At 40.4% G+C, this 144,179-nt stretch overlaps 4 protein-coding genes across 6 annotated transcripts in view; 2 read left to right on the top strand and 2 right to left on the bottom strand.

Moving 5' to 3' along the window:
• slc12a1 (solute carrier family 12 member 1) overlaps positions 1 to 18,427 on the top strand; it is a 28,647-nt gene extending 10,220 nt beyond the window's left edge. Inside the window, exons 9-26 of the mRNA XM_072695578.1 lie at positions 254 to 338; positions 2,667 to 2,818; positions 3,069 to 3,176; positions 3,703 to 3,826; positions 4,233 to 4,334; positions 4,553 to 4,708; positions 6,121 to 6,220; positions 7,095 to 7,206; positions 7,521 to 7,661; positions 9,629 to 9,735; positions 10,372 to 10,454; positions 11,204 to 11,329; positions 13,264 to 13,392; positions 14,160 to 14,271; positions 14,874 to 14,960; positions 15,075 to 15,210; positions 15,616 to 15,683; positions 16,141 to 18,427. Of these exons, the coding sequence (XP_072551679.1) occupies positions 254 to 338; positions 2,667 to 2,818; positions 3,069 to 3,176; positions 3,703 to 3,826; positions 4,233 to 4,334; positions 4,553 to 4,708; positions 6,121 to 6,220; positions 7,095 to 7,206; positions 7,521 to 7,661; positions 9,629 to 9,735; positions 10,372 to 10,454; positions 11,204 to 11,329; positions 13,264 to 13,392; positions 14,160 to 14,271; positions 14,874 to 14,960; positions 15,075 to 15,210; positions 15,616 to 15,683; positions 16,141 to 16,276 (2,064 nt within the window). The 3' untranslated portion in view covers positions 16,277 to 18,427. The remainder of the gene's footprint in view (positions 1 to 253; positions 339 to 2,666; positions 2,819 to 3,068; positions 3,177 to 3,702; positions 3,827 to 4,232; positions 4,335 to 4,552; positions 4,709 to 6,120; positions 6,221 to 7,094; positions 7,207 to 7,520; positions 7,662 to 9,628; positions 9,736 to 10,371; positions 10,455 to 11,203; positions 11,330 to 13,263; positions 13,393 to 14,159; positions 14,272 to 14,873; positions 14,961 to 15,074; positions 15,211 to 15,615; positions 15,684 to 16,140) is intronic.
• A 5,278-nt stretch (positions 18,428 to 23,705) lies between these two features.
• On the top strand, positions 23,706 to 27,935 carry dut (deoxyuridine triphosphatase). Its single transcript, XM_072695451.1, has 7 exons — positions 23,706 to 24,092; positions 24,777 to 24,933; positions 25,933 to 26,024; positions 26,189 to 26,233; positions 26,894 to 26,968; positions 27,053 to 27,123; positions 27,829 to 27,935. Exons 1-7 carry the CDS (start codon positions 23,981 to 23,983, stop codon positions 27,883 to 27,885), a joined length of 609 nt encoding a protein of 202 aa, XP_072551552.1. The 5' UTR covers positions 23,706 to 23,980; the 3' UTR covers positions 27,886 to 27,935.
• Positions 27,936 to 28,587: 652 nt separating this feature from the next.
• Positions 28,588 to 109,779, bottom strand: fbn1 (fibrillin 1). 2 transcript variants are annotated; one of them, XM_072695449.1, is made up of 66 exons: positions 109,584 to 109,779; positions 109,019 to 109,262; positions 107,387 to 107,469; positions 105,618 to 105,716; positions 104,598 to 104,693; positions 104,322 to 104,417; positions 95,371 to 95,568; positions 91,545 to 91,670; positions 85,911 to 86,036; positions 82,837 to 82,989; positions 78,517 to 78,729; positions 77,717 to 77,860; positions 77,457 to 77,576; positions 75,876 to 76,001; positions 74,182 to 74,304; positions 72,261 to 72,383; positions 71,687 to 71,839; positions 71,255 to 71,308; positions 71,046 to 71,171; positions 70,610 to 70,735; positions 69,840 to 69,959; positions 69,588 to 69,725; positions 69,137 to 69,187; positions 67,691 to 67,816; positions 67,335 to 67,562; positions 66,592 to 66,717; positions 66,274 to 66,402; positions 64,730 to 64,855; positions 63,952 to 64,077; positions 61,269 to 61,391; positions 60,210 to 60,335; positions 59,886 to 60,011; positions 52,453 to 52,575; positions 52,223 to 52,345; positions 52,006 to 52,131; positions 51,665 to 51,787; positions 49,521 to 49,643; positions 48,451 to 48,618; positions 47,298 to 47,366; positions 46,836 to 46,961; positions 45,140 to 45,262; positions 44,753 to 44,911; positions 44,572 to 44,643; positions 44,294 to 44,419; positions 44,057 to 44,179; positions 43,620 to 43,745; positions 42,573 to 42,689; positions 40,956 to 41,081; positions 40,445 to 40,564; positions 39,832 to 39,957; positions 38,318 to 38,470; positions 38,063 to 38,125; positions 37,826 to 37,951; positions 37,608 to 37,727; positions 37,186 to 37,308; positions 36,948 to 37,079; positions 36,428 to 36,553; positions 35,644 to 35,850; positions 35,195 to 35,320; positions 34,649 to 34,771; positions 33,701 to 33,817; positions 32,432 to 32,560; positions 32,164 to 32,283; positions 31,034 to 31,265; positions 30,573 to 30,750; positions 28,588 to 29,893 (listed from the first exon to the last, which is right to left on the bottom strand). In XM_072695449.1, the coding sequence occupies exons 2-66, from the start codon at positions 109,150 to 109,152 to the stop codon at positions 29,507 to 29,509; spliced, it is 8,625 nt and encodes a 2,874-aa protein (XP_072551550.1). In that variant the 5' UTR covers positions 109,153 to 109,262; positions 109,584 to 109,779; the 3' UTR covers positions 28,588 to 29,506. The 2 variants fall into 2 exon arrangements, with proteins under 2 accessions (XP_072551550.1, XP_072551551.1); XM_072695450.1 differs by having other exon boundaries at positions 28,588 to 29,890.
• Positions 109,780 to 131,899: 22,120 nt separating this feature from the next.
• secisbp2l (SECIS binding protein 2-like) overlaps positions 131,900 to 144,179 on the bottom strand; it is a 20,286-nt gene continuing 8,006 nt past the window's right edge. For both annotated transcript variants that reach the window (XM_072695278.1, XM_072695279.1), the window contains exons 4-18: positions 143,716 to 143,845; positions 141,391 to 141,608; positions 141,088 to 141,112; positions 140,720 to 140,829; positions 140,186 to 140,356; positions 139,963 to 140,052; positions 139,698 to 139,865; positions 139,403 to 139,544; positions 139,111 to 139,274; positions 138,655 to 138,784; positions 137,923 to 138,085; positions 137,163 to 137,383; positions 136,289 to 136,443; positions 135,888 to 136,107; positions 131,900 to 135,587 (exon numbers count right to left, since the gene is read on the bottom strand). In XM_072695278.1, the coding sequence (XP_072551379.1) occupies positions 134,998 to 135,587; positions 135,888 to 136,107; positions 136,289 to 136,443; positions 137,163 to 137,383; positions 137,923 to 138,085; positions 138,655 to 138,784; positions 139,111 to 139,274; positions 139,403 to 139,544; positions 139,698 to 139,865; positions 139,963 to 140,052; positions 140,186 to 140,356; positions 140,720 to 140,829; positions 141,088 to 141,112; positions 141,391 to 141,608; positions 143,716 to 143,845 (2,697 nt within the window). In that variant the 3' untranslated portion in view covers positions 131,900 to 134,997. The remainder of the gene's footprint in view (positions 135,588 to 135,887; positions 136,108 to 136,288; positions 136,444 to 137,162; positions 137,384 to 137,922; positions 138,086 to 138,654; positions 138,785 to 139,110; positions 139,275 to 139,402; positions 139,545 to 139,697; positions 139,866 to 139,962; positions 140,053 to 140,185; positions 140,357 to 140,719; positions 140,830 to 141,087; positions 141,113 to 141,390; positions 141,609 to 143,715; positions 143,846 to 144,179) is intronic.

Below are 144,179 nucleotides of genomic sequence, written 5' to 3'. Positions count from 1 at the left end.
TGTGTTACGCTGGATATCACCAACACAAGAAAACTTAATGCATTTCCTTGCCAGGTCTCTTGTTGCCATAGTGATACTGCAGTTTGTATTGATATTTCATCTAAAAAAATGAAATCTCTAGACTGACAGTGATGACTAAAAGACTACTTGAGGTAATCAGACAAAAAGGGCCCAGTTAGCACTGCTCCCTTCACTTGTTGTCATGTTGCTGAAGTAAACTGCTGTGTGTATGTGTGTGTGTGTGTGATTGCAGGATCCTCAGGAGGCTATTCCCATCGGCACCCTGCTGGCCATCTTCATCACAGGGGTGACCTACCTGGGCATTGCTCTGTGTGTCTGTGAGTACGAAGGCACTAAAAGCACTAACCTATGCTAACTTCACAGCCCCACAAGTTGCCACCATTTCCATTTAAACTCCTGTTGTCTGTTAATAACGTGAGGCCTTACTGACGTTGCGAAATTAGATAAAATAGGATGAATAATGAATCGTAGCAGAAGAAGCAAACCATTAGCATTTGCCTGTTTATCTTGGCATCATCCTGTCTGCTCCCTAGTGATGGCTGAATGGAAATGGGCTGACTGAATGAGTGTCCTGGTGTAAATCTGCCTCCAGAGGAATATAGATCAGCATGTAGAATTGAGCAGCACTTTGTGGGAGCTATCATAATTTTATTTTTGTATAAAAGATGTATGAGCCTTTTGTTCTTGTTGGATGCACTGTGTTTTTCCTGAGTGAAAAAATGAATTGCTAACACTTATTATTGGTTTTACTAATCTAAAATGAGAGCGATGTTTAACTGATATTCACGTTTCTTGTTCAGAATGAGAATTTCTGAACACTAATAGAATACAAAATTATGAATGTTGGGCTTTATTACGTCAATTGATTTAACATAAGTGAGGCGTCACATTATTATAGTGTGTGTAAACTATTAATAGTTTAATTTACAAACATAATATAAATTATTCAACCCCCATTTACCCCCCATTCTTTGCAGTAAAACCAATCAAATAAGACCCTTTAAACAGCTTAGCACAACCAACATAACAAATATTTTCTCCAAATTTACACCAAATGCCACTTTTAATGATGACTGCAGTCTCAGAATTATTCATCCCCTTCATGACAGTCATCTTTAGTACTCAGTACAGCAGCCTTTTGCTCTTATGACTTGCTGCAAATGTGATGCATAGCCAGACACCAACTTTTGGCTGGTCATATCCCATTCCTCATGGGCAGTGTCCTCCAGTTCTCTAACATTCTTGGCTTTGCTGCTGCAATCGTCCTCTTCAAATCCCACCAAAGATTTTCTATGGGTGACTGTGACGGCCACACCAGAATCTTCCAGGACTTTTTCTAAAACCAACCCTTGGTGGACTTTAAGGTATGCTTGGGATTATTGTCCTTTTGGAAGGTTCAAGGACGCCTAAGCTTCAGCTTCCTTACTGAAGGCATGATGTTTTCTGCTAGAATTTTTGATTGAATCCAGATTTGGTAAAAAATTCGGTTCAACTGTGTCTGAATTAATTGAGCTACCCCTCAACAGAAGATTTTCCCGCTATTACATTTCCGAATAGTACATGCTGAAAGGGCCTGAGATCCGCTGATATTGAGGGTGGATGCACTTTTTTATGGAGGAAAGGAGATTAAATGGCAGAAACCGCAGCCATTCAGGTCCTGTGGAAAGGGTTTTAGATTTGCTGGCATTCTGGGTGTAAATTTCAGGCCACCTATGACCAACTGTGGCTGCGTATGGTCTTGTTCTGGGTTTAATTTAGCACAACATGGCAAAATGCCACGTAGAGCTCAGAGTAATTGAACAGTGCTGGAAGTCACCTGTGACAACGCCAAATGACAGCGTGTGCCTCTTAATTAAAAATAATGGTACTGACTTTTTGGATGCTGTGGTACACAGCTCCTCTGGGGTGCCTAACAGTATCTAATAAATCACAAACTTCTTAAACAGACAACTTTAAGTGGATGAATTATTTATAAACTTATAGTCTCACTCAGGGATCGATGAGAGAATGAGACATTCGCGTTTGTTCTAATTTCATGAACAAATATTTTCTGCTGACCGTCAGTTAATCATCATTACAACTGACTGTTTATATATCATATACCAACTGCAACTGGTGCATCTACTGTTTTAAAGGGCCCATATTGTATTTTTTGTATATTTAGTCTTCTTAGAGATGTTTACCTGAATTTACAAACCTGAAACTTTTTATTTTAGAAATACTTGTAGAAACTGTCTTTATCCTTTAAAAATGAACAGGCTATTTTAAGACACACAAGACATACATTGGTATATGTAAAGTAGTCCTGTCCTGATTGTCTGCCTTTATTGTTCCTCCTTTATAAAGCTGTGTGACTGAATGGGCTAACCTCCTATAAGCTGAATGAGAAAGACTAGGCTAAACTGCTGTAGAATAAATGGACAGGGCTACACTGCTGTAGGTTAAATAAGGGAGACTAAACAGCTATAGACTGAATGGGCAGGGCTAAATTGCTGTAGGCTGAATGGGTAGGGAACATATTATGAACATATCATTTGGTTCTCCTTAAGTTTACACACTTGCCACAAGCTAATTTGCTTGTGATACAATCTAACACAATTCAGTACTGTTACTACAGAACTTACCCTCTGCCCCTCTTTGTCCAGCTGCTACGGTCGTCCGTGACGCGACTGGAAACAGAAATGACACCATTGCTCTTGGAGCCAGCTGCAACTTCTCTACTGCCTGTGATTTTGGCTATGACTTCTCCATCTGTGAGACCACCAAGTGCTCATATGGCCTCATGAACAACTTTCAGGTGAGACACTGACCGGACAGCCAGTGGGAGAAATATAAGATGGTTCGACCTGAAGCAGCTAATGTAGCTACCAAGTAATGGAAACGTATACCTCACAAATTAGCGCCGTGGAGTCTGTAATCTTAAATAGTCTTACTTGTGTGGATTCTGACACTGTATGAAATGTCTCATCTATAAACACAGACTAAAGTAAGGGTGATGATGACTTTGCAGCGCTTGACATCAACCCTCGCTATGTGTGTATGTTTAGGTGATGACTATGGTATCTGGGTTTGGACCCCTCATCACAGCAGGGACCTTCTCTGCTACAATCTCCTCTGCCCTCGCCTCTCTGGTTAGCGCTCCAAAAGTTTTCCAGGTGAGAGAACACAAAGTACTACCACACACTAGTAATGTGCAGTAGCAAACAGAATAGTATCACATCTCAAGTCTCAAGTGGTCCACTGAGCTACCTAAATACATCATTGACCGATGCCAGCTACATTTCACTGCTTGGTGACCATTTGCAGCTCTTCATGGTCTTCATGTTCCCCTACAATAAAGGGATATTCCAGCAGGGTAATGTAGTATGCCATCGGGCCCAAGTTATGCAGAATTGGTTAAAGGAGCTTTCTGAAGAGTTCTAATGAATGATGTGGCCTGCACGTTCGCCTGACATGAGCCCAATCTAGCATTTATGGGATGAGGTGGAGAGGTCCATTCGCAGCTAAGATCCTGCACCTACAATAGGGGGTCCTACACAACTCTAGTTCCTGTCCCATGACTTATGGCATGTCAGTGTAGTTTACATGGCAGGCTTGTAAGCTAACCCAAAGAGATTCAGATGAGTAGTGTGGTGTTTGTTTCCACATTATGACCCACTCCCGGCCTCACTTTGGTTTCAGGCTCTGTGTAAAGACAACATCTACAAGGCCCTTAAATTCTTCGCCAAAGGTTACGGCAAAAACAACGAGCCAATTCGGGGATATGTGCTCACCTTCATCATTGCTGTGGCCTTCATCCTCATTGGTGAGCATCAGAGCAGTGTGTGGTGACAACACACACACAAACATACACCATTGAACCATAACCCACCCATCTGTTCCTGGTGTCCATGCTGGTCTTTCACTATTCTAACACACCTGAGTCCTCAACTGGAAACTGCCAGGGAAATTAACAAGGTGCTCGACAGAACATTTCATCCTGCTCATAATCTCTCTTCCACTCACCAAATGTGAAATGCAGTGGTCAAGGGCAGCAGACAATAGGAAATGTCTACTTCTGCACTGGACATATGCTGTGGAATGTGAAGTGCAAGTCATCTATTCAAGCCTTTTCCCTTTATGGTTGACATGAGTGCATATTGGACATGTAGGTGCAGTATATATGGAATATGAACACTAAAATGAATCTCTGATGATACGTCTCTGTGCAGCTGAGCTGAACGTCATCGCCCCCATCATCTCCAACTTCTTTTTGGCCTCATATGCCCTCATCAACTTCTCCTGCTTCCATGCCTCCTATGCCAAATCTCCAGGTCAGTGTCTACTGCACCGTGCTGCATTTTACTGACGTCCTCTCACAGGACTCTGCTCTTAGATGCAGTGAAAGTGATTAATTTGTAAATAGATAAATGGGAACTTCCACCATTACTCAGTTTACATTAAAGAACCCAAAAGAACCTGTTTAATCTGTAGGAATCCTTCCTCAGCACTGATGACTTACTGTGAAATATGTGTGTCTGTGTTTGCATAGGCTGGAGGCCGGCGTACAAATACTACAACATGTGGTTGTCTCTGTTTGGGGCCATACTGTGCTGTGCCGTGATGTTTGTAATTAACTGGTGGGCCGCGCTGCTCACATATGCTATAGAGATCTTCCTTTACATCTATGTAACTGTCAAAAAACCAGGTAGGAACACAAACTTATATGCAACACATAATATCAGCCACATGGATATCAACCATTTCAAGCTAAAACTGTACACAAGCCATGCTAAGTAACAAATTGTCCAAGCTATGGTAATATACTACACTCAACATGCTAGATACGCTACATGCTACAACATGCTAACATATCATCCCTTAAAATAAGCCAACACACAACACACATCATGCTAACATGTCATCCAGACTGAGCTAATTTACCCTAAGACACTATAATAAGATATTATACTTTTTTTTTCAGGCTAAGCTTTTATACTACAATTAACACATTAATGAATCACCTAAGATATGGTAATATAAATATGATATACTATGCCAGCAATCCAAGCTAATCATAGACCCTGAAGAGTGAAGTGTGAGTATACTGCCCATGCCAAGGTAGTATTCTACAAACAACACACTAATATATATCACCCACCTAAGCTAATATACAATATACAACATACACCCATATGGACAAAAGTACTGGGACACACCTCATAATCACTGAATTCAGGTGGTCAACAGGGGTCACCCCGGCAGGATTATTAGGGATTATGAACACACAACACCTCTTTTCATGAATGAATTCAGTTACTTTGAGATGCACCCTTTGACACAGATGTGCAAATGCACACACCCACACACACAACTTGCATAGGCCCTGTAGAGAAGCAATGCCAATAGAATAGAACATGCCAATGAACATGAACATGCCTAATGCCAGGCATGGGCTAAAGTAGTATAAAGCTGTGGAGCAGTAGAACTGTGTTCTCTAGAATGATTGTGCTCCGTCCAGTACTTTTGGCATGAGCTGAGGAGTTGGGGATTAGGTCGGGTGGTGATCATCCAACATCCTGATTTTTTTAACAACCAACTTTTTTAATACCTTTGCTTTTAGAATATACAAAAATGAGCAGGTGTCACAATAAGTTTTTGTCTATATAGTGTATAAGTATATGTATGTTTTCTATGTATGTATATAAGCTCTGTTCTGATTGACTGCCCTGTGCCTCATTCATTAAGGCAGTGCAAACTAGCGGGGCTAAACCGCTGTTGAGTAGGCATGGATTATGCAAATCCAAAAAATCCTTTTGCAGCTTGTTTCGATAGATGGACTGTATGGACTGTGTACACACTGCATTACACTTTTATTTAGAGTGAGAACAGTTGGTTTTTCATGATATGGACTCTAAGTGAAATGGAAACCTCAAGACTAGAGGGATCAAAGTTATGCTCTTTGAATTTGTATGCTAGAATAAGAAATATGAAATAAAGTCAAATAACTCAGGTAAACCTGCTTCCATCAACTGTGCACTGGATGAAGGAGAGAACAGAACAGCATGGCTTCAGTCCAGTCACTGAACAGAAAGTTAATTCGAGCTCTCTTTCCTGCAGATGTGAACTGGGGTTCGTCCACACAGGCCGTGACGTTTGTGAACGCTGTGAACAACGCACTGACTTTATCAGGAGTGGATGAACACGTCAAAAACTTCAGGTACAACCTGTTGAATATTCTGACTACCCTTATTCACTCAGCCTGTACTATTGCAGAGTCTGAAATACATATTAAAGAAAGACCTGTCCAGTTTATTGGGTGTAACATTTTAAAATAAGCTCAGTAATACTTCAAGAGTATTTGTATTGATTATTTGATTAAGAATCTGAGTTTGGTGAATGTCAGGCGAACACTACCTGCTAGACTTGCACACAGAGTGCACATGATACAGTTTTTGGAGCAAGCTCCATCAAAATGTGGTTTGAACTGTTTTGGCGTGGGCGGGCTAATGTCTAAGGTCTGCACAAGGGCATAAATGCCCATGGACACACTTTAACATCTAGTGTAAAGCCTTGCTAGAAGATTGAAGACTGTTAGAGCAGCAAATATATTAATTCTTGGTCATGGTTTTGAAACAGAATGTCCAACATGGTCATATACTGTCAGTTGTCCACATACCTTTAGTCATATATTGTATGACTATAGCGCACGGTTCTGTCCTTTACATGGTATAAAACCCATACATGTTATGAAGGTTCTTCACAGATCTATTATACAAAAAAAGATTCTTAATCAAAAAGGTTCTTTAGGGAAGTGGTTCTTATAAGGCATCCCTCCTAAGTTTAAAAGTGTAAAACTTCTTACTTTGTTGATCCACATTTTCCACTTTCCTTGGTGTAATCATAGGCTGTTGTTCTGGTCTACAGTAATCTGAGATTGTCTAATGTTGTTTATAGTAAATGAATGTTCTTTGTTGTTTTGTGGGCTTTGAGATAAGGCTAGCCTGTTCTGATATTAAATTTGATGTTAGGATATGAGACAGACTCATGTTGTGTGTATAATGTGAATTGTTTTTATCTCTTCTGTCCCTCAGGCCTCAGTGCATTGTGCTGACCGGAGCACCTAAAACGCGGCCGGCTCTGCTGGACCTGGCTCACTCTTTCACCAAAAACTACGGCCTCTGTATCACCTGTGAAGTCTTTGTGGTGAGGGCTTTTTAGCTTTTCTATAACATCTGTTGTTTCTGATACATTTTCTCTGATATCCATGTCATTCTGGAATACAAGTATATGTACCTGTCCTTATACTCATTTGCCACACAAAGTAAAACCCCCAGCAACACACCTGTGCCTGATACATGCAGCACACACACACACACACACACACACACACACACACACACACACACACACACACACACACACTATTATTTCTCTGTATTCCATTGAGAAAGGTGTTTACTGTATCTACTGTATCTACTGTACCTATATCTGACTGTATGTGTGATTTGGTGTTGCAGGGTTCGCGGTTGGAGTGGCAGCAGGAGATGAGTGACTCCATAGAGAAGAATCAGGTCTGGTTAAATGAGCAGAAGAGGAAAGCGTTCTACGCCTCTGTCGCTTCCAACAGCTTCCGTGAGGGAGCGGCGAGTGTACTGCAGGTCAGAACTATAACACTAGAAAATACTGCAAATCCTGTACTGTAGATCAGACCACTAACATTGAGACAGGGATTGCTCTGGGCAGGCTGGAAAATACTACATGATCAGACCACCAGAAACTACTACTACTAACACCAGAAAATACTAAACAGCCTGTACTTTACATCAGACGACTAACATCACAAAATACTAAATGTACTGTACTGTAGATCAGACCACTGACATCACAAAATACTAAATGTATTGTACTGTAAATCAGACCACTGACATCACAAAATACTAAATGTATTGTACTGTAAATCAGACCACTAACATCACAAAATACTAAATGTATTGTACTGTAGATCACACCACAAACACCACAAACTACTAAAAACCAGGCACTGTTTTTGTGAATCCAACAACTAACATCAACAATTAAATAGCTCCACTAATCTGATAAATACTAAATTTATCCACTCTAGACCAGAGAAAATGCTGTAGAGTACAATACTAGACAAACCTTACTGCAACATATACTATACTCTACTGTAGATCAGATATATTGCAGAAAAGATGCCTAGCAGACATATTCAGCTAGATGACTAATCTTCATAAAATATACATAAATGTTTATTTAAAGTGGATTGTAAGTGTATGCATATCTAGAGTTTCATTTAACCTGGGTCACCCACATACACTGGCAGATCAGACAGATACTGCTGCAGAATATCTTCCACAGGCTTTGCTGTGGAAAACTGTGCTTGTACTTTTAGTCAGGCTTCCACTACCATTACACATTTATCAAAATGTACACCACTATCAGCGTAGATACGGATGCATCAGGACTTCAGACTGAGGTAAGATTAGAGCAGCTGATGGCCGACAGCCTGCACAATAAACCTGGATAAAGAGCGCAGATTGAAATAACACCAGTGGCTGTTTTAGGGTGCCATAAACATGATATCTCATGTGAAGATGGTACCAATATGATATCCAGTATTGTTTCAGAGCTGAAGAAACAGTAGAAAATGCCTGATTGGATATTTGAGAATCTGAACAATGTATAAAAATAAATTCTGTTAGAAGTCTAGCCTGAAATATCACACAATTACTCGTATTGCTGGTCACTTGATAACAGCAGTAGCCTAGTGGTACACTCTTAAAGGGACAATATTATGTAAAACAATGAATTTTTCTTATTTTTGGAAATAAAAGTGTGTGCTGCAGTGAGTAAACACTGTTAAAGGTTTAAAACTAACTGTTTACTCATCTTAGTCATAACACTTAGTCATAAAAACAGCCAGTTTTTAATTTACTGGTTACTAATGTCACAAACAATCCCTTTACATATAATACTTATAATAAAGTATATATAAAAAACATATAATTACTTATAAAAAAAAATATATATATATATATCTTATATAAAAAATAAAATGTAGTATATGGAATCAACAACTAGAGTCATTTGTGCTAAGAATGTGAGACAGGGGAACCCTTTTTGGTCATACATAGAACCATTTTGAACCAGTTCATATTTCACTTCTTAGCCATGTACAAAAGTTTTTTCCACCAGTGCAAAGAGCTTTTTAACCTGGAAAAGAACCATTCAAGCATCCAAATGGGTCTTGAAGAACCCTCATTAATAAGAGTCATATTATATCCAAGTATTATACCATAATTCAAATTATCATACAGTCCCTTTATGTATTGTACACATTTGCAGTGTAAAGATGAAATTTCCTGATAGTTGTATATATACATGTATATGTGTTTTTTTTCTGTAGGCTACACTCTGAACAAGCTGTACTGAAAAAGAGCTCTTTGACTCATTGGAGCTATATAATAATTCCCTTCAAAGAACCATTTACAATACCATTTCAAAAGCGAAATTGTAAAATCGTACTTCCACAAAAAGTGTAAAGATTACTAATAAAAAAGCTGAGCTGTAAAATGTCTAATAGATGATTCTGTCTGTGCTGCAGGCTTCAGGACTGGGGCGGCTAAGACCAAACACACTGATGTTGGGCTTTAAAAGAGAATGGAGGAACGCACACATTGCGGACATTCAGGCATATGTAGGACTGTTACAGTACGTTACACACACACATACATATTTACTCTCCAGTAAACGCCTTGTGTACACTGTCCATCAAGTTTAAGCAAAAGTGTTCTGTTTAGTACTGAAAAGGCTTTTTAGGCTTGTAACAATAGTGGAGCCCTTTCTGGTGCTTCCTAGAACCATTTTCAAAAGGTTCTAAAACATAGATGATACTCAGTGCCAAATGATTCCATATAAAATCAGTGTTGCTGTATTTGGGGCTGTTATGCTTAGTGAACCCCAGTACAGAACGGATCAAGTTTAAATGTTTCCAATGTTCAAGCTTTCAAAAGCAGCAGAGCTACTGTAGAGCCATCAATCACCACCAAGAACAGCCATATCTGGAACATTTAGTTAATTAAACTATGAATATTTAGAGGCACAGTCTCAGTGCAGCCCTATCAGCATTATCCACCCCAACGTACGTTGATTAGAATCATGACATGGCACTGATTTGTCCAACATTAGTATCAGTATTATTGACAGTGCTAGTTTTAGTATAAAGACACACCCCTTTTATCCCTTGTTGTGATGTCAGCGCTCATCAGCACAAGAGTTTTAGTTTGTACTTTTAACAGTACGAGCAGTTTGGAAAACAAAGATAGATCTCTTGTTTCATCCCTTTAGTGACGCGTTTGATTTTGAGTATGGGATGGTGATGCTGAGACTGAATCAGGGGCTGGACATCTCACACATCCTCGCAGCTGAAGGTAAACAACAACAAAAAAGAAAAACAACACAGACTGAGAAACATTATAGTTTTATTATAGTTACCAGTCCCCTCTTTGTACACTCTTTGTATACAGGTTTACAGTTACAGTCTGTAGCTCATCTGTTACTGCATAGTGTATCAGCTCACATCTACCCCATTCACCACCGTAAAAGTGTCCACTGACCTGGTATTATATGGGAGGTGGGCCAGCACTTTTGTGTACTTTTACACACCCATTTTCCAACTGTTTTGCAAGTGTTAGAGTCTGTAACTGTGAATGTCACTTTATTCCCGTATGAATGAAAAGCCCATCAGAGTAAATTTGGCATAGATTGCGTGTGGAGTTATAGACTAGAAATAAGAGAAACAAAAACTTTACACTTCTATTGTGACGGTCTGTCATAAGTGCTTGTGTAATTAATCCAGCTAAGCCGATAAACACTCAACTATGAACCCTCCAAACAGTCCACTTAGATAAAGACTTTTGAAGGACTTCAGAGCATTAAAACATTTATCAGATATCAGCTTTTGAGAAATCATAAAAAGAATTTGCAGGATCTCCGCCGAGAGAAAGTTGACTGAAGGACAGTGGCTGTTTGTCTGCATTAGTGTGTGTGTGTGTGTGTGTGTTTTCAGTACTATCTATTAAAGATGTTATAACCCATTCTGTCCAAAAGGACACTACAAAGAAACCAACATAGCCATGGCATACTGTAACTTGTGTGTGTATGTGTGTGTTTGTTGCAGAGGAGATGGAGAGGATGCTTCTGGAGCAGCAGGCGCTGGAGATAGAGGAGAATGGCTTCCAGGAAGGAGGGAAAGGATTTTTTAAAAGAGCCCGAAAACCATCAAAAAAAGTGCTAGCCACCAGAGGTACTGACGGAGTACTGCTTATTATAGGTCGCTTTGGCTTTTTGGTTGTGTATATTACACAGACAGAGACATATATACTCTACAGCTAGGTTTTTATCTATTAAAGGAAGAAAATAAAGTTTTCCATGATATGGTTACTTGAATTATTTTGTTTAATCTTGGCCAAAGCTTAATTTCAAAAAGATCTTTAATCTCAGTGTAACTGCTGTGAATAAACAAGACGAATTAAAAACAAATCTAAATAAAAAAATATAAATAAAAGCATAAAGTACTAAAATACTACAGTTTTGTTTATGAATGCCTTTGTTTTTGTTCCTATATCATCAGATAATCTCTCACAGCAGAAATGAGGGCAAATGTCCAACCATGAGTCCATGAGTTCAACTGAACTAGACCGGACTTTAAGCTATATGTTTATGTTTGTGCGTGTGCGTGTGTGTGTGTGTGTGTGTGTGTGAGAGAGAGAGAGAGAGAGAGAGAGAGAGAGAGAGAGAGAGAGAATGGCCTGTAGCACAGTTAAGTGCTTTTAGACTACAGAAAGCATTTATCAAATGAAACTGGTGTAACACCACCTTCTTTATGTTTATGGTTGGGTGTTTTTATTTGTATTATTTTCTATATATATTTATATATTTAGCTTTTCAGTCAGAAGACGAAAGAGTCTGGCCATTACAATAAAATCCAATTAAAGTCTCTCTGAGAAACCATCTGTGCTGCTGTAATCTAATAACACACTCACTCTCATCATGGCCAGGGTTTTTGGACTCGAGTTAAGAGCAGTCACCCCCTGAGACAGACGCAGAATTTGGCAGAACACTCACAGTCTGTCTGGGACAGAAACACACTCCTCACTGAAATTAGCCATATTTACACTGGATGGGACTGGAAGAAAAGAAAAAAGTATGAAAAATAGCATAGATACACAGACACAACTGGGGGTATTTAGAATAGAAAAATATTTGTAAGATATATATATTTACCATAAAATAGACATGAAAGCAGCATTTGGATAGCAGGAATAAATGACATAATGTTATGGAACACAGCACAGTGCATGTCAATATACTGTTAGCATTGAGCTGTACAGAGTAATTCTGAGCTGTACAGAGTAATTCAACACAGATCAAATTTTGAGGTTTTTCAATTGTTTTCCTCAGTTCCATCAAGTATACTCTAAAAATCTGCTGACTGTACTCATTAAAACTGCACAAACGTTCTGCCTTAATTCATTCAAGTAAATGTTACTCAATAATATTAAAGAAGCATTTCAATAAAGGAATGATCATGATGGATCATTGACACCATTGCAGCTGATCGGCCAAGACATCTTTGCTGCCTGATGTCTTCTTTAGTTTACAGTGAGAGATAGTGCAGCTAACAAACACTGGACTTGGACTGTCATCAATCTTATCATCGTAAACACACCCCCAAAAACGTCTCCCTACCCATCTCTCAAATCACATGCAAACAAAATGACTTGGTTCAGCACAATCAAAGTGATGTGGTTTAGAACACGGTATGATGTTGTTTACAGAGCTGAACAGTGGCTGCCGCTTTGAGTAACAGTCCTATATTGAGTTGAATTGCTTATATTAGGTCTATTTAGAATTTTGTGCCAGTTCGCTTTTTCAAAGAGTTGATTATGTAAGTTCTTTTCATAGATTTTTGAAGCAAATAAATTCTTTGGGCATAGGCAAAGTCCAAGTCCAGTTTTCCTAACTTGCAATAGTGTGTTATTCCAACCGCAGTGAAATTCGATTCTTTAGTGTTACACTGGAGCTACTAGGCTAAAGGATTGACTGTGTAATAATAGCTTATGTCATCAAACATCTTGCTGGTTGCTTCCATTATAGTTTTTGCTCATCAGTTAATGTGTCCAGAATTTTGACTTCTGTACCCTCATCTCATTTACATGTATCTCTCTCTCTCTCTAGCCTCATTGGAGGTTCCTCACACTTCAGACGTGGCAAAGATGAATCAGCGCCTGGTGGAGGCCAGCTCTCAGTTTAAGAAAAAGCAGGGCAAAGGCACCATCGACGTTTGGTGGCTATTTGATGATGGAGGTACGAAGAGAAAGTGTGTAGTGTAGCTGGAGTTGGCTGAAGGGAAAATCTGCTGCTGTGTAATCCCTGTGCTGCTGTGTAATCTCTGTGCTGCTGTGTAATCCCTGTGCTGCTGTGTAATCCCTGTGCTGCTATGTAATCCCTGTGCTGCTGTGTAATCCCTGTGCTGCTGTGTAATCTCTGTGCTGCTGTGTAATCCCTGTGCTGCTGTGTAATCCCTGTGCTGCTATGTAATCTCTGTGCTGCTATGTAATCTCTGTGCTGCTGTGTATTCCCTATGCTGCTATGTAATCTCTGTGCTGCTGTGTAATCCCTGTGCTGCTATGTAATCTCTGTGCTGCTGTGTAATCCCTGTGCTGCTATGTAATCTCTGTGCTGCTGTGTATTCCCTATGCTGCTATGTAATCTCTGTGCTGCTGTGTAATCCCTGTGCTGCTATGTAATCTCTGTGCTGCTGTGTATTCCCTGTGCTGCTATGTAATCTCTGTGCTGCTGTGTAATCCCTGTGCTGCTATGTAACCTCTGTGCTGCTGTGTGATCTCTGTGCTGCAGTGTAATCTCTGTGCCACTTTGTAATCTGTGCTGCTATGTAATCTCTGTTGCTGTGTAATTTCTGCTGCTTTGTAATCTCTGAGCTGTTGTGTAATCTCTGCTAATGTGTAATCTCTGTGCTGCTGTGTAAACTCTATGCTACTGTGTAATCTGATCTCTGTACTACTGTGCAATCTCTGTGGCACTGTGTAATCTGTTTAATATCTTTTTTGCAGGTTTAACTCTGCTGCTGCCATACATTCTGACCACGAGGAAGAAGTGGAGGGATTGTAAATTACGCATTTTTGCTGCAGGCCAGCCGGACCGTATAGAGCAGGACAAAGAAGAGTATGTCATGCACAAACATAACATCAGCTCGGACACAAAACATCAACCAAGCTTTGTAAAGTAATGCCTGGACTGCAAGATGTTTTTAAATCATGAAAAACTTTGCAAATGTGAGAGACGGCACACATAACAACACATAACAACACATTCCACTTCTGTCCTTAATGATCTTGCAGGCATCACAAGCTCTCCCACTCTGCAAGCTTTTCCCAAAGCAAAGCATCACACATTCTTAAATCATCACCAGTCCAGAGTCCTGAACAGCTGTTCTGTCTCTCTGAACCTGTGAACTCACAGAATGTCCCCTAAACAAATGGGACATTAGGTCAAAACACAAACACAACAGAGGACATTAAGGTTTGGATTTCTGTGCCAGTTATGTTTGAATTTAGCAGCGTACAAGAATATTTGTTTATATATGTTTAATATTTATGATAAAACTTGGAATGATCACAACTGGACTCTGAGCAGATTGGAGGGGAAAGGATTTGATTATTTACACCCCATTCTATTTAAGACCGGGGTAAAGGATCATCATTGGCGGTTGTTGTTTGATTGCATATGAGATTGCAGCTCATACTCAGTGTGTATGCGTGTTTCAGAATGCAGTCCCTGCTGAAGAAGTTCAGGATCAAGTGTACTGACATCAGCATCATCAGTGACCTTCATATGCGGCCAACCGCAGAAAAGTAATCACCCTAAAACTCAAACTCTCACACTTAATATGGATAAAGGAAATATGAATATGAAAAAAGCCACCACGCTCCAAAGCTCACCTTCTGTGTGTGTGTGTGTGCTTTCAGCTGGAGGTTGTTTGAGGACATGATCGAGCCGTTCCGTCTGCATGAGGGCTCAAAGGACACGGCACAGGCTGAAGCTCTGAGGAAAGAACATCCGTGGAAAATCACTGACGCTGAACTCGACCACTTTGACGAAAAGGTAGAACGTTGTGACCTGTAAATTCATAAATATCAATCAACCAATCAATCCATCAGTAGATGTTTTACACTGTTTGCAGTGTAAAAAAACTGTACATTTTACAAAAAACAACTGGCAGAGGACTTATCTGCCTTTTTCTGTAGCCTTCCAGGGGCACTACTGTAATTGTAATATACAGAAGGATGCTGTGGTTATATATGACAGGAGTTACGGTATAAACTCAGATCGTATGTAATCTTGACAGTATATAGTACAATACAGGCTGTAGAGTTACATTTCAATCCAGTCAATGAAAGGACAGATGGATAGACTCAATGGAGCCATCAGAGATTAGATGAGTGGATATGTGGAGGTATGAACTGAGGAATGAATGCATTTGGGTTATGGTGTGATTTCTCTGTGCAGACGTGTCTGCAGGTGCGGCTGAATGAGCTGCTGCAGGAAAGCTCCAGAGCAGCTAAACTCATCATAGTGTGAGTAAACACACTTGATTTACCTGTCCCACCTTGTGCACACGCACCATATACACTAACACTCACCATGCACACCTGTCTTAGGTTCCACATAAGTTATAATATGTATTATGTGTACACGCTCATACCTTCAGACACACACATGCACATACAGTAGTATTTTGTCTCTCTCACTGACAAGTGGATCCAGGGAAGCATGCTGATGATTTTGTAGATACTGAATAATTCAATAACGTTTCTTCTTATTGGGTGCTAAATATAATATATAATAGACAATTAATAATTTATATTCATAGTAGATAAAGAATGAAGAATTCATAGTGGATACTACATAATTCATAGTAGACACTGAATAATCTATGAAAGATAGTAAATAAGTCTTAGTAGATACTGAATCATTTATAATATGCACTAAATAATGTGTCTGTGTGTGTGTATGTGTGTGTGTGTACTGTAGGAGCATGCCTATTGCCCGGAAAGGCTCTGTTTCTGACCACCTGTACATGGCTTGGCTGGAAGCTCTGACCAAAAACCTCCCTCCAACCCTGCTGGTTCGCGGAAACCACAAGAGCGTTCTGACCTTCTACTCATAAAACACTGAACCTCGCGGAACACACACTACTGCTGTGTCCCAATTCAGAACACACACCAGGACTGTGTCCCAGTTATACACTAAACACTAACACTATATAATGCTATACACTGTGAACTAATTTTACTAGTACATAAGCCAGGTTAGTGCACAAAATATTACCATACTGCTCCGTGCAGTGCTGACTGCAAGTGATGAAACACTTATGTTATTATGGTAATGTATAACACCAGATTTCCCCATTGTCAAAACAGCATTTGCACACCACCAGTAATAGTACATTTATTAGTGAAGAACAGTATAGCATTAGTATAGTATGGTATACTTTTGGTTTTAACACACCTTTTGTCCCCTCAAGCTGAGTGGCCACTTGTGTACTGTATGCACCTTTTCATTTGGTTATGTTTAAAATGACTTAAAATAGATGTAATTATTTTATTTTTTTGCAATCAACAAAAATTGGCAATTATTACAAACAGTTATTTGGACACAGTGTGTACACAGTGAAATATTTCATGTAGATAGGTATTCAGATTCATTCCTTTAGTACTTGGTTAAAGCCTCAAGTGTTCTTGGATTTGATCCTACAAGCTTGGCGCACCCTGCGTTTGGACATTTTTCCTTTTTTTCTTGGCAGAGTCGTTCAAGCACAACCAGCATGAATAGGGAGCGTTGGTACACGGCCATTTTCAGATCTCTCCAGAAATGCTCCACTGGGTTCAGGTCCGGACTCTTGCTGGGCCACTTCAGGACTTTCACAGTTTTCCCAAAGCCACTCCTGTGTCTTTGTGGCAGTATATGCTTTGGGCATTGTCTTGTTGAAATGTGAACTTCCATCCTAGCCTGAGATCCTGAGTACTCTGATAAAGTGTTTTCACTCAGGAATGCTCTGTAGCTTTCAACATCCATCTTTCCCTCAACCTTGACTATTCTTGCTGTCTCTGCAGAAGAACAACCCCACAGCATGATGGTACCACCACTGTGTTTGACTATATTAATGAGGTGATGCCCAGTGCCTCATTTCCTACACACACACTGTTGAAAATTGTGGCCAAATAGTTTGATATTAGCTTCATCAGACCAGAGAATATTTTGCTTCTCATTGTCTGGACATCATTCAGGTGCCTTTTGGCAAACTCCCAGCATGCTTTCATTTGCCTTTTGGTGAGAAATGGCTTCCATCTGTTCCAAAACTGCCAGTGATTCCACAGTTCTTTCATTTGAGAATGATAGAGGTCACTGTGCACTTTCAGTGCTGCAGCAAATGTTCTTGTATCCTTCCCTGGATCTGTACCTTGACTTAATTCTTTTTAAATACATTTAAATACATTTGAATAACACTCCAAAAAACGTTTTTTGCTTTTGTGATTGTGGAGTAGTATCTGTAGATGGATCAGACAACAAACACTGAATCCATTTTAAGATGTTAAGACACACTAGGAAACTAGGGTTATTGTTCAGTACACTGCTGGGACACAGCACGCCACAAGTTACAGCAGGGGATGGGACACTGCTGCCCTCTGGTGTAACAATACAGCAATCGCAGTGGCTTGTGTGTATGTGTACATTGTAAATGTCTACAGTATGAAAAAATACAGAATGGCTGGTGAAGAACAGGCTTATCGTTGCTGTTGCAACACAAATCACATTTCTATTGGTCCATTTAGTTCATGAAATGTACACACAGTGTAAAGAGCAGCTGGTGTTAAAATAAGAAATAATGAAATACTGGGAAGTTAGAGTTAGGAGGTTTGGATATGACATCTACAGCGGGGTGCTTTCACACCTCATCCTGTGTGTCCAGAGAGTAAAGGTAACAGTTAGGAAAGCATTCTGCTGCCTAATCCCAGCAGGACTGTGTCTGCTCGGTGAGTGTAAGCTACAGTACCTGGCTAACATTAATATATAAATGATAGAATTTATAAGAGTGGAAAATGGGAGTAAGTAATTTATAAAAGGTATGAGTGGTGTTTTGCAGTATCTTATATTTTGCATTGTAGGCTTTTGTATAAAAAAGTATCTTCGGGGTTGTTAATGTTCTTAATGAAGTATGATTTCTCTCTATGGGTCTTTTGGGGTTTTCATATATACGTACAGTCAATGTTTATTATTTTGTACACTGAAATTTACACAATAAAATACTTTAAATCTCTGTAATATCTTTTTGTTTCTATTAAAGCGCACATTTATTATTATTTTATTTCTGTTAAATAGCCTATATCCTAAATTCTTAAATGATCATTTTCCAACTTCTCTTTACCTCTTAGATTTAAAAGACTGCCGTTAAACTGATATATATAAATAAGCTCTTTTCTGATTGGCTACCTAATTCAAGGACTAATTCAAAAACCAGTCTGAGCTAATAATTACACAACAAGCAGTCTGTATATCAGTATAAGCATAGCAGGTTGAATGAGCTGGGCTTAACTGCTGTGTGAAGAGTGGGAAGAGTCAGTTTAGGGAGTTTAGAATGGGAAAATATTTAACCAGAATACCCTAAAGCAGTCAGCGCACCAACCAGAACACCCTAAAGCAGTCAGCACACCAACCAGAACACCCTAAAGCAGTCAGCACACCAACCAGAACATCCTAAAGCAGTCAGCAGACCAACCAGAACACCCTAAAGCAGTCAGCACACCAACCAGAACACCCTAAAGCAGTCAGCGCACCAACCAGAACACCCTAAAGCAGTCAGCACACCAACCAGAACACCCTAAAGCAGTCAGCACACCAACCAGAACATCCTAAAGCAGTCAGCAGACCAACCAGAACACCCTAAAGCAGTCAGCACACCAACCAGAACATCCTAAAGCAGTCAGCACACCAACCAGAACACCCTAAAGCAGTCAGCACACCAACCAGAACATCCTAAAGCAGTCAGCGCACCAACCAGAACACCCTAAAGCAGTCAGCGCACCAATCAGAACACCCTAAAGCAGTCAGCGCACCAATCAGAACACCCTAAAGCAGTCAGCGCACCAACCAGAACATCCTAAAGCAGTCAGCACACCAACCAGAACACCCTAAAGCAGTCAGCACACCAACCAGAACATCCTAAAGCAGTCAGCGCACCAATCAGAACACCCTAAAGCAGTCAGCGCACCAACCAGAACACCCTAAAGCAGTCAGCGCACCAACCAGAACACCCTAAAGCAGTCAGCGCACCAACCACAACACCCTAAAGCAGTCAGCGCACCAACCAGAACACCCTAAAGCAGTCAGCGCACCAACCAGAACACCCTAAAGCAGTCAGCGCACCAACCAGAACACCCTAAAGCAGTCAGCGCACCAACCAGAACACCCTAAAGCAGTCAGCGCACCAACCACAACACCCTAAAGCAGTCAGCGCACCAACCACAACACCCTAAAGCAGTCAGCGCACCAACCAGAACACCCTAAAGCAGTCAGCACACCAACCAGAACATCCTAAAGCAGTCAGCGCACCAACCAGAACATCCTAAAGCAGTCAGCGCACCAACCAGAACACCCTAAAGCAGTCAGCGCACCAACCAGAACACCCTAAAGCAGTCAGCGCACCAACCAGAACATCCTAAAGCAGTCAGCGCACCAACCAGAACACCCTAAAGCAGTCAGCGCACCAACCACAACACCCTAAAGCAGTCAGCGCACCAACCAGAACACCCTAAAGCAGTCAGCACACCAACCACAACACCCTAAAGCAGTCAGCGCACCAACCAGAACACCCTAAAGCAGTCAGCACACCAACCAGAACATCCTAAAGCAGTCAGCACACCAACCAGAACACCCTAAAGCAGTCAGCGCACCAACCAGAACACCCTAAAGCAGTCAGCACACCAACCAGAACATCCTAAAGCAGTCAGCGCACCAACCAGAACACCCTAAAGCAGTCAGCGCACCAATCAGAACACCCTAAAGCAGTCAGCGCACCAATCAGAACACCCTAAAGCAGTCAGCGCACCAACCATCTGTATCCCCACTCAGCAGCACTACCATCATGCTGCCCTCCCCCTTCTTCTTCTCTCAGAACTTCTGGCTCACAATCATCACCACCATCATCCCCTAATGGCTCATCGTCTGGCAGCATCAACCAACCATTCACACATTCCAGCACCCAGCCCCCCTGCTCCAACCTGTCCTTCACAACAACCCAGGTGAGAAATGAGCTGAGGAAGATCAAGCCTAAGAAAGCTACAGGTCCTGATGGAATCAGCGCCAGGCTCCTCAAGTCCTGCGCTGATCAGCTGTGCAGGGTAGTTGAGCATTTGTTCAACATGAGCCTGAAACTGGGAAGAGTACCACAGCTGTGGAAAACATCTTGTGTGGTACCTGTGCCCAAAACACAGCACCCAAAGGACCTAAACAGCTACAGGCCGGTGGCACTGACTTCCCATCTAATGAAGTCACTGGAGAGGCTGGTCCTCAACCACATCCGCCCTCTGGTGAGCCCATCCATGGACCCTCTTCAGTTCGCCTACCAGCCTGGTGTCGGGGTGGATGATGCTGTCATCTATCTTCTACACAGAGCTCTTTCTCACCTGGAGAAGCCCGGCAGCACTGTGAGGATCACCTTCTTCGATTTCTCCAGTGCTTTTAACACCATACAGCCAGGCCTCCTAAAGGACAAGTTGGGACATTGTGGAGTGGACAGTCACCTGTCAAACTGGATACTGGACTACCTCACCAACCGACCACAGTATGTGAGGGCACGGGACTGTGTCTCTGACTTGGTGGTCAGCAGCACAGGAGCCCCTCAAGGAACGGTCTTGGCACCGTTCCTCTTCACCCTGTACACTGCTGACTTCATGTACAGCTCACCAACCTGTCACCTCCAGAAGTTCTCTGATGACTCAGCGATCGTCGGCCTCATATCCAATGAGGAGGACAGCGAGTACAGAGAACTTATTCAGGACTTTGTGGACTGGTGTCTGCAGAACCATCTGCAGATAAACGCTGGAAAAACCAAAGAACTGGTAGTGGATTTCCGCAGGTGCAGACACCCCCCTCCATCAGTGAACATCCGGGGTATGAACATCGAGAGTGTGGACTCTTATAAATACCTGGGTGTTCATCTGAACAACAAACTGGACTGGTCAGTCAACACTGCTGCTCTCTATAAGAAAGGCCAGAGCAGACTCTACCTGCTGAGGAGATTGAGGTCCTTTGGAGTGCAGGGAGCACTTCTGAGGACGTTCTTCGACACAGTGGTGGCATCTGCCATCTTTTATGGAGTGGTCTGCTGGGGTAGTAGCATCTCGACGGCAGATAAGAAGAGACTGGACAAACTCATAAAGAGGGCCGGCTCTGTCCTGGGGTGCTTCTTAGACCCAGTGCAGGTGGTGGGAGACAGGAGGATGACAGCCAAGCTGGCATCCATGCGGAAGAACAGCTCCCACCCCATGCATGAGACTCTGGCAGCACTGGGCAGCTCCTTTAGCGACAGACTGCTTCACCCCAAGTGTGTGAAGGAGCGGTATCGCAGGTCCTTCCTTCCTGCTGCCGTCAGACTGCACAACAAACACTGCTCCCAACGGACCACATACACACACACTTAACTACACACACATGTTCATGTTCAGGGAATACTATGTGCAATATCCCATCCCCATGTGCAATTAAGAGTCTTTTACTGTAAATAATATTGTTTATTGTTTATTGCTTTTTTTTTTTTTTAATTCTTATTTATATTGTGTATATATATTGTGTATATAGTGTAAATTATTTATCCAAATTTTTTGTAACTGAGTGTCCTGCTATCCCTTTCTGCTGCTACACTGTAAATTTCCCCACTGCGGGACTAATAAAGGATTATCTTATCTTATCTTATCTTATCTTAACCACAACACCCTAAAGCAGTCAGCGCACCAACCAGAACACCCTAAAGCAGTCAGCGCACCAACCAGAACATCCTAAAGCAGTCAGCACACCAACCAGAACACCCTAAAGCAGTCAGCGCACCAATCAGAACACCCTAAAGCAGTCAGCACACCAACCAGAACACCCTAAAGCAGTCAGCGCACCAATCAGAACACCCTAAAGCAGTCAGCACACCAATCAGAACACCCTAAAGCAGTCAGCGCACCAACCAGAACACCCTAAAGCAGTCAGCGCACCAACCAGAACACCCTAAAGCAGTCAGCGCACCAACCACAACACCCTAAAGCAGTCAGCGCACCAACCAGAACACCCTAAAGCAGTCAGCACACCAACCAGAACATCCTAAAGCAGTCAGCACACCAACCAGAACACCCTAAAGCAGTCAGCGCACCAACCAGAACACCCTAAAGCAGTCAGCACACCAACCAGAACATCCTAAAGCAGTCAGCACACCAACCAGAACATCCTAAAGCAGTCAGCACACCAACCACAACACCCTAAAGCAGTCAGCACACCAACCAGAACACCCTAAAGCAGTCAGCGCACCAACCAGAACATCCTAAAGCAGTCAGCGCACCAACCAGAACACCCTAAAGCAGTCAGCGCACCAACCAGAACATCCTAAAGCAGTCAGCGCACCAACCAGAACACCCTAAAGCAGTCAGCACACCAACTAGCACATCTTAAATGAGTCAAAACACCAACCAGAACATCTTAAACACTTGGCATACCATCCGGCACATCCTTAACACAAAAGGGCTCGTTAAAATGGGTGATAAAACATCAGGTATCATTGGGTAACTGTCCACATTAGAAGCGCTGCGTGTTGGTGATGAAGCATGTATGTACGTGACACTGTGCGTAAAAATGCGTGCCGGCTGCAGGATGTGTCAGCTGCTTTAGGATGTGCCGGATGGTGTGCCGGCTGCTTTAGGACGTGCTGGTTGTCAGATGTCCCTCCTGCTGTAAGATGTGCCGGATGGTGTGCCGGCTGCTTTAGGACGTGCTGGTTGTCAGATGTCCCTCCTGCTGTAAGATGTGCCGGATGGTGTGCCGGCTGCTTTAGGACGTGCTGGTTGTCAGATGTCCCTCCTGCTGTAGGTTGTGCCGGATGGTGTGTCAACTGCAATAGGTTGTGCCAGCTGCCAGAGCTGCCAGATGTGCTGTCCTAGGATGTGCCGGTTGGTGTGCCGGCAGCTTTGCGGTGTGCTGGATGGTGTACCTGCTGCATTAGGTTGTGCCGATTACTGCATGTGTGTTGGTGTGCCGGCTGCTATAGGATGTGCCAGTTGGTGTGTCAGCTACTTTATGGTGTATTGGATGGTGTGCTGACTGCTGTAAGATGTAAGGTGTTTTAAATAGTCCCTAATTTCCTCATAGGGAGGTTTTAATAGAATGAAAATCACTAAAAAAAATATGCAATGCTAGCAGCAGTACTGAAGATTATGTTAATTAAGAATATATCATTAATATTAAATGATATGAAGTGTCTATATTATTGGGGCTTTCTTTACAGCAGCCACTGGGATGAATGCCCGTGTGAAGCTGTAGTGCTCTCAGTGGGGGCAGCAGAGTGCAGTCTAGACTGAGTGAAGAAAAGAAGAGCAGATAAACAACAGAAATGCTCAGAAGCCTGAGAGGAGGGAACTGGAGGAACAGACTTTAGCCCTGTTTGAGTTAATCACGCTGCTGTTGGATCTGACCTGAAGAATATAGACACGCAACTAAGGGCTCTGGACGCAGCTCAGACACTCACGCATCTGTCAGCGTGTACAGAGGTCTAATGAAGTGACCAGGGGTCGAGAGGCAGGACAAGGACAGGAGTGGGACGTTAAACCCTGGAGGCGATATGACCTCTATGTGTAAATTGTGCTGCACTTTACTCCACAGAGCTGTCGCCACGCCGAGAGGACTGTATACCATACGGAGAGCATGCTCTTCATACTCCTCACACACAGACGGTACCATGGGCCATGTTTGTTTGTTTGTTTAGACAATATTTACTGCGGTGCTGCTGGCCGGTTAGTGCATTTTACAGGTGTATTTTTGGGACATGTGATTTATTAATAATAATAATAATGATCATATTAAGAGTTATTCAATTGCCGTAGTATTTAGGCTGCTGTTATGCATCGTGGGTGTTGCATCTTCTCAGGCTGCGTCTGGAACTGGAGGTAGCGGACTGGCTGGCTGTCTGGCTGTCTGGCTGGCTGGCTGACCAGCTGCCCACGCTGTCTCAGGAGGCAGTGTTGTGATGAAGGGCACCATCAGCTGCTGCCGCTGCCGAGGTGTCGACAACTCCCTGCCAGATCAGGGAGTTTAGCTGCGTTCCCTTTAGCCATTAGCATTCTCGCCTAATATAACAGAGGGCTAGATCCCGGAAGTGGCTGGGCTCCCTGCTTCCTCCGCGTGTCCTACGTTTCAGACAGGTCGTGCGTGATTGGCTCTGTGACGCGGAAGGGGCGGGCGCGTGTTTGGCGCGCGCGTTTAAAAAAGCGAGTGTTCCGGCGGGAAGCGGAGGAGCGCGCTGCGGCGACGGAGAGGAGCTCGCGCTGCTGTAGTTCTCTGAAGTTCTCTGTAGTTTTAATGCTTTAATTGAACGTTTATATTTTAACTTCCACATTCACACCCGTCACTCCAAACAGAGAGGATGCCCTGCTCAGATGGGACCGATGCCGCCGCTGTGTCTCCGGCGAAGAAGAGCAGGACTGACGGTGTTTTGCTGAAATTCGCCAAACTGTCGGAAAACGCCACAACACCGACCAGAGGCTCCCGCAAAGCGGCCGGCTACGACCTGTACAGGTCAGGACGGGGGAGGGGGGTGTATGAATAATATTAATTTAATGTTAATTAGTATTAAACTAATACAAAAGTGTAGCCAGTCTGCAGACCTTTGTTTCTAGGGCTGTGAGTTACGGCCGTAACCCTTCCATGCATGTCTTATTAAAATGAGTTCCTCTTATTCTTTAGTCCGAGCAGCATAAAATATATGACGTTTCTTTATCGTTAAGATACGAGGCTTTTCTAGATGTTGGCTGTTTGCCTGTGACGTGTGCAGCAGTTTGGCGGGAATGGGAGGTGCATGTACTGGATAAGCCCTGCCTGCACATGCCTGCACATGCCTGCCTGCACATGCCTGCACATGCCTGCCTGCACATGCCTGCACATGCCTGCACATGCCTGCACATGCCTGCAACCTGAACTGGGTGACTTGGCTGCTCGTACAGATGCTCTCAGAGTTCCCAGAACTTGTGTTCTGTTGCATCCTGAAGTTGAATAGCTTATTCCTGTTTAATTGCACCTTTATGAGCTTTGCTCTTAATATCCAGGTCCTGACCCTTAACTGCAGGGTATGTAGCAACTAATGTTTGCAGCCCTGTCTTATACATGTAGCTGCACAATTAATGAGCTCATGATCTGCTAATGCCAATTTAAGTTTCCTCTTATACCAGGGGTGTCTGATCTGATCAGCAGAGGGCTGGTGTGGCTGCAGGATTTCATTACAGCCAAGCAGAAGCATGTGATTAGTTGCTTGAAGACTCCCTAATTGAGTAAATAATTGGGGTCAGGTGAGCTGCTGGTTGTTCAGAGTGGGGAAAAAACCTGCAGCCATAAAGGTCCCCCTGCAGAAAATCTTGGCCACCCTGCCTAATTCTGTGTATTTGCAGATGTAATTTTTATATGGTTGTATAATAACAAATGATTGCTTGAGGTCAGTCAGTCATGTCTGAGGTCTGGTCTTTACAGATGAAGAAGGATTTGGTAGCCTCTAACTGAAGCTTTTTCTTGTCTCTGTTTCAGCGCATATGACTACTCCATCGGCCCCATGGGTAAAGCCATTGTGAAGACTGATATTCAGATCGCTGTTCCACATGGCTGCTATGGTCGAGTGGGTGAGTTGATTCTGCACATGAAGGAAGTGTGTTCAGGTTGTCTCGTTTCACATTGACTTCATGTTCCTCTCTGCTGTTTGTTCATGTTTATTCATTTACTTCAAGTCCAGAGTAGTAATGTACAGTAATATTAATCTGTATCTTTTTGCTTTGCTTTCCCCAAGCTCCTCGTTCTGGTCTGGCCGCTAAACACTTCATCGACGTTGGTGGTAAGTTGGCCATTTACCCTGCTTGGAGTTAAATTTTGCCTGTCTGAACATTTAGCACCACTGACGGTTGAAGTGAGGAAAAAGCTATCATCTACAGTAGCTCCTCTATGGGGTGGATGTACAAGGCAGCAGGTGAACGGGTGATTGTGTTTAAAAGTGGGGGTGGGGAAAGCGTAGGAACGGACAACCAGTGATCTAGTGACAGGGTTACTTCATGTGCTTCATGGAGGCCCTACCTCACAGCTTAAAGGTATCTTCAAATACCACAAGCTGCCTTTGCAGGTCTTTGAGTCTATGGCTGGTTGTATGGTGTGTATATATCTTACAGGTGGTGATCAGTTTGCTCCTCTTGTGTTATTGAGGGTTTGAAAACAAGAGGAGAAAATTCTCTGGAAAATGAGCAGCTGCATTGAAATGGAAGTTAAAATGTAGCCCCAAATGAAGACCTACTCACATTGCGATGTGAAAAGCCTAAAGCAGTCAAAGATCTAAACCAACACAACAGAATGAATTGGACCCAGAAAAGGTTTTGGAAGCTAAATTTTAATGCCTAAAGTGGATTCCTTTCCTCACCGACTGTTTTTGGTAAAAGGACGAGGGACTCTATGACCTGCATGCTTTAGTTTCAATGAACTGGCTAAATGAGTCTTCCCTCTTTAGCTGGAGTTGTGGATGAAGACTACAGAGGGAATGTCGGAGTGGTCCTGTTCAACTTCAGCAAGGAAACCTTTGAAGGTAGCCAGAAATCCAGGCCTGATTTTAAATAACTGTTTAAATGAGGACTTGCACAAGTAGTGTTCTGTGTTTCTCTCCTTGCAGTGAAAAAGGGAGACAGGGTGGCCCAGCTGGTCTGTGAGCGAATCTGTTACCCTGACCTGGTGGAGCTGGAGGTAAATGTCAATAGCAATTATGTATTTAATTGCTATTTTATCTTTTTATGGGACGGGTGACTGGAGTAGAAGCCTTGCTAACCGTTTCGAGGCAGGCATTGGCCCTATGCTTTATTTACAAATCTGTAGTAGTACAGCGTCATGATCAGGCTGATTGGAGTAAAAGCTTTGACAGAAGCTTTGTTTTTAGTGATTGGTTGACATATTTAACCAGAGGTTAAAAACTTTTTTTGTTACTTGTAAAATCTTTTTCTCAGTGCTGAAGTTACAATTCTTATGCACAATAAATGTGATCTAATGAAGGCATGGTTTCATTGGCTTATGATTCTGTTGCTGTGGAAAGTAAAGCATGGACCGCATTACACCTAATACATCAGTGGTCCAGTATCCCCACTCTGATTTAAAGGAACGTTGAAGCATGTGCACTTTATTTCTCACTGAGGGTGACCACCAGTGGTAATATAGTGCTGGGAAACGGAACTGCTTGGCTAAACTTGCCATGGACACATAGGTTTGCCATGTTTAAGCAATCCCTTCTCTTTTGGGTCATGTATCTATGCAGTCAAATGCAATGGATTAAGTAGCAAAATTAGTCTACTAAACCCTTTAACTGGGCTGATAGAAGCAGTTATTTAAGCGGGTCATTTTTCATTTAGCTGTCCTGTGTAACTGATGGATTTATTTCTTTTCCTCCTTCTTTTCCAGACATTGGATGAGACTGAGAGAGGTTCTGGAGGATTTGGCTCCACTGGAAGGAACTGAAGCTGCTTGTTTTAAATGTTTATTTCAAATAAAGTGTTTTTTTTTAATAATGGTGCTCATTTGCTCACTGTTTGCCTTTTTAAAATGAACTTGATTAAGGCCGTTAATAGCCAGCTTTAGTCAGTAGGCGGTGCTCTTTTCCCAGGTTTTTTTTTTTTTTTTTTTTTTTTTCTTTGAAATGGTGTCTAAGGATCACCCAGCTGAAGACTGTCCAGTTATTGATTTTTAACTTTTCCGACTGGGCAGAATTAAATGCTGCAAACCACATTTGGTTTTGGTTTGAGAGTTTGTACTTGTCTTTGGAAAGTGTGCATTTGGTCTTGGTGCTGCTAAATTCATAAAGGCAATCTACTGTTATATTTGAGTTTTAACAAGGATTTTATTTAAAATGTGTCCAGCTTTACTCCACAACATGGTTTTGCCAGCCCTAATCAGTTTTATAGAAGTATAGGTCCTTTGCACTGTTCCAGTAATAAATTATTACAAACACTCTTTGGTCTGTTTATAAAACACTTGCCCACTGGGCAGGCTGCTGATGTTCAAGTGCTCTAACGGCTGTTTTAAAACTGCAAGTTTTGCAGTATTTGAAAACTAGGTCTGAAATAAGTGTCAGTTTTGTCTACTGTCTTGTCTTTGGCTGCAACTGAGATCTTAAACACCTATGTTGCTCTTATTCAGAAATGAGTGACTATCACATACCCCTTAAAACCAAAATATGTTTTATTGTGAATTTACAGCTAAACCCCTCACAGATGTGAATGCAATCTTGCACCTAAGTCCTGGTGGTTTTGTCCCCCCCCCCTCTCTTCCTTCAAATGTTGCTGAGGCAACAGCACTGACTACTTATAAGTGTGTGTTTGTGGCCGTGGGGGGCCTCAGTGCAGTAGTCTGGAGTCACAGACGTTGCTTGTTTTTTAGGATGTTGAATGTACACAGTTAACACAAAAAAAAGTAGTTGGTCATTATAATGAGCACCATTTTTGCGACCCTCCAGTCCAGGGTGTATATCTAGTTAAGAAAATATTCCCCAAGTTAAAAGTGGCGTGGTTACAGTATACACACACTTGATGTACGTAGCAATAGGCATAAGTGAGAACAGAATGACTACTGAGCTAACACTGGTTTGCTTGCAGAAGGATGCTTCAGACTTGAGAGCCTGAAGAACTGTAACAGATAGCTCCTACACTGGTAAAGAATATTAACAGTGCATTTGTAAAAATCTAATGTTGACATGTTACTAGCACCAGTAAATATGATTAAAACAGATAATCTTTAGGAAAGGTGGAGAGAGCAAAATTAAAGCAGAGTTCATTAAGGCTTAAACGTGCCCTCCTGCCGTCTACACCTCTAAACGAGTGCAGAGCCATTCCATATAAACCTCATTCAAAACAATAGCTTTTTTTCCATTTCAATACAAACACAACAGAGTGGTTGTTTCTCACATGAGAATGTTCGTTCCTCAGTTCTTGTCTTTCTCTTCTTACATTATGAGCACAATGGAATATTTATTATTTTTACTGTATTCTTACTGTACTCTAAGAGACTTGTATGTTATGATATGTGGAGAGATCTTTGGTCATGGCGAATGGAGTCCTTTCTGTGTCTTTGGTATTGAAGTGCCCTAGTGCAAAATGATCTGCAGTTTGACACGTAGCGTGTCTCCCAGCTGTCCACTGAGGTAGTCTTTATCGTGCCTGTCCTCCAAAGCGGCCAGTTCATTCTTGCGGTACAAAGGCACGCTGCTGATTTGTAAATAATAGGCCCCAGGGAGAAGGTGTTTGCTCTTGTGCAAATGCAGGTAGCTGACCCCATCTCTCTGAGCGAGCTTGAACAGGCCCTCCTCATTCCCAAAGTCGATGGTGTAGCGCACATGATTGGCGAGCGTAGACAGTGCCGGGAGGAACTCAATGATGTGGTCCTTGCTGTTCAGGTCACTGATGTTCAGGTTGAAGTTAATGGTGTTGTCAATGTCCACACTGGCCAGGCTAACTGCCTCCTGCTCAACCTGCTTTAACACAGACAGACAGACCAGAAGTGATTAATGTAATACAAGTGATTAATGTAATACTACACTACAGAGTTAAAACTAAAGCTAAAGCACTTGTCCAGTTTCTCTCTTACTGCAAATGTATTTCATCAGCCAAGAAATGACTGGTGTCTGAAGTGCACAAAAACTGCCCTTCCTGCACCAATAATGAACCCTCATGCAAAGTCCCTTAGATGAGTTCATCTTGCAGTTTTGATCCAAAACTGAGGTCAGCTGAGTAGCTAGTTTTTTTTTCATGTGTGCTGGAGTATCGTAGGTTGTATTGTACACCTCTCATTTGCACTCACAACAAGCAAAACAATTCTGAATGTTTAGATTTTTTTATTCAAAACCTCACATTCTGTGCATCATCACGTGCCGTATATAGATATATGGGGAAGGATTGTGTTTTATGTAGACAAAATATTAGACTAAATCAATGTTTTTTTTTGTTAGCCATCAGTTTGCATCAAACATATATCAAGCATAGAACCATTCCTAATACCATTAGCCTAATGGACAGTCCAGGTTTTTACTTTTACTTTCACCCAAGTCACAATACATAAGGATGGAGCAAATGTATGGTCCACCTAAAGTGTGCTATTAATTCTTATGGCTGAGCTTTACAGTAAGAGTGAGTGTAAAGCCCTGTATTGGTTACCTGGTTGTCCTGCAGGTGTTCCTCTGTAGCATTGGTGCTTCGCTTCTTTCTGCCTTTCTTGGGGTAGCCGTTGATTTTACACTCATAACAGGCCTCAGGGGACAGAGAGTTATCTTCACCCTCTGATCCAGGGCCAGCCGGACTACTGCTGCCAAAACCTACTCCTGATACACAATGCCTAAAACACACACACACACACACACACACACATCATCATGTCAGCAGATAATGTCATTAGGTTGGAAACGAGATGCTACAGCCTCTCATTATGGTTAAATATCAATAACACACTGTGTGTGTGTGTGAGGAAATTCTGACATTCTAAGGGTGTTAATCCTTAATTCAGTTCAATAACGACTGATCAGGTGTGCTACTGATAGTTTGGCATCAAAACCCACAGCCACTCTTTGTAGACAAGATCAGTGATCCCAATGACTGTGTTAATGATCTCCTGTTCTCACCCCTGTCCAGCTCTGAAGTATCCAGGTGGGCAGCCACACAGGTATCCGCCGTCCGTGTTGGAGCAGCCGTAGGTGCATGGGTTCTGCTGCGATGAACACTCGTTTATGTCTTGACAGCCGCCGCTCATCTGCTCGAATGCAAAGCCAGTGGGACACAGACAGCGGAAACTGCCCAGAGTGTTATGGCAGGACGCTCCGCCGCAGATCTGACTGTTCTGGCACTCATTCTCATCTGTAAACAAACAACAAAAGGTTAAAGAGTCCATATGGTTCCCACTAATGGGGAATACATGAAAGAACCACTGCAGTAAACACCACTGACCTCACCTGACTTACTGACCCTGAGCATCTAAATCTATACTTGTACAGTGTTTGATTTTAAGTATGTGTTTGTGTGAGAGAATGTAGAAAGCTTGTTTGTATGGTTAATGACAGATAATGCTGCTTAGTAATCAGCAGATGAAAAGGCTCAGCTTCCCAGAAGGGATATCACACTATCAGGCTCTAAAGAAGCTCTAATGGACTGCTGGAATAGTCGAGTCATAAAGGCAGACAGCTTGTCCTAGCAGCAAGTGAGGTGAGTGTCAGTGACAAAAGCAAAATGCTCCCATTATAATCAGTGAAGTTGTCTACACCACATGAGGTCCATTAAACTGGGTGTTCCACCTCAACAAATACTTCCATAAACTTACTTAATTACTTCCATAATTAAAAATCTATTCCTCAGCTAGATATTTTATGGTACCGGATGGAGCTGCACTCCACCATACAAACGGCTCAGTTTGGCGCACTGTGCACCCCCCTTGAATTTGATTATGGTCCAAGCTCAGGCAACCAAGTAGAGAAAGATGTGAAATTTTGCACCTTTCATATATTTCATCTAAAACATATTTTGTCAGATTTGCCACTATTTTATTATTACATATGTCATGACGACCCCTGGCTTCCCTGTAAGAAATTTAAATCAGTAAGCTTCTCTACAAAGAATTATTTTGCACTAAACCCTACAATAAATGTCTCAATATTAACCAGTTATGTGGATAATGCAGTGGAAAATCCCTTTTCACCTGTCTCTGTGATGAAGAATAAGACAGAGCAGGTAAAGCAGAGATTGAGGCGAATTTTCTCACCTACACACTGGTTCCACTGGTAGTGCTGCAGGTAGCCGTGAGGGCAGTTACACCTGTAGCCCCCAACAAGGTTCTGACAACCGTGCTGACACCGATGGTTACCATCACACTCATTCATATCTGCAAGGCATACACACACACACACACACACACACACACACACACACACACACACACAAGCACACACACACCAGTAAGTATATTAGTGAAAGGTGCAGATCTGTATTTCTATAATTATCTTTTAAAATATCTGTATGTCTGTTCTAACCTTCGCAATGCTGGCCATTCTGGTCCAGAGCAAACCCTCGCTGGCATTCACAGTTGAAGCTGCCTGGACTGTTCTGACACACTCCATTTGGACCACACAGCCCAGGTTCCGTAGTACACTCGTTATTGTCTACACACACATAACACAGCACAGAGGATCCACATACATACATAGAGCAATGACACAGAATGAGCTGCATGTAGGTACAGTGTAGGTACAGATTAAATACAGTAGTCGAAAGAATAAATATGCACTTTAAGCATGTTGCATTTCATTTCTACCAGCAGATTTGTGTTTGGTTATCGTTTCAAGCATGTAGACCTCCTGGTCTGCAAACAACACCACCTGAACAAGTTGGACTGTAAAGTTCCCAGTAAGAAAATGATATGAATGTAATTATATTTTCTCAGAATGTTTTTTTACATTCGGTCACATAGGAACACGTGCAGAATGTGGGTTTCAATTTGTGTGTGAAACATGATATGTTTAATGTGTCATTTGATAATGTTTACACATTATTCAGAAGTGATTTAAAACATGAAGAGGTCTATTTTGGACAGGTGGTTAACTACCAACATTACTAAAGAAAAACAAAAAAAAGGAAATCCCAGATCACAGAAATGTGTGTATGTGTGAAAGCATGTGTGTTTAAGTGTCTGCAGTTTACTTTCCACTCAGCCGCGAGGGAATGAGCTCATACAGCGGTCACTGCTAAACACTGCCATATCCATGGCAACGGGTCTTGCTACATTCCATAACAACTAACTGCTGGGTTCCTGTAACAACAGGTCAGCCAGGTCTAGTTAGAGGGCAGAGGGTTTAGCATTATTAATTAAGCGAAGAAGTGACCCCTGGGAAGGGTCATTACGCAGCGGTCACTGGTGCGAAAGGGAATAAGAGAATTTGAGAATTTCCCCACTGCGGGACTAATAAAGGATTATCTTATCTTATCTTATCTTAATATGTGCATGTGTGTTTGTATATATACAGAAAGCAATGTGGATAGAGACTTTTAAGAACCTATGAGCCAAATTACATTGTCACATTCAGAAATCTGGATTACTGACTTTAATAAACTGAAACATTCTCCACATACACACTTTCAGTTGATTAAACCACATTTAAAATATAGATGGAATTGTGTTTGTGAAGAATTTTTAATTTTTTTACATTTTTCAAGGTGGGCGTGCAACTTAGCACCTTAGTCACAACTGAATGCACTATTTAGACGGGTTGCCAGGATACATTTAGACATATAGTGTATCTCACCAATGCAGGCAGTGTGATGCTGCGTGAATCCAGGTGGGCACTTGCAGGTGAATCCACCAATGGTGTTTACACACAGGAACTGACAGTTATGCTGTTTAGTGGAACACTCATCCAGATCTAAGAGAAAGAGAAAGATACTGAGGTCCTGTTCATATATGTAAGATTGTTTGTGCTTTTCAGGAATGGAAAATACTTTACTTTTTATTGTAATTTTGACCACATTACAGTATTCATTTTATTGCTGCCAATATGTATTTTTGTATTCCGGCATTCAAATTTATAACAATAAAGCTGCCCTCAACAAAATGAAGCTGCCCTCACCTATGCTAATTTATTTTTCTGAAACGACAACTATCAGAAAAAAGAAATACACATTTTCATACCAAAAGGAATAACTGTTGTGCCCTCTGACTATGTCTAAAGTCTAAAGAGATGCTAATATTCTTACACTGGTTCATTAAACGTGTCTTGCTTGGACCACAACAGGTATTTTTGGAAGTAGTCCTTTAGCAACTCATAGAAGTTTTGACAATACACAGAAAGTATGTTTGGAATCTTTGGAAAGACATTTTAGACCTTAGTTCAGCTTGGCTCACAGAAAAAAATACTACATAGACTGCATGAATAATGGCGATGATCTTATGACAGCGGCCAGTCATATAATCACCCCATTCCCCTATTACACACACACTCCTACTCAGTGGCTCTGACATGGCAAAGTCAAACATTCATTCAAACTAATGTAAACACATGGTAAAATAATGAGGAGCGTGTTTAGATGATTAGAAGAGTTTGTCCTTGGCTGTGTCTGTGTTTAAATGTGTACATGTTTATTTGTATTTTAATGTGTTTCTGTGTTTATTCCTTTGTGTTACTGAACCAGATAAATCAAACTCAATAAACATTAGAGACAAAAGAAGAGAATCTGCGCATGAGTGTTTGTGTTACCTCTACAGCTCTTGCGGTCGTCCTGCAGTATGTATCCTCTGGGACAGGAGCATAGATATCCACCCTCCACGTTCTTACAAATAAAGTTACACGGCTTCGGAGCTTGCACACACTCATCCACATCTACAGAGAGAGAAAGGACGCAGGAAAAGACAGCAGAGATAAATGTTAACTTGCTTTACTCATTACACACAGAGCTAAAATAAATGTATGGTTTTATAAAATTCCATGTTACCAATCCCTATTAGCTAACACTTATCTGCTAACCCTCATCTCCAAAGTCGTAACCCCCATCTCCTAATACATTTCCTCTTACACCTACCTGCTACTCTAACACTCTGCAAACCCCTATCTGCTAACCCCATCTCCTAACTCTTATCTGCTACCCTGTCCTAATCCTTATCTAACAGCTATCTGATGAGATCCATCTCCTAACCCCTCTCTGCAAACCAGTCGGTTCTAACCACTATCTCCTATCAGCTTTGCCCCATCTTGCTGAGGAAGAATAGGGCACTGTTGCATTTGAGCCTACACACATACACTCACCCACGCAGATGGTGCCACTGATGTCAGTGGTGTATCCGGGACTGCAGATGCATTTGTAGGATCCCTGTGTGTTTACACACCGCCCGTTCTTACACAGGTTCCCCATCACCTTACATTCGTCAATATCTGTACAAAACACACCCAAGTAGATGGGAAGTTCTCCAATTAACTAAGAAGCCTTTTCCCCATGTTTATGACTGATATGGTGAGGTAATATTTCTGTATTGCTTCAGTAATGTCACTAAATTTCAACAAAGTAGTAACATTTTCAACAACAGTAAACATATTGAAGTTACAGATATACAATTACAGCCAACCGTGCCATTAGAATAAATGAGGTACCAAAGTTAATTGGACCAATTCATTAATGTATTTGTTTGCACATCACTTAAACTCTGGGTAGAGATGCTAAGCATTAGTGTTTTTGCTGTGTATTAGGAGAATTTCACCTTTTTCCAAATTGGTGTATCCAGGGCCAAATGGACATATCTTTTTGTACTGTGTGGTTCCAGGGAGCGGACACAGTTCACAGCTCGGTCCCCAGCCTCTGCCTCCGTCACAGCAACACTCTGACTTTGTCACGCTCACCCGGCTGCTTGAACTCATCTGACACAACGTCTGCAGAACCTCCGTGAAACAGAAGCCCTGCCTGTTATCTAGAACATACAACAGACCAGATTATTTTTACCCTAATCTTAACCTACATTCAACCCAAACCTTAAACCTAACCCTCACCCTAATTCTAATCTCAACTAAAACTTTATCTATTTCAAATTTTCAGTTGCACTATGTTACCAGCAACTTGTCTATAACAGCTTGTTCAAAATGCTAAGATGATGTGTGTTATGCCTATTATTTGTTCAGTGACTTCCTAGGGTTAAATATATAGATATGAACTCGACACCACCTAAAGTTAAATAAATAAATAAACAAATGTTATTGATTGAAATGTAATTCATTTATACATTTCTTGATAATTTGCTGAGTGTATTGTGATACTTACCTACTACTACATCTACTGCTACAACCTACTGCTACATCACTGAAATTATGTTGATATGTTACTGAGAGTCTGTTATTTAATAAAAAAAACACTACCCAAAAAACCCTTGGTTAGATCATGTTGCTCATTTTGTAAAGCCCACCCCAGTGTGCATTCTGTAGGACAGATGCCCAGTGTTAAGTTTTTTAATATAGTCCTGTTTGACTGTGTGCAGTCAACAACACACTCACCAATGCACTCTGTGCGGGTGAAGCTTGGTATGTAGCCTTGGTCACAGCTGCATTTGTAGCTCCCCACCGTGTTCTCACAGCGGCCATTCTCACAGATGCCAGGTTTGGCTGTGCACTCGTTCAGATCTGCACAAATAAGCAAGAAAAATACTTAAACAACATCCAATACTCCAGAACTCTAAAACAAAAACAGTTATGGCTCAGTGGTTAAATGACGAAATAAAAAGGTGGTCATGTAACTTTTTTGTTATAAGAAAACCAGTTTTTAGATTCTGTGCACATTGGTATAGGTGTGTGTGTGTTCAGAACTTTTCTCTAAAATTAAAAAAATAACATTTATCATTATCATATTTTATTAGTCAAAAGTTTTTCACATTTTGTTTAATCTGCTTTTCATAAATATCATAAGCATAATGATAAACTGGCATCTGTTATACTGTGCCTATTTACATTTACTTTCACTGAAAGTTAAGAAGGTTGCTATTCTGGACACAGAAGGTTTTTGTGTTTATATTCTCACCAATGCAGCGTTCTCCGTTGGGCTGTCTGGTGTACCCCTCTGGGCAAATGCACATGTAGGTTCCGATCAGGTTCTTACAGGTCATTCCCCTGGACTGGCAGTCGTCCACTTCATCCACACACTCGTCCTGGTCTGATACACAGAGCCTACCTGTTACCCAATATCTAGCCCAAATGTGTGACAGAAATCTATTATTTCACAGCACTACAGAGAAGTGTGTGTGTGTGCGTTTCAGTACCTTTACACATCCTGCGGTCATCTCGAAGTACGTATCCTGTGGGACACCTGCACTCATATGAGCCGTATGTGTTCACACAGCGGAAAGCACACAGCAGAGGATTTTGGGAACACTCGTTTATATCTGTCACAGACATCATAAAGCAGTAGGATACAGTTCACAGAAATAGTCACAATAAATATACATATATAATAATTACAATAACAACAATAATAATAATGCCTATTAGCGTTATTCATGCATATTAATTGCACTCAGAATCTTTAGAGCTGCTGGATGTTTGCAGGTACTCTCACACATTTAAAACTCTTTAATAAAACTAAACAAATCAATGTTGTTATCTTTAGTAATGGTTAGATATAGGAGCCACAGCAGGAGTAGGTTTTAACATTCAGGTACAAGTTTTCCACATTACTGTTTACCTTCACAGGTCATCATGGGTCCAGGCTCAAATCCTTCATCACATGTACACTCAAAACCACCGATCACGTTCTTGCATGTACCATTACCACACGGACTGCCCAGACTACACTCATCAGTGTCTGAGATTGAGAGAGAAAGTAGTGCACTATAATCTTTTAGAATAATGTTGTGGATCACAAAATTTGAGGGGGGGGGGGGGGGGGGTGTTCGCACTGACCTGTGCAGTTGATCTGCGAGGAGTCAAGACTGTAGCCGATAGGACACTCGCAGCGGAATGAGCCATCAGTGTTTATGCACTGCCCATTAATACAGATGTCAGGTCTCTCCTTGCACTCGTCGACATCTAAGACAGATAGTTAATCTATTAATCAAATGACAAATTGGTCAACAAATCAGTGAAAAAAGCTTATCAATAAATCAAACTAGTCAGAAGCTGAAGTTTTAAAAAGCTCACCCTCAGGAGTGTCCCCTGGACCATAGGGCTGCCCAATATCGAAGCACAGTACATTAAAGGCATCTGAAACAGACAGACAAACACACAAACACACAGTTAGGGCGGGCATTTTACTCTTTCTGCAAGCCCTCTTGTGGCCACTCCACGAGCGGAATGGAAATGGACTGGCTGAACATGCATACATTTGGACAAGCATACATTTGCTTTAACACATCCCATGTGTATAAGTTTGTGTGAGTGTGCATGTGTGCTTACCATCGCTTGTGGCAGGGCAGATTTCACAGGGGTCTCCCCAACCCTGACCTGGCATTGCACTGCAGCAGCAGAATCCTTTAGTCGTGTTCAGAGGTTTCGGGGCCACACAGCGACCGTTCTCAAACTTAGTGTAGCAGAAACTCACTCTCTTATCTGTGTGTGTGAAAGAGAGAGCCAAGAGAGAGACAGAGAGAGAGAAAGAGAAAGGAGAAATATAAAGAGACAACAGTTAACAGAGATAAAAGAGAGACAACAGTGAGGAGAGAGAGACAGTTGGAGTTTCTATTTGTTCTATTTGTGTCTGGTTCTCTTCTCTTAGCCAGTGTGTGTGTGAGATATATAGTGCTTGGATGGGTTATTTGTGTTCGATGAATAGAGGGACAGCGGTCCACCATCTGCTTTATATTACACAGAGAGAAAAACCCTACGCACATACACACACACACACCTGGCACGCTTTACCTTCCTGTCTAAGAAACTGATGTTTCAGCTTTTCCGAATAGAAACATTTGAATCAACAAGTTCTTATGGAACAGGTGTGTGTGTGTGTGTGCCTGTGTGTGCTTGAGTGTGTGTACATGTGCACATTTTGCTGTGAGTTATTAAAAAGGCGGTGAACTTTTTGTGCTACATTAAATGAATTCCCTTAAGTGTGTGTGTGTGCATGTGTATTTGTGCATATGACTGTTGAAGCTGTTTTTATTTTTCTTGTACACCATGTCCATCTCCTGTAATGATGTCACAGAGTGGGGAACTCCCTCCACTCCCCATGAAGGAATGACAGACTAAAAGGAGTGATGGAGTGGAGTGATAGAGTGAACGAGTGACAGAGTGACAGAGCAACAAAGTGAACAAGTGACAGGTTTAGTAACGGAGTGACAAAGTGATATGACAAAGTGATGGAGGGAAAGAGTGATGTAGTGATGCGTAAGGGAGTGAGGAAGTGGAGTGATGGAGTGAAAGAGGGATGAGTTGAAGGAGTGTTCGAGTGTAAGAGAGAAAAAGTAATGAGTTATGGAGTGAAGGTGTGATGAGGAACTCCCGCCACGCCTCCTGACCGAGTGATAGAGAGTGATGCACTTCGGGAGCTAATGTGCTTTTTATTTGGTGTATCCTGAACTTTGATGAAAGCATACTGGACAGAAGGTCAGAAATGACCATCATAAGCCATTTTTTTGGTTAGTCTCAGACAAGTATCCACTCCTTATTTGAATTTTCTGTGCTTTTTTCCCAGTAATTTTACATATTTCTGTCATCGGGAAGTTGAAATCATTGTAAAATCATTACTCCATGGATGTCGTTGTCCATGTTGTTGATGTAATAAAAAAAATTACCAACTGAACCAGACGGACCCAAGCAAAGAACTTCCTGTATTCCTGTGTTCACCTCCACTTTAGCCACAGTGAAAACGCTTCTCAAAAGCATCAGGATAGATGCTTTAACACTGCTTCGTCAGACACACATTCATACACTGTACTGGATTCCAATACCAGCGACCAGCATAAAGCACTCACCCACACATCTCCTCCCAGATGAAGAGAGCTGGAATCCCTCAGGACAGTTACACTTAAAGCTTCCAGCCGTGTTCTGACACACACCGAAGATGCAGAAATCTGGAGACTGAGCACACTCGTCGATATCTGCAAAAAAAAAACTACATTTTAATCCAAATTTTGAAAAGAATCATTCTATTTAAAAGCAGCTTGTTGTATGGGGTGTAATGGTACACTAAAGTCACAATTTGGGTCACACTATGGTTTGGACTTCACGGTTTAGTACAAATAGTACAACGAGAACTTTTTTTAATTTCGACCACAATTATGATTTTACAAGCTATAAAAAGAAGGGAGAAGGCCAGAAAAATACTTTACTTTCCTCCTCTCGTTTTTTAACTTAACAGGTAAGGAAAGAGTAAAGAGTGACAGGAAGGACAGAGAAACAAATACATTTTGGGAAAAAAGAAAAAGGAAAGGAAAGGAAATAGAAAAAACAGAAGGAGTGAGATACACTGCAGGTACCTTGTTCACTTACAAGCACACACACACCCCAACTTCCAGCAGAACATGTTATCTTAGGGCAGTAACAGCCTGATGACCATGTGAATGCTGGTCTTAACAGCTTGCTTACCTTCGCACTTTTCATCCTTCAGATAGTATCCAGGGGGGCAGATGCACCTGTATGAACCGTCCAGGTTCTGGCAGGTGCCCGGATCGCAAGTGCCAGGATGCAGAAGACACTCATTAACATCTGCGGAGGACACATTTATATTCACATCTTACAGAATCAGTAAAAAGAGGATTAGTTCATTGGACAGATGTGGAGAAATGTCTGCCCACAACTCCAACACATGTTTGCAGACAGATATTCATTTAATAGAAATAACATATAAGTCTGGTCTGGGTTTGAGAGCAGAATATAGTTTGTTTGGTGTAGATTTCAGCATAAACAGCTACTGGGGGTATGGGTGTAACAAGTGTGGATTTCCTTTTTGATATTGATTTAGGTTGTAAATTTAATATGGTTCATTGTGAAACCCAAGTTGATGTTGATGAGGAATTACATATAAGAAGTGTGTGGAGTGAGATCACTGAGAGTAAAGGTAAATCAGTTCTGTAAAAGTACAGAACTGATTACTTACCCACACAAACCCTGCCATCTGGAGAAAGTTCATAACCCTCCCTGCATATACACCTAAACGATCCAACCGTGTTGATGCAGTTTCCATTCCGGCATATTCCTCTCTGTGTAGCACACTCGTCAGTGTCTAAACACAAAACACAATATAGACTCAACACCCACACACACAAAGCACATGTTTTCTGTAAAACTATACATAACATAAACATAAAATAAACCCAATTAAAGGGTAATCGGCCATTACTGATAGTTTGGTCAGAAGAACGCAGGCAGAGGAGAACTCCAGTCACTGTACGGATTTGTTCAGTCCCACCAGCAGCTAACCTGATTTGCTTTAATGAAGGACTGATTACATAAACTGGAAATACTGGCCTTTGTCCAAGAGAACACTGAAATGGCTAAACATTCCTATAAAAAAGGATGTTTGTACACCATTAATATTATGTGAGTCTGTCATAATCTAGAAAGTTTAAAAACTTTTTAAGTTGTACTGTTTTTGAGATGCAGTGTTTTGAGATTCAGAGTGTGAAGACATGCTATAAACTGATGTTTGGCTTCCTCCCCCCATAGTGTTCTGTGTTTTTGGGTGTGTGAGAGAGATTTAGAGTTTTGCTCTGTGTCTTGATGTTTGTATGAACTTGGCTCTGGAGAACCAGGGACCTACTGGCCCTGGGCCCAAAGAAAAACAAACAAATGCACACAGACACACAGAGCACAGTCTGCTTCGGTTTCCCAGAAATATTTAAAAATCATCTGACCTGAATTTTTATGCAGACAACTCCCTCCCATCTGTGTGTGTATGTGTATATGTATTGTGTGTCTATACAAAGTGGTGTGTAAAAGTCAGACAGTTTATGTGATTCATTTCCAATCAAAACATTTATTAAGTAAATTTTTCAGGGGATGATTCTAAAAGAATGCTTCTGGAGATTAGATGGAAGATAATCCACTTTCCAAAGAAAGGAAAAAGTCAAAGAAGTTTATTAAAGAAATATAGGGAAATGGGACCGCTAACAACCCTCTACAAGACCTGGTGAACCACCCTCACAAAACAATACTTAAATCTTAGACAGAAAGGCAAAATTTAGCTCCACTTCCGCCTCAGATCTGAAAACAAGTGTCTGATTTTATATTTATACTGTAAGAAGATGACTCGACAGAAAAAAGCAAACAGACCGATCAAACAAAGAAGCTGTTGTTCTTCTCCAGAAGTCCAGAACTCAAAATCATTAAATGTGTTTGAAATATTTTGTAAAGACTAACATTTTAAGGATGGAAGCTGTAATAAAGGTAAAGGCTGGATGCATTAAACACTCAAACACCTTAAAGTACATTCAGATTTTCTGTGAATGGGTCCATATCACAGGAGACAGAATTATTAAATTAAATAGCAGAAGAGTATGATGTAGTGTGTAATTACCGTACAACTGAATTTTGACAGTTTTGTACATAAAACAAGTGGACTTCAGAAAACATTCTGCTGCTGAGAAATGAATACTTTTTATGGCCATTTTGACTGAATCTAAATCTGAAATTGAATAAATAAATGTGTATATATGTGTGTTCCAACACATACTGTTTCTGACGCAGCAGCAGAATCAGTGAGTGTGTGTGTTACCGATGCAGTCGATGTTGTGGCTCAGTTGGAATCCGGGATAACACAAGCAGTTGTAGGAGCCCACTGTGTTCTTACAGGTTCCATTACCACAAGGCAGCCTTTCACATTCATCAAGATCTATCACACACACAAACACACACACACACAGAGATACACATCATTACCCAGACACACACACACACACAAACAAGCACAACCTCAATTGTACTCAAACACACTCAGAAATGACTCAGTTGTTTAAAAAATGCTGATCACCATCACTGTAGAATCAGGAGACACACATCATTAAATGCATTAAAGCGTATTAAGAGGGTAACAAACAAAGTTAAAGTAAAGCTTTACACACTCTTACACATATTTTTCACACAGAGAGCAAACCCATGTAATTCACACTACAAAAAAAGCAGCATTAGACCACAGTATGGACCACAGAACTTACATGTCATTCTCATTGACAACTGAATCCAAAGCGCTAAGATCAATAAATAGAAAGGCAAGATTTCATTAGCTCAGCCTAATAATGCTAAATAAGCTTAAAACCAACCAAAATGTGCTGGTTTGAATGTGGCCTAGTTCTTCTTTATGCATTAGTTTGTCATTCATAGCTCAATAGTTAAAACAGTTATAGTTCATTTAAATGTAGTTGATCAGCCGAGACATGTCTACAGTGTATAAAGTATGTTGTGCTTCATACAACATACCCAATTCATTATACACTGTCATAAAAAAAAACCCAGATAACATCTGTGTTATATATAATTAATTAATATATTATATGATATTATATAATATATTCTAATCAAAAGTTTGAAATCAATATTTTCAAAAATGTAAATCTAGTATGGTGGCAGATAGATTCATAAAATAACTTTATATTAGTCCTGTGCAACTATACAAGTTAAAATTCTGGAGTGGGGCTGTGGGCTGTGTAAATCCGAATTTTTTGGTGAACCATTACTCCACTTCAGGACACTAAAAGTAGCAGCCGATCATAAATATGTCCTGTGGTCCATGCTGTACAACTCTCTCCAAGTGTAGTGCTCTCACCAACACACATGGCTGGTGCCGGGGTGGTCTTGTATCCATTGGGGCAGTGGCAGCGATAGCTTCCCACCATATCAATACATTGCCCTGGGCTACACACATTAGGGTTCTCAATACACTCGTTGCGGTCTGTGGGAGAACATGGAGAAACCAGCATAGTCATCAACTTAATTTGCATCAACAACAAAACAATTCATAGTAGATATTGAACAATCTATTTTAGATAATGAATAATTTGTAGAAGATGGTCAATAATTCATAATTGATACTAAACAATTCATAATAGATACTGAATAAATCAAAAAGGATGCAACATAATTCATAATGCATACCAAATAATTCGTGATAGATACTGAATAATTCATAGTACTTTCCCAATACTAAGATTGCTAACTGAATAATACACTATTAGCTAGAATAATTAACATAAACACACTAACCCAGACACTGTCCAGTGGATGTGAAGCGGTATCCTGACTTGCAGTCACAGCGATAACCTCCAGGCAAATTCAAACACATTGCATTCTGCTGACACACAGGCCCATTCTGACATTCATCGATATCTACAGAGAAAATAAAGATCACATACACACAAGCAGGACAGTTCTGTCACTAATTGATGTCTACAGTGGGAATGCAGATACATACCACACACATATGCACAAAGAAACACAAACCTTCACAGATTAGAAGTTTGTCGTTGTAGACAAATCCCATTGGACATTCGCATCGGAAGCTGCCAATCATGTTGATACACACTCCGTTCTCACACACTCCTGGGATCTCCCGGCATTCATCAATATCTGGACAAACACACCAACAACACAGCAGACAAACAGACCCACGCACACAGTCAGAGCCTGAAAGAAAATTTTACTCAGATGTCTGGGTTCTGTAGCTTTTTAAAGTTATACGTGTTTGCGTGTGCCAGCATGTTTGTGTGCGTGTGCTTTACCGATCACTTGTCCGGTGTAGATGTCGATGTAGTATCCCGGCCTCTCACTGCCGCATAGAATTGCAAACTCGTCTAGAACAGAGTGATAGAACTGCCTGAATTCACCACTACGCTTGTAAACGCATCCTGCATGGTAATGTTTGTGTGCATGTGTTTACATGTAAATGTGTGTGAGACTCACTGGTGCTCGGTATAGGACAAGGTTCGCAGGGTTTGTTCCAGGCCCGGCCGATGTTGTAGGAGCAGCAGCACATTTTCTTTGTCATGTTAAACGTCAGTTCTCCATCACAGGTAGCGTTATCGGAATAATAGTTTCTGTAGCACAGACTGCGACGCATATCTACACACACACACAATCTCAAATGTATTTACATAACAAAAAGCTATAAATAGTCTTTAGACATTAACAGTTAACAATAAACTCAGTTGCTAATTACTAAATGCTTTCATTACCAATCCATTACTAAGAAACACTTTAAAGCATTGGGCTAATGATGACAGGTTTGTGGCTCGGCAAACTGACACTATTGGGCCCTTGGGCAACACACACACACATCCTCAAACTCACCCATACAGTTGTTTCCTCCATTGATCTGCATGTAGTCTGGCGGGCAGATGCAGGTGTAGTTTCCGATAGTGTTGTAACACTGACCCGGCCCACAGATTCCAGGCCTATCACATTCATTCACATCTACATGTGTGCACACACACATATACACACACACACACACACACACACACACACAAAACGCAGTATTAAAATTATACTGATTCACAGGACATTGACTTTCAACACCAAATGCAAACCACTATAAATTCTGTTTAGTAAATCCTACAATGAATACATATATTTGACTATTATGTTGCTTATAAACATAAGCCTCTCACTGAAGAACTATTAATAGAAAAAATATCTGAAATTCACATTTTTCTGAATTAGAAATTCAGTGGCTCATTCAACTATCACTTGCTTATATGAGCAAACATTGTCCGCTCAATTTTGTTCCACTGCCTGTTGCTTAGTAATGAGACTCACAATACATTTTGGTCCACATTCAGCTCAAAATCACATTCAAATTCCATTTTACAGTTCGAGTACTTGAAACATTTGTCCACAGCCAGTGTTTTAGTTCATTAACATGGTTCAGTGATTTCTAAATTGACTGTCTACAAGTTCTTTATGTTGTCTAAAAGTTGATTTATTAATATTTGATTAAATTCCAAAGCTGGTATAATTCATTTATTGCTCAATCATCTTTCTACCTTAAACATGTTACTGTTTATCACTGGGTTTTACTGTGTGAAAAGTCTGTCTCCTAATTTTAACTCTAAATGTTTTCACTCCCCCTGTTTCTGAAATTGTACAGCATGCTGTTGTCTATAAAAAGGTTTCCTCTCATTATTTAAACACATCCACACAAGTTAAATAAATCCTTGTCGAAAATCTAACTGATCACATCTTTAAAACCTTGCTCACAAGTATCACCAAGCAAAACAGAGCAGCATGCAATAAATACACCCTTCTACTATAAACCCTGAGGATGTTCCCTATGAAGAATATTATGTTTATAGAGTTCTGAGAGCAGAGTGAGTCAGAAGTGAGTGCTCAGTGGGGTAGTCTCTGAGGAGGATATGGTTACAAGGTTTAATGATGTAAGTGTTAAGTCTTCTAACAGCAGGGAAAAGTAGTAAAGTATTGTAACAGGAATTAGCAGCTGACTCTCTACTGTACAACTATCTAAGCAGGCCTGAATTCAGCACAAATTAAAACAATACTCTAGCATTACAATGTTTTAACATTTTTTGTTTTAACACATGAAAACATGTAGTAAAACTTTAAATGTTAAAGCCTAAACGGTAGCTGTAAAATTGAGATTATAATATTCCTTAAAGGCATTCATTTCAACTTCATACTAACTACTAAGTCAAAACACATTACAGTACAGTAAACACAAGGACACTGAAAAAATAAAGAAGAAAAAATGTGTTAAATTGTAAATGCATTAAAATTATAAATTACTAACACCTTCTAATGTTGTTAATGCTGTGTTAATGTGTGTTTTCCTTGGACCGACAGGCTGGCAGAATCCACAATTGTAACAGCTTTGAAAATAACACACAGTGTTGTTATAGGCTGTATGTCCTTTTATTCTGTCTTTCAATAAACACTGCTCTATTAAAAAATCCTCACGTGCATCACATTCTTCTGAACTGAAGTCAGTGTGTGTGCAAAGGAGAGCGAGAAAAGTGTAAGAGTGTTTCACCTTCACACACTCTGGTTTCCTCATTGAGAGCAAAGCCTTTTGGGCACTCGCACTGAAAGCTCCCGAACGTATTAACACAGTTCCCTCCCTGACACAATCCAGGGAGCTCCTGGCATTCGTTTATGTCTGAAAAAGAAAGAGAATAGGTACACTACAGAACAGAATAGCACAGAATACAGCCTTTACGGTCTCCTTGAGCATGACATATAACTTTAGTGTTAAATTTGCAAGTTAAGAAACTGTATGCATCTTAGTTAACCTGATTGCATTTTTTTTATTTTACAACATTCCTAGCAGTAGTATGTACAGAACAAAACATAGTGTTTAATGTTCTATTAAATTGTTGAAGTTAAGTAAAATTAAATTTTAACACAGTAAAGACAGATAATAAAGATCGTTTTAGTGAAGTACTCTCATACAAATACAGCATTGAGCAGATACCACACAGAACCTCTGACTCACCCTCCAGTATAACAGTAATAGGATTGGGCCTGAAACCCTCTCCACCAGGACAAAGAGACTTGTATTCAGCTGTGGGAAACAACAAGAGAAAGCATTACCACATTTTGGTCTTTATACAGATGGTAAAAAAAATTCATGACATATAAACATACAGGGGGTTCAATCATTATCGTGATATCAGCCGTTGCAGTGCTGATTTTGTAGAGGTATGTAATAAGCAAATGCCTCTAAACCATTACTAAATGTTTTCCTTTGTGCTGTGAGCATCCTAAACCAATCACAGATGTTTCTGTGGGTGTTTGAGTGAACTGAGCCATTGAGCACAGCTTGCAGTACTACAGAATATGCACCCTTGTGGCTGAAATAGTTCTTCATAGTTTCTGGAAACCCTGACCATTCCTCGAAAATTCACCCTTTGGACAGTGTAATTCACTGACAAGTGCCCTGCATTGCACTGCATTGGACACACCTCCCAGGTACAAATGGACACTGTTGTTTTGTTAATATCACAAAAAAGAGGTGCAATGTTTATGGTGTATAATACACAGGTACTAGCAGGTGTGGTTTTGTTGACGTGTTTTAAAATGGGGAACAAAACTTAGATCTCATCTAGTCACACTTGATATAGACTGTAGTGAAATGTGTAAAAACAGAATCTAGTATATTAAGATACTATTCAAATTTGAAACACTTGATAATGGAAGGTGTAAACATCCTCTATGACACCTTTTGTTTGTAATTATTGCAATGTTTATAATTCAAACCTAAAACATTTCTAGCTCTAGTCTTGTCTCCCTGGTTCACTCGTTACATTCACCTGTGTTTTGTTTGTAACCCTGCCTCATATCATTGTTCCCAGGTGTTTATAGTTTTGTGTCTGGATTTATAGGCCCTGGGCTGCCCATGTTCCATGCTAGGCATTGTGTCAGAGTGACTTTGTGCCTTTTTGTCTCGCCAGTGGTTTACTTTTGTTGTTTTTCTTGTTAGATCTTTGTTTCTGTTTCTTGTTGTGTTCTTGTTGTGTTTTTGGCTTGTTCTTTTGTATACATTTAGAATCAGTCTTATTTCACCAGTGTGTGACACATGTCACATCAGCATCTATGGGTGTAAGGGTCTGTGTTTATGTGTGTAAGAGAGTAAAAGAGTGACTCACAAGAATTGAGTGCAGGGCAGGCCTCACAGGGCGTTCCCCAGCCCTGTCCCAGTGAGCAACAGCAGGAGGCTTTAGACACCCCTACTCCAATCTCATTGGAACAGTCCAGACTCTCTGAGGCATCGCCACGGGAACGCACGTCCAGGTAACAGTTACCGGAACGAATGTCTGAAACATGGATAAATTAATGTTGATTATGTAATAACAGTAGTAATAATAACAATGACAATGCATGCAAAAACAATTTATAAACCTAGTGTATATTGTACATACAGTGGCATTTAGACAGTTTGGGCACACCTGGTCAAAGATACTGCTAGTTAAGTGAGTAGAAGATAAACAGATCTCCAGAAGGAATACAACTTTCACTTCATTTATTTTAATGATAAAATCAATATTTTAATATTTAAGATTGGTGTATTGTTTTGATTTGGTTCAATTTTTGAGAGAAAAAAGGGAAGGGAACAAAGTTTGAGTACCCCAAGAGATTGAGACCTTAATTAGCCGGTTAGGGCAATGGCTTGTTTAGAGTCATAGTTCATGGGTCATGCAAAGGTGATGCAAATTTTACATTTTCAGCACAAATATCTGAGAACTAGAAGATTTCTGCAAGGAAGAACAGGTGAAAAAGACTACCTAGATAAAAATATGTTAGCCATGCATCTGTGTGTGTTTACACACATATATAACAACAGACTTAAATAAACTGCTTCAAGAAAGATTACTTAAAAATTTGAATTTCGTTGTAAGCTTTTATAGTCATAGGGAGGCTGGTTTGTGGTTTGGAGGGACAATTTCTTGCTGAAAAGAGAAAAAGCTCCAGATAAACACACATAAGTCTCTACACAAAGATACTGGCCTAAACAACATGACTAACCTTGCAGAAAAACATGTGTTTTGTTGTGTGTGTGTGTATGTGTATCACAAATACACATCCTCACAACTGTACACAAATACACATCCTTTTCCACCTGTAGAAGACCTCCCTGTTTTGGTTAAATGTAACTGTGGTACTGTTGATTTTGATTGCTTAGAGCTGTGTTAGAAGTGTTTAGAAGAGCTTTCCTCACCAACACAGCCGACTCCAGTGGGGTTGAGCTGGAAGTCGGGGGGACAGTTACAAATGTAGCTTCCTGGTGTGTTCACACAAAACCCACTGATACAGGTGGTGGGGTCTGCACACTCGTTTATATCTGGGAGGAAAACGATACAGAGATTTAGAGACTTGATTAATGTTATTGACATCACACTTTCAAGAGTTATAACCCAAAAGACACATTTCTGTGTGTGTGTGTGTGTGTGTGTGAGAGTCAGGGAGGGACAACCACTAATGAGCGTGTGTGGGTTTTGGTCTCTCCGTTATTCCAACCCTATCATTTATATTAACTTTTATTCTCAGTGACAGCTTTGGACATGAGGAGTGTGTGTGTGTATATATGTTTCCACCCATGACACAGAATTCTTTCCTTAACACACACTGCTAATAACACATACTCAATGTTATATACATACTCAACGCAGTATCCAATCTAATCTAATCAGACTGTTACTACAGTGCAGTGTACAATAAACACCTCTAAACTAGTTAATGTGTAGAATCCTCTGTGTGCCAACACAGGCTTTGTGATGGCTGGGGATTCCTGATGCAAGACATTATGCATGTGTGTGTTTTACAAAAAACGTTGTGTTTGTTATTTACAGAAGATCAGAAGCCTCCATCCTCTTATCTGCACTTGACCCAGAGTTCAAGTTTCTCAGACTTCATTAAGTGTTCATATCCAACTACTTGCAGCTTTTGGCAGTGGTGGACAGCTACATTTTAGGGTGCTTTATTAACTAATATGCTACTTTTTATTTTGCCTCTTTCTTTATAAACATGTAATTACCTATCACTCTGAGACAATCCCATATAGTGGTTTAATATGTAATGAAAAATATTTATTAGTGTTATTCGATCTATATAAAAATAAAACATATTCAATAGATTTTGCAGGCCTATATAAACAAAAACATCAATACATTTTTGTAGGCACATAAATGAAAACTAATACATGTTTATGGTGGGCCTACATAGAACTAAAAAGGTATTTGACATGTTTTTGTAGGTCTATATAGAAAAACATGCTTCAGTAGGCTTATATACACTATATAGACGTATTGGGACAACTGCTTATTGTTTTATTGTTTCCTCCAACATCAAAGATACTAAATTAAATTTCTAATAGATTTCGAAGCATTGCTGTGAGGATTTGATTGCATTTATCAACAAATGTAATAATGAGGTCAGGACGTTGGATGATGACCCATCATTCCAGAGAACACAGCTCCATAGCTCAATGCTGAGGGGCTTAATACTCCTCTAGCCCACATCTGGCATTAGGCATGATGCAAATAGGTTTATCTTTATCTGCTCCAGAGAGTCCTATTCTACTGGTAAATCTTCACAGGAAGCTGTGCATTTGCACACCTGTGTCTGAGTGTAGCCGAAGGCATTCATCAAGGACATATAGTACAGAAAAAGGCATTTACTAGTTTCCATATATGGACTGGTGAGTGGATGGTGCAGTTAAAACCCTGTGCCTAAAACAATGGTCACACTCACTCTACTCTACTACATCACACTCTTATATTTCAAAAAGCGGTGAAAATAGTTTTTCCATGATATGAGACTTGAGACAGGAGCCAAAGTTGTCAAGTCTGTCATACTAGCCTAGTTTCTAAGCCTTTTGTTATTTCTCTGTTTATTTTGTTGTTCCTATCCCGCTACAATTTTGACTCTGGTTTCATCTAATCCTCTCAAAACCTGTTTGCTCTGGGTTTTGATTCTCTGTCCTCTTGTTAACCTTTGGGCTGTAATAACTGGAACAGTTTTTGTTGCCTTTTTTGTACATTTAAACACACCTTGCACTTGTATTCTGCTTTTCTAAAGGAATGTTATTACTGTTGTTATTATTACAATTACAACTACTACTTAATTATGCATAATCATTTTATTAGAATCTTATCCTGGATTTAACTGTTATTATAGCTTCATTCTTGATGTTGCAGTTTCTCAGCCAGTTTAGAATCATCTACAGGTCCTTTCATCATTCTGGACACTTTTATTTTAAGATTCCCAATTCCTGCTACTATATTTATTTGAAGGCTGTGACTGTGACTGTGTTTTCAAAGTTGTGTATGCAGGTGCTGGGGATGTTGGGTACAATAAAGTTACCTGTGCAGTTTCCTCCACTGCGGTCCAACTCAAAGCCAATATGACACTCACACCTGAACAGACCTGGAATGTTCTGACAGCGGCCATTTACACAAATATCAGCAAAGGTACACTCATCAATGTCTGAGGGAGGGGAGAAAGAGAGAAAGAGTGACAGAAGGAACTTTATTTTCCTTTAAACATCCTTTTATATACACAATTTACAAGAGTTCAGCAGTTGAAATGACACTGGCCAGCATGAGTGGTGTCAGTGTCATTTCTTCCATTTACTTTGGGACTTTGGTTTACTGTAATGATCAGAAGGGTGAAGAGTATGTGTGTGTTTGTGTGTGAGTCCTTACCTTCGCAAGCTTTTCCATCAGGTGTTGGAATAAAGCCCATGTCACACTCACAGCGGTAACCACCGGCAACGTTCAGGCAGTGACCATTCTCACAAAGATTCACATTCTCTGTACATTCATCAGAGTCTGCAATACACATACACATGAACCATACTATAATTGTAAATCAGAGTTTAGAGAACTGTGTGTGTGTGTGTGTGTGCGCAAATGTATGTACCTGTGCAGTAGAAGCCATCTCCTGAAAATCCATCCTTACAAACACAGCGGTAGGAGCCCATGGTGTTCATGCAATCAGCATTGGGGCTGCAAAGGTGTGTCCCATTAGAACATTCATCCAGATCTGCAACACATACACACACATACACACAAGAACACAAAAACACAAGATGAAACACTTCATGGCAGTTGAAACTGTTCACTGTAACCGTGGGAGAGAGAGAGACACACCTGTGCATTCGATTCCATTCCCAATCCATCCAGGTGCGCAGCTGCATTTAAAGCTGCCGGCAGTGTTGGTGCAGGTGGCGTGGCGGGCACAGTTGTGAGCTCCAATCTCACACTCGTTAACGTCTGCAATTAACATACACACATAGTATGTTTTCATACTTTTCACAAATAATCAGGGCTGTCATAGTTCAAGCATTAATTTATTAAAATTAAACCAATTAATCACACTGCTATTTGTTTACTGCATCATTTACACATTTTGTTGGTGGAGTCTCTGAATCATTTGTAGCTGTCAAGCCTTGAAGCCCAGCAGTAATGAGGACTAAAAATCACATTCACTGCAAAATATGGTGCTATACATTTTTTATCCTGAAGGTACAAAGAGTGTAAATGCACCCTAGAACGTACAACAGCTAATATTTGACACAACAATTATCAACTATTGTAATTACAAACACTAGTTTTGAATCTGCACATTCTCTCATGGTTTCTCCACTTTTTACAATAAAAATAATAATTAATCATTCACAAAAATAATTAAACAAAATGTCATACGTGGTTCTATGCCCTATCCAGCAAGTCATTGTCACTGTTTGCACATCAAAGTCTGCTAATAGACTTGAACAAGGCATGTTCATGTCAAGTACATTATTACACGTAATTCCCAAAGAATGCATCCAAACACGTCCAACCTCAGTTGAGCCAAACAGTGAAAGTGCTTCAGAAAAAATGCAGAAACCGTGTTTCTGTACTTTACATTCACAGATTTTAGAGTTTTGGTTCCTCTCAGAGGTCCATCCTTGTGGTTATCCTTTTGAGTCTTTCAGTGTATCTCCTTGTACTCCTAAAGAGTGTCTCTTTTTCAGTCTTGGTTCCTCTCTGGTTCTTCATTACATGCTTTTTCAGTCTACATTGGCAATTAGAGGGTTGCTTTGTGACAACATTCACTTTACAAAGTGCTATGCAAATACATCTATACTGAATAAAATAAGAGTTTGAATTAGCCACAGTAGTCTATAGAATATTCTGGATGTTAAACTCTGTTGCCTTCTTTCAGACAGTATGAGAAAGAGTCAATGACACCTCTATCTACACAGTGGCCTGAGCTTCACTCCGTCTATCCGGATCCTGCACTAATTAGAGCGTAACAGGGCATGAGTCTACAGTTTCCCAAACATGAGAAACACACAAGGCATGAGGCAAGGACAATGACCTACATATGTCTGTGCTGGTTCTCGTGTTGATGGCTGTAAGTGCTTGGCTCTCTAAACTGTCCCTAAGGCCCAGAGGCTCAGCAACCCCAGATTCTTCCAGAAAGCAGGGTTATTTACCCCACTGTCTACTCCGCCTCTCACAAGACAAGATTTCACAATGATCTGACCTGCTTTCACAACCAATTAAAGTTCTGAGGGAGACAGAGCGATTGATAAATCTCCCTGACATACACAAACACATGCACACGCACACAGCTCCTGACAAGCTTGCATTAGTTTAATTGCCCTCCAGAACAGAATCTTGTTAGCCGTAATCACTGACATGCTTTGCGGCTCTTGGCTGGAATGTTCATTTCCTCGAAATATGATTCCGATAAAAGATGCACGCAGCGATGGCGTGCATGTGGAAAGCTCACTGTTTAAATAATCCTCCAGCAATTTCAGCTACATGACATTCTGAAAGAGGCAGAGTCATTGGCAGAATGCAGAGACTCATTGGCATTAGATCCGATTAATGATTTAGTCCATAGGGTTACAGAACAGAATATTCTGCAATAAATGTCATTTAGAACCCATTAGGGTAGCCGTTTTCACATGAATACAATTTAAACAATATTGTCTGTCAGTTTACTTACTTAACAGTAAGTGTGTTTATTTAATATTGTATTCATTTGGAAAGGACGCGGAGATTTGTATATAGAAAAATTAAATGCAGTACTTTAGTGTATATGGCTGGACAGTGGAAGGGTGTGTGCCATTTTTGTGTGGGAACAAGTCCTGTCCACCAAGGCTTCCACTTTAATTGTCACTTGTTTTGCATGTGCATTGCAAGTACTTCATCTACATATGTCATGAGCATTCTAAAAGCATCCTCATACTGGAAAAATGTTGGACTAAAAAAGTAAGTAAAAGATGTCCAAATTCTTGTTCACGTGTTACAAAAAACACACTGAACATAATCATTATATTGGAACAACTCTGGGAATCAGCTACACATGCCTGTTGGAAACCATTAGGTCATATTTTCATAATCTTACTCCTAATCTGAAGTTACAGTGTATTTAAAGTACAGGTTTATCCTGATGGCACATCTCACCCTGAAACCACCCTACCCCCCTCAGGCAAAAGACTGTACCGCAGCCTTATGGTTTCTTAATCCACTGCTTTAACAGTAAACAAGAATATTAAATGCACAGTGCTCATTACGCTATTTTTCAATCATTGCTGATTTTCAATTACATTGCCCACACACTAATGTGAATTGCGATGGTAAAGAGTTCAGATCTGAGCAAACTGAACTGAGCAACAAGACTTGTAAAGTGCCACAGAGCGGAGCAGCCTCACATGCCGGCTCTGATCCTGGAGATTCTCCAAACACGTGGCTCCTTTTCCCAGCAGCGTGCAGAATTCCTCCATGTTTAAAGAGTCAGAATTCCAGAATGATGACTCTAAGCGGGACGCCCGTTACCCAAAGTCTCTCACGGGGCGCTTCCGAAGGAATGGGAAAAACATGAGTGCTCTGTGGGGGAGAGGAACAAGTGTGTGCGTGTATGTTTAAAGGGGGTGTTCTCCATCAGGGTTTTAGAGTTTGGATGGATCTGTATGTTTGTCAGGTTTGGACTGGTTTGCTGTGAGTGTGTCTGAGTAATACAGGCCAATCTGTAATAGAAGCCAGGAGTCTTGTAGCTGCCAGTGACGGACGAGCGTGAACTGCTAACATGTTGTTATACACACACACACACACACACACACACACACACACACACACACACTCTCTCATTCTCACCTCTTTGTCTTTTGCCTTCACTCACTCTCTGTGTTCACACTGCAGGGCTAACATGATATATTTTTTAAATTAGATTTTTAGGCTCAGATGTCAACAAATCTGAGCGACGTGGTTGGACTACAGCTGCACTTGCTCACATATCCAAATTGGTTGTGACAGTAACAATGCATGTGCAAACTAGCTAAACTAACTGGTTGCATTTATGAGCTTGGACGTCGATGTTTTGCATTAGGGTGTGAAAACATGATGTATTAGGCAAACATTTAAAAAAAATAAATTAGAAAAAAAAGATTCTAATGTTTTTCACTTTATCACAATTTAAAACTGGCAGCCATCCCAATTAATTAACAAAGCCCTTTAAACAGAATATTCTTTATTTTTACAAGGTTAATTTATGTAACTAATGACTAACCAAGCCACAATGAGTGCAATCAGTAGGCTTATCATTTTGTTCGGGATGGCAGCTATGAAAAAGATGTTGAGTGTTGTTTAATTATGGCTGAGCAGTGCAATGTGTGTTCATGTCATGATCCACAGGGTCTGGACCTGGATGGACCAAGGCAAGAGAGTTTATTGACAATAAACCATAAACAAAACAGAAATGCAGCAACGATTACCAGGGATAAGGAGGAACAGAAACAACAACCGTGACAACCAATACTGGGCAAACCAAAAGAACACACCTGGGGCTGGTGAAGCACTAGGGCTGTGCTAGCTGCCGGGGCTGAGCCAATACCGCTACTCAGAAACAAACTTCCAAGCCGAGCTTGGGAAAACTAAGAACTAGGACATAAAGAGTAGCGCTAGTCAGGCGCATTGAACTTACTAGACTTGAGAGCATGAGGAGTCAGCCACCAAACCTAGACGACTGTACCGGTCCGACGGTGAGGAGAGCTAACTGCTGAAACAAGCCAGAGAGTCGCTCCTTCCCGGAGCTCCAGGACCCCAGCTTGCTGAACCTATGAAGCCTGGCGAAAAATCACCATAGACCTGCAGTAGCTCCCTAATGGACCCTGAGGCAAGAGCAGCCTAGCTAGTTAGCTTCCCCTGCTAAGCTAGCTAGGTAGAGAGAGAGAGTCCTCTGTACGAGGATGGACTCTACAGACCAGACCGGTGAATCCTGAGTCTCTACCGTTATCTGAATAACCTGGGTGCATGGGGTGCACTAAGGGTAATCCTCAGCCCTAGCTGCTTGCTCTAGCCCTCCTTAAATGCACCAGCCCACAGGTGTAGCACATAAACCAAACGATGAACAGACACATGTCAAACACAACCTAAAACCAAGATGGCGACGATGGGTGTCAACACAAGAGTCCTTTTCAACATAAAAGTCCAGAACATAACTAAACATGACATGAACATGACAAGACTTTGAAGGGGGGGTTCTTGATCGCCTGTGAGCCGCAGCCCGAGACCACTCCTGGGACGGGCATGGCGGCGCGGGCGTAACAGTTCACACAAAGATGGGAATCTAGAATGAAGCTACCGGCACTGTGGGATTCACACTCCTGGGGTGTGGAGATATGTGAAGAAGGATCTCTAAAGAGTTTATCTAAAATGCTTTTTGACTGGTATTTTTGAAAGGTCAACGCAAGGCAACCGTTCAACCATACACTGTGACTGACTGTAAAACTGTGGAATCACAAAAACAGAACAGCTGCGCCATAATTCCACCAATGCTACACTCTTTATCCATGAACAGATAATAGCATTAGTGCAGGATGACCTGGTGAGCATATAATATTATCTAACAGGCTCTTCTAGTGATGTTCAGAGACAGGCTTTACCTTTTAGATCTCTACTTTTTAAATGTTGTGCTGGTGGTAAAACTACAACACACACACAGTAAACATGTTCTCATTAATGTGCATGGAAGCTTCTGCTCTCTGTGCTTAGGCTGAAATATGTGAACAAGCAGCACCGCCTTTTATACCGCAAGAACTGCCACGCCCTGAATGACCAAACACATGAAATCTGAAATCTGGCCGATCTAACAGAGTCCAGATATCTGATTATACATAAATGTGGTTTGTGGATTTTAAATGGCCTTTTGCCATTTAGACTCTTCTGTCCAAATATTCAGTATACTTAAGCTTGTGAAAGTGTAAAAACTTTATAAATCATTTCAGTCAGGCAGGTTATGTGTGTGATAACTACAAGAGAATTATGTTTATATGACACTGGGGTACTGAACTACTGTAGCTACTGTTATTAACTGCATTGGTAATTCTCTACTAATTAAAGTTATTTTTCTTATTATATTAGCCTCAATTTCTACATGCACAATAAATATCTAATATTAACATGCTCTAGACTCTAGATTGAAAGAAATGTGTAGAGTCCAGATTTGATTGTCTATGATTTGTTGAGTCTATGTGTGCATGTGTGTATAATCCATGGTCATGATTCGGGTCCACCCACTGACCATCACGTTATCATGATAACATCAGCCTCATTAACTCCTGCAATGGTGGACCTCCCAATACACACAGACAAACACACCCACAGCTCTCAAGATGTCTTTCCTTAATATCATTGTCCAGATGGAGTGTGTATATTTTTGCACATGTGTGTGAGGGTATTTGGTGTACACACCCAGAAGAGTTATCCTTCTTTATGGATCTTTATTCTCTTGCCGACACAATGTCTACTGCAAACTTCCCATAAGTTTTTTTCCAGCAGTAAAAGTCTTAGGTTCCAAAAGGTTAATAAAAAAGTAATAAAAAATAATAGAAAAACATAACTGTTATTTAAAAACAAAATAATAATTTCAGTAATAAATTATAAATAAAACTGGGACTACTAGCACCAATTGCCCAGACCTCTGCTAATTAGGTGAGTCACTTTGAAGGGGTGAATATTTATGCAAGCATTAAAGACTTCTTATTTTTTTGCAATTACTTCAGTTTCCACTTTAACATTTAACATTTTATTTTGTAAATTATACAAATTACACCAAATTATTTCTATTTATCAAAACAATTGGGGAAATATTAAAATATACCTTTTATAGGCACTGTGCAACTGCCATCACACTTACACACTACAAACTATCAACCAAATACACTAACAAACACTTCCATCGAAAAACTAAATATGCTTAAACACCATCAAAATACAGCTCCAGAAAAAACCTAAGAGACAACTCTACATTATCACTTTCTCTGGTTTTATTATGTATAGACAATGTTTTAGGAACATTTGCATTGTATTTCATAAACCATGGACAACATTTCCCCTAAATTTCAAATAGAAATACTGCTATTTAGAACATTTATTTGCAGAAATGACAACTGCTTAAAAACAACTGCTCAAATAATGCAAAGAAATCAGTATAATAATTATAATGCAATGAAGTTATTATTCCAATTTAAACAGCACAGTACTTATATTTGAACTTTGGAAGCATTCAAAAATCACTAAGGTCAAATAACCTTGACTGCCATGAAATGCCTGGAATAAAATGGCTGCAATTAGAGCTGGGCAATATGATGATATTTGCACTGTGATCAATCTTGTTAACAGGATAATATGCTTTTCTAAGGATATTGAGGATACTGTTGATGCTTAATTAACACTGATCAGCTGCAGGTTTCATTACAAATGAATTCAATTAGTTCAGCAGATGGTGCATAGAAATGACTCTATTTAGTACAGAAGAGTATCTGAATAGTGGTTTACAAGAATCTGTTGCTCCTTATGTTTTTAGTCTGTGATTTTACAGACATGTACAATCACAAACAACCATGCCTTTCAGCCAAACACACTCACAAATACTAACAACCGTCAATTTACATCCACCAACCACCATCTAACACTCACAAACATTCACAACTACCAACAAATACACTCACATACATTTAGAAGCACCCACAAAACACTATGAAATACCAATAATTACAAGTTAAAGAAGTGGGCTTGGGGCTATGGTCATATTGAGGATATGGTCACTGCTTAAAAACATTGACCCACTGCATGTTTCATTACAAACAGTGTAATTAGTCTGGTTTAATTGGATGAGGTGCAGCACATTTTAAATAAAAATCACTGTACTAAATATGGGTGTTTGGATGGTAGTTTTTAAAAGTCTGTCCCTACTGATGCATTTTGTGCAATCACTTCTATTGTGATGAATATTGTGTATTGTAAAAATGTTTTTAAATATCATCATTCTTTGCCATATCACACAGCTCTAAAAGCAATGGTAACAAAGTTTGTTCTAAATTCTAAAATACAAAAAATATATTCACATACACCCATAAACACTAAGCACTATAACAAAAAACACTATGCCAAAAAAGACAGTCACTAACACTCACAACCACCAAGAAATACACCCCTGAACACTATGTATCAGTGAAGGCCATGTTAGAGTTCTGGGCTGTTAAGTAAGTGGTGCCCTCTGTGTGTGTGAATAAAGACCAGTAACTCACCTGTGCACCCAGTTGTGCCCTTCCTGACAGAGTATCCCAGATCGCAGTGGCAGATGAATGAGCCTTTCGTATTTTCACACTTTCCACTCAGACAGATATTTGGGTTCAGCTCACACTCGTCCACATCTTAAAACACACGCACACATGCATATGCACATGCACACACAAACACAAAGCACATTCATACATCACTGTCTGATCAAAATATTTTATTTTTTTGTGTGAACATTTCATAATAAATGTACAGAAATAGTCTAAAGGGGGATGGAGGATTTGATCACACAAGTCTAAACATGCGTGTGTCTGTTTTTATGGGTAAGTTACCAAGGCATGTTTTCATATCTTCGGAGGACATGAAGCCGTCAAAACAGAGACACTGGTACTCTCCTGGGATGTTGGTACACTGGCCTCCGTCACAGATATCAGGACTGTCCTCGCACTCATCGATATCTGTGGACACACACACACTCAAACTGAAAATTCTCAGACTACATCAAAATAATACAACACACTGCATTCTACTTTATTATGAAAACATTTTATCTTAAAAAGAAAACAGGAATTTCGCAAGTATATATATGTATTTTATTACATTAGTTGATCCTATAACTAGCTGATGCTAAAACTGTGAGAGATGGTGCAAGTTGTTGCGCTTTTTCCAAAACACATCACTGCGTCCCAAGGCTGAATTTACAAAAAACAAAACACCATTAACTTTCATATTATGCTCACCAACAAAAGCTCTGACCAGTGGTCTCATATAAGATTTTAGATTAAAACAAACATAGCAGGTAACAGGAATGTATAGATTATTCTGCTATAGAGTTTTTACGTGGTTGATTAGGGTCAAATGAAATTAAATTCAACTCTATGTTCATGCTCTATGTGCGGCTGGGTTCTGTGTTTTACATGGCTTTACATTCAGCTGGACTCTGTGTTTGACTTGGCTTTATGTTCAGCTTGACTCTGCTTTTTTCTTGGCTCTGCTTTTTTCTCAGCTCTGCGTTCGCCTCAGCTCTATGTCTAGGTCAGTTCTCTGTTCAGCTTTGTGTCTGAGCCGGCTGTCCTGTGTTTGATCTGGCTGTCCATTGGGCTTGGCTCTGCATTCCACTCAACTAGGCATTTAGTTAAACTCTGTGCTCGGCTCAACTGTAAGGGGTTAACAGACTTCCATGTGTGACGTCAACAGGACTGTGAACCAATCAAAGGTGGCACACCACATTATCACCTAAAGACACTTGCCACTATTGTCAGGAGGGCCTCAAATGATCTGGTCTAGGCATAAGTTACAAGAGCAAGAAAGATTGTATACAGAATCATTTATGTGTTTACATAAATGATTATGTAAATTGTGATATATTTAGTGTGTGTGTGTGTTCTGACCAGTGCAGCTGCGTTGGTCTGGCATCAGCGCATAGCCGCGGCGACAGCTACACTCATAACTCCCCTCTGAGTTTGTGCAGGTGGTCTCACAGCCTCCATTCAGGATAGTGCACTCATCAATGTCTGAGATACAGAGAGAGACAGAGAGGAGGAGAAAGAGAAAATACAAAGTTAAATGTCTGCCAGTTGGCATAATGTAACTTAAAATCTATCAACTAAAAAAGTGCCTTTTGCTTTATTGTCATAAGTCACTGTTGGAAATGGCCTCAGTTTCCTCACAATAGAAAATGGGAAGCACTATAGTGAATGAAGTAAACAGGGAAATATGGTAATTGTACACAGCCTACCAAGTAAAGGTTTAAATGTAAATTATTCCCAACACATTCTTATTGAAACCCATTCAAGTCGCATGCCTCCTCACATTGCTCTACTGATTTTTTAACTATGTAAGTATTTAAAGCTTTAATGTGTTCTGTAAACTTATACACTATGCCTTAGGTAGTGTGATTGGTAGTGATTGTTTTTCCTGCTTTGCATTGTTTATTATTTATACTATATGTACCCAGCTAGTTAGCAAACAGTGTTTGTATACATTTTAATAATAACAATTAATAATAATTAATATGAGTCATTATAGTACTGATTAGTAAGATTAGTATATTATATTAATCTTTAAATTAATATTTAACATTAGTTTGTTATGTGATGTTGGAAGACTGGGCTTTTCAGTAATACTTGAGAAACATATTTACCGTCATATTAGGTGAAAGTAGTGTTGCAAAGAGCCGAACCAAGTCTTTACCAATTGTCTCTTAAAAATAATAGATAAATGGAAGCATGCAGCCCAAAAAAAGACACAAAGGGTTCTGGGTTTGAGATGGGTGGAGTCATTGTTTTGAATGGTTCACTCCTTTGTTTACAGGCTTCCATCTTTGTCAGAAAGGAATGAGAAAATATTTTGATTTAACTTTGCTGCCAAAACTGGCAAAAATAAAACCTGGCAAGCAAATGAATGATGAGAAGTCTTTTTAATATCACATGGATAAAATGATATATACTGCTTTACTTCTGCTGCATAGGACTGTAGCGCATTGATTGGTGTGGCGTGTTATTAGAAATACTAGATATCTTCCACTACACAAATATCTACAAAACACAGACTCTGTAATTAATGGGGTTTAGATATAGAGACATTTCCGACTCTAATGGCAGCATAGTCTTGTGGACTACAAAAAATCCCTAATTAAAACCAAATCTCAGTATTTTTTTCATCTTATTGAGAAAAACAAAGACAACCCAAGATTCCTTTTCAATACTGTGACTAAACTTACAAACAGTAAAAAACAAACTAGCTCAGTTATCCCTGCTGAAAATAGTAGCAACGACTTCATGAAATTCTTTGATGATAAAAAAGAGAATATTAGACTAAAAATCAGTGTCAATCAATGTCAGTCCCAAACCACAGCGGTAGACAATGATGAATGCTGCACCAGGTCCCCGACACACCTACAGAACTTTAGCCCAGCTACAGAAGAAGGCCTGCTCAATATAATTAACTCATCTAAATCATCATCATGTATATTAGATCCCGTAGCAACACCGTTGTTTAAATAGGCATTGCAAAAAGTTAAACCATTAATTGACATAGTTAGTGCATCTCCTGGCATGGGCTAAATCACGTAAATTGGAGACTATAAAGCCCAATATTGAAAAAAATTAAATTAAATTTCATATATATTATAAAATACTTCTTCTAACATATAACTCTCTTTATGGTCTGGCCCCACATTATTTAGAGAAACTTTTTACACCTTACAACAATCCACGTACACTGCGCTCGCAAGATGCTGGCCTATTATCAGTCCCACGTATTAGAAAAACAATGCAGGAGGAAGAGCGTTCTGGAACAACCTCCCTGTTTATATACAAGAATCAGACACAATCTCAGTCTTTAAAGCTAGATTAAAACCATTTCTATTTACACAAGCTTTCGGCTAACTCACAAGTTCTATGTTCTGTCCTGTACTAATTACATAACACCACTGTTCTGTCCTGCTCTGATTACATTTCACCACTGTTCTGTCCCACTCTGATTACAGGTTTTTTATTACCATTATTGTGGTTGTCTCTCTTACCATTTCTACTACAGGTATGAACTCATACTTCATGGTTCATACCTGTAGTGGTTATGAATTAATACTTCATCTTTTTGTCTCTCTCACCCATGTCCTGAGCTGCCTGCCTGGAGTTCCCTTTTTTGGTTCAGTTCCTGCGTCTTGGTATCAGGCCTGTCCCACTACTCAGCAGAGTTCCAACACAACCATCCTAACATCCTAATCTCTCTCTCTCTCTCTCTCTCTCTCTCTCTCTTTATGTACTGAGATGCCCTGCCGTCCAGTCTGGACGGCAGTTTGTTTGTGCTGTGCGGGTCAACCTAAGGCAGATGGGTTCCTAGACTAAGACTCCTAGTCTTGGTTTCTCCCAAGGTTTCTTCCTCTTAGTAAAAGGGAGTTTTTCCTTGCCACTGTGGTGTTTGCTCATAAGAGGCGTAGACCTGGATCTCTGTAAAGTGCTTTGTGACAACATTTGTTGTGAAAGGCGCTATATAAATAAACTTTGAATTGAACTGAAATTTCCTGGTGTTGTCCATTTGTAAAGTAGTGGTCAGGAAATGTCATCTCACCTACGCAGGAGAGTCGGTCCTCAGTGGATTTGTAGCCGGTGTTGCAGGAACACTGGTAGTGTCCAATCATGTTCACACACTGTCCGTTACGACACAGCTTATCACTCAGCTCACACTCATTGATATCTGCACATAAACACAGAAAATAACAAATAAACAACACAAACCCATCTAAACAACTCTCCACAAATTTACACTCAAAGGAGAAACAGCTGATCCACACACACACACACAATGGCCTGTACTGTCTGTTAAAGTGTTTAACTGAGCTGGTTTCTGTTTCTCTTTGTGTTGTAAAAAACACTGTGGAAATAAGTAATAATGAGCCATAATAAAGTCATTCAACCAGAACCCCTCATACACGCACACATGCACGCACACAACCAACCAAATGAGGCTTTAAAACAGAACAATCAGTCATACTGTACTCAACTGAGAAGACAAAGAGAGAGAAAAAAAGGCACAGCTAGACAAGGAATATACACAGATATAGTACTAAGAGCAGAGGAGAAAATTAAAGAAAAAAAAAGAAAAGAGTAGAAAGATGAGAACAGAGAAGTAGAAAAGAAGATAATGGAAAAGAAGAGAACATGAAAGATGAGAAGGGAGAAGATGAGAAGAAGACAAGAAGAGAGAAAAGAGGAGATGACAGTAATAGAGAGGACTAACTACAGTATGTGTTAAATCAGTGAAGAACGCTGCAGAACCTATTAAAATATATTAGTATTTTCCTAGAAAATTAATTGCAAATTGGAACATGCCTCGAACAAACACTAACCTAGGCAGGCGGAGCCGTCAGGTGCAATCTCATGACCGGGTGGGCAACTGCAGCGGAAACTTCCCTCTGTGTTGATGCACTCACCACCTCGGCACAGCAGCGGGTTACGCTCACACTCATCAATATCTGCAAAGATGAGGCACACACACACACATATTGTGCCGAGTTTAACTCCTCTTTCTTTTTACACATACTAAAGTATTTGCATAAACATTGCAAGTACAGTCGGGCAGCAGAAGGTCAAAACACCAATATTTTCTATCTTAAAAACCGAGTTCAGTTGAATACCACAGACAGTGACTTCAGTATATTTCCTCAAACTTAGAAAAATGAACTTAAACTCACTTTCTATAGAAGCCAAAGGGCAGATGCTTAAAGGAATAGTTTACTTTACAAATATTTACTAGCAATTTTAATCAACAAACCGAAGAACATTGTTTAATCAACAAACCGAAGAATCATGATGTGTTCGATGTGAACTGTGTTTTAGCCCATGTCTCTCAGACTGTGTTTACAGAGCACTTTCAGACCATCAAAAGATGTGTTTAAGTGTTTAGAAACACAACGTAATGATTAAAAGAGGATCAGCCTTAACATAATTTACCTAGTTCCAACCCAAAGCTCTGTAATATAAATTGCTAATCTGAAGCAGCAGTCTCTCTCTCTCTCTCTCTCTCTCTCTCTCTCTCTCTCTCTATCACACGCATGTGTGTGCTCTTTCTTTCTAATTCTCTCTCTCTTTCTGTCTCTCTCTGTCTTTACTCTCTGATGGAGTGTGTGGAAACACTCACCACAGAGTTGGCAAACCTCTAATATTCATGCAACAGTGATTACATTTCAAAACGTGGACTACATTTGTCTAACTCAGAAAGACATTTGATTAAATTGATGTCACTGCCTTTTCTGTGTTGGTCAGATAACTTTAGTGAAATATGGAAAAAAAATATATAGAGTTCTAAACATCTAAAACTAGTGGATAAACAAACGCAAGAACAATCGTACAGATGCTAAAGAGAAACAGGTATGCATTAGGTAGTTCAGTGTGTTGAACAGGTAGAGTGTGTTAAGCAGGTGCACATGTTGAATAGGAAAAATGTATTTAACAGGTGCAGGTGTTATACAGGGACAGTGTGTATAACAGCAGCAGGTGTTATACAGGGGAAGTCTGCATAACAGGTGCAGGTGTCAATAAGGAGCAGTGTGTAAAGCAGGTTCCAGTGTTTTGTGCTAATCGCGGCGGCTGTGACATGCTAAGGAACTGAACGGTGCACGAATGTCTTGAGTGCCACTGTGCGCTGACACATGGTGTTGGTGCCAACGTGGGTATCTCTACCAAAAATGTTTTTTCCATTTTTTTGACACAGCACAGTGTGTAAGGGCCTTTGTACAGGGGTAGTATGTATAACAGTTTCCGGTGAAATACCAGGGCAGTGTGTAAAATACATGCAGATAAAAGTGGAAGAGTGTATGACAGTCGCAGTAGGTGTTCTACAGGCATTGTTGAACAAGTGCAGGTGTGTGTATAGCAGGTGATCTCTGCTTACCCATGCAGTTCTTCATCATCATGAATCCACTCTCATAACCAGAGAAACACTCGCACTCAAAATCTCCCGCTGTGTTAACACAGGTACCATGGCCGCACAAATCAGGTGAGATGCGGCACTCATCAATATCTGCAAAACCATAATGTATAATGTTGATTCATAAATATAAAATACATAGTGTATATGACAGAAATGTTTCATTCAGGTTTTGAAGATGTGTTACAAAAAAACTCACCAATGTTTACAAATTCGAACAATATGTCATCTTGAATCAAATGCCTTGTTTTTATGCTTTTACCTGAAACTGTTGTGACTTACCAGTGCAATTCCTCTCATCAGAGTCTAGAGCAAAACCACTATCACACCTGCAGCGGAAACTGCCAATGGTGTTACGACACTTTCCATTGGTGCACAGGCTGTGAATCATCTTACACTCGTTTATATCTGAGAAAAAAAGAAAGATTTACATGAAAATGCAAAAACGACCCTAAAACGGCCACATAATCATACCAATACAACAAGGGGCACTAATACTAGTTACATGTCAAGAATCAACCCAGAAGAGGTCCCAAGGACCAGAGCCACAGCTGGAAAAATTCCGTCCTCAGGTACTACACCTGGCGTCTTAGCTGGGACAGAAGGTCCATCTGCTGGGGTGGCTTCCACAGCAGAGACATCAACTGCAGGGCTACCAATAGAACGAGCAGTTTGTTCAGCCAGTCATGAGCTAGGGTGTCCTGGCCCAGTGGGCTGTCCTGAACCAGTTCTGAAAACCACAGCCGGCAATGGTCTGTTTCCACTGAAATGAACAGGTTCACTCCTCTTTAAACAACCCCCATGTCAGACTGACCATGTCTGGTTGAAGCCTCAAGTGGTCAGGATTCAGTGTGTGATAAGTGAGAGCATCTGCTGTCAGATTGGTTGTGAGCAACTCTCCATGAGAAACTTGTGCTTAACTCTTAACTACACAGGTCTAATCTTATTTATCTAGCTATCTGTCTGTCTATCTGAATAATCACACCCACACCAACCTTGTCTCTGACTGTCCTGTGTGTATTTACCTTTGAGAAAGGGTTTTCCATTAATAAAGTCTCCGCGATGAGAGAACCCAGGTCCACGGGGGCAAAGCAGGTTGAACTCTGGTGTTCCTTTCTCTGGGCATTCGTCACATTCTGGACCCCAAGCTACTCCCACCGAGCAGCAGCAGGCGTCCACACGGTGACGACCCGAAATTGGAGCTCCACAACGTTCATCCTCATGGGACAGGTAACACTGCTCTGTACGCAGGTCTACACAAACACAGACACACAATTATTTAATAACACAGACACACTCCTGTACCACAACTAAATACTGTGTTTGTGCCTTAGTGTTTCTGCCTTTGTGCTCACTTATATATTTACATGTTTATACGCACCAATGCAGGTTTTCCCAGACGCATCAACGGTCATTCCACTGGGGCACTGACAAATGAAGGAACCAACAGTGTTTACACACTTCCCATTGACACACACACCCGGGAAAACCTCACACTCATTCACATCTGGATGGAGCGAGAAAGAGAGACAAGAGAAGGTCAATACATTTAGATGTGTATTCGTCAGATGTGTACTGACTTGATTTTCTTTTTTTTTATTTATATATATATATTTTTTTTTATATTCTTTTTTCTCAAATTGACACGTGGGCGGTATAACAATAATAATGTTGATGATGAAGCTCACTCCCCCTCGTGCATTTAGGAGAACCACAGCATGGGGTTGCTTTTGGAGCTTATTTATTGGTGATATCATAATCTGAAAACAGGTGTGGAAAAAAAACAAAGCCCACCATGCTTGCAAGTTTAGCAACGCGCTGAATTAAATTAAAAGGAAGAGCAACCAACTCTGGATGACCCATTCTACTACATGTGCCTGAAAACAATCAACAACACTCCAAAAATCCCCCTCGACTTTGTGCTCTCAGATATTAGTGCCTTATTGTCTAAACATGTGTCATTTGAGCTGGAACACAGTCTGTGCTGCGGTGCTTAGCCTGCTAGCCACCTTATCTAAGCCTACAGCCGGCAGCCAACTACAAGTCTAACATTTTGCCTTTCTCTTACTAACACCAAGATACTCGTTGTATCTATAGCCGAACTAGCAAAGCAAAGACTAGCTTAGCGAGTAGGCTACAGATCCAAAACCACAGGAAAACATTATATAAATACAGCAGTTGCTTGATCTAAGTCGCAATCGTCTAAACGTTTAAAGGGTTTTCTTAGTCTGCCAGATCTGAATCTGTTTTGTAGTGGTTATTATTGTTCTCGTGCTACCTAAGCTAATGGTAACCAGATTCTCTTTTCTAAATCACATCAGTTTAACATTTACAGTTGGTGTCAGGCAGATTTAACATTGTACAGTGTTCACTTAGTTTGTCACCCTTATATTTGATTGTTTCATCGGTTTTAAAACATTGCATGACAAGACTGTACGAAAGCCAGGTACATATAGAACAGTCTGTTCAACTTTTACATCTTACGAAACTGCCTGCAATACCTGGGCATTATATGACACATGACTAGTTAATAACTGCGCAATAAGCCCTTCTCACTGAAGAAGCAACTGAGATGTTCTAAAAGGCTAACACCACCTTGAAGCTTGAAGCTAAGCTAATCCAATAGAGATATAATGTAAAAGAGAGCACCAGAAGAAATTAACAATAGAGCAGGGTTTAACACAAAATATAAATATCTTTCTGCATTAAATGCTGCTGTATACCGCTGACATAAATGGCTGACAGGAATGATGAAAATACAGTCACATATTTTATCGCCTGGGATGACATTGGCTACTTTTTGTACTTATTGTCAAGCATTTTTTACCTTCACAGATTGTTCCTTTGACTCGAGAATGTCCTTTAGGGCAGATTGGATCTAAAGAGACATAAACACACAAACACTCAGAGAAAAATATCTCAGATGGTTAAAGTAAAATATTGCTTTAAATAAAATAAAGACTTGTTTTGTTTTTAAACAGGGAGTGTGTGTTTTGGATCTTGATTTAAGATTGGTGTTAGGTTTGGGGTTAACCATACAAAAGTCTAAATACAAATGGATGATTACATACAGAACATAATACATTTGTATAATTACATACATAATACGTATGGGACATATTATTGTTACATATTGATACTTGCACATCTCTGAACAAAACCTTTTTTGATCTTCACACAAATTATACCTCAGGGGTCCACTATTTTAAGGTGAATGGATCGACACAAAAAGAAAAAAATATTTATAATAAAATATTGACAGTGATTTGTGTTCTAACCTCGTTCACAGGGCATGCAGGGTGAGCCCCATGCTGCCCCCAGTGTAGCGCAGCACTGAGACTTCAGTGTCGCTCCGTTAATGTTAACCTCACATTGACCATTCACCGTCTTCAGCCAGCATGTTCCCTTACTTGTCTCTGTATAAACATACACACCAAGTTACATAAACATTAACATAACCCACTGAGAAATGGGTTACAATGAATCCTAATGCAAATGAGGGTGCATGTATATAGTTATGTATTGCTCACCAATACACTGTGTCTTAGAGTCGTCCAAAGAGCTGCCCGAGGAGCAGGAACAACTGAAGCTGCCAATAATGTTCTTACACTCTCCGTTCACACAGGGGTTCGACTCACACTCGTCAATATCTGCGTTTAAACATCACATTCACATGCATACACATCACATGCAACCTAAAAAAACTTCACACAGCTTTTAGCTCAATGCAGTTGGTTTCTTATTTATCTGGGTTCCAATGTTCTTGCCTATGGGGCTAGGCTAGTCTAACTAACCATTTTATCCAATACAGTACTGTGTCTTAAGTAGTTGAGTAAATTACAGCAGCTTGGCAGTAAGCTGAACGACATGGTGGTAAACGGAACCAGACGTTTAAAGAGCTTACTGCCTCTAAAAGCTCCCTCACAAAAAGTATGAACATGGGTTTAAATTGTAATATCATTAATAACAATGAAGAATATCATTAAATTTTGTGGGTACATGTGTAATGTGTCCATAAAGAAAACATATTTTTTCAGATTTGCCACTGTTTTACAATCATTAACATTACATTAAAAGAAACATGTTGTTCACTGGTGGTATTGGATTGTAAATTAAATGCTATGTTCATGAATGAAACAGACCACCACTGTAAAAAGAAATGGTGAGTTTCTCTACAATTAACCATTTCACACCATGCCCTCTCCTAATTTATCTCACACTGAATTATCGCAGAGAATTTCGATTTGTTGGAATTCCCGTTTAATACTTTGCTTGTGGTTTTTATTATTTTGGCACTCACCCTCGCATACTTCTGTCTCTGGCTGGAAGATGAGGCCTTTGGGACAGTGGCAGGTGTAGCTGCCTGGGGTATTCCGGCAAAGGCCGTTGTCACACAATAGCCTGTTCACTGCACACTCATCAATATCTGAGACACACAAACACATACACACATCAACACCTCATCAACTCTCCTCTGGCCAATAATGTATACAGATGTAGTGAAGATGCAGCGAAGATTCACTACAAAAAAAACTTCTAAACTTCCTAAGTTTTCCCCTCACCCCATATGTTTTTGCCATAGTGTCATTTGGCGTACTACATTTGCTATTTATAAAAACTGAACTGTTTTTTCACCCTGTGTAACACATTTTGCTCATTGGCTGCATTTGGGTAGTAATCAATTTTATATTTACAAAGTATCACAATAGAGGAAAAATGTAGATATGCACACATACCTATGCAGTTCTTGCCAGTAGTGTCCACTTCAAAGCCCTGGTTACAGTTGCATTTGTATGTGCGCAGCAAGTTCTCACATTCTCCGTTCTGACAGATATCAGGATTCAGGGCACACTCGTTAATATCTGCAACAGAGAAATAGGTCATCCTTCTGAAGAGTGTGTGTATGTGTGTGCCTGTGTGTCAACTTGAGTGTGAGTTTACTTACCTCTACCATCTGTGGTGGTGCCAACTCCACTGGGACATAGAGCTGCAAACTCAGCTGAAACACAAACACACATACACACATACAAACAAACACATAAACATACACAAATTAACTCTTACTCTTAAGCCTGTCCATGCACACACTGGCCTTGTTTTTTTACCTTTATGCAAACATACAGGAACACAAATACAAAACAGTATGGGGGAAAGAGGCTGTTACAAAACAGACAAATTAACAATATTCAAAAATCAACATATTATAAGACAGGACAGGAGATAGGAGGTGCCATTATAATAGTAAGTACTGAGCAGGTATATTTAAGAAAGAAAAAGAAGAGTAAATAAACACATTAGCCTTGTTGATTAAATAGTAACGATAAGGTTGAGCTGGTCTTCAATGATATGTTCACTACATCTTTAATGTGTGTAATACCTGATGTCTGTGGTGGGCATGGTTGGCATGGTTCCCCGAAGGCGTACTCCACACTGGCGCAACAGCACTCAGACTTTGTGACAGCCCCAAAGAATGGCCGCACACACTGCCCTTGCCTATAACCCCCATAACAGGTACTGCGCATATGTGTATCTACAGAGAGAACAAAGAAGAAGTACAATATAAACACTGCAGAGAGACACAAATATCATAGCCAAACATTTACAGCATCTGGGGCAAATATAGAGTTGGATTCCTGCTCAAGGACTCTTCTTAGTATAGCACAGGGTGCTTGCCCAGCCAGGGAACCCTAATCTGCAACACAGTGAGCAATGTTGTTTCACTGACTGTAGCCATTGGCAAGTATCACAGGTTGTAAACACGTTTATAGCCAGCTAAGAGTTTTCAATTCTGGTTTGGGTGTTTTTCGCCCATTCTTTTAGGCTGTATTGCATGTGCTGCTCTTTTGAGGTCTAGCAACATTGCATATAGACATATACGCATATAGACATATAGACATATTTACATAATATATATCATGTGTGTGTGCATGTGTGCATAGAAAGAGACTCACCTACACATGTCCTTCCGTCCAGACCAACAGCGAGTCCCGCCATACATTCACACCTGAAGGAGCCTTCTGTGTTAACACAGCGTCCATTCAAACATATCCCTGGGGTTTCACACTCGTCCACGTCTAAAAGACAAACACCCTGAAAGTTACTGAGACTTTTTCAAATGTTTCAGTGTACCAAAGCTTTCAGTCTATGCTTAGCAGTAATAATTCTTACTCAATATTTTTCCCAAACCTCAAATTTCTATACAACGTAACCAAACCAAAATGGAAACTAATGTTTACTGTGTCATTGGATTGCATTTTGAGCTGCATAGAATGTGCTCTATTAATGTGCTCTCAAGTGTATTAGTAATAAAGTGCAGATATTTTAGTGCAGTAGCCCATCACCACCTAAACAATCTGCTTGTCTATGATTCTGTAAATACATCATCTAATATCAGCTTCAAATTTCAGACAAATGTAAATATCGCTCTGAAACCTTTAAGGCAATTATCTGCAGACAACAATATGATTCCGTCATTATAGTGGATCCCAACTCTCCTCCCAGTTTAGATGAGCATAAAAAATAAGCTTTTTTTTTTCAACTATTTTCGGTATTAAATAAAAAGTAAATAAACAAGGTGTCTTTCCCCACCTTTATGGACCTTTGCACTTAAACTCAATATTATTTTTTTTTACATTATTGTTACATGTTTCCTAGGCAGTGGCAAACAAGTGAACAATCCTGATCACCACATTTTTTTATATATATATATAAAAAAAAATATTTTAAATAATTGAAAAAAACAACAACACAGATTTTCCTGAACAGAAACCCTGTGGACTAAAAACACACTTACACTAGAAGCCACTGTACAACTGCTGAATTCCCTTCACTAATTCCTCTCTCAAAGCTGTTTCATGTAAATAAAGATGTACATCTGCTCTTTCAGAGACAGGACTAGTTTAGGACAAAACATATTTATGGTAATTTGCTCTTTCAGTAAAACAAGAGCTCCTCCTGATCGTCCAAGATAACCTAAAACCTAAGGGAAAGTAAAATTATTATTATATATTATTATTATAGGTTTAAACACACATGGTTAAATGTATTGAAAACCCAAAGCCACGAGATCCTAACTACAGTGGATACTCGTGTGTCCCCAGTTTTCTTTTTTGTAAACATAAATATGGTCACCCTAGTATTTGGATCAAATGCTTTTAAGAAGGTATGTGGAACTGCTTTTTATTGTGTTGCTCTAGTAGACAAAACTGAGACATACAGCAGTTTATTTTCTTTTTTCAAGTTTAAATATGTTTAATACAATATCAAACTATATTTATTTAAAATATATAAGATATATATGTATGAATAAATATGTTAATGTTATATGACACAAGTATATGTATTCTTTATTATTAACTATTAAAAGTGGATTAAAACTAAAATATGTGTATACTAAATACATACTAAAATTTATACAATTGTTTTGTATTAAATATTCTTCTACTTGTCACTGATCATACAGATCCACATTAGAGCACATAGTATGTCATTCTAACCCAAACAATCAGTGAGTGTTTGTATTATGTCTGAATTTAGTGGGCTGTGTATATATGCGTGTACTGGAGTGTCTGTGTGTGCGGTGTGTGTGTGTGTGTGTGTGTGTGTGTGTGTGTGAAGGTTGGTTTCCTCTGTCTTAGACAGAGGCAAAGCCAAGTGCCTCACTAGACTATACAGATCATTAATGAGAGAACACATTAACCAAAAACACATCCAGCTTCACAGAGAGCAGCATATGTGTGTGTATGTATAAAAAAAGGGAACCTGTTCATTTACATGTATTTGCAAATATGTGTGTCTGTGTGCAAAACTGTGTGTGAATGTAGTTTTTGTATATGTGTGTAAATGTATGTGTTTGTGAATATCATTACTAACCTATACAGTAACGCCCTGTGCCATCCAGTAGATATCCGGCTTTGCAGATGCATTTAAAGCTGCCGTCATCATTAATACACATCCCATTCAAACAGATGTTCCTAATCTGACACTCATCCATATCTAGCATAAACACACACATCCACACAAAGAATGAAAGAAAGCTATTTATGCACATCTTGTAATTGTGATATACCTTAACATACTAAAACACAGTGATGACCGCTCAGTGTGATACTAAGTACTAAGTGTTTCCTGATAAAGGCACTTACGACCAAAATTTCTGAGAATCAATTCGCTATTCCTGTATTCTAGCAATAATCAGCTGTTCCGTAACAGCCAAGTTAAAAACAACACTATTATCATTTAAACTGAGGTGGAGCTACAATCTAGGGTTGCATAATAATAACATTCTAAATGTAGGTATTGTGATATACACTGAGGTGGAGCTACAGTCTCTTATTAGGGTTGAATATTAATAACACTCTAAATGTAGATATTGTGATATACACTGAGGTGAAGCTACAGTCTCTCATTAGGGTGAATATTAATAACACTCTAAATGTAGATATTGTGATATACACTGAGGTGGAGCTACAGTCTCTCATTAGGATGAATATTAATAACACTCTAAATGTAGGTATTGTAATATACACTGAGGTGGAGCTACAGTCTCTCATTAGGGTGAATATTAATAACACTCTAAATGTAGGTATTGTGATATACACTGAGGTGCAGCTACAGTCTCTCATTAGGGTGAATATTAATAACACTCTAAATGTAGGTATTGTGATATACACTGAGGTGCAGCTACAGTCTCTCATTAGGGTGAATATTAATAACACTCTAAATGTAGGTATTGTGATATACACTGAGGTGGAGCTACAGTCTCTCATTAGGGTTAAATATTAATAACACTCTAAATGTAGGTATTGTGATATACACTGAGGTGGAGCTACAGTCTCTCATTAGGGCTGAATATTAATAACACTCTAAATGTAGGTATTGTGATATACACTGAGGTGGAGCTACAGTCTCTCATTAGGGCTGAATATTAATAACACTCTAAATGTAGGTATTGTGATATACAATGAGTTGGAGCTGCAGTCTCTCATTAGGGTGAATATTAATAACACTCTAAATGTAGGTATTGTTATATATACTGACGTGGAGCTACAATCTTTCATTAGCGTTGAATATTAATAACACTCTAAATGTAGGTATTGTGGTATACAATGAGTTGGAGCTGCAGTCTCTCATTAGGGCTAAATATTAATAACACTCTAAATGTAGGTATTGTTATATATACTGACGTGGAGCTACAATCTTTCATTAGCGTTGAATATTAATAACACTCTTAACCCCTTAAAAAGCCTATGGATCGTCGGTGGGACTAAAGTGTTATTACAAACTTTTATTACCAGAGAATAGCCCCATCACTTTCTACAGAAGTCCCTGTAATTACGGAAGAATACACCTTAGTGTAGAAATACACCTTATAAGCCTTGGAGTGTTAAAGGGCTAATGTGCCTAGGTACTGTAAGCTGAGGTGGAGCTACAGTTTCCAGTAGTTTGAATATTAAAAACACCAACCTCACAACAGTGTCTACAGAAGGTAAATGGGTGGATCATTTAGCAACAGTACAGCAATAAATATGTAATGGTGCATTCACATGTTTGTGCACGTGTTCTACCTTGGCAGTTCTTTCCATCAGAGGAGATCTCGAAGCCAGCATTACACACACAATGGAAACTGCCCTCAGTGTTCACACACCGTCCGTTATTACAGATGCGACCGTTTGCCACACACTCGTCCAGATCTGCACAGCAATTTTGAGAGATATGGTATATGAAGGGGTAGCATATTCATGTCTCAGGATTAACTTACCTAATAATAGATACAAATATGTACAAACAAATAATATCACATTGGATTTATTGAATTGTACTTGTGGGATCCCACAACGTTCAGCATTAGGAACCTAATTGTTTATACTTTACACAAATGTCTAAAATGTGTCTATATCATTACAATCTGTCTTATTATACTGCTCTGGGGGAAGTCTAGAATGGCTTATGAATACAGTGGAAAGGGAAATATAAAGACTAAAGTAATGGTTTGACAATAAAGTAATTTTTTAATTTAAGTAAAACAAAGTTTGTAACATTTGGTAATTGACAAATCAAAAAGGAAGTTAAAATAGTAATATCTGATGCAGACATGGAAAAGGTGAATGAAAACTGATCTTAACTTGGGAAAACTGAAATAATGTACAAACAAAAATGTCTACAACCATTACGGTACTGTCTTCAATCATCTTCAATCAGAATTCACTATATATACTTTACTGTTCTTTCATAGTTTTACAAATGACGTACTGTGTGGAGGTGTAAGGAAACATTAAACTAATTCTATTTACATGCAAGATTGTTTACTTTCTGTGATTTAGTTTACCTTAATCCTGCACAGAAAATGAACAAAGCAAAAAAATGATAAAACAAAAATGAAACATAGATGTAACTATCTGTCAAAGGGCTAAAACTGTGGAATAGTTGTGGCAATGAAGAATGTTCAGTCCACTCAAAAAGTTTAAAAGGTGTTAAACACTTGGTAAAAACTGAGGAAGGATTATTATTACCTATTAAATTTTTGGAATGTTTAATGTTGCTAGTGTTTTTGTTTTGTGACAGCATTGTCTAAAACATACATGAAAGGACTGTGTATTACCTAGGTAAAAGGTGTAGGTAAAATTAGCTACACCTTTTCTGTCAGTATTTGTTCTGCACAGCAATATGCCAGTGTTAAATCAATTCTGATAGTGTTAAATTAACACTGTGAGTGTTAAAATACAGTCGCAGTGTTAATTTAACAATACTAGTGTTAATTTAACATTGGCAAATTTGCTGTGTGATTGATTTGCCTGTTTATTTAAGACTTTATTTTTTGTGTTTTACACTATGGAAATCCAAAATAAATTCAACTAAACGAAATTACACATTGATTTTCTAAACATAAATAAGTGCACACATCCTATAAAGGAAACAAACTTATATTCTCCACATTTCAGGTATTTATCTACGGAATTTAACAGATTGAGGGATAACATAAAATGGACCACAACCTTGTTTAGTTTCTTAACAGTGATTGTGTAGTAAAATATCAAAAAGTGTAGAGGATGTTTAAGCTACCATAATTCAAATTTGAATGCCAAAACATTTGCATACGTTTTTGTAATATATGCATGTGAATGAGTGTCTATGTTTGTGATTCATACCTTTGCATTCAGTTCTAGTAGCTGTGGTCTGAAACCCAGCTGGACACTGACAGTAGTAGGAACCAGGGGTGTTTATGCACTGTCCATGCACACACGGACTACGTTCACACTCGTCATCATCTTAAACACACACACATGCACACAAAAGAACATTTTTAACAATGTGCACAGTCCATATGGATAATTTATTGTTCTTTACATAAATGTAAGTCCTGTAAGTGCATGTTAATTTTACTGCTAGAGTGTTTGCATGTACTGACCGATACACTGTCCGTGAATGCCTAGCCGGTAGCCCATGTTACACTCGCATCGGTAACTCATAGGAATCGGTACACAGCGGCCGTTTGGACATAGGTTTCCAACATCACACACGTTTGCAAAGGTAATGTTCTGGGTGAAGATACCTGACACAAACAGAGTATAAATCTAAGACGGTGAATGCAGAAGAAAGCTAAACAGTTTTGCCAGGCGTACTGCACAGGCAATTATCAGTTAAACTGACGACTGGAAAAACTGTATACTTTATATATGTTTTAGACAATTAAGTTACTTAGTTAGCTAGACTCGTCATCAACACTGGTTGAGCATCACAGGGTTCTTAGTGGTTATATTCATTATTTGCACAGTGTATGCTGAGTACTGTAGTAAGCAATAATTCATGAATGAAAACACTGAAATGTGAATTATGTCAATGAGGCTGAGAATATAAGAGTATGGCAAGAGTAGTTTAAGGATAGACTGCCCGTTAATGCTAAGGTGCCACCAACTTAATACAGCTGACCTTGGTGGAATCCAATCACAGAGTATTTGTTAAGTGTTTCACACACTGTTTCACAATTGAGCAATCAAATTAGTTTTCAGCTGTGACACACAATTCTTTTGAACATACAATAAAATTAAATGTAAACAAATTTTAACTAATTAATTTCTTAAATGTCAAACCCGTTAAATGTCCTGCTGAAATGTCCAAAACTACGTAGATGGACATGCTGGTTTGGATTAGATTATGATACAACTTACATTTTAGAGCTTGAACTTAAAAACATTTGTGTGTGTTTACCATTTCTGTGTGGTGGTGGCGGTATTATGTCCGATCGTGAGGGTGTGTTACGATCTTGGGGTATTGGAAGTGGTACAGGGAAAATGCCAGGTACCGGTTGTGAACCAGGAATAATAGGAACAGAACCAGGACCCCCAGGAACATGCGTTCCAGGACCCCCGGGACGCCTTGGATCCAAATGAAAGCCCTGCATACACAGTCCCTGAAACTCCTCTGTGGGACAAAGCACAAGCACATACAAATTCACAAATTAACGCATCAGGAAGTGTACTGTACATACATTTGCTGAATGTATAACCATAACATAACCAAACAAAACATTGTTATCATTTACATTTACAAGTATCATTTGAGTCGTTCAGGAGTTAAACTTTAATAAATTTAATTTAGTTGCAGATGAATGAGTAAAATTGCTAACATGCCATTCATGTTCACTTCCACAGATTTCTAATTATTAAAATAAAACTCTAATAACTATAGGAATGTAAGATGAACCCAGAATGATAACAAAGCTGTAGACGATTCTTAACTACATTTAAAACTGTAGAACATCTAGAATGAACTTTTAACATTAATATACAGAATCTAATAACATCTAATAACATAACTATCCAGAATAAAGATCTAACACTATCAATATCCAAAATGAGGTCTGAATCAAAATTATTTATCATCTCTAATTACCAATCCATTGCAGCAGATACACACGTTGACAAAATTGTTGGTACCCTTCGGTTAATGAAGGAAAAACCCACAATGGTCACAGAAATAACTTGAATCTGACAAAAGTAATAATAAATAAAAATGCAATGAAAATTAACCAATGCAAGTCAGACATTGCTTTTCAACCATGCCTCAACAGAATTATAAAAAAAAAATAAACTCATGAAACAGCCTGGACAGAAATGATGGTTCCCTTAACTTAATATTTTGTTGCACAACCTTTTGAGGCAATCATTGCAATCAAACGATTCCTGTAACTGTCAATGAGACTTCTGCACCTCACAGCAGGTATTTTGGCCCACTCCTCATTAGAAAACTGCTCCAGTTTTCTCAGGTTTGAAGGGTGCCTTTTCCAGACAGCATGTTTCAGCTTCTTCCAAAGATGATCAATAGGATTTAGGCCAGGGCTCATAGAAGGCCACTTCAGAATAGTCCAATGTTTTCCTCTTAGCCGTTCTTGGGTGTTTTTAGCTGTGTATTTTGGGTCATTATCCTGTAGCAAGACCCATGACCTGCGACTGAGACCAAGTTTTCTGACACTGGGCAGCACATCTCTCTCTAGAATCCCTTGATAGTCTTGAGATTTCATTGTACCCTGCACAGATTCAGGACACCCTGTGCCAGATGCAGCAAAGCAGACCCAGAACATAACAGAGCCTCCTCCATGTTTCACAGTAGGGACAGTGTTCTTTTCTTGATATGCTTCATTTTTCCATCTGTGAACATAGAGCTGATGTGCCTTGGCAAAAGGTTCCATTTTTGTCTCATCTGTCCATAGAACATTCTCCCAGAAGCTTTGGGGCTTGTCAACATGTAGTTTGGCAAATTTCAGTCTGGCTTTTTTATGATTTGTTTTCAACAATGGTGTCCTCCTTGGTCGTCTCCCATGAAGTCCACTTTGGCTCAAACAATGACGGATGGTGCGATCTGACTGATGTCCCTTGAGCTTAAAGTTCACCTTTAATCTCTTTAGAAGTTTTTTCTGGGCTCTTTTGTTACCATGCGTATCTGTTTCTTTGATTTGTCATAAATTTTCCTCCTGCGGCCACGTCCAGGGAGGTTGGCTACAGTCCCATGGATCTTAAATATCTGAATATGTGCAACTGTAGTCACAGGAACATCAAACTGCTTGGAGATGGTCTTATAACCTTTACCTTTAACATGCTTGTCAATAATTTTATTTCTAATCTCCTGAGACAACTCTTACCTTCGCTTCCTCTGGTCCATGTTGAGTGTGGTACACACCATGTCGCCAAACAGCACAGTGACTACCTGTAGCCCTATATATAGGCCCACTGACTGATTACAAGATTGTAGACACCTGTGATGCTAATTAGTGGACAAACAATGATTTAAAATGTCCCTTTGCTCACATTATTTTCAGGGATACCATCATTTTTGCTCAGGCCTGTTTAATGAGTTTACTATTTAAAATAATTCTGTTGAATCAAGGTTCAAAATCAATGTCGTATTTTCATTTGTTCATTTTCATAGGATTTTTATTTATTATTACTTTTGTCAGATTTAAATTATTGTCTGTGACCATTGTGGGTTTTTCTTTCATTAACCGAGGGGTACCAACAATGTTGTCTACGCGTGTATGTACCTAAATCTAGTATGCTTATCTGCAGCATGTATGTATGTATCTGTAACAGGCATATACAGCTGTAGCACACCACCTTTTCACATTTTGTCACCTTACAACCACAAACATAAATGTATTTTAATGAGATTTTATGTGAAAGGCCAACGCAAAGTTACATACAACACATAATTGTGAAGTAGAACACAAATGATACATGGTTTTCAAAATTTTAATCAAATAAAAATCTAATAAGTGTGATATGCAGAAGTATTTAGTCCCCTTAACTCTGACACCCCTAAATAAAATCCAGTGCCTTCAGAAGTCACTTAGTTTAGCTGCATGTAATTTAGTCTAGTTTAGTATAAATACACCTATTCTTTCTAAGGCCTCAGTGGTTTGTTAGAGAACACTAGTGAACAAACAGCATCATGAAGATCGAGGAACTCACCAGACAGGCAAAAACGTTGTGGAGAAGGTTAAACACATCTCAGGCTTTGATCAGGCTTTTGAAGGAACACTGTTCAATCCGTCATCCAAAAATGGAAGAAGTATTCTACAACTGCCAACCCAACAAGACATGGCCGTCCACCCAAATTGATCAAGCAAGGACAGCACTAGTCAGAGAAGCAGCCAAGAGACCCATGGTCACTCTGGAGGAGATGCAGAAATCCACAGCTCAAGTGGGAGAATCTGTCCACAGGACAACTGTAAGTCAGGCACAAATCTGGCCTTTATGAAAGAGTAGCAAGAAGAAAACCATTGTTGAAAGGATGACATAAGAAGTGCCGTTCGCAGTTTGCCACAAGCCATGTACGGGAAACAGCAAACTTGTGGAAGAGACCAAAGTTGAACTTTTTGGCCTAAATGCAAAGGACTGTGTGGCAGAAAAGTAAAAAGTAACCCTGAACACACCATCCCCACTGTAAAAACATGATGGTGGCAGCATCACGCTGTGAGGACGCTTTTCTTTTGCAGGGACAGGGAAGCTGGTCAGAGTTGATGGGTAGACTTGAGACTGGAAAGGAGATTCACCTTCCAGCAAGACAATGACAATGACAGCCAAAGCTACAGTGGAATGATTTAGATCAAAGAATCCATGTGTTAGAATGGCCCAGTCAAGGATGACCTGACCTAAATCCCATTGAGCATCAGTGGCAAGACATGAAAATTGCTGTTTACAGACGCTCTCCATGCAACCTGGCTGAGCTTGAGTCTCTAGCTGCACAAAGCTGGTAGTGACATACCCCAAAAGACTTGTAATTGCAGCCAAAGGTGGTATTGATATAGTGGGACCAAATACTTTGCAAATAACACTTTTTTTATTTAATTTCATTTATTTCATTCCACTTCACAATTATGTGCTACTCTGTTTCGGTCTATCACTTAAAATCTCAATAAAATACATTTAAGGTTGTGGTTGTAAGGTGACCAAATGTGAAAAAGTGAAAAAGCCACTGTATGCGCACCTGAAGGTTTCGTGGCATTTGCGGCATCTATACATGCAACTGTTGCAGCAACAGGTTGATCCTCTGACATCTCTGACTCCATAAGACCTTGAAAAGTGGTATCTCTGATATGTGGTACCAAACAGCAGATCATTTAATCCCTTTACATGTTGAGCGTAAGTGTTTTTACAAAGTTGTATTACCAAAGAATAGCCCTATCAGTTTGTACAGACATCCCTGTAGTTACTGAATAATATGCCTTAGTGTGTAATAAGTCTTTTTGCGTTAAGGGGGTTAAGTAATGAAAATTGATTAGACTAGGGACAGCCCATAAGACCTGGTCTTTGTCATATTCACACTACTTACACTTACTCATTTTTCCTGTTTTCAACTATCAACAGTCTTCCCATTTACTCCTACCATTTGTCAGGTTCAATTGTAATGATATAATCAATCAACTTCACCTGATATTGTTTTGGCAGACTGGTGAATGGTGACTAGAAGCAGGTGTATCTATACCAGTAGTAGGAATATGTGCACCGGGAACAGGTATTTGTGAAACTATACCTGTTCCACGAATGGGGCACATCTCAGGTATGGTGGACCCAGCCCAGCAGCGACCGATGTTGCAGCAGCACTGGCTCTTGGTCATGCGCTGGGCATTCAGGTTTGCACAGCGGCCATTTATGATGTCATCATAGCAAAACCCTGAACGGGCATCTACACAGAGCGAGAGAAAAGATTAGCACAAAGCCACATCTCATTTTACACCAGCACTGCCAACTAAACACTATCTCTCTCTCACACACACACACACACACACACATTATGATTTCACTATTCCAGACTATGCAGACCTGAATTCAAGTATAGAAGTGGAGAGACAGGGGGGGGGGCGGGGGGTGTAGAGAGGGGCGTTTAGCGTTTAGCAGAGTTTAAGTTCATAGCACACATTCCTTCCACACAAACATCCTTTTCAAAAACCCAGAGCCAGACAACATCAGCTGAAGGTCCCTGACCCACTTTAGCTCTAAAGAGGAGAGTGGGAGAGAGAGAGTGACTAAAGAAAAAGAAAAAGAGAAGAAGATTGAGGGGGTGGTCTGGTTGCATGTTTGGAAGAAGCTTTTGGCTGGAAAGTCAGTGTTCTCTCTACAGGGTCATCAAACTCTGAGAGCAGCCTGAGAGAGAGAGTGAGAAACAGATAGAACTTGATGAAGAGTGTTCATCTCTCCATGGACATTTCTCAGTCTAAGAACAAGTGACCTGAGATATAACTCTTTATATGTGATTCCCACAGCGTTTGTGCTTCCAACATAAATCATCCACTCACAGTGCAGTCCTAGGATCAGCTTTAGCCTTTTTCATGACCATAAGGAAAAATGCTGACATGCAGATCTGTTTGCGGACTAGCACTCGCAAACCCTATCTGAACGTGATTCAATTTAAATAGGTTCTCTCCCTCGCCCTCTGAGAAAATTACAAGCCATATTACCAACTGTTTTCCACTACTCAGTGGTGGTCTGATGGTTTTAGTCCTGTCCAGGCAGATGTTGCCTCACGTCAGGAAAAAAGGTTTTAGCTGCTGTATTATGCTATATTTAGTTTTTGAGTGCACATATTTGCAATCCACTGGTAGATAAAAAACACTCTGCTAATCAAGAGCAATTGTCTCATTGAGCGTTTGGATGCAACTGTTCTAATGTGACAACCCCTGGGGACAGGGACATTACCACCGTGACCTGATAGACAGCAGGGCCAAGAGACGCACACAAACACAGGGGTTAAGTGACACACATACCTTTATTTTGTACCCTCCACCACACCCAATCAAAAACTCAAACAAACATTTAGGCTCTATCAGTCTTCACACATGTGTAGGCCACAGGTGAACGGCATTAGGGAGGTGTAGGGTAGCGCCGTGGGCGTGCTAACTGCCTCCTCACGACCACAATAAATGTAATCATGTGACAGGATGTTGCAAACATTCAGGTTTGTCAGGTTCCCCCTGACATTCAGGTTATTCAGGTTCCCCCTGATAAACTACTATAATCTACAGAGCTTTAGACCTGTGCTGTGCAGCTCTGGATGTAAGCTGTTTTTATAGATTATTAGAGTTGGTTTATACGTCTCTGGATGTAGCTGTTCCTATAGATCTTTTCTTGGTTTAAGATGATTATTAAAGTGGGACTATTCATCTCTGGATGTAAGATGTTCTTACAGACTTTCAGAGCTGGATTGTTCATCTCTGGATAAGAGCTGTTCCTATAGATCATTAGAGTTTGTTTATACAGCTCTGGATGTGATCTATTTTTATGAATCTATACAGTTGGATTGATTAATCTATGAATGTCGACTGTTCTTATAGATTATTAGAGTTGCTTTGTACGACTCTAGATGTAAGCTGTTTTCATTCATTTTTATAGCTGGATTGTGAAGTTCTTGATGTGAACTGTTTTTATAGATTTTTAGAGCTGAATTCTTGTTCCTGATGTGAGCTAAAAAGCAACGATTAGATCATGTCTCATTAACTCTCATTTCGTTGCAAGAGATGTATTTCTGATGAACACCAAAATATCCTTGTAAACACAACTTTAACAAGAGAAAGAGAGAGAGAGCGATATCCTTTAGCAAGAGAAGGAAAAACAATGGGTATTTCCGGAGCAGAATGAGTCATATTTCCCTACATCTATTGTCTTGACCCTCCTCTAACTCTCTTATTTCTCTTTCTCCTTTCCTCTCAATCCTTTCTCACCACCCCCTTCTCTCTCTAACTCAGCTTATAGATAGAAAAGAGCTCATTGTTGTGGAAATCACCAACGCCCGACTACTGACCTAAATTCTGCAGCACAGGATTCTGGAAAAGATTCAGCACTGTTTTAATGTGTGTGTGTGTGTGTGTGTGTGTGTGTGTGTGTGTGTGTGTGTGTGTGTGAGTGTGTGGTCAGCAACAGATGGGTCAGGAATTAGAGGAAGCAGAGTGATTATTAAGGCAGAGTTGATAGTTTAACCTTGAGCTTGCTGACCTGCATGTGGCCTGGTCTTCCTACCTGCTGTCCAATAACAACACAAAGTGGAGCAAGCTAAAAGAGCCTGGACTAAGTTAAGCCCACTCAAGATACATAAGAGTGAATTCTTTGCCTTGTACACTCCTGTTTAACTACTTAAAGTTGTGTTGTGCTTTCTCTCTCGTTTACTCACTCATTCTTACACACACTCCTGCTTTGTCCATATTTACATACAGTGTATTATTTTCCTGGATATCTTGTGTTTAACGTATATATATATCTCAGAACTGCAGTTCTCTATGTCCATTTGTGCACACATGCAAAAATAATCAGCATTAGCCTGCATCTGATAAAATTGACCTGGGGCCAAATACCATTCAGGCCTACTCATATAACTTCACTATCTGATCAATTAATGGTTCCACATCATGCAAAACTGAATTTTCTTAGCACTTTTTAATAGAGCTTGACACAGTATGTGAACATGTGTTACAATTTCAATTACAGTATTCAAATTTAAGTTCATAAGGTGTATTTACATATATCCTATATATATTCAGTTTTCCCTTATTCCCCATTCCACACTGTGATCTACATTGTAATCACATGTATGTTTTCTGTAAGCCCAAAGCTCACCAATGCAGCGTGACCCGTCCAGAGCGGTATCAAATCCCAAAGGACATCTGCAGAAGTAGCTGCCGATGGTGTTGGAGCATTCTCCACCACTGCACAAGCCTGGGACGTTTGAGCACTCGTCAATATCTAGATAGAGAGAAAAGAGAGAGTGGGACAAAGAGAAAGGGAATAGAAAGGGTATTAGAACAATAAGATAATATAAAAGGGAATATAAAAGAGAATTTTAACCTGGTTAAATGCACAAGTATAGCCATGAACTAAAGCAGTACCAAAAACACTTATGTTCACTCTAAATGGTCACATAATATACCACTCGCTATATCTATTTTATGATCCAACTATTGAAGATATAATATATAATTATATTATAATTATTAATTTTGTTTCATAATGTGTGTTTACTGTTGTTAAAGACCCAGAGTGTGTTTGCAGCTTTAAATGACCCTGCAGAAGAAGGGCACCAAGTCCTCTGCATAACTGTAATCCAGATTTTTATTCTGCATTAAAGCCCAATGCAGTTTTTAGTCTTAAAATCAATGATTTTGTCCACTAAAATTCTCTTTAGAATGAAAATCAAAGTCAATTAAAGTCAATTACAAAGACAGACAAAAGTGGGCAGTAAAGGTTAGGCTGAACGGTACTGAATTATGTAGTATTTTGTAAAATATAAAAAATGAACTTTTATAAGTAGTATATGTTTGTTTTGTTATGTTGGGAATTATCTTAATACTGTTTTCACCCTAATATCAAGGGATGTTTTCAAGTCTCCACTTGTGTTTCTTTAGAAAATGAATAGACATATATTTAAAAAAACAATGCAGAAAATGACACTTTTTATTTTCATGCTTTGACAAAACAATAAAAGTTGACACTTTTTTAATATCTATGTCTCTACTGTGTGTTTATGTTTACTGGCCTCATGCAGAGAACATTTTAAGGCACAAATAAAACTTATAACTTCTGTTATTCTGTAATACTGTTACATTTCTTTAGACTGTTACATTTCAAATAACACCAAGATTATGGTTATTTTGTGTTTAATAAAAAAGGAACTGCAGGAAGGTCCATCAGAATACAAGATATCTGAATGCAGTGAATTATGGAACTCCCTTCTACTCAGGTAAGATACTGTATGTTGCAAATTAGGAGACTGGCCACTAGTTGAAATACAAATGGGAGTTTTTGTAATACAAAATGGAGTCGGTTTACAGATAACGTCCCACTTTTTACTGGTTAGAGCATGAGCAGAGGAATCCCCCCATGATTAAAGTGGTAATTTGAATAAAGTTCCCAGCCTGGCCTCATATGACTGGAAATACCTACCGGGCCGTGTTGCAAAGATGGAGAGAAAATAGAAGAGAAGAAAATGTTTTCCTTTCTCTTTTTCTGGTAGGCACATGTCAAAATGTTGACCCAAAATGATAAAATAATAGCATATTTCCAATATATATATCTAAAAGTAATGACTTACTATACTAAGTATAGTATAGTCACTATAGTTAGTTAAAACTAATTGGGATATCAGTTTGATGTGATTGTATTAAAATAAGTTTAGTTTGGAAATGTAATGAGGGAGACCAAATTATAGACTGGTCTGGGCTTAAACATCTGGGGTGAGTGAGCCCTGTTGGGTTTAAGCTCATGCTTATTTGCAATTAACTGTGGCAGAATAATACAGCCACACTGATCCCTTCTAGGAACCATGACAGGCCAGACCACGGCCGTTCCTCTGCAGAATCTGGTATGAAAATAACCCAGCTCGATCTGAGAGGCTTTCACACAGAAAGTCTGCAGGCTTTCAGAGAATCATGTTATTATTTCTGGGCAGAAACGAACGACTCAAACCATTGCTGAGCACCCAGCTCTCTAAATCCAGCAGACTCGCGGTGAGGGTGTGTTACGACAGCAAGTGTCTGTGTGTGTGTTATGGCTGGTCTGCTAGTCTGTTGCTCTTTCCTGAGTGCAGAGGCTCCCTAGTGTGTGCTAGATAAACCGGACTGCTCTCTGGCCTTAGCAACATACAGCTTCAGTAATGAGCCTTATAATTCAACGGTAAAGGACTAAAAATAGCAGCCCTCTCTGTTATTTGTTCACTTCAGCTGGAGAGAGAGTGTGTGTGTGTGTGTGTGTTAAAGGTTAAGGTTAGCTATCACAATAAAACTCTGAAAGACCAGCTGAACTCATTGGGAAACAGCATGGTGCACTGGTTTTGACTCATACTTAAGGATCCCATATTCAACACTTATCTTATTTCACCCATAGGACGCCTGCGTTAGTTTATGTACCATAAACACAAATTTCCAACCTCTCTATATCCCTTAGAATTAAAAAGACTGTTATTAATTACTGTGCTTGGTACATTCAATGGTACTGTAATGAGGTGCTCACTTACAGCGGGGTTTGAACCCAGGCCGCCGTGTTGGAGCTACCACGATCACGTGACCAACGGGCCCAAGTGCAGAGTCTTTAATCTTAGAACAGGCAAAATGGAAATGAGAAATAAACCACCCAGGTCTCGAACCCAGGCCGCCGCGTTGCGAGACAGACGCTCTGCCGCTTCACCAAAGCGGCAGTTATCAAAGTGGCCAACAAAAGAAATGTAAAGGGGTGGATTTAATAAATAAGGGGACGTCGCGTCTAACGCAAAATAAAGGCGGGAAAACAAACAAAGAACGCCAGGGGAGAGCTGGCTACCTCTTTAACACTAGAGGGAAATACAACTAAGGGCAAAAACGATCTCCCAAAAGAAACGAGAAAACTGAGAAGTTACAGGGAAGGCAAACACTCCTGCCTTCCTCTGTAAAACTAGTGTATGTGTGCAAACACACACACGGGCACACACCAGGGAAGACAGACACTCCTGCCTTCCTCTGGTACATGAGTGTATGTGTGCTACATGCACACACACACACAGACACACACACACCAGGGAAGACAGACACTCCTGCCTTCAAGTCAAGTCAAGTCAAGTCAAGTGGGTTTTTATTGTCATTTCCTCTGCTACGCGAGTGTATGTGTGCTACGCGCACACACACAGACACACACACTGCACAGACACAGGGAGACAGACTCAGGAGAAACACATGAAGGGGAGTGACACACACTCAGCCTTCACTCCGAGAAGCACAGACTGACACACAGACACACACACCACCAGAGTCAAAAGATCCAGCAGTGGGGCAACTGGATCTGTGTGCCTATATAGCCTACTGCCCAGGTGTGGGGAATTGGGCTCAATTACTGGCTGGGGTGACTCGGGGCCTCCCCCTGGTGGCAGAGGGAGGCCTTGCCCTAGAGCCACCCCTTACAGGTACATTGACATGAGCTGACATATTGAGCTGATTGGCTGCCTTGTTTTTCACCACAGTGGGTGAAATGATAAAGGTTGACTAACTCAGTATTCTTCAGCATTATGTGGACTGTGCTTAAGAGTCAGGTCCTTCACAAAAACAATGAATTCAAAACAGGCTCACAGTGAAGTACAGGAGACCAAAAAGAACCACAGTTGACCACAAAGCTACTCTCACCAAAACCCTGAGAAGCACTTCCCCACCAGAACCAGCCTAACAACCACAAATCCAGAACCAGCATCCTGTCAAACATAGAACCAGACACAACTGTGAGTACAGAACCACCAGAGGCAGCATCCTGCCAACTACGGAACCAGATTGACATTCTGACAACCACAGAAGCAGAACCAGCGGCCTGTGGTTACATAACCACTAGATCCAACAATCTGCCAACTACAGGACTCTCCCTACAACGAAACCACCAAAATCACAATAATAAAAATGCAAAACCAGAATCAGAAACCGACAGGCTGCCTACCAAAGAACCATAACCAACAACCTGCCAAACACAAAGCAAAATAACTGAACAGAATTGCTGGCACAACTTAATCCTAAACTAGCCTTTTTTGGCTCATTCAGTAACAATAAGCAAATTGGCACTGTCACGTAAAAACTTGTATTTCCATTTTTTGCAATTTTTTATTTTTATTTTTGTCATCATTTTAATCTGGTTGTTTTGTGTCAGGATATATGGCCCAATAGAAATGCTCCAAAAAATCCTTCTCCTGTAATGTTTTATTACAGTTTTGGAGATACAAGGTTTTTGCATGACAGCAATAAAATAGAATTTATGGTAAAAATAATGTGCTCTATGTTCAGACAAATTATTTGCAACAGCAATTTGCTAGCGGGAACAAAGCAGTTCACAGAGGAGACTGTTCACAGAGGAGATGTATTTTGGGTGTATCAGCACCTTAAGGGGTTCGTTTTCTTCTTCAGCATGAAGCCTGTGTGACTAAACTACATTTAAATGATAAATCTCTCCTTTGGCTTTTGGCTGTGTGGCAAAGTGCTAAAGCAGATTCTTCAGCACAGCGGAGTCCAGTCCAAGAGTTCTCTCGGTTCTGCAGCATTAAATTAACAACCACACATATACACACACAGCCCTACCTTCTTTTCATTGCAAGCCGCCCACCCGGCCAGCAAGTGTTTAAACCCAGACGTTTCATAAACTAGAAGGCAACAGTGGCTTTAATTGGGTTTAATTTAAGGCCTGAACTGGGCCAGATAACATCCAAGTCACTTCTTCAGCTCAAATACCATCATTAAATCAGCAATGTGGTTTTCTCAGAGCTCGACAGAAACAGCTTTTTACACATACCTCCATCTGTCTCCAGCATGAGAAACCATGACAATTATCCATCCAGTTCCGACCACAGTGTTCATACGCAGAACTACACATCTATTAACACCAAGAACGTTAGCTGGGAGAGAAACTAATGCTGTCTTCAATCTGCATTATTCAATATGGAATCTGACATGATAATTTATAACTGATAATTAAAGGCTTGTTGTGGTCTGACATAAATACCAGTAAAAAAATTACTTTTACTTTTTTCAGACAGATTAAACACTATAATCTATACATGTGCACTGAGCTGTAAACCAGTTCTAACTGGATGTGTCTTATTTTAATCACTTTTTCATACCATTTGCACAAGATGTGCATCTTACCCTGCATTTATACCAGCAGCAAGGAGATAAAGCATCCAGAAGCCTTAATTTTCAATGAGAGCAAGCGAAAAGGCTATAAAAAGACAGCAACGATTTTTCACAAAACAGTTTCCTCAGTTCATAATCTATTTATGAAATATTAATTAAAAGGAAGAATGGAGGTCACGTTAATGTCTGCAAGACCCGTTTGACTGCGAAAGACCTTCGCGAAGATTTAGCAGACTCTGGGGTGGTGGTGTACTGTTCTACTATGCAGTGACACCTGCACAACTATAACCTTCATGTAATTAGAAGCAAGTCATTAGAAGATAGGGTGTGTAATATGATGATATTTTATTGTATAACTCAATACATTTTAAGCAAGGAGCAGTCATAGGAAAAAATTATTCACTATAATATCGCTCTGATCTCCTTACCAGAGTTGCTTATTTTGACGCTTATTTGTTTATTTTTATTTTATTTAAAGCCCATTATGAGCAATGAAGAGATGAAGAACAGTCTAAAGATACTGAAACATATGCAGTAGAAGTCGCACCTGAGATGATCATTCCAGCAGCATCAGAGAATCACTTTTTACATTTTACATCTCTTTTACATCTAAAAACCTCACCTTCACATTTCTGGCTGACCTCGTTGAATCGGTGTCCAGCAGGGCACTTGCACTCAAAGGAGCCAACTGTGTTGATGCAGTTCCCTCCCTGGCACAGTCCAGGAATGGCCTGGCACTCATCCACATCTGCACACATACACACAAACACAGACAGAGACAGAAAAACATTTTCAAAATGCAATTACATAGAACACACTGGCATAGAGTGAAAATGTATGCACTGAATTCAGTGTTTCCTTTCTGTTTTATACAGAAAACATGTGTAGATGTAACACATATTATTCACATTGGAATGTTGTATATGTACACATAGATAGAAAGATACAAATGCATGCAGTTTATGCAGTGCTGGTATACAGCAGTGTGTGTGGTTTGGTAAACGCCCTCAGCGCATGTCAATTATGTTAGTTCAATTACAGTTCAACAGATGCACACAATACTTCTAACTCACACCATCATTTTGGAGGGAAAAATAAAAGTGTATACATAGCAAATGCATGGCAGCCAAAAACAATTAGGAATGCAGTACTTATTCTCTTAAACAAACACATACACACAGGGTGATAAATAACAGTAGTAGGGAGTCAGGAGACGTAAGGGACAGAGATTATCAGAGAAGAACAGAAAGTGATAGGGAAGAAAAATACAGAGGGAAGACAGAGAAAGACAGACGGGGAAAAGGACAGTGAGTGAAGGAGAAAAAAATAAAGGAGCACAGACAGGGAGAGAATGTGGGAGTAAGGGAAAGGGACAGAAAGAAACGAGAGAGTGAAAGAGAAGGGGGGGGGGTGTCTGCTAATTCTCCCCAGCATGGTCAGACAGCCAGACGTTAGAGGAATTTACCCAGCTGGAGGAAGGAGCATCAGAGCCAAACAGAGCAGTGCATGGCTCAGGAAAGGCCTCAGACACTACCCACAGCTTGGCTCCACATCACTTTGCTGCTCACTAATACACTAATTAAAGCTCACTCTTAGTTTAGACCAACACGCACCGTCCTCTAGAGCAGCCCACTGGACAAGTGATTCTGTCCTGATCAGGGCCAGCAGGGAAAGGGCTGCACTCTGGGGCAGTGGTTGTTACTGGACAAAACTCTAGAAAAGCACAAGTTCATGTTCTGTCCTCTAGAGCAGTAGGCATTTAAGGACTCCACTACAGAGCAGTGGGTGCAAGTTCCTACAGCAGTAAGCATGTACATGCTGAATGCCAGAGCACCATATGCTTAGCTAATATACTCTAGGATGGCATATATTTACATATACTCAAGAATTAAGTATGTTCAACTGCATCAACTCCTTTATGTCTGTTTATTATCTTTTTTTCACTCTCTGAAAGCAATGTGCCTTTAAAGCTCACACTGTTCAACTAGGCCTTAAGGGTACATTTTCCTTGGGAGACAAAAATATACCTGTGCTGTTTTCTCTTTTTCTAAATTATAAACAGCAAATTAGCTTTGAGAGGAGCAGAACGTTAAGTTTTCCTAGAGCCCACTATAGTGTAAGGGTAAGCACTGTATGCTCTGCAGTAGCAAGAGGTTAATTACTCTTGAGCGGAGGTGTGCGATTCCGACCCTAGAGGTCCAGTTTGGCAATTTCCCTTCTCAAACACACCTGCTAAAGATGAATACTAACTGCTGAGTTGAGAATCAAGTCTGCAAGAGCAAGGAAACTAGCCAAGGCTCTCCAAAACCAAAGCTGGACACCTTCTACAGCAGCAGGGGAGATAATACAGTGTACTGTAGAGCAGTAGCTGAACATTCTCCAGTGGGACTAAATCCACAACCTTTGAGTTCTCAGGCCCGTGAGACTAAAGGCCAGGTTTGATGGATGGTTAGCCTAAAGACACAGCACAGCCACGCTACCCACCTCCACACACTACCACCATGTACCACCACGTACCAGCCCATAGTCCTATGAGAGTTCTGATCTGCCTGCTTTACCAGCACACAAGCTGTTCTCTCCAAGTTTCTTAGGTTTCCAGATCACGTCTTGACTACCACAGTTCCCCTGAAGTGCCTTTTCTGCCATCACTAGGCTTTTGGATCATCTGATTGCCTTTTCCTGCTTTGTGAGAGTCAGTTACTTTCATATATAGATCTTTAGACATATGCTTAAAGGAATTCATGGATTCTGAGAATTCCTACTTACAAACTCCTAAACACTGCATCTTTCATTCCGAGACCACATGCAGATCTCAACATACACAGAAGAGTATTTCAGGTATCCTTATGACTACGTCCTCAGTGCATTACTGTTTCCTACTAAAAGTGTTGCAACTGTGCTACAGATGCAGCAGATATCAATAAGGTTGAAAATCACTGGAGTATTCCATTAATGAGCAGCAGAATGTGGGTATCGTGTGTGTGTGTGTGTGTGTGTGTGTGTGTGTGTATGTAGTGTGGCAAAGTCTGGCCCACTGAGGCGTGTGTGTATATTTTCTGACAGCACCTCCCGTCCTGGCTGTAGAATTCCACAGGCATGTGGAACACTAACGGGAACCAAACCTAATTTAACCCAATTAAAGAGGATCCCTGTGTGAGTGTATGTCTAGGAGACTGTGTGTGTGTGTGTACTCAGAAAGGTTCCGGCATGCATGCATGTGTGCTCATGAGTCTAACATTTTTGTCTAATAAGCATAAGTATGTATTTTAAGTAATAAGGGAGTCAATCACCCAATAAAACTGTTGGCATGGGATAACATGCTTGTTAAAAAGTTGCGTAAAGCACAACTTATTACCTCATTAATAATAATGCTCATTGGCACTGAGCACTAAAATGTATAATTGAATTATTTAGATCTTTAGTCTTCTATCATTAAAAAATATAGAATTATATTGAGTAACCACTACTACACTATATACTGTAATATGGGTTTATGGAATATATTGCAGAAAGATGCAATATACAAATAAGCCTCTAATCAATCACTGATTTGAAATATATCTCAATGCATTGTGGGCAGCATGACAAACCTCAATTTTGATTTCACATCATAAGTTTGATTTCACATCATAAGATGTTTTTTAGTATACTGTTTAAAGACTTCAATCACAGACTTTATTGTTTTAAGACTGCAATCACAAAATTATCCTGATGAGGCTGAGATCACTTAACAAATTGGCAATGATTGTCAATAACAACTACAAAAATTATAAAAAGCATTTAAGCACCTTTTTCCTTTCCAGTTAGAGTGCTTATTCCATTATCCAAAACTCTAGTCTTGATTTAACAAGTATGTAATTAGTGAATTGCCCTGTGATGCACGGCGTGAGGGAGCGCCCAGTCTTATCCAATAAGACCAATAAGTCCCTGTCTGCCAGCAGGTTTTCATTCCAACAAAGCAGGAGCCCCTGCTCAGCTGTTTGATGACCAAGTCTAAATGATTTAACAAGTAGAGTCAGGTGTGCTACAAGTCTGGTCGGAATGAAAACCTGCAGCCATACCAGCCCTTCGTAGATAAGACTGAAGACCCTTGGCCTATTGTTTGTGAGGTCTTTTCACAATATTTTATGGATGTAACGCACTGAAACATTTACATGAACTTCAATATGCTTTTAACACTGAGAACACAGAAACAAGAAGCAGAGGAAGTAGGAATTGATCTTCCCTAGATATGACACTTTCCTAGGTACCAAAGTATGGTATGTAAATTATGACAATAAATGTATCTTTACTGATGGTTTTGGGTCCTCTATGGTTAGGGTTAGGATTAGGATCAATAGTTTGAGGGTTAAGGCTGAAGTGAGTATTACGTTTAAGCTTAGGAACATTATTGTGAAGTCAATAGATATTTAGCTAAATGTACTTATTGTGTGTATGTGTGCATGTACCCTGGCAGGCCCCAGTCCGGTGGTTAGGGATGAAGCCACGGCGGCAGGGGTGTGGCTGTGCGGGGCACTGTTCGCAGGGATGCCCCCAGGCCCGGCCCACCGTAGCACAGCACAGTGTCTTAGTGCACACAATCCCTGTCAGCTGCCCCTGACACATCTGGTTACTCACCGCTGCAAAACATGGGCCTGTCCGGTAATCTGAAACACACACACACACCACATATTACAGACAGGAAGGCAACACACTGCATAGAGTGAGCATTGTGTGGGTGTTTTTTTTTTCAATAGTGCTTTGGCTTGGTCTGGAGTGTGTGTGTATTAAAATGGGATGGAAATATGTGTGTAGAAAACAACCAACACAAAGCAAACTCTATGACAAATTATACTGTGTTTCAGCAAAGACCACATCATTTCGCCTTAAAAAACAAAATTACAGAAAACTTTATATATACACTTTCAAGTAAGACACAGACAAATATACACCCTTCTACACTAATTCACTATTACGTCAAGTGCTCACAGGCAGTGATGTGCAGTGGTTGGATAGTGTCGTTTTGAAATTTAACAAATGCTTTCTTATTTTCTTGCAGTGCAATCCTCTGCAGCGTTCCTTGCTTCTGAATTAGTATTGATAGATAGTTACTGTCTCAAGGTTATAGGTCATTGACTTTTCCAAAACACTGATCAGAATCCACTTCTTGTATTCCCATCTACATATTCCTTTAACCATTTAACCTCTTGACTCATCATGCACACTAAAGCAGCCTTTACCACATCATAGTGTGCACTGGGCACAAGGGCTTCACACAAAAGCCTGCATGGTTCCCACACAGCTTAAAGGAATAGTTTGACAAAATCTAAAATTAACATGATTGATCACTGATCCCAGATAAAGTCATTCAGCCAAGATATGTTAGGTATCTGACGCATGCTACTTTTGTTTACAATGGGAGATGATAGGCTAACATTGTTAACAACACTGGACTTAGACTAAGCTCATCTCAGTAACCAGGCACCTTTATAAATACAAGCCAAAAATCTTTTTTGCTTCAAACGTATGTCAAAAAACTAGAGACAAAAGCTAGATACCACACATCTTGGCTAAACGACAGCATCTGGGGTCAGTCATCAGACATGCTTGTTAAAAAGTTATCAGACAATCAGACATAATTGATTTTGTAACCGATGACTTGAAAAAATGCTACTCATCTTAAAAAGAATGCTTTTTTTCCCTTAAAGATAGATGATGGCCACTCATAAGCATGTGTAGTTCATTTGCCTACGAGAGTGCAGGGGTTGTAAAACTGAAAACCCTCAAAAAGTAAGAATTCTCATTAGGTCCTAGCTTTCTATAAAGCTTGACTAATCTAGCAGCTGTTGCTACGAAAGATTATATCCTGTTTGTTTGCTTCATGTTTTTTGTTTTGATGTGACTAGCCAGTTCCTACACCCTCTGGAAATGATCGCTCTGGTCGAGCTAATTTTTATTGTGCTAAGTCTGGCTGAACAGATTTTTGAACAAGAAAAGAATAAAGCACTGTTTTTCTCTCTATCTGGATGCCTATGTAATGAGGTGCAGTACATGCAGAAGATCCCTATCAGCACTTGCTGCTTCATGCATCCCAATCGGTTCTGGAATGAGTACAAAGACACAAATTATTCCCAAATACTGCAGATGGTGGAGGGAGAGCAGTGAGCGTCTGTTCTGACCTCAGCACGACTGAGAAAGTCATGGGCAAACGGGAAACACTTTGCTGCGTTTGTCATTCTTTGGAATCAGAAACTGGCACATCAGAAAGAGTCTGGTTTCGGGGATTTAACTGATGCTGTAGATTAGGTGACTACATCCTGCTGTAGCTGCCTCAGCCAAGAGGACTACATCTGTGCACATAAAGAGAACTGCCCCCCTATTCACCTCCCACAAATGCAAAGATTATTCTGACACTGGACTAGAATCACTTCATTATTTAAGGCCATGACTATCAAAGTAGGGCCAGGGGATGTCTAGGGCTCTGTACCGTATAGCTGGGAGTTCCATGACGTTTTTCTGAACCAGTATAAACTCTGACATAGTCCAAAGAGAACATGATGACATATGCTTAAATTGCACTACTACGAAAATCAACTGAAATCAACTAGATTTGTAGTACAATGACGACATCAAGTATAGTTTTAGTGTAAGCAGTCACAGTAGACTAAACTGTAATCTGTCACAAGGTCCTAGCAAATGTGGAGACTTGCTGACCTACATGGTTACAGTGGATTACTAAAAGCCATTATGGGAGAAGAGCTTGTTCTCGCATCAATGGCACATATTTATGTAATGTGTCTAACATTCTAAACGGCTATCCAGTCTATAGCAGAACTGAATGCAAAAGATTGATTCGAGTTCTTGACCAGAATACTTTATTACACTACACCCGGATTACAGTCAAACCAAGATTTTTAAGATTCAAAGAAAAAAAAACACACAAAACAACTAAAAAATAATATTTTTTATAAAATAACAATTTACTCATACACTAATTACACAACATTCAACTGACCCTTCTGTAACCCACAGATGTAAACACAAACAATACTACACACACACACACACACACTGTCCCAACTTCATCGAAGTGTGTGTGTGTATGTATTCACATGCATATTTTAATCAAAATGTCCTGATTGTAAAAAAAAACAAAGAAAATGAGTAAAGGAGTAATCAGATTTTCCTAAAATGCCATGTTTACTTTCGTGAAACTGAATTTAAGTTAACACTAGGGTTAGAAATGGGACAAATGATGGGACAATACAATTACTAACTAGGGGTGTTACAAGGCACAGTGCTAGTTTTAAGGTGCACAAATATGACCTTCATGAAAGTCCTCATCACAAAATTCTAATGTTTCAGGGGAACATCAACACTAACCTGGTACATTTTGGAAAAAAGTCCTGTGCGCTAGTAAAATTAAAATAGCACTTTTTAGCAAGAATTAGCAAAGTTATGTTTTTCCAAAAAAAAGGTACAATAAGAACAGAACTCTTCAGTTTTTATTTTAAGATGCAGTCAGAGTCACAGGGAATATTTCACTGGTAAAGGTTAGAATGGATTATATTAAATACCAGCAAATTCTAAAAGCGACCCCATATGTTCTGTAAAGGTGAAACGGAAGATGGCTTCTACAGCGGGATGTTGATCCAAAACACACTTCAAATCCACAACTGACTACCTCGAGCTGAAGGTTTTGCCATGTCTTTACAGTCCCCCACCCTATTCACCATCAAAAATCTGTGGACATATTTGCAAAAAAAAAGTGCAAAAATCCCCTAAACAAGTATTCAAAACTGTCTAAAAAAAGCATTTACAAGCTTGCGAAATAGGGTGTTACTAATTACTGAACATGCAGGCTCCCCAAGCTTTAGCTTCTGGCATTTTTCCTTTTTGTTGTTTTGAGATTAATAATATTAAAGAAATGTACATTATTTAACTAACTTACACTAACAGATATTTTGACCAGGGGTGCCTAAACGTTTGCATGCCACTGTAAAATGAACACAGATAATAAAATAAATTCCATGTTCTAATATTGTATCAAAACAAGTGTGTATGTGTGTGTGCTCGAGTCAATGAGTCACAGGCGGCTCCAGAATTTCCCGGGTCTGTTTATCTGAGGGGTGTTTCGGTTTGAGTTCTAGTAAGGCAAAACTGTGTGTGTGTGTGTGTGTGTGTGTGTGTGTGTGTGTGTGAGAGAGAGAGAGAGAGAGAGAGAGAGAGAGAGAGAGAGAGAGGGACAGAAAAAGAGAAATAGAGGGAGGAGGAAAAAAACGAGAGAGATGCACAAGGAAGGTTTGCATTTGAGGGTGTGTGTGATGTCATCCATCTCTTTGGACACTCCCAGTGGTCCAACATCTGGGAGTAATCTAAAACACATACACACACACACACGACTACACACCATTCTATGCTGAGACACACAAGGGGACAAACATAAAGTATCTAGAATGTCACAGTGCTGTTTACATTGTTTTCACACAGACACACACACAGAGGGGGATTACACTAAAAACTTCTGACCTGCTCTATCCATAGTGCTAACTTTTTTACAGCCTCTATTCCTTCTCTACCTCCATCTCTTTGTTTCCCCCTCGTTCTATCTCTGTCCTCTTTCTTTCACTTCCCCTTCTTTTCCCCATCTCTTTCTCTTCTATATCTCTCCTGCCTTTCTCTTTTTCTCTGTTCGTCTCTCTCACCCTCCTCTGTTTTTAATGAATATAGGTACTTACATATACTACTAAATACTTTATTAGGAAGATACTATATATACTAATATTGTGTAGGGCCTCCTTTTTCTTTCAAATGAGCACTTTAATGATGAATCTAATGTTCTACCATCTTGAATGCGTTCCACTGGATTCAGACCTGGTGATTGAGAAGGCCGCTGAAGAACACTGAACTCATGGTCATGTTAATCAAACCAGTTGGTAGACAACTTTTGGTTTGTGACATGGTGCATTATCAGGCTGGCCAAATTGTGCTCATGGAGAGATACACATGGTCAGCAACAATGTTCCTACATTTGAACTATTCAAAGGGGAGAAAATCTCTATTTTATCTCTCTCTCTCTCCTCTTCTTCTTCCCAGGTCTCCCTACCTCCTTTTCTCTGTGTCTAACTTCTTCTCTTTCTTTATGTTAGCGGGTCTGTCTCTCTTTCTGACCCACTGCCCCATTCAGCAGAGATCAGGCCTGGGCTTCGCTCTCTCTCTCTCTCTCTCTTTCTTTTGTCTCCGCCAGCTCTTTGTGTTTATTGAGAGTTAATGAAATATTTATCAACGTGCTGTGCTGCCAAAAGCCCGGCCGGAGTCAATGGAAAAATAATCAGAGAGCAATTTACAAACCGAAGCTGTTTCTGCAAGACCCCACCGCCTTACTGCCCGTTATTCCAGCCTCCCCACCACGGCCATTTTGTCAGCCAGCTCAAGGTTCAGCCTGATTCTTCATAGCCTCCACCCTGATAATAATCTCCTGTGAGTGGGCTATGTATGACATGCTGGAGGACAGAAAGCTGACATGTTCTCTCTTCAGCGCTGATCTGCAGAGCTTCAGATTCTTCCACAAATCCAATTTAAAGGCAGTTCAGGATAATCTGATTTCTACATAATCTCCCTCTACACAAACTATATGCCCACCTGGTCCAAATAAACACACAAACACACATTTACACTTTTTCCCACGTTCCACATTGAGAACATTCTTACCAGGAATTTAAACAAGAGTACTCTCGGAAGAGGTGGGTCTTCAGTCTGCGTTTGAAGACAGCGAGCTACTCGGCCGTTCGGACACCCAGGGGAAGCTCGTTCCACCACTTTGGTGCCAGGACAGAAAAAAGCCTGGACGCTTGTCATCCCTTTTGAGGGATGGCGGGTCGAGCCGAGCCGTACTTGAAGCTCAAAGGGGTCTTGGTGCAGATCGGCATTTGACCATTGCCATCAAGTACGGAGGGCTGGTCCGTTCTTGGCTTTGTAGGCCGGCGTCAGGGTTTTGAATCTGATGCGGGCAGCTACAGGAAGCCAGTGAAGAGAACGCAGCAGTGGAGTGACATGGCTGAATTTAGGGACAGCCTTAGGGACAGGTTTACCTTTTAGGTGTTTATTATGCTATTCAAATAAAATCAGAATTAGGCGAGACTAAACTGCTGTAGGCTGAACAGGCAGGGATAAACAGCTGTAGGCTACATGGGCGGAGGTAAACTGCAGTATGCTGAATGGGCGGGGTTAACTGCAGTATGCTGAATGGGTTAGCTAAACTGCTGTAGGCTGAATGGAGGAGCTAACTACTGTACGGACCTGAGCGGACAAGGCTAAAGTGCTACAGACTGAATAGGTGGAGCTGAATTGATGTTTTAATGACTTAATGATTTAATGATTAAAATGAAATAAATATGCATTTGCAAATATTCAGGAAAGCACAAATCCAACAGAATGTTCCTTAAATGCATGGAACTTAGTAAATGAAAAAGGTTACAACACAGCTATACACACACAGACACACACACAATACAATGACCAATAACCTGTTTTATATGGGTTTATAATATACTACATCTCTCTGTGTCAGAGTTAGTGTAGGGAGATTTAAATTAGGAATGTGTGCTTTGTGTGTGTGTGTGTGTGTGAAGACTCCATGTTGTAAACAGCATGAGGAACACAGAGGAGAACAATAGTGTGGCCCTTCGGGAGAGATGGAATCGAGCCAAGTAAATCTGAAGCTCTGCGTTCGGCTCGGACACGATGGAGCCTGGCACACCAGTGAGCTCTAACCGGGCACAGCACACACTCAGTCACACACTCCAAAACACACTCCACACTCATAGTAACACTCACCACTAACTCACAGCTCTTAATGCTGGACCATTTCACTCCAACCGAACCCCTCCTGATTTTAATGAGCCCATATCATGGAAAGAGAACTGTAATTAACTGTTTTGAATAAAAGAGTGTAATGTATAAACACTGTTAAAGTATTACTACATACAGTTCACTCAACAGTCCATATAGGGAAACAGAGTTGCCCATTCAGCCTACAGCAGTTTAGCCCACCTATCAGTTTAGCCTTGCCCATTCAGCTTACATCATCTTAGGCCACACTTCAGTTCAGACTTGCCCAATCAGCCTACAGCAATGTAGTCGCAGCCATTCAATCTATAACAGCACAGGATGGACAAATGGACGACAGACAGGCAAATGGCAGAGCTTACAGGCTTTTAGTTAGCTTTAGCTTGCTGTTTGTTTCTCTTCCTAAGTTAATCTGACTTGGAATGAAATGGTGGGGAACTAATAGTTAAAATGAAAGGAACACATACATAAAGCGGTGTGGGCAAAACAAACATCATCATTTTTGTAATAGGAAAGGGAACCACTTACATGAGCAGTACCCGAGATTAGGACCTCCCCGTTTCAAGAAAGGAGAAATAATTGATCATTTCTTGGTTATTTCAACGTTAAGATGGGGCATAGTTTGTACATGTTATTGTGTGCCCCCAAAGACAAGATTAACCTACTTAGAAAACATGGCTTTAGGTTCCCCGCACTGGGTTGCACCACTTTGCTGTGCCACACTAAACTGCAGTTGTGGATGTAGCACTTCATGATAAGTGCTAAACTATAATGTAAACTACAATGTAGTGCCTGCTACAATGTCAACATAGCCAAAAGGTCACATGACTGTAACAGTGCTGGCAACACACATCCATCTCTGGGCTCAAGGCTGCATTTATAGTGAGATTCCTGATAGTGGCCTGCTTTCACATTGATGTGTCTACTGCAGAGCTACAACTAAACAAATAGCATACTCCATAATTATTGTGTTTAACGACCATGAGTAAAACCTCTTGGATGTCCTCTTGGAGATGATCATGGCGGCTCAAACATAAGAGTGATTTGCATCACACATCAGATTTGTTTTGGGCATTTCCATGCAAATATGTATCATAATGAAAAGCACCTGGTACCAAACAAACACAGGGCTGCATCTCTTGTTCACACACTCTGTTCCAGATAGAACGTTCCGGCACATCTGTATCAAATATAGTCTGTATGGAGGGACGAGTCCAAACACATGACAGAGCTCAAAAAGCAGCTTTGGAAAAAAACAAGCTGGAAAAAAACAACACAAAATAATGAATGACTATGTGATGTTGCTTTCGCTCTCACAAACGAGAGATAATCTGCGGGTGTGTTATTTGAGAGCAGACCCATATCTTCCTGAGCAACAAACCCAGACCCGTAAACCCACAAGAGAAAAGCTATACAGCCACTTAAACATCCACATATACTGTATATCTGCACAACTACCATTTTCATAATCTTCCACCTAGAACTCTAACAATTCAGAACTTTCACCTAGAAAAACCCACACCAACACTTTCCAGTACAAATCTAATCCAGGCATATTTTAATGCAATTGGTCCTGGTGGCACCTGCCTTCCCTTCTCAAAACACACTTGATTTAACCAATCAGTCAGTTATCAATCCCTTTAGAGTTGCAGTTGTGTTCAAGGCAGGGAAACCACCAAAATGTGCAGACCAGGATACCTCCAGGACAGGCATTGAGAAACTTTAGGTATCAGCAATTTTGAACCCGGTCCAGTTCTGATTCTTTGTTTTTTTTACTGCTCTCGCAGAGCTCCCACTGGAGTCCTCTAGGAACACTTAACAGCTGTAGTGCTTTGAACATTACAGCGTTTTCCCTTCAGTCATGGAGAAATTCACCATCGCCATATCTGTTTTTCAGGCTAAAAGGACGCACCTGAACTGCTGATTAAAAGCCAAAGTAAAACCTTAACAGTGTTGATTACAGTTTTCCAGCCGCTGTTATTTTTTACAGTAATGATTCCTTCAATCTGGATGCAGAGCTGCAGTGAAAACATACAGACTGAGCAACTGTCTTTCACGTGTATAAAACTGTTACAAAACCAGAAGGCAACATGGCCACACATCATCAGAGACATCACTCTGGTGTGTCAGTGGAGAGCAGAGATATATCTGTGAGTTGTAGGAGTTCTCATAACGCTCAACAAGATGTTTGTTTATGCAGTCCCACCCTTTAACAAAAATCAGCTTATGCATTATAGAAAAAGTTGAAAAATTACAATAAAAAATAATGGGAAAGTGAAACTTAGGAAGGGAAAACTACTTAGTTTTGTTATATTTCATATTATATTCATATTCATAGAAAAGTTTATTAAAACAGTTAATGTTTTATTCATCATTAATGTAGTCATTATTAGTTAGCAAGTACGTGAAACAACCTCAAGCTAAATTTAAAAGCTGAAAGCTACATAAGAGTTATATGGTAACAGAGCAATTCAAAATCCAAATAATTGATTACTAGTTTGAATGATCGATAGATTATTTCCCAATCAGTTGTTTGTTGCAGCCCTAGTGTAGAAACAGGGATATTTCTTACCTCGTTCACACTGAGCTCCAGTGAAGCCATAAGTACACACACACCGGTTCGGAGCAACACATCTTCCACCATTCAGGCAGCCCGACTCACACACCGCTACACACAAACAGAATTACTGATCACTGATTATTGCATGATAAAGCACTGTGAATAATGCAGGTCTGAACATTTAATGAATTAATGAATTTAGTTATGTAATAAGTCTTTTTTAAATTTTCAAAGGTTACATAAATAATTTGTTGGTTAAAATGTATTATTAACAAAAAGGATCCTTACGCTGACCACAGTGGGCTCCAGTGTAGCCTTTCTGACACAGGCAGTTGTCTTCTGCACAGGTTCCACCGTTCATGCATCGAATGTTACAGTGTTGGGCTGGGCAGGATGACAACATTTGTCATTATTGTTAAGAATTAGCTGACAATATGCAATAGCAATGCGGTATCAGCTTGGGGAGGGGCTGAGCCACTTTGGCCTAAAGATCCAAGTCACACAGAGACCAAATTTGGATGCAGAACAGAAATCTTTATTTACACATAATGCTTTGCTCAGTCTTCTCCCTCATTAAACATTAAAAGAACCATTTAACCAGGCAAAAAATAAATGAAAAAACCCAATGAAATGAATTTATATGGTGCTAACCAACCTGAACAAAGTGATCTACAGAAAAATACAAATGGAACAGAAATAGAGATAAGTAAGATAAACACCACTGTCTTTGCTAAACAACCTTAGAGCATAGGTGTACAAGGGTGTACAGTGTTACAAACCTAACCATTTTAAAGGATCCAGTATCCACCAAGTATCAAACATGAGCTTAACACTACACTGAGCAGTGACGTGGATCTTCATAATAATAGTTATTTAAACTAAATAAACTAAAATATGACAAACGGTTAGGACAGCTCTGCAGAAAACAGCACAGTTTGTTGACTTTTCTGCTCTAATAATAAGTGCTGAGCTGAAGCAGGTGTGTTTTAACAGAAAAATTACCAAACTATGTAGGACTGGAGTTCCCCACCACTGGTCAAGGGTATAGGGTTTAAGGAGTGGTTATAAACTGGGCCATCAGCTCATACAAACACTGAACAGATGAGGCAATGAACAGGATATGACATCATACACGAGGCAGAGCTAAAGCTTAGAGACCAACTTAACATAAGCAGAGAGAGGCTCTGCCAGAAACATGGCTCTGACAAACACTCTGACAAAGGAAACATAAACACTCTGCCCCACTCAGCTGCTCAACCACATGTGCTGAACGCACAAGCTCCAGAGCCAAGGAGCCAGGTTCGTTACCTGATTTGGAGCCGCAGGATGAAGAAATTTGTCCGTTTGGGCAGGTGCACATGTTTGGTCTGGAGCAGAATCCATCACCACATGTACTGCGGCAGATCGCTGGGAGGAGAAAATGAGAGAAAATAAGGGACAAAAAGATGAAAGAAATCTTTTAAAATCTATACAGCATTGTAATGTGATACCTTAGATAAAGAATATGCAATATGTGGACATCCAACTACTTGTATTTGTTATTCTTTCCTTTGTAGACTAATAGTAGGGCTGGGCAGTATAACAGTTGTATAGCAATTTAAAAATGAGGACAGTATTGTAAAATTATTATGTTTATAATTATTAATGTTTCAGAGTTCTGTGTATATCTAGAAAACAGCCAAATTAATCAAACAAATCAACAAATCAAGTTAATTCCCCCATTTACGTTTTGGGGGGTTACAGGGTGTGAGTGCTGTGGAAGCTCACTGATGGTGATGTCACACACTAAGAACAGGTGGGACAAAGTTTAGCTAACCACATGAAATCCCAATAAAATAGAGAGAGCAAGCAAACCTGAATGAATTCAGTCTGCAAGACCTACCTGAAAACAGCCATAGCCAGAAATTAAAACACGTCCAACAATTACTCCTACTTAAAAGTTAAGCACCCTCTAATCCTTCATGGTTCCCATGGATACATCATGACTGTTAACATAGGTAGCAGGAACACAGACTGTGCTATAGCGTTTTACCTACTAACTTCTCTAAGCTGTTGTAAGTGTAGCTGCCGGCTAAGGATCCAAAGAGTTGCATTGTGGTTGCATTGTGACTTACTGTCACTCAAACACCAGTCACATAGTTTTTATCATCAACACTTGGGTTAGTGGGCTCTGAGCGGTCCAGTGGACTAAGGCACTGTCACTGTCACCCAAGAATCACTGGTCATGCTGCTCACCATCAAGCAGCACAACTGGCCTTGCACTCTGGGGTGGGTTGATGTACCTCCCTCCCACATTACCCCAAGGAAGTGGTTGCTAGCCTTTCCCCTGTTAGTTAGTGATTGGGGGAGTTCACATGAACAGGGATTGGGTAATTAAGGTTTCCAAATTAAAATTCTAATATTTCTAAAATTAGAAATAGATTATATAAAAAAACATTTAGTTAGTATCACATCAATTAGCAATTAGTAATAATATATATAATTTTAAAAACTACACTACATTTACGTTACATTACATTACATTGTGCAGCCTCTAGTTTCTCCCATCCCCACTAAACATAGAGTCAAATGTAAGCTATATGTGCCTATAGGCTTGAAAACAGGTCATCCAAGGCTGCTGAGGAGAGCAATGGAAAGCAAGCCTCTTGCTGCGAGACTGGCTGGCACTCTCCAGTCAATCAGCCATGAAGCAGAGCATGACCCCCACTTCCTCAGTTTCAATTGCTAAACAATATCATCACCCTTGCTAAAAACAGGCTGTCAGCCAACGAGCAATCACAGAACACAAAGCTCACAACAGCCTTCCTGAGGAACACAACTAAAACAGTTCACTATTCACTGCTGGAGGAAAAAACAATATAACAGATGATGGAGCTATACCAAAAGCTCAACTCCCTTTATTAGTGTGTCATTAGAGGAATGCACATGTTCCACAGCTACATGTTGTGCGTCTCATGTGTAGCAATAATATACTATGATGTACAATGATATACTGTGTGACAGTGTTTTATGGTTCCATCATCTGTTCTGTGTTAGGTCTTTACATTAGTTTAAGATAACAGAAGTTGAACACTTACGAACAATACACTGGTTGCCGCCTGTGAGCGTCTTCCACCCTGGACAGCAGTAGGTTTGGTGCCGTGAGCCGCACACATTAGGTCTGAAGGGAGGGGATATTAAAGACATTTTATTCAAAAGATCAGTGTTGAATTTATAATTGCATAAGTAAGATGGCCATTGTGTGGCCAAGGCAACTAAGAAAGTCTTTTAACCCAGGCTTAAATATTCTTTCTGAGTCATTTGAATAAAAAGTGTAATTATAAAAAATAAACAATGAACAATATCACAAAAAGCATTTCTTCCTGTTTTATATAAAAAAATAAAATAAAATTAACATTAGATTAATTGCACGACCAAAAGAAGTGCATTATGTTTAGACTGGTGATTCACAGACACCAATCCATCGCAAAAATTTAAATGGGATATTATTAAAATGGGCTGATGCCATGAACATACTTCAGGGTGTCTATACATCTATGGTCTTTATGTGGAAAGCAGCATAATATCTCAAACTAAATACATAACCATTCTAAGCTCTTTGGATTGGAACCCCAAAACACAATTAGCCAGTGCCACCTTTGCCACCCCCGTTTCACACTTAACCACTGTGATGACCACTTGCCTACGTTCAATATTCTCACACTTCCCAAGGTGTCCCTATTCAACACTAAATGACTCGCTGAATAGCACTTTATGAGACAGTCCAGAGCTTGGACTGCTTGCTTTTAATACCATAGGATACAAAGGTGGGCCAGCAAAGGAGGCAAACCACCCCACTCCCCCCATTCTGCCTCCACCGCTCTGTCTCTGTGTGAAAGGAAAAAGGCCTGCATAAACGTATCTCCTCAGTGTTTTGTCCTGCTACCAAGAACAGCTTATAATGCAAATTATAAGTCATCATTCCAGCATTAAATAGTTGTAACAAGAGCTTGCAAGAAAATGAAACACACTGGTGGTAACAAAATAACAAGAAGGAAATAGATGCAAGAACGCATAAAGATTATATTGTGTAAATTGCATGAGCATTTGTTATGACAGGACAAATGTCAAACTTTCTTAAAAGCACAGCAACACAACTGAAGATATCTGTGGTTGCAAAGCTACCCTAATGATGCTATATAAATATAATTCATATATAATGTGTATAGTGTTTTTAACATCTGTCAAATTCAAAACATACAATCAAACCACCTTTCATGCAGCAAATGTTGTCACATGCTGCCAAATGTATCATTTATATTTATGTGCTGGATTTACGGTGCAGTGCATGTAAAGTGCAAACGTCTTAGGCATCTGAGAAAATATAATAAAGCTTTTTAAGCTACTGGGAAGTGTAACAATTATTACAAGTTAACAAACATTGTTTTCTGATGTGCATGAATGTGTTAACCATGTCCAGAACTCTACTGGACATGTCCAGTATCTATAGATCCCATCCAATACCTAGTTTATCCAATTAATCCTTCATTAAAGTAAATATGGTTACTGATAACTGACCTTATGTTTTCTTGGGTTTATTCTAATGTTATACAGAATTTACAGGTAAACAATATCCATGGAAGTCTAAGACTTTTGCACAGAACAGTTAATATAACTGTTCTGTTAATATAACACTGCAGATTTTACAGTGAGAGCTGGACAGGAATTACCCTTTAAGGGCGTCTTGTCCTCCACCCCGGCGCTTGGACCTGCTGACCCGCTGCTCCGCAGGTTTGTCTGTCTCGGTGTCTCCACACACGATGTACAGCACTGCGAGACCCACTGCCAACTTCAGCAGCCACATTCTGTCTCGCTGCTCCTCTCCAAACGCAGCAGATCCTCCTTATAAAAATCTGATCTGGGACTGCAGAGTGCCTGGCCTAGATGCAGAGCTGAGGCCAATCCAGGACAGATCTGGAGGAAAAGTAACAAAGTAAAAGTTTTAAAGTTTGAACTGTGATCAAATACTTCTGAGCAATAAAAAAGTTTTTCTTCCTCTTAGTGCAAAAAAGAAAAAGTGCCTGCAGATGGCCGAGAACTGCTGCCCACAGCAAAAAAATATCAGCAGCAATTTCCAGAGAAGTGCAACAGATAGAACGCAGCAGGAGCAACTTCAGCTCTGCACGAGTTCATCCAACACAGCTGATTTTAACCACTGCACACACTCCAGATCTGTTTAAAACATGTCCTAAAACACCAAGTCACATCAGGCAGAGTTAAAGATAGCGACTGTACCTTCCCTGGAGTGTGTGTGTGTGTGTGTGTGTATGTGTATCCCCTCCGGAATTAGCAGAAGAAGTTAAAGCTGCTTTCCTCTGGAGCTGTGTATGTGTTTGAGCATGGTGAAGCAGCACAATGCTGGGGTTCACAGCTCAAAGCCTCTGGGCAATTCTGCAGGGCGAGACGAGCTGTTGCCTTTTTTCTCCACTTTTTCTCTCTCTCTCTCTCTGCCTCTTGTGGACTCTCCTCCTTCTCTCCCTCCCTCTGTCCCTCCTGCTCTCGCGAGACGCAGAGCGCTCCGCAAATGCAGTGCTGCAGAAACAATGCAAACAAACCTGTGTGCGCACACAGCACCATAATTTCCATTCACACACTCACCATTAAGACTCTCACAAACACACATAGATGTTATAAAAGTTATTACTATTCAAACTGTAATCAAGTTAGTGAAACCTGCACTTTTGCACATACTTTAGAATTAGTGTTTCTGACTCTGACCTTCACTGTGCTGTTTCAAATCTTTAAAGCTGCAGACTGGCTTTACATGATGAAGCTGCATGAACTTTGATGCAAAACAATTCATAAATAGTCAAACCAGCATGCAACACAAAGGCATGTTACAATTGTGGTGTATGAAGAAGACAGCTCACTAAACATTGAGACAAACCCTGAGAAGTGAAGAAAGATTTTCTCAGTTATCTCAATCTGTTATTATAATTTTCTTAATTGAGACATTTCCAGACACTCACACAAGTGACTTTACAAAGTTTTTCTGAGATTTATCACTGCAGTCAGGGTCACATCGATGGGTGTCACTTTGTTTTGAAAAGCGCTGGGGACAAGGGCAAAATAGAGACATAAAACTTAAACAGTATAAACAGTTCACAGTAACAACTCTGTTGTCACAAGTGAACCACAACCAAAAAAGCTCAGTATTTAAAACGATAGTTTAGCACAAAGTAAAATTTTTAGCAACTAATTTTCATTGTATACAGTGCTATAAAAAAGTGTTTGACCTACTTCTGAAGGTCCTGAATTTCTGCACCTTTCAAACAATGAATGACATCTTTAACCAAAACCTAATAATGCATAAATGGGACCCTGAGGGAACAGAGATCACAGCATATGGACATTTGTCTGTATTTAGGAAGAAAAGATCACCCTGCTTCCACTGCTTATTTTGCTATACCAGTCAAACCAGACTATAAACTAATGAAAAAAAAAATTGTCTTTAAATCCTGCCGAACTGCCTTAATCTGCAGGTCAGTTATTGGTATAATTTATAATCCAGTTCAATTATTGTGCATTTGCCAGAAGTAGGCTCTAAATCTGCCAAAAGTAGTTTAAACATAGTTGTGTTGTTATGTAATGAGGGAAATCTGTGTAAATATTCAGTTAGTCCAGTGATTTATCTGACATAACATTATACTTGGTTTTATATACAACAGAACTATATTTACCCTCCTTACGTTTTAGTACGCTAGTACACCCCTCCACCATATTGTTTACAGCCTACTGCTATTCACACTGCAACTTTGCACACCTGCATATTTACTGTTTTACTAATATTTCATTCTTGTAATTTTGGACTTCTCCCTGAGCTACCCTGCAACACAACTGCCTCATCCATATATTTTGTGTACATGCATACATATGCATAGCTAGCGACATATATATTAATTTGTTCCCTTGCTACCTTGCGTCTAACATATTTGTACATAGTATAGTTTGCGCTACAACTTAAGACCATGTTTCTGTAGCTATATATAGCTAGTATATTTCTGTAAATCTGTATTTTTGTGCTATTCTGCTGTAGATTGACTGCCTTACCACAAGCATTTCAATGCACTAGCTAGCTACTGATGCTTAGCTAGCGTTAGCTAAATGACAAATAAACCTTGCCTTGTAGGACTTTAGCTATAGCTAGCTATATTCCACTCATTACTTTACATGCCACTCATATCTAACATAAGATATAATGACTTAAAGAAGGAGGCACTGCTAGGAGAGCTAGTGCTAGCTAGCTAGCTAGATAGATAAGCTAAGATTAGCTAGCTAGCTAGCTAGCGCTAACGGTTTTAATAAAATTAGAACAGTAGGTCATGATAAACTGATCCAGAGTTGAAGCAGATTATGCAAATGACCAAATGAGGACTTATAAATAGCGCTGGGTCTAATTCATAGTGGTTTAGGGTGAAACCTATGAGAAGAAGAGAAGGAAATGCAGCTACGTCCGACCAGCTCTGCCCCAGCGCGCCAAACCGCTGTCCTGTCCGTTAGGTTTTCCGTTGGATTTTGAATTTGACCGTGTGCGCGCGCGGGCTCCTGTAGCAACGTTGCCAGGTCCTCAACACTCCGCAGACCACAGTGGCTCAAAGCTCGCCCCTATAAGCTGAAACAAGCCCGCATTCAAGCCCCGTTTCATTTTATTACATTTTTCAAACACATGGAAATCCTAGCATGGATTATTTTGCTTCATAAAGCATTTAGAGATGCGTTTTAAAGTATGAAATTTAATATTTCTGAAATTACATTTATTAATGCATATATGCAAATACAGAAGTATCAGTGCCATTAGCTACCAAACTGAAGTTAGGCTTGTTATCTATATATTAAAGACTTTATAAGATTTTATAAAGTGGTACTGAATATTTTCAACAAACTGCATGTTCAGAATTAAAGCGCACAAAAAATATGGCATTTTAGAAATTGGCACGAAGAATGGTTTATAACTTCCTCTACCCTTTACCAGTTTTAATGATGCATTTATTGGTCATACATTGTTTATATATATGTTACATTAAAAAATGAAAAGGTAGGAAGGTGGCAGGTGCAGGTTTAAACCCAACGACTGTAAAAAGCATGGACGACAAGGGTCCGGTTCCTTCTGTTCTATAGAAATCCGAGGTGGAGCCAGACTCGCCGCTCAATCCGTAGAGCGACCCCCTTCTCCCAGACCAAGCCTCTTATTAGAATGTCTTTGCTGAGCTTACAGCGCAACCAGAAGCAGATCAGTTCATGAATTTCCATCAAATTACAGAACCAGAGTTTAGCTCTGTTTGCTCTTTTGGCTGCTGAGGCGGGCCAAACATTGCAATCCAGTTTAGCCCCCAAGTTGCTGTGGTGACAGCATGTCTAACTACACTAATGTTAGCTGGCTGGCTAACAACTAATTAGATAACATTAACCATTTACGCTAATATCTGACTTACCACAAAACTGCAAAGAACTTAGTACGGAGTGTCTGTTAATGCACCCAACAGCACAACACGGGCACGACATGATAAGTAATAGTAAAATTACTAGTAAGCCCTGGTAGTTGGTCTGTTTTCAGATGTTACAGATAGATAGATAGATAGATAGATAGATAGATAGATTATTTTATTATTATTATTATTTTAGGGGAACCCATTAGAGTCTACTATTAAGGATATGCATATGACATCACTGACGGCAGGAGTTACTGCAACCACGCCCACTGAATGACTGGCAGTGGGTAGCGTTCAGTGTGAATGTCACTAAAACACTAAACGGGTAAGAGCAAGAACATTTAGCAGGAATTCTAAGCTCTCCTTTTACTAAAAGCTGAAAAAAGTTAAGCAAATGGATTGCTGCAATCCTGGAAACAAGTGGGAGCTTACTGTTTTGTGAAGTAATGCTCTGAAAACAGGTGAGGAAAAAACAAGCCCATCGTAGTTGCATGCTAAGTTCGATTAAAAGATAGAGCAAGTAAAACCCAAATGAACCAGTCTACTAAATGTGCCTGAAAACAGTCGAAAATACCCTCTATAGACACACATGGCTAGCATTGTGCTGGGACTCTCGACCACGGATGGCTGTGGCATCACTGAGGATTCTTTAGTAAAAGTTATGGTTGTAAATACACTTGAATTCTTAAAGGTTTTTTTTTTATTAGATTAAGAAGAATGTATTCTACAATAGATACAGGTTAGGGTGGCTCCTCTTCCAGTGCCCCGTCCGTAAACAAAGCATGTGATCACGCCACTGAAGGCCATTCTAGGAGATGTGTTGGAAAGCTGTTGCCCACAAGTCAAATGAAATCCAGTACAGCAGGAGGAAAGAAACCAAAGCAGTTAACTGAAACGGCACTCGAAGAACAATGGCCTACAGAGAACAGCAGGGCGGGAGAGAGGAGAAAAGAACGTTTTTAATATGGCAGTGATTTGTTTTCTGAGACACACCCGCGCTGGCCTGGGAATTGTGGTGTGTGTGAGTGTGTGTTTGTAAGGGTCAGAGTCTTGCCATTAGCCTTGCTGTTTATTAGTGTGTGTGTGTGTATGTTTGCAGGTCTCCGTGAGCAAAACCAAGCACTTAGGTGTAGATATATTGATGTTAAAGAGCCCATACTAATTTTAATAGTTGTTTAATTATTGGTGAAATTGGTGGAAAAAGTTCCTCATTTTTTGAGGAGTTTTTGTCATAACATAAAGTGATGCATTCTTATAGGGTCTAGAACTTCACCTTGCCAGACATGGCCCCCTAAAGCCCGCCCCAGTGACAGGCCTGGCCACGACACACCTCATTCAGCTCTGCAGGTAGTTAGCAGCTCTAGTGGATGTGCTTCAGAGGGAAAATCACAGAACTGAGCTGAAATGAAGCTCTCCAGGACCCGATCACATCAACAGAGGGACCAGATCAGGATAGAGAATGTTCCCAGCATTCCTGTGATGGGAGCTGAGCTGATTGGATCTCTGAGCGGTGATCAGACCCACGCGGTGTGTGTATGTGTGTGTGTGTCACTGTGCTGCCCCTCTGCCTGCTGGAGCTGCAGGATGGAGAAAACAGATGGAGCTGCGTCCAATAACGTGACCTACTTTCACTAGGAATGTTCCTGCTTTTCCTTCTGCACGTGACCCAACACTAGAGAGAGAGAGAGAGAGAGAGAAAGAGAGAGGGAGAGGAGACAGTGGGAGAGAGAGGAAAGAGAAAGAGAGATATCGAGAGTTAGGAGAGTGTGTGAGAGAGAGAGAGAGAGAGAGAGAGACTATTTTTTTAACTTTTGAAAATCCATTATTTGAAGCACGTAATGCTGTGGAAGCACTTAGCATCTACTTCAGGTCAGCCCAGTCAAAACATTAAATAAATAAAACAACCACACAAATGTAACTAAGGACAACAGTAAAACCAGTGGTGAGATCACTGTTGTCTAGAACACCACCTCCCTTCGTACTCCCTGCTTAAAAAAGCCTCCAGGTCTTTCAGTCTTATACAATTAAAATAAGGGCTCAGCAGCCTAATGCACTACCACTGTAACCCCAGGGTCAGGAGTTTGAATCCCAAGCCACACCGCTTTGTCATCAGCAGCCAGAGTCCAAGAGACCACAATTGCAGTGCTGGGTATATGGTGCTCTCCCCCACATCACTTTGAAGCGATGCTGGCTGGCACAGGCATTTGTTAGTTAGTGCGGTGGAGCTGGGGACCTGACGTTTTCCTCAGAGTGACGGCTCCCAGACAGATCGAAATGAGTGGGTGGCTGGCTTCACATGAATCAGAGGAGACGTGAAGCTTTAACCTCCTAGTGTCAGGAGCAAAGCTTTTTGGGGAACAAGTTTATGCCCTCCATCCTCTCAATTCTTCGATGTTCTGTAACTTTTCCTCTGCGTCCCATGACAGAGTTTCTGATCCTTACATAAGACACTAGTTTCATCCCACATTGTGTGGAGCGGAGCTCGCCCGCTTCCCAGCGCTGCCTAGCTCCACTGTTCCTCTCCACATGTGCTCTTCAGAACCCTCCTGGCTGTTTGCCTGCTCCATCAGCAGAATAATTATACCTGACATTAAAACAAGGTCTGTTCTGTCCTGTCACGCCAGGTAACGCCGCCTCCATCAGCCGAGTTCCCCAGACTGCTCAGACTCTACACATTGCTGGCTCCAGGATCGCAACCTCTCCCTTTATAATCCCAAACCCTTCCCTTATCATCCCTCCCTCTCACATCCCTTCTTCCACCCCATTTCAGGATCCTTGGCTTGCTGGGTACTCCACCTGTCATCTCTTTCAGCTCATCAGATGTTCATCTGACACGGCTCCCACACATTCTGCCCCACAGGCTGCTTCTCTTGGCACTAGCCATCTCCTAGGCCCCATGAGTAGATGTATCATCTATGGCACTGCCTCCCTTTCTGGCCATGTCTCAGGACAGTGCTTGAGTGCTTGAGGTTGGCTTTGTCTTTCCCCATCCCATCACCCCTGGTGAACCTCTCTTTCAAAGATGTGCCTGAATTCAGTGCATCCAGGGTCATTCTGGTTTCAGGGCCGGATCTGTTGTCTTTGGATCAGTGGGACCTTATTTAGCTGGTGTTTTCATTTTAAGCTAAGTTCTAAAACGTACCCAGCCATTCTCTATACCCTGCAGAGATTCATATAGCTTTCCCAGTGAGAGCTTGGTATCAAGCAGTGGCGCTGACTGCTGTGTGATCTTGGCAAGATCTTGAAAGAAACCATCCTCCACTTCCTGTGCTTTTGGAAAGCTGATTGTCTGCGTGCAAATTTCAGAGGGCTTACGTACGCGATCCCTTGATTTCTTCTTCTTTACATCCAGTAAGCACTCTGTAGCTCAAAATTACGTTCTTTGCATGACATGGACATTCCTCCAAATGTCACACCAATCATGGGCCTCTAGCATCTCACACAATAGTGTATAGGGGTGTATCCTGTGAGCACTCAGATCAGCCTAAGTCATTCACGGTCCTAACTTCTGTTTTAGCCTGTTTATTCCCCTGAGCTTGCTTCTTCCTTTTATGAGGAACTTTAAAAAGAGACTCATCCTTCCTGTTTACCTCGGATGCAGCCTCCAGCACTGTTTTTCTGGCTGGAGTTGCCTCAGTACAGCTGCACCATACCTGTCTAGCCCGCACTTCTAATTGAGGAATCTTATGTTCTGTGCCTGGATACTGTCAAATCACACTTCTACACAGTTGGTATTGCTGGGAAAAGCTTGTCCACAGCCTCACCGATGAGGTGTCCTGCACCTGTAGGAATCAACTCTTCACAACTCATTAGCCCCTTCTGTGAGCACCATGTAAACCAGCCTCCTAAACTACACCATCGGCTTAACTTTGGGTGATTCACAGCTGAGGGGCATTTCCTCAAATTGATGACTTTCTTAAACTGGGAATTGATGAGTACAATTCCACTCTGAATCATATAATTTTCTACAGCACAGCTGTTAGCAGAGATGATGTTGTTGTGTCAAATGATGACATTTCCCTGCCATCAAACGGCACACCTCCACATTCGCCATCCACTCCACCTCACAGTGGAGTGGGCAGTGGTGGCTCAGCGGTTAGAGCGCCGGGATATTGATAACAAGGTTGTGGGTTCGATTCCCGGGCTCGGCAAGCTGCCACTGTTGGGCCCTTGAGCAAGGCCCTTTACCCTCTCTGCTCCCCGGGCGCTGGAGTTGGCTGCCCACCGCTCTGGGTGTGTGTGTGTACTCACTGCCCCTAACACATGTGTGTGTGTGAGTGTGTGTTCACTACCAGATGGGTTAAATGCGGAGGACACATTTCGCTGTACAGTGACAAATACGTGCACCTTTACCTTTTACCTTTACTCTGTGCCACCGAGTCAGGTTCTCAAAGATGCATTTGCTTTCATAGACGGGTAGTATTAGGATATATTTTTGCAGGATTCCATTCCACACTTTACACTTTACACATTTACACTTTACACTAAATTGTGATCCCAATGTGACCAGACAAGATCCAATTTTACTTTCCTGCTTCTTTCCTTCCTAAACGCACACCAACATGTATCACATCAGCACCACAGCCCTGTGATAAGGTGTCCTAACCTGAAGAATTTAATAAACAGTAAATAAATTGAGGGGGAGGAGCTACAGACCAAACATCTTTCGCAATACCTCATCAATTAAAGCGGCAGCTCATTTACTAATGCTTCTAAGGCTCAGCTTAACTGTTTTGTTGACCAAACTGAGAAGCAAACTGTGAGTTAGGAGAACTTTTGACTAAATTAAGTTGAGTTAACTAAAAAAAATCCACTCCGGAATCAAGTACTGCATCATTGTGAATTGGCCTCACCTTATTTTCTTACAGTGTACCACTTACCACCGCACATGCACACGAGAGAAAGAGCGGGAGAGAGGGAAGACAAGAAAGAGATACAGATGAGAGATACAGAAGAGCGAGAAAGAGTGGAGAGAGAATGAAAGACAAGAAAAGAAAAAGAGAGAGTGGACAAGAAAGAGAGAGGGCTATGAAAGACAGAGTAGAGAGAGAGAAAGAGAAAGAGAAAGACGAGGAAAGGAAAGAGAAAAGAAAAAGTGAGAGAGAGGAAAGAATGATAAGGAGAAGTTGGGGGAAAGAGAGGAATACAGAAAGGAATGAGAGAGAGAGGAAGGAGAGAGAGCACGAGAGGGAGTATGAAGCAGCCATTTCACTGAAACTTTCTCACAGTGTTTATTATTTTTGGCAGTGCAGTGTGTGTCTCGATTCGTTTCCTTTTGTCTAACACACTTTCTCTTTTAGGCGCTCGGAGGGGAACGAAGGGGGGTCACACGCACAAACACATACACATTGAGACACATCATCATTACAGGACACAATTTATCATTATTAATTAAACTCCAGCCTAAAGGACAGCACTCAGCAATGCAGATGTTATTCATAACAACATAAACCACAAACACAGAGTGGAGCATTGCACTGTTACACACACACACTTCAGGAATCAGCAGTCTAATGCATACCACCAAACACACCAGCCACCCCTCCTCCCCGTATCAGCAGAGGACCATTACAGTCCGATGCTGTGTGTAAGAGGCAGACATGTGCATCAGTGTTTTCCCCTGAAATGTATTATATATATACATACTGGACATATACACTGATCAGACAATACATTATGACCACCTTGTTCCTTAATGCGCCACCAAAACTGCTCCCTCCACAAGACCTCTGCAGGTGACATCTGAAACCAAGATGTTCCACAGATCCAGTAAGCTGTGAGGTGGAGCATGACTTGTTCCAGTGCCAACTGTACACATGCAAGATAAAAAAACAGGACTAGGACAAGGCCACCTTTTTCAATCACTCCAAGGTCCAGTTGCACTGGGTCAGCATGGACACTCTGCTGTAGCTGCACAGCACTATACTCAGCAGGGGATGCTGCACTGTCAGTTGAGACAAATTCCTCCCGTGATCATCATTAAAGCCCCTGGGAACACATTTTGATGTTTAAATTTTTATAGAGAAAAATAGAACATTTAATAAAACACAAAGCCAGACTTATTTAAACAGCATGGCTCATTTACATATATCAGTCTTACAGCAACACTGTGTTAAAATAACAGATTCAAAATTATTGTGATGTTCCACTGACCAGTAATAAAGAAAATAATGTCTGTAAAAGAATGTATAGTGTTACTCCAGACTCAGCATGATGCTAAGTGCATTATGTAACTCTGGTGAAGCGGGCAGGATAAAGGATGCGTAACTCATATTTATAGAGTCATATTTGCATAAAATCCAGTTACAACTCTACCGCCTCTACCATGCACATGGTTTGTATCTCTCAGCTCATTCAAAAAAACGTGCCCTTTAGTGGTGGCTCAAAGTGCAAATTACACTTCGCGAATACAGAGAGAGGCCAGAATGAGGAAATGCCAGTCTTCCATAGAGTAGCTTTAAAGGCAGAGCAACAGAAACAGTCTGTTTCATTCTTGTGGATAAAGAGAGGTAGGAAAATGTTCATGTAAAATGAATTATGACTATTTTTGGAACATAAAACCAAACCAAATCTCATAAGTGGACCTCAGGGAAAAAATAAAACACAAGAAAAATGGACCTTGAAAAAAATCTAATAATTTATCTGTGTCCTTAGAACGTCTAACCTTGATAATGATGGCAGTCAGTTAAGCCAGAAATATTCCACCCTGCTTTGTTCCTCTCTCTGTCAACTACAGTGTGATGGGGTTGGATTTCTCAGTGTTGTTTGGCACAGAAAGATAAATATGGTTACTGAGGTTGGGAAATCTGGTTTTGGTTAGTGAAATATTTAACAGAAACTATGGAGACAGAAAAACTCATTCCTTTACATGGGAAAAATTGAAATTGTGTTTTTGGCTCCAACCTTGTGAAATTTCTCACCACTGCCAATTTCAAAGAAATGGCAAATTCACATGAATTAAGCCACTCTGCACTTTACTTTCTGGCTGGATTTACAGATACACTAAGACTTAAAACTCAATTCAACTAAATTATTCTGTAGAGTTTAAAACCTCCGGTTGTTTTGTTTCAACTTAGCAGCAACCATCATCCCGTCACGGAAAAATAATTTCCTTTTATTTTGTAAAGTAGACCATGCTCCACAGTGTGAGAATCCTTTCTGCTTTTCTTTAGCAAACACATTTTGTGCAGTATAGTATGCTAAAATAACTGCTACTAGGTGCTGATTGGTTGGTATTACTACTACCAATTGCTGATTGGTTGGCATCACTGCTACTGAGTGCTGTTGACAAATTAGAATTCTGCACAAAAGCTCCATAGAAACTGCAGCGTTTGATCAACTCAGAGGATATCAATGAGGGGCTACAATTCATCAGGTTCTAGTACATCAGCAATGCATAGTATACTGTTAGCACTGCACACTACTGCACTTAAAGCAGTTAGCACACTAGAGAACTCCTCGATTTGAGATACAGACAAAATGCAGACAAACAAACAAGTGATATTTCTCAGCCTTTGAAATGTTGGTAAAAGCAGAGTGTTTTGGATTTTACTGAAACATTTGTGACATTCCTGCGTGCTGAGATACACACATGTGTGTTTCTGCTGGAGAGGATGCTTCACCCCCCAAATGGTCTCTCTCTCTCTCTTTCTCTCTTGCTCTTTCTCTCACTTCTTTTCTATCCTTCACCCTCTCTCTCTCTCTCTCTCTCTCTCTCTCTCTCTCTCTTTCTCTCTCTCCCCCTCTCTCTCTCTCTCTCTCAGTTTTTGCGTCTTTGGGACTCAGAGTGTCCTTTCACATTTTTGACCATCTACGGCCTGGAAAACATTCTGTTCTGGGTTTACCCCACGGTGCTTCACCCAGCACACACACACACACACACACACAGCTCTCAGTGGAGGGTTAAGTATCCCACTAACACTTGTTGGCTGAGTGAGTGTATGTGATGTGTAAGAACAGAACATAAATAGAAAGATAGAGAGGCTTTAGGGAGAGTATATTTGACACAGAGCGAGAGAGAGAGAGTAGAGCTGGACTGTGAGGTGAGTGTTATAGGTTTTGGTTTATGTTTCGGATCATTAAACTGTTGCTCTGCTGACTAAAGACTTGTACTGCCACGGGTCTGTCAAATGACCAGCTGAGAAAGAGAACGAGAGAGAGAGAGAGAGAGAGAGAGAGAGAGAGAGATAGAAAGAGAGAGAGAGAGAGTGTGCATGTGTGAGTATGTGTGTTGGCTCAGGAACAGTGTGTTTCATCTTCATTTCCCGAACTCCATTCGCCCACTCGTCTGGTCACTTCAAAGATTCTGGGTAACACAGCTCACACACTGTACACTTTCTTTTCCTACAGTCCCAAACCATTACCTTTCACTACAACTTTAACCCCTATCCTCTATCTATCCTCCTCTATCACAAGTCCTAATCCCATAACCTAAACCCTATTCCTAAACCCCAACCCCTATCACTAACTCTAAAATTAACCCCTATTTCTAATCCCCTAACCCAATACCCTAAACCCTGTATTCTAACCCTAAACTAATCCCAATTCCTTATCATCGTTCCCCAATACCCTAACCCCTATATCCTAGCTCTTCAACGAGCCCCTATTCCTAATCCCTTAACCCCTAACTCTAACACAAACCTTTATCCCACAGTCTCTATGCCCTAACACCTATTCCTGACTATCTCCTAACTAGCCTTTAACCCCAGTTCCTAACCAATTGTAACTTTACCTCTGTATCCATAAAGCCTATTCAGACTGTTGCCAGACAGTAACGGTAAAGGTAATCTCAGCAGAGTCACACAGTGGTAGATTAAACCACAAAGAGAATCTGAGAGGAGTTCATCAGCAGTGAACCCGTAAATTCTGTGGGGGTGTTAATCAAGTAAAGACTGACCATCTTCACTGTGTCTGTTTCTTATGTCAAAATGAAACACACACACACACACACACACACACACACACATACACACACACAGCATTGTGTTTAAAGTGTCTCTCCATCTGCTTCCACTCTCTCTGTCAGGAAGCGATACTATTGTGCCCTTCCTCAAACATGACTGTGTGTGTGCATGTGTGTGTTTTGGTTGCTCTGGTGTGCATTAGGGACCCACATGCACACACACATACACACACAAACACACACACACACACACACAATAATAGTAGGCAACAGCCAGAAAACGTGACTCAGTGCATTTGTACCATACGGGGGGTGATGAGCAAAAACAGTGTTTACTTCCCTCACCCAGCAAAGCCAACTTCACACACTCCACACATGCAGCACATGCATCCCACAAACACACTGCAATCTTTCTCCACACACTCTTCAAATTTTCCAAAAAACACCCAAAACAAGTGTAAACACCCTACAAACAAAGCTAAACTAAATACTCCACAAACACTCTTTAGCATTTTTTAAGAAGTAAACAATGCTAACGCAAGCTAAAATCACATGCACAGGTAGCATTATCCTGTTGTGAACAAATTTATATGACCATCTAGAGCAAGACAGCTTTTAAGTGGATAGCAAGGTAATGGATAAGTTTGGGCAGCAGGATCAGGTCATCTGAGAACATGGGGGTGAGAAAGAAGGAGGAACAGAAATGAATGGAAAGGGTTTTGAGGGTTATAGCAAATGCAGACAAATGCATACAGATGGAGAATGCAGGAGAAACTGGTCCAGAGGGCAGGCAGCAGCACCCAGCTGCAACCGGACTTGCGCCAACATTGAGTAGACAGCAAGGATAGGACAGTTCAGCACATGGTGGAGAGACAAAAAGAGAGTGTTTAAGAGTACTTAGAGAGTCTGGTGGACAGAGAATTTGTAGTAGTAAAACAGGCTACATCAACTGTGAGCATGAACCTGTGATGTTTGACCAAAAGCTTACTAAAATAGGTAAGTTTCTTTAAACACTTCACTATAACACCTCCCACACACACTCTATGGAACTTTGTAATCGCCTTTTCTCGCACATCATCTCCCACAATAACACACACACACACACACACACACACACACACGTAAAACACTGTAAGAGTAAAAGCATGTTCGACCAGCTTCCCTCTGTCCTCACTCCTCCTCTCCACCACAGAACAGAGAATGAGCTCACACTGAACTCACCCTAAACACTCTACCCAACATAAATAATGACCTACTGTATGATCTCATCACTCACACACACACACACACACACACACACACACACACACACACACACACAGGATTCGTATTCATTAGCATTACATTTAAATCTGACACTGTAGACTAACAAAGTCTCTCTCTCTCTCTTCTCTAAGTCTCTATCTTCTCTTTATCTCCATCCTATCACTCTCTCTCAAGTTCACACTCTCTATTTGCCCTCTCTCTCTCGTTCCATCCTTATTCACTATCTGTCTCCTCTCTCTTAGTCATGAATAGACAAAAGTATTAACCCCTAGGTTAACTCTAGGTTTATTATTTGGTTCTCATTTCTAATGCAGAAACTACTATGTAGCATGCGGTAACCATTTAGCATATTACGTGGAGTCCCACAGGGTTCTATTTTAGGCCCTATAAAACTGATGTTCCTGTAGTCTCTACAAGAAAATAGTCTCTACAGAATTACACAAACATTCAAATAACAACAAGCATGCAGTCACGAATGTGCACGCACGCACGCACGCACACACACACACACACACACACACACACACACACACATATGCAACAACACTCATCTGTCAACAAAATATTTCATGGCTTGTGTCAGTATTGGCTTGTCGTGATCGTAACTCAATGAGCATCATAACAGTGTGTTTACTCGCTGTCAGAGCAGCAGCTCATCAGTTCACACTGACAGTCACCCCTGCTGCGCCGATCTGCACCAGGATTACATGCTCACATTTATACGCCTCTTATACGCCTACTTTTGTTCATCCCTTATACAAAGTGTTCTTTGAGTGATGCCCCAGGCAAACTACGTTTTTACATAAAGAACATCAGTTAAAGATTCTTTAAAAACCTTTAAAAGGTTCTTCACACCCACACATCTCTTTTACACACAATGGAGCCTCATTCACAAATATAATGATAATTTGACCATGTGGGGACTAAATGGTTAGCCCAACTGGTAACCAAAAAGCATTGTTCATGTTGTCCATGTCGATGTTGGTGGTTGTTCACCAAGGTCCCACCAGGGTCAGTGATGGGACCACAAGGGGTTAAACATGGGGCCCATATGAGTTGAACACTGTACATTGGGCATAGATGGGACCCATGTGAGATTAAGGAGGGCTGCAATGATGAGGCCTATCTGGGTCACAGTAACAACATGTACAAGCCAGCTCAGAGCCCATGCCCTTTTGGAACTTACCCAGCCCATGTTCCACCCACGTGTTGGCTGGAATCTTCATAGGGATTTTTTTTAAGGATGTTCTTAGGAAAAGTCTTAATAAAAAGTCTACGTCAGATTCATGATGTGCTTGTAAACAGCTGAATTGTTCTGAACAGTTCTGTTGGATCCCCTTGTCCTTGTAAATTGATCAAATCCCAAATTTGAAAACATGGCTGAATTGGTCAGAATTTTTATGAAAATTGCACAAGTGTTTTTTTTAGTTTCTTAAGAACGGTTGATAAATAAGACCCATGATTCTGTTGGGAACAAAAAGTGTTTTTTCTATGACATCTCTCAAACGAGCCCTCGTAGCACCTTTATTTTAAGAGTGTAAGTATCTAATGAAGGCTCTGAAGAATGAGATGATGTGCTTAGTTTTTCCTGACCTTGGCTGCTGGGTTTTGGCAGGAAGGCCAAATACTAGAATGTTGCAGTATTCTAACCTGGATGTTGTGAATGTGTGAATAAGTGTTTTGGCATCTGATTCAGGACAGTCTGAGAGAGTGAATCACACGGTAAAGGGGGCCAGTAAAATGCCTCCAATTACTTGATTTCCTAGAACGAAACACATGACCTGGATTTGAACTGCTGCCAAGGTCCACGGCAGTGATTCTATGTCACCACAGTGAGGCAGTGCTGGTAAGTCAAGCACATGTCCACACGGTCAGCCCTGCACACTCTAATTCAGGAAAATTGAAGGCACTCCTACAATCATAAAAAGGGTTCTTGGCTCCTGAGTGGTGCAGCTGTCTAAGTGCTGGCACTGTTGTAGGGTGTTGCAGGTTCACTCCTCCTTCATTATGCCATAGCCATCTGTTACCGGGAGTTCCAAAGAGCAAAAACTGGGTACTGTATGGCCCTATCGAGTTCTTGGTGCTATACAGGGCCATATTTGAAGAGGTTCTATATAGAACCATTTACAGACCATGTTTACTAATCTGGAGGACTTTTAAGCATCCAAATTGTTATTTGTGTTGTTATGAATCTAAATAGAAATATTGTCTATTAGAACTATTAAAGAATACTTTTGTTGAAGTGAATATTAATAGCACTCTAAATGTAGATATTGTGATATACACTGAGGTGGAGCTACAGTCTCTCATTAGGGTGAATATTAATAACACTCTAAATGTAGGTATTGTGATATACACTGAGGTGGAGCTACAGTCTCTCATTAGGGTGAATATTAATAACACTCTAAATGTAGGTATTGTGATATACACTGAGGTGGAGCTACAGTCTCTCATTAGGGTGAATATTAATATTACTCTAAATGTAGATATTGTGATATACACTGTGGTGGAGCTACAGTCTCTCATTAGGGTGAATATTAATAACACTCTAAATGTAGGTATTGTGATATACACTGAGGTGGAGCTACAGTCTCTCATTAGGGTGAATATTAATAACACTCTAAATGTAGGTATTGTGAAATACACTGAGGTGGAGCTACAGTCTCTCATTAGGGTGAATATTAATATCACTCTAAATGTAGGTATTGTGATATACACTGAGGTGGAGCTACAGTCTCTCATTAGGGTGAATATTAATAACACTCTAAATGTAGGTATTGTGATATACACTGAGGTGGAGCTACAGTCTCTCATTAGGGTGAAAATTAATTACAGTCTAAATGTAGGTATTGTGATATACACTGAGGTGGAGCTACAGTCTCTCATTAGGGTGAATATTAACACTCTAAATGTAGGTATTGTGATATACACTGAGGTGGAGCTACAGTCTCTCATTAGGGTGAAAATTAATTACAGTCTAAATGTACATATTGTGGTATGAATGAGGTGTGATGTACAGACTCTTAATTTATGTAGATTTTTTTATGTAGAGTTCTGAAAATCTTGTCCAATAGAGCAACATCAGCTAGAACACATTAGTGGGTGGCACCTGGAGAGGTCAGTTGGGGACAGTTGTGTTTTGCTGAGAGGTCGGTTATATGTTTTTTCTTTAGGGCAGTGGGAAGTGTTTCAGGATGGAGAGCTGCGGGACTGAACAGAGAACTGGACAAAACCCACACTCAGACAGCAGGGTTTAAGAAAGATTAATGAAAACACACTAATTAGGCTTCTGACAAATGGCAGGAGAGAGAAGGGGAGGATGAAAAGAGGGAGGAAGATATTTCATTCTGAAATCATCCAAGAGAAACACACAACTCTCCTGTGAGCAAACGTGAGCACATACAGAGCGCATACAGAGAGAAACAAAGGGGAAAGAGAGGAATGCTGTGAATGTTGCATTTTCTCAGTGCTCCCATCCAGAGGTGTGATACCGCTCTCTCATTTCTTGATAGTTTGGCAAAACATTTATTGGCTTAATTTCTCCTTTTGTTCAACAGCTAGTCAATCAGCTGAGACACATTGCCTGAAGTTTCTGCAACTATGACACTAACATAGCTAACAAGTAATGGTCACTTATATTCGACCTGTTAGCATGGTGCTAACAGCATGCCTAAATTATCACCCACTCTCCTCAGACTGTGCTGTTCAGTCATTTCTAACGGACGTCACACTGAATGACTCACTGTTTTCTAGAAAGATTGGTGGACTATACGCTTTCATTATGTGAAATCATTCATCAGCTGATCAGAATCATTGCTCATCAGAATTATTCAGTATCTACTCGGAATTATTAAGTATTCACTAGGTATTATTAAGTATTCGCTAGGTATTATTCAGTATCTGCAATAAACTATTCTGTATGTACTGTGAATTATTTAGTATGCACCATGATAACTGAGCATCTATTATGAATTGTTCAGTATCTACTAGGAATTATTCTTATAATTATACTAAGCATTTATAACTATAAATGATTCAATATCTTCTAATAATTATTCAGCATCCACTATGGATTTAGAATATCAGCGTTTCTTAAGAAGATATATTGAATGTATTTGTATAAATCATTGGGATGGTCATGCCAATGCAGTGCGCTGTTTTTTTCCCACAATCCTCTGCTCTCTCTAACTGCCAAATGTGTCAGTGCTGCAGCTGAGGAATGCTGGAGAAAAATCCTCTTCAGTTCATTTAGCCCCCACCCAGTCACACACACACACACACACACACACACACACACACACACACAGATGGAAGGAGAAGTTGAAAACACCTTTATTTGCAGAATGTCACAAAAGTTCTGTAAAAACACATTTTTAAACATTATATCAAAAAAGCCATTAGTGAGAAAACCTCATTGAACTCATTAGTCGTCGACTTTCACCAGTAGCATTTCTTTTCTTTGCTCAAAATTATTCTTCTAAAATAATGTGTTTATTATTGTTCTTTTCCCCTTTTTGGTTTACTAATGTTTATATTACTAAAACCTTAAGCTTCAGTAAAAAGCATCAAGTGAAATATAATATAACGATAGTATATAGTGTGTAGTGCACAGTGTGTGTAGTGTGTAGGTTATAGTATGTAGAATGCAGTGCACATTATAAAGTGTGTACTATATACAGCAGTGTATGGTATATACATATATAGCATGTAATGTATAATGCAGTGTGTGCTATAACATGTTTAGTATATAGTGTGCATGGTATGGTGTGTGCTATAAAGTGTGTATAGCATATAGTGTGTAATGCATAGTGTGTAGGATATAGTATGTGTGTATAGGATAGGGTATGTAGTGCAGTTTGTACAGATATGCATAAAACACAGGTCTATGACTTTTCTTAAAGACATAATGTTTAGTCTGAGGGCAGAGGGTAGGGAGTGGGTCTCCCATATATATTTAATGGGTGGGTGTCATTTGTTCCTCTGGTGTGCATTCAGAGGTGCAGGATCGCCCTCTGGTGGCTGGTGGCTGGAGGTTACTAGGGTAATTAATCTATTAATCAGTCACATTAATATCACATACACTACATGTCCAAAAGTTTGTAGACACCTTCTCCTTCAGAGCTGTTTTTACAAGAAAGGGTAATAATAGGGAGCTTGTTTTCGCTTTGCTGCAGTAACAGCCTCCACTCTTCTAAAAAGGCCTTGCAGGTATTGGTAATAGATGATTATATTAATGAGCTCATGTTCCATGTGTTTCTATGTACAGTGAGTCCAAGAAGTATTTGATCCCTTGCTGATTTTCTTTGTTTGCCCACTAATAAAGACACTATCCTTCTGCACTTTTAATGGTAGATATATTCTAACATGGAGAGACAGAATATCAAGACAAAAATCCAGAATATAATTTTAAAGAATATATTTTAATTAATTTGTATTTCAATGAGGAAAATAAGTATTTGATCCCTCTTGCCAAACACACTCAATACTTAGTGGCAAAGCCTTTGTTTGCAAGCACAGCGGTGAGACGTTTGTTGTAGTTAACCACAAGTTTAGCACACACACCAGGGGGAATTTTGGCCCACTCTTCTTTGCAGATCCTCTCTAAATCATGAAGGTTGGTGGGCTGTCGCTTGGCAACTCTGACCTTCAGCTCCCTCCATAGATTTTCGATCGGATTGAGGTCTGGCGACTGGCTGGGCCACTCCATGACCTTAATGTGATTTTTCTTGAGCCAATCCTTTGTTGCCTTTGCTGTATGTTTAGGGTCGTTATCATGTTGGAAGACCCAACCACGGCCCATTTTCAGATCCCTGGCAGAGGGGAGGAGGTTGTCCCTCAGGATTGTGCGGTACATGGCTCCATCCATCTTCCCAGTGATGCGGTGAAGTAGCCCTGTACCCTTGGCAGAGAAACACCCCCAAAACATTATGCTTCCACCTCCATGCTTGACGGTGGGCACAGTGTTCTTGGGGTCATAGGCAGCATTTTTCTTCCTCCACACATGGCGGGTGGAGTTGAGGCCAAAAAGTTCAATTTTGGTCTCGTCTGACCACAAAACCTTCTCCCAATAACTTGGTTCATCTTTCAAATGATCATTGGCATACTTGAGGCGCGCCTCCACATGTGCTCTCTTCAGCAGGGGTACCTTTCGGGCACTGCAGGATGTGAATCCATTGTTGCGCAAAGTGTTGCCAATTGTTTCCTTGCAAACTGTGGTCCCAGCTGCCTTCAGGTCATTTGCTAACTCCTGCCGAGTGGTTGCAGGACGATTTCTGACTGTTCTCAGCATCATTGCCACCCCACGAGGCGAAATCTTCTTTGGAGCACCGGGCCGAGGTCTGTTGATTGTCATGTTATACTCTTTAAACTTTCTGATAATTGCACCAATAGTTGTTACTTTCACATCCAACACCTTACCAATCTTTTTGTAGCCCATTCCAGCTTTGTGAAGGTCAACAATTCTGACTCTGAGGTCCTGTGACAGCTCTTTGGTTTTACCCATGTTGGAGACTTGAAATCTGTGTAATCTGTCTGATTCTGTGGACAGGTGTTTTTCACACAAGTGATTAGTGAGAACAGGTGGCTTCAGGTCAGGTAACAAGTTGATTGGGAGTGTCTAACTGGTCTGTAAAAGCCAGAACTGCTAATGAATACTAAGGGATCAAATACTTATTTCACTCCATGAAATACAAATCAATTAATATATATTCCTTAGATTTATTTTCTGGATTTTCTTTTTAATATTCTGTCTCTCCATGTAAGAATACATCTACCATTAAAAGTATAGAATGATCATGTCTTTATTAGTGGGCCAACGAAGAAAATCAGCAAGGGATCAAATACTTCTTGGACTCACTGTATATGTATTTAATGTTTCTACATGGGTAGCGTGGCACACTAAACTGACAAGATGCCAGCCAAAGTTTAGATCAGGACAACATGGGCTGTTCATTATTAAAGGACTTACTAGGACTTATTAGGACATACTATGCGAAGTTTGCTAATAGCAACCCAGACAAGAAGAGGAGAGCGGGCCATTGTCATTTTGGCATCTTCTATTCCTGGTCAGAGTCACAGTGGACAGGGCAGTCATCAGCGGTTCTGATTCGCCTGCTTCCCCTTAGGCCATAAACACAGTGCAGTGATGTAAGGGGGGGCTGAGGGTGGACTTCCATATTGAGCATGCGATTTTATATATATATATATATATATATGCGAAGTTATATTTCTACATAGTAAAAATGTACCTGTGTGTAGGAAAATACTAGAAAATGAACAGATCCAACAATCAGGACACTCATTACTCATACTGAGCAAATGAATTATTAATTGAAAGGGGTGTGTTCAAAATAATAGCAGTGAGGAACAACAGGTGTCAATTGTAATTGTTTATACTGCAATTCCTTCTGAAATACTGGGAAATCAGGTTCTTCTAGACATTGTTCTGATGAACATGCTATAAATTATAAGCTGCTCAAAATGATTTCAAACGCCTTGAAGTGGCAACCAAAACCTGAAAGACATGGAAGGATGCAGGAAACTACCGTTCGAATGGATCGAAGAATAGCCAAAATGGCAGCCAATGATCACCTTTAGAAAGATCAAGGAAGATCTGAAGATCAGTGAGTACTGCCACAATCAGAAGATGATGAAGCCAGCAAGAACTCCCTGCAAAGTGCTGCTGTTCAAAAAAGCAAGCAAACAAACATGTCCAGAATAGGTTCAAATTTGGAAAGAACCCATTGATTAGCCCAAAGAGAAATGGTGCAAAACATTTTGTGGACTGACTAAAGCAAATCTTATTGGGTGTAGTGGCCGGAGACAACCCCTGAGTACTCAGAGTTCAAGCCACACTCCACTGTGAAGACTTGGTGCTGCAAAAATCCTGATATGGGGACGTTTCTCATTCTGTGTTGTTGGGACGATTTATTGCATATGAGGGATCATGGATCAGTTTGAGTACATCAAAACACTGAAGGATATCATGTTGCTCTATGCCAAAGAAGAAATGCTATTGAAATGGGCGTTTCAACACAACAATGTTCTGAAGCACAGCAGTAAGCAAACAATATCTTGGTTACAGACAAACAGGATTGAGGTAATGGAGTGGCCATCCCAATTCCCTGACCCCAATCCCATAGAGAACTTGTAGTGGAACATCAAAAATGTGGTTTCTGAGGCAAAACCCCAAAAATACAGAACTGAATGTAGTCCACTGTAGTCCAGTCGTCCTGGACTGAAATACCTGTTCAGAGGTGCCAGAAGTTTGTCGACTTAACGCAACAGATTCTCAATAGCAGTAGTTATGCCACTACACATTAGCTCAGTAATTTAAAGTAATGTGAAATCTCAACATTTGTTTCAGTTTATTTATTACATACATTGTTGAGGTTTTATAACATTCCCTCTTCTTTACTGATGTATACCAAAAACTGGATACATTAAGGTCATGTTTTCATTTAGAATTAATAATAATAATAAAACATATTGCCTCACTTATAGTGGTTCAAATGATTTTGAGGGCTGCAGCTTCCGAATACTGAAACCTTTATTACTTTGTTTGTTGTCGTCATCATTTTAAAGTGAACCCATCAGGATGTATTTAAAACCTAACTTTACTGGAGAGTTAGCTTGTTACTTGTCTGGCTTGCTGTGTACTTGTTCTACCTAGAGAAGTCAAAAACATATTTGCATGGTTGACCCTATGCTCTGATCCCGGCTTTGTAAGCTGAGATATGTGAAGAGCTTCAGTTAAATACAATGGTCAGTGTAAATTTGAACCTGTCTGTAGGCCTGGGCTGTGTACAGTATTGCTATTATATATTCATTAACAGTATCTACTGTAAACAAAATAAAAGTTTCCCACAGAATTTGAGATTAATGCTCCAACTGCAGATAAACAGCAAGAATCCACACATGAGAGTTAAATAAATGAGCTGAGACTCCAGTGCAGCTAGTTTCATTAAAAGAGTTTAATGGTTTTAATAATTGGTCAGGAGAGGCCATAAAGAACATTTACTGCGTGAGAGGCATCTTAAATAGCCATAGAAACACAAGCAGCACAATAAACTGAAGATACTTCATAGAACCATTTTTTCACATTAGTTACAGAGGTTTCGTTGCTATTATTTACAAATTATTTATAGTGCAAAGAACACACGCGACCGTCAATAAACAAGAGGGAAGGGAAGCGGGGCTGACAGAAACCTGCCTACAGATACTAGTAACACACAGAAAAGTGTCCTATACATTTACTGCTCTGTGTGTGTGTGTGTGTGTGTGTGTTTCTCTGGACACAACAGCACCTGTAGGCCCACTTTAATGTTGATCACATTTCCACCAAAACTGAAGAAAAGCAACAGTTCAGCAAAAATCTGCAATTTACCCAGTTTTCCCCACCTTACCACAATTGTAGTCAATCAACCCATTCAAGCTGGTTTGGGATCTCAGGTTTGCTTCATTTGATTTACATAGGAGCTACAATGCTTTTTAAAAGGCACTCTGTAGTGCTCAACAATGTTCATATGATCCATGGAGTCGTTGTGACAGACTGTAATACACTACAGGACGTGTAGGGGGTGATATTGCTCCGGTTTCCAGAGCACAGTAAAAAACAAAACTCTGAATGACAGTGACAGGGCTTGAAGAAAGTGCAGTTAACACCACGCTAACTTCTAATCAGGGGGGGGGGGGGGGGTTCTGTTACATGTCAACTACATTAGCCTCGTAGCTTTAGCAAAAGCTTTAGTTTTGTAAGTTTAGACACCAAACGCGTCTCGGCTGATCGGCTATATTTGGAGTAAGAGGGGAAAACTGGCTACACTTCATTTCTGTCAAGCTACCACTTTAACAAGAGCCCAGGTTTGGATTCTGTCTTTACATATTTACAGTTCATACCAACTGCATAATTCCTTCACGTTTTATTGGTTAGTTTGTAATCCACAGCCATGTAACACTCAGACAAGAGGAGAGTAGAAAACTCAGCTAATCTTAAACAGCTCTAAAAATGTGTGCAGAGGCTCTCTGGGCCATAGACAGCAGGCCAGACCACCGGTCAATAAATCTCTGACCTCACAATGATTTGATCCTGTTCCTTTAAGAAACGATCCACTGTATCAACCTCCAATTTTGACACAATTCTTTTGGTCTGCTTCAGAATCATTATCAAAACAATAAAAAAAAAAATAGAAATTTACTTTCAAAAACAGAACAAATATCATTTTATATTATATAACGTTTTTTTTTGTTTTTTTTTCATTGATTATTAAAATGCAAAAATCAGAACCTAATGGATTCATGGTGAAATTGACGAGTACAATGATGGTCAAATTGTGAGATATGAATCAAATGAAATTAAATTGAATCGTGATTAAACTGTTACATGAAATGAGTCATAGTGAAATTAACATAACTCAACTGAATCAGAGTGAATTAGAGATAACTAAATCATAGCGAAATTGCATCAATAGAATTGAATCATGGTGGTGAAAAAAGAAACATGAATCAAATCGTGGTAGAAATTAAATAACTGAATCAAAAAGTGGTGGAATGAAGGTAACTAAACTGTATCATGATGACATTCTGTTCATTGAACTGAATCAGGTGAATTTAAGATAATTGAATTGAACTGCAGTGATATTTAATGATTCACTGAACTGTTTCTATAAGAATCATAACTGAATAGAACCATTTTGAGGTCAGACACTTACACTCCTGACCAGGATGTAGTTTTATGCTGCTGCTGTACAAAACTATGGCCTGAACCCAAGCACCACGATTAAAATGCTACTGCTAATCAGAACCCGACCACAGACGTCCACCTGAACGGAGAAAACACGATCACACCTGCAGAGAGCTCAGTAATAACAAACACACCTGCAATCAGGTAAAGACCCCAAACACAAAGGGAGGTGGAGAAAACCCAGGACACACAGAGCAACGCAAACAAAATCACTCCTGGAAAAGGCCAACGTCACCTGCTTCCTCTTCTTTATCTAAGCACGATAAATAACAGACTCAGCTCATTAGAATCACCTGTACAGGTTATATATACACACACAGGTTTGTTCAGATTAACTCTCATTAGTTCTGTTCAAATTCACAATCTTTCATTATTAGCGAGGTGACCAACACACAGACAGCTCCTTTCTTCTGTTTCCTCTTCTCCTCTAATCTCTCTCTCTGGGTGGGGTGTGCTTGATGATGTCAGAGAGAGGTGAAGCCCTGCTGTCTGTGACACTAATTTATTATCTGCTCATAACGTCTTAAACAATAAACAGCAAAGAATAAATAATTGAGCAAAGCTATTAAACTACGCAAAACACACAAAGAGGTCTGTACAGGCCTCTACAGCGGACAGGAAGCGTATGTGTGTGTGTGTGTGTGTGTGTGTGTGTGTGGGGAGAGATAAGTCGATATCCCAAAAGGCAAGTCTTCCTCATTATCATCATCATCATTATTATCGACCAGGTTGTTTATTTCTTTTCATTCGAGTATGAAAAGGGTGACAGACTACGCTCTGTGTGTGTGTGTGTGCGCGCTGACTGCATGGTGACAGAACCTTGGGTGTGTGTGTGTGTGTGTGTGTGTGTGTGTGTGTGTGTGTGCGCGCGCGCGTGTGTGTGTGTGTGTGTGCGTGTGTTTGGTCAGTCCTTGTTGTTTTCCTGAGATTTGGTTGCTGTAAGAAAAATGCAAGATAAGCTGTGAAGAGAACACTGCAAACAAACCATGTCCAGCTACATTACTGGCCATTTTATCAGAAACACCATATAGGTGGACTTTATAGGTGTGCAGTTACAAAGTGTTGCCCACCTGTTGCAGCACAGTTTGTCCCCAAACCATCCATCTCTATATGCCGCCTACAGTCTGGAACTGAAACCTGTAAAGTGCATTTACATAGAACGTGTTTCTGATAAAATGGCCAGTAAATGAAGCTACAGAGTAAATGGATTGACTGAACTGGAAACCGTGTGCCTATGCATATGCGTGTGTGTGTGTGTGTGTGTGTGTGTGTGTGTGTGTGTGTGTGTGTGTGTGTGTGTGTGTTGCTCCCTCAGTTGTTCTGGGCCTCTGGTGTCTTCTTGTCGCCCACAGTCGGTTCTGCAAGATCCGACAGATCAACCTCATCTTCATCATCACTTGCGCCACCCACATCTTCCTCCTCCTCCTCCTCCTCCTCTTCTTCCTCCTCCTCCTCGGAACCGTGGCGGCTCTTGCCAGTCAGCTGCAGGTTCTCCAGAGTGGTGCTGACCCAGGTTTCGATCATACTGCTGAGTGGGGGCACCTCCACAAGGATGGGCTCTGGAGTGTAATCCTCATCGTCCTCCTCCTCTTCCTCCTCCTCCTCCAGCATGCCAGGGACAAGTGTGCTGCTGGTGCTGGTGATTGAAGAGTTCAGCAGGCCTCTGCAGCTGCCGTCCAGAGACCCTGTCTCCGTGCTCTGCTGCGACGCCCACTCCAGGCGGTCCTGCCCCTCCGTCCCAGCGGGGTGTGTGTGAGTGGGCTGAGCAGCCGTGGGGTCCACAGGCAGAGTGCTTGAAGTCCTTTCACTGTCTTTTGAGACGCTGGCCGTTTTGCTGCTGGCTTCATGCTCCAATGGCTCCAGAGCGTCTGAACTCTCCACCATCGTACGCCAATTAGTTTCTGAACACAGACAAAGAATACACACCAAATTACAATAGTTCACACACTGATCTTAAGTATTGTGGACACGGTCAGTACATTATTACATATCATAAAGTTTAATACAAGAGCATATTTGGTTTGGTTTAAGTTTAGTTGACTGCAACAGTCAGAAAGAAAAATCATTTCCATGAAGTTGTGACTCAGCGGCTCCGAGCAGAAACAGTGAATATTTTAGGCCTAATCAAATTTGAGATGGTCAGTCAGAAATGTTTTCTGAAAATTATGGGGCAATTCCTAACGTGTATGCGTGTGTCTTACCATATTCCTTCTCGTTGACCTCCGAGATGGGTTCTGAGATGACACTACAGAAGGAGATGGCGGATGCAGCTGAAGGATTTCGGGAGTGACCCATGTGGTGTGAAACCTTTTTAACATTTTTCAAGGCCTCCTCAGCCTGCTCCTGCTCCAGAGCCGAAACCATCTCCTTATAGGCTCTCCGTGCCTCCTCCGTCAGAGACACCAGCCGGTTAAACAGGGCCTACACAGACACACGCAATGTTACATCAACTTCTGAGCGGGTAAGGTGTCTAGCTATGATTTTCTGCTAATATGGCATTGGCCAAAATACAATTCAATAATATGAATTAATATCATCATTAATAATATAACATCGATAATATGATAATCTGCCAGCTGAGAATGTGTGTGTGTGTGTATACCTCTGCTCCTGAGTAGTTGAAGATTCCGACCACGCTGACAGGGACGAGTTTGTTAACGCAGCGGCCCAGCGCTTTACGACCCAAAGCAAATACAAACGGGATTTCCTGCTCCCGTGCCATAGCAATCACGTTATACAGAGCCTCGTCTAGACCACCTAAATATACACACATACACATTTTTCAGTGTAATGCACGCTGATAACTCACGGACAGGGAAAAAAAAGACAAGAAAAAAAAAGCCCACACAATACCCCCGTTTACCCCTGTTCACTTCATGTGACTAGTATCTGGATTGTATCCTAATATGATAATAGCATGTAGCTCAAATGTGTCTCAGACCACGTCCTGGTTTGAGTGATTGGGTTTCTATCTGATTTTTAAGCTTTTTGTGTACATTTCACTTGCAGTTTTATGCGGCTTTTGCTGCCCCCTGGTGGTAAACGCAAGTTTTCCTTCCTTTTTAAACATAAACAGGTTACAAACATTCACGCTCTAAATCTTTAGAAAGGTTCAAGCAAAAAGAATAAGAAACATTTACAAAGTTGGTACAAACTGACAGCTCTGTTCAGAGCAAAAAACATTTAACTTCACTTTTTTCAAACTGCACTGACACAAAAGATGGCACTCCCTGTTTTTAAGAGTGAATGTTGAGGGGTTCATTACACAGCTTTGTAATTTATACACAAAAATAAGACACTTGTAATGAGTATTATATATGCAGACGTAATTCTGACTGGACTAAATCCATTTTTAATCATTTTTGATGCCAACTACACATTTAACACTTTTCTAAACAAAAAAAACAAACACTTCTATCCCAATTTTGTGTCAAATTATCATTTTAAGCTCGCGCAGACTAAGCGTTGTCCCTCACCCTTAGCCTGGATCTTCTCACAGTTGGGCGAGATGATGACGCATCTGATCTTGTTGAGTTTCATGTGTTTTGTGACTTCACGGAGGCCCATGACAAGGCGGCGTTTAGATTTAGCTTTAGTTGGTTCCTTCTGATATACGCGCTCCTGAAATCGCACCAACTCCTGTAGCAGCAGCGTCACACTCTCATCAATCTCCTTATTTAGCACCTGGTTACAGTACCTGCAGAGACATGCAAACACCATTACACTTTATAATAGAGCTGTAAAGATGGCTTTACACACATCATACGATAACAATGTATTACTGCCTTGCCAGGGGGCCCAGTCCCAGAGGCCTCTGCAGTCCACTAAAGATGCAAAATTTGATGAAATAGCTTTTGAATATGTAATGATTAAATCAATGCAATACAAACAGCAAGCAAATAGTTAATGCTGGCTAACCCTGACAAATAGAAATAGCTAAGTCTACTAACTGATGCTAATGCTTGCCAAATGTGCTGTTGCAAGTGAACGGCTACACTTCCTCTTTGTCTGAAGAGTAAAAAACACAGTACCACCTAGTGTACTGGAGCTGCAACTGTTCAAAGCAAATCTGACTAGGGAATTGCAGACTGGGAAAGAAAATGTCTTAATTTGCACAACAGCGTTGTTTGGACTGACTTAAAAAGTGTTTTCAATCATTGATGTTTTTGTTTTGTCACCCTATAGTGCTATATATTGTGTGTGTGTGTGTGTGTGTGTGTGTGTGTGTGTACTCACTCTCTGAACCTTCTGCTGTGTATTTTGGTGATGGCAGAGGCTGCCATGGGGCTTCCAATGCCGGAGCTGGCAGGGGAGCCCTGAGAGACTGGAGTGATGCTGTACGGAGAATTCTGACTGGCTGGAGAGAGCGAGGCATCACTGGGCATGCTCAGACCATTCTCTACAAAACACACAAGTGGAAAGTCACAAGGAAGAATTAAATTAGAGTTAACACCAGTTACCAGGGTATGCAAGACTGTATTAAACCATAAGCAGAAGGTGATTTGCCCTTTACATTATCTTTAGTTTTGCAGGGTGTTCGGCTGTACACAGTATCTCTGACTTGCATGTTTGCTTGGTGCTATTGTATCATTCCTGATAAATCCTACAGGAACGCTATATGATTAGTATTATTCCTTTTTCAAAATTCTATGCAAATTTGATGATGAAACAATGATGCAAAGTCATTCAGTGGGTTTTGCAGTAAAATGCTTCATTTTGCATTAATTTAACAAGTCAGAATTATTCACAGTGGTGATGAATGAAACCATCTACAACAGTTTAATGCCTCTAAAAACATTAAACATCACTGTCCCCCAATAGCAGATCATTTAGATGGTTGAGACATACATGCAGGGTGCCCAAAGGAACTTTTCCTTTTAGATTTGCCCCTACTTTACCATCAGCATCTCAACCCTGGGTGGAACTTTCCTTTAAGAAATAAAAGTAACCAGGGATACGTTTACACACCCTCCTGTGACACCATTTCCTGTGTAAGTGTGTCAGTGAAGTTCAAGTCATCGTCTGGCTGTTCCTCAGCTCCAGCAGGCTGATCCACACACAGCTTCGCCTTCTTCACCTCACGTTCCTTTAGGATCACCTACACATACACACACGATTAGATTAGTGATGGAACAAAACTGGCCATAAGGCTCCTGAGGCAGGAATGGTCAATATTTCACATGAACTTTTGACCTTTTAGAGGTGAATTACTTTGACAGAAGCATATTTAAGGTGATTGGACACATTGCAGAGTCATACTGATTAAAATTAACCTACAATTATTACTGACAGACTAACAAACTACACTAAAAAACAATATGTTAGCAGGGGCATTTGGAGCTGGGTCATGGGAGGTCAGTGTTGTAGTGAGAGTTTTCTGAGTGTGTTAAAGTATTGGGGTTTGAAGGGGGTTCTGCTGTTTACCTTTTTAAGTGCTGTGGGTCTCTTCACTTTTGGAACCTCTCTCTCTTTGCCTCTCTTTATTCGGGGTGCTGTGGAGTCCAGCATGTTGTGAGGAGGTGTGTATGGAGTCTTCATCACACCCTTAGTAACCACATCTTTATTGTGGAAAACTGAGGATGTACCCACTGAAACACACACACACAAACAAAACAAACTCTTTACTTTCCTTTGCTATGATTATTAAAATGATTTCTATTGCACTATGGAACTATTTTATATGATATTGGGTAGACATGTGGGTGTATGTGTGTACCTGTGTATGACAGTGGTTTGGTATTATTCAGCTGTCGTGCCTTCATAGCCTGCTGCTGTTTCTCCAGAGCTGCCAGCATGTCCCCCAGATCCAGCTGCACAGGGGTGCGGCTCTTTTTCCCTGCTGCTTTAGTCAGAGCCTCCTAAACACAAACACACCATCAGCATCTTTATGTGTGGGATACCTCTGCTTCACATTGAAATGAGTCAGTGATTATTGATTTCATTCACAATTCATTTAGTTCCATTCGGAAACAACAGTGCCTATAACCCGCAGGTGAAGTGTGTCTACATACCTGTAGTTTTTTCTGCTCCATGCTAATCTCAGAGTACTCCTGTGCTGTAGCCAGAGCAGCTGCGAGGGCTTTTTTACGCTGGCTCTTGGCTCGTTTGGGCACTGAGGTGGTGATGGGGATCGGCGTCTGGACGATATTGATTGGAGAATTCTCCGGAAGGTTATCCAGCTGCGTGCACAAACAAACACATATAGAGACATAATTTATTATGTATTAGAGACAAATTCAGGCATAGGCACACAGTCTGCAGCAGCTAATTACTTACCAGTGGTTTGGGCAGTTTGAGCTGGACTTGTTCTGATTTGTTCCGCTGTGCAGCGCCTCCTGTGGCAAGATCTGGAAACTCCTCTTCATCCTGTATAACAAATCAGATACTTAGTTAGTTACTTAGTATTTCAAAAGAGTTCAATATAACAAACATGAGCAGAGACGTGATGTAAGAGCAGGTAGAACTGAGGACCAGGCTTGTGTGCGAGTGGTATTAATACCTGAAAGTAGAGCGGTTCAGGTGTGTGTACGTTGTTGTTGGTGTTGGGCATGTTAGTGGTATTGGGAATGTGTGTGGTAGGCTGAACACTTGGCTGGAGTCTCCGCTGACCCCCCATCGGCCCTCGTTCAGTTACCCCTATTCCACGACCTCCAAAGCCAACCTGGAACTCCTGTTTAAAGAGAAAACATAACTTTACATATATTTAATAAACTGATGCCACAATAAAACATTGACTTCAAACATTTTCATATATCATATAAATCCAAAATAATATCAGCACAAGAGCAGCACTGTGGTCAACCACTTTTTACCACCTTCGTTACTGCTCAGATAATCTGCAGCAACAGATCAAGCTTCAGTCTGAACCTGTAAACCTACGGCTATAAAGTAGAGTTTTCTAATAGTGGCTAAAGGGTATTAGTATATTTAGACTGAGTATAAATCTATATATATAAGAATATAGTGTGGTAAACAAATTCTCCTGTATGATGTGGGTAACTGTAAAATACTGAATGAAGCCTGTCTGAATTACCTGTGGGTAGTTTCTCTGCTCAGGTGTTTTGTTCCTGTGGAAGGGTGAGGGTCCTCTGTCTGGCCAAGGCTTCTGACCAGCCTGAGACGCTGCATTCACCCAGCTGACAGCTAAACAAAATATTTTTTCAGAGGATAATTTTACGTCTGTTTATTTATTTTGTCATTGTTTTGTTATTCTGCACATTCTGTGTGTTATTTATAAACTTTCCATGTCCAAAATAAACAAAAAATGTAACTAATAGTTAGCATTATATTATATTATTATTAATATCATCAGCAGTAGCAGCAGTCCAACATTTACATAAAACACCTTTAAAGCAGGTGGAAAAAGTGACTGATATCATTGGGAACTGTGACCTTACTTACCAGTCATTACTCCAGCCTCCACACCCTGCAGACAGAGACACAAAAAATGATCACACTAACCAAAGCAAGGTAGTCGCTTACATTAATATGATGAAATCATATTTAACAGTACTATAATGGTGAAATAATGATGAAAATACAATGTTTAAAGCTGCTGAGGATGTGTGTTGAGTAGCAGTGTGCCGTTTCTTGCATTTAGCTGCCTCCTGGTGGTTGTGCTTGGGACTGCAGTGTGTTAATTGCATATGTATTGTATATTATATCAGTGAACAGAGCGTTGGAGTATCGAATGTGTGTTGGTACCAGTGTGTTGGTGTGCTGGGTGTTGCGGTTTGCTGCCCCCTGGTGGTTGTGTTTGGGACTACAGTAGCCGCTGTCACTGTCTATATCCGCCTCGCTTGCCCCTTGCTCGCTGGAAGATTCAGCTGGCTGGGACACGCGCCTGCGTCTCACTTTACCCCGCCACGGCAAGCTGCTATCCGCACACCTGCTGCTGCTGCCACATGCCTCGCCAGGGAAATCTAAAACACACACAATTATTAAATTACTCTAGGCATTTATATAATAATAATAATAATAATAAACAGATGGCTTAAAAAATATGAATGCTGTGGGAAATAAGATCAGTGTTTACAGACACAAACAACACAACATTCACTCACACCTGGCAAATTCCCCAATATTCAAGATTTCCCCCCTGAGCTCCGCTTGGTGTTTGTGGGGGTTTATAAACCAAAAACAGTCACAATTTACTTTTACACTACCATATATTATGCTCTGTTCTAAATGGTTACCCTTTATTGTGCATTATATAAAGACCAGTCTCGGCTTTTTGTATACTTTTAACACTTCATCAGTTAAGCTCAAGTTATAGGCTTGGCTAAACTGTTGAATGGCACAGATATGTAAATCGTTTGGTGTTGGTGTGACATCACAAAATACAATTTGATAACAAAAACTGGTGCATTCATTTACTGTATGTACAGACTGGGGAGTGACAGGTAAATGTTGTTTACAAACAACAGCATGAAAAAACTAATTTTCAGTTTTCCATGATATGGCAACATAACATACCGATAGAGTACAAATAAAAATCCTTGCATGACCAACAGTGACCTCTTTAGCACTACACGTCAGGCTAATGTGGTGAAACTATGGGCTTTCCACACCTGTAATTCAACATTCCACACACTCCAGCTCCACTGCTCAGTGCGTGTGTAAATATGTGTGTTTTGTACAGCATACTAAAGCACAAGTGTGTTAATAGTAATGGGAGAAAAAAAAATTGAGGAGAAAAAATGCGGAAAAACTGTGCAACTGAAGTGGACATCTGATCAGAGTGGAAATCTGATCAGATGAAAAGAACAGGAAAACATCAGGATTGGTCATGCCAACCCTGCAGGGGGCAATAATACCTTGCCCTGTGTACACCCCTGCTTCCTGGATGAAAAAGTGGTAACATACTAACATTTTTTGTTAGCGGTTTAGCTGTAAGGACTAAGGACTCGCTTGGTAAGTGTACTTTTGAGTGTTTGGTAATCATTGTTTGGTATAACGGGAGAAACAAAAAAAGAAGCCAGCCTCCTCATAAACTGGCTCTGGTGTTGACCCCCCCCCCCGTAAATAATTGCTGCCTGTTTAGGTAAAATTTGCCCCCAACAACTCTTTGCATAGAATGCTGTACTGATTGAGCTCTGAAGCTTCACTGTCTGCACAGTTAGCTCACCAACTGCTGCCATCTAAACTAGTTAACATTTCACAGCAACCAATGTAACTATAAAGTACAAAAAGAAAAAAACATATAGTAGCTGCTGTGGATAAGCGGGCAGTAGTCACTTCCTGGAGAGGCTGACATCATCTTAGCCATCATGACTCACTCATCGGAGGAGCGTGTGCGTGTGTGTGTGTGTGTGTGTGTGTGTATATATATATATATATATATGTTTGTGTGAGCTAGAAGTCATCTGACTAGCCAAACCCTTAATACAACTGACCTTAAACCTTCCACAAAACCACACACACACACACACACACACACACACACACACACACACACACACACACACACACACACACACACAGAGTAGAGCTCTGATATCATCTGCAGTCTTTATAGAGATAAACTCTGTTTATATCCTTAATCAGTAAACTCATTTACTGCTCACAGACTCAGTTATGAAGAAAAGATGTCTGATATAAACTGTGCTACTGATAGCATGTGAGTGTGTGTGTGTGTGTGTGTGTGTGTGTGTGATGTCCTTTTTGTTGCTACAAACAAAAAGGACATCATCATCCACCAGTCCAGAGCAGAAACAATAGTTTGAAATCACAATAACTCTTGCAGTTCACTTTGTTTGGGGTCTTTTAGAAGCAGTCTGAGGTCATTTGACATGTTTACATTTGCAAAAGGAACCATGACCTCCAAGTGTGAAGACTTCAGCAGTGTAACAGGTTATATGTAAGACTTACGGAAAACTTGACATAGATTTTAATTAGAACCACATGATCTGTGACTTATCAGATCTCATACCTACTTAGTTTCTGATAAGAACGATTATGTCAAGCTGGAACGACTATGAACCTATAAATAGTGCTGTCATCAAAGGGCAGTGTTCGTTGATATCATACCAGTTTGCTGTGCAGCGTCCACCAGCAGCACTGTCCGCGATCTCCCATCAGGCCCCGCCGCGCCTACTTCTTTCTGCACCGCAACGCTTCGCATCACAGGTCTCTTCGCTCTGATTGGCTGTGACATCGGCTGCAATCAACAAAGAACATAAAGTCATTCTTCATATAAACATGGGGAGAAATTTTTTAGACAGCTGAATGTGGCAGCATGTCAGACTTCTGTTCATGTTTGTAGATTACAGTGCCTTGCACGTTCAAGTTCAAGAAACCACATAAGCAAACACAGATTACTAAAGGAGCCCAGTTAGAATTCATTTTTATGGAAACATTTTCAAACCTTTTTTTTTTCTCTCTTTTTGTTACTGTGCCTTCTATTACACTTTTGTTTGTCAAATTGTTTCCTTTATCTCCCAATTTGGTACTGCCAATTAACCCACCCGTTCCTAATTCCTCCTTGTCTCCTC

Source organism: Salminus brasiliensis, chromosome 13 (genome assembly GCF_030463535.1).
Source record: "Salminus brasiliensis chromosome 13, fSalBra1.hap2, whole genome shotgun sequence".
Taxonomy (NCBI): domain Eukaryota; kingdom Metazoa; phylum Chordata; class Actinopteri; order Characiformes; family Bryconidae; genus Salminus; species Salminus brasiliensis.
This window is presented reverse-complemented; position numbering and strand designations above follow the sequence as displayed.

Excerpts from the sequence above, each read along its gene's own strand:
- dut (XM_072695451.1), top strand. The coding sequence starts at position 23,981 with ATGACCTCTATGTGTAAATTGTGCTGCACTTTACTCCACAGAGCTGTC. Across the intron at positions 26,025-26,188 it reads TGGCTGCTATGGTCGAGTGG|CTCCTCGTTCTGGTCTGGCC; the intron begins GTGAGTTGATTC and ends GCTTTCCCCAAG. Across the intron at positions 27,124-27,828 it reads CTGACCTGGTGGAGCTGGAG|ACATTGGATGAGACTGAGAG; the intron begins GTAAATGTCAAT and ends CTTCTTTTCCAG.
- fbn1 (XM_072695449.1), bottom strand. The coding sequence starts at position 109,152 with ATGTGGCTGCTGAAGTTGGCAGTGGGTCTCGCAGTGCTGTACATCGTG. Across the intron at positions 91,671-95,370 it reads CCGGACTGGGGCCTGCCAGG|ATGTGGATGAGTGCCAGGCC; the intron begins GTACATGCACAC and ends GTATGTGTGCAG. Across the intron at positions 38,471-39,831 it reads ATCTGGGAGGAGATGTGTGG|ATAAGAGAGTGAGTTTCTGC; the intron begins GTGAGTGCTTTA and ends TCACACACACAG.